The sequence below is a fragment of the Polyodon spathula genome, chromosome 19 (assembly GCF_017654505.1).
Source record: "Polyodon spathula isolate WHYD16114869_AA chromosome 19, ASM1765450v1, whole genome shotgun sequence".
NCBI classification, from domain to species: Eukaryota; Metazoa; Chordata; class Actinopteri; order Acipenseriformes; family Polyodontidae; genus Polyodon; species Polyodon spathula.
Window position 1 is genome coordinate 9,569,581 of NC_054552.1, and position 101,992 is coordinate 9,671,572.

Genomic DNA, 101,992 nt, shown 5'->3' on the forward strand with positions numbered 1-101,992 from the left:
TTTTCATCTAATTATTAAATAAAGACTACATTTTAGAGCAAAGTCTATCAAATTTTGAATCATTTTGGAAAACTGTGCCAGATTACACAGTGAACTGTTTTACAGAGGCACTGTACAATCTAACAGACTAACATTTTGAATGGAGCTCTTACTAGCATTTAAATAGGGGGAGGACCAGCCATAACACATGCACGATCAATTCATAGGTTCAAATAAAAAACAGGAAAAATTTCACGTGGGCAGATAAATATGCTAAAATGGTCTATTTATGATTTATTCATACCACCAATGTACAAATACAAAAAGCACCAATGTTACAGCATTCAATAAATAGGGCAGGGAAACAAAATAAGAATTATTTGTCATCGCAACTTAATAATAATAATAATAATAATAATAATAATAATAATAATAATAATAATAATAATAAATACATCGCAATGAAAAATAAGTAATGGAGGAGAATGGAACAGTTGCAATAGCCACAAAGGAATTAAAGCTTCAAATCAGAACAAAGAAAGACAGAGGAGAAAATAATCTTGACAAAAAACAGAAGCTATATACAGGGTGATTAGAAAATAAGTAACACCCTTGATATTAAATGGCATAATAATAAATAGTTCAAAAACCATATTTTGTCATTTATTTAAGCCTATTCCCCTAGTTTATAACAAATACCATGGAAACAAACAAGATTTGTAGTTGAATATCTATAAGTGGGCATCATTTGATGATTAAAGGGGATGAAAGACATAAATACTAACTGTATGGGGACAATAAATAAATAAAGAAAGACACCACAGTTTAGATAATTCAAAATGCTGAGGCAACACTTCTAACGATGTGACTTGAAGCACTACAGTTGGAACAAACCTGCATGTTTATTGGCAGTTGAGATGAAAAGTTAACATGGTTTTTGCTTGTGATATGTAAGTCGAGCTGGATTGAAAATAAATAATAATAATAATAATAATAACAATAAAAAAAGGAAATCACAAGATCAGTTCTGTAACAATTCTTCTCAGAGCTTGTAAAGTGCCCCCCCCTTTGGTGAGACCTACACCCTGCCCAACAGCGACCACTGCTGGACAGAGCAAAGCAGCTTCAGTCATCTCTGCCCTCTATATTGCTCTCTATGAAACCCTTGCACAGTTCCACCTTACCGCCCTCTTCTGGAGAGACATCACTATTCAGTTTATTTTTTAACTTCAATATAATGTCAATAACCTCAAACAAGCTTTAAATAATAATAATAATAATAATAAAATAATACTAAATAATAATAATAATACTAATACTAATACTAATAATAATAATAATAATAATAATAATAATAATAATAAAGTTCAGTTTCACGTGCAGACATTATTATTCGTGCTTAATCATATATAACTTTAAAAGCTATTTGGGGATGGCTTCTTCGAAGCACACCTGACTAGCTTTGTGTCTGGGGCTAAATTAATCTTTGAGAGAAACACACATACAGTAAATACCCTGTCACACATACTTCTGCTTTGTCATTACATTTTGGATCTCTGGTGAAGGTATAAATGGTGTACACCCTCTGGTGGCTAAGGAATGTAATGCCAGCAGAAGGGCTTAAGGGGTTTCATATCTACTCAGCTATCCTGATTTCAATTTCTGAACATTTGTTAAGTTGATAACAATATGATATAGTTGTGCATATTCATATATATATATATATATATATATATATATATATATATATATATAATATCTATATCTATAATAGATCTATATATATATATATATGTGTGTTGATGTTGTAATATGATACCTTAACCCAGTAAGAAAAATAATACATACTCCATAGTCCATTCAAAAACATCACTTTCCACATGCAGATTGAGTAGTATTATTTAAAAAATGAGTATAGTATCCTTACAAAAATCGTTTAATATTTAGATTGTGTGTCGCATTTTAAAGTGTGACGTCAATAGTATAACTATTAGCAATTTTAGTGGAAATTACATAGTGAGCATCTATGGAATTTCCATGGTAACACTAGTTATTAGGGTTGATCGTTTTACACCAAAATACTGTGCAGTCGTACGAAGCAGTATACTGTACTTCAGGAATTTTAAACGTGTTTTGTGTGGTTGAATTGTTGTAATTGACCATCACACAACTGAACTGTAGAAGCACACTGTTTAAGGAACCAGGATCATTAACAATGAGGATAAAATCTCAATTAACACGGGCTACACTGACGAGAACATGACCATTCGAACTGCTGTTAAAGTCTTTGTAAATGAATGAGCTTTGTGCTAATACACCAGCCAAGGAGATACAGTATCTCTGCTTTGAATTCACTGTAATATAACAATGAATTTCAACTCATCGCTAAAAAGAGTGTTTAGTGAATTGACCAGCTACACCCCAAGATAATTCATTCTTTTAACTCAAGAGACATTGCAATGTTACCAGTCCTGCTTCAAACCAATCTCTCCTGCTTTCCCCCAAGCCTGACTCACACAAATATTTCACGATGAATCTGCCACTTACTGATTGCCCAGACTATAGTTCTTGTATGTTATTTTTCATTTTGTGGTATTTTATATGTCCATAGGGACTGGGTGTACAGAATACAAAGCAACAGTGCACGCTACCATAAGTCGGCAATGTTTGGCAAAGCACCTATTTACCCATGAACTAGCAGCCAAATTACACCTATTTTCAATCTTTAAAAATTAAAGTCTCCTTGCCCTATTCATTTTAAGTGAACTGGAGTCTTTTTTTTGTAAATAACTGATACATACCAAAGTTCAAAACTCATAAAGTTTAACACAGCTTCAGGATCAGAAGACAATGCATCCATTTTTAATGCATGAAGTAAGTTGCTTTGTATTGCTATTGCAATTCAAATGAGCGGAGAAGCATATCTCAAAATATATAAAAACATGTTATTTTTTTAAATCAAATGGGGACATTACTTATTCAATACTGGATTGTCACAGCAGATGTTTTCATATCACATGAAGTGTGCAGGCACAAATCTACACACACAGATTCAAAAGCATCACCTGTATGCGAATAACAGCATCTTGCATGCAGCTGAAAAGACCTCCCCAGATGGTATTTACAAAAGCTATTCACCACTTTACAATACAATCTAATGAAGCCCAAACTGTTACTGAATGCAAGAAGAACCATGCCCTGGTAGCCCATTCTCAGCTAACAGCATCAGGCCATTCATTCTTTCTTAACTACTATACAGTTCTGTAAGTGCCTTGAGGTCTGGATGGCTTCCAGACCAAAATATTCATATCGCGGTCCCAGGGAGTATCTGCAAATGTTAGCACAAGAAAGACTTTGTTTTATATCGAGCTCCCTGCCTGGGGCCCCAGTAGAAAGTCTATACTTTTAATTGTATTGTGGGCGAGGGAATGTCTGTCTGCAAAGTAATTGTGTCCTGAATCTTGCTCGTAATTTCTCCCATTCATTTCTATTTTAGTGTGACATATGCTAATTACTTTATTACATTTTTAATGTTATGATTTGAATTTCTTTCACTACAAAAAGATGCAACTGTTAAGTAGTGACACTAGTTTTATATTAGGTAATAAGAGTTTTAAATTAATGAAATGTGTTATCCAGCTGTACTTATGACCACTGGCCTTATAAAAAGACATTTTTAACGAACAAGATTAAAATCAAACAAAACAGATTCAACAGTAACAAATAGTGAAAATATGTACGGTTCTAGTTAAACTGCTTATGTATTTTGTGCTCATTAAATATTTTTAAAAATCTATTTTGTTTACTGATTGCACTTGCAGTTCTTTTAAGATTTAAAAAAGCTCTAAATCAAGAGACATATTTTGGACTCAAGACCAGTCAGTAGGATCGCCCTGGTCTAGACTTTGCCAGGGACTGTATTAAATTTAATCTCTGGTACTGGAAGCCTATAATCTTTATGAATATACATTTTATATGAAATATCTAGACTGCTTTGGGGCAACTTCTATGATGTTTTGGGCAGGCATATCCAATGGCGGTCAATCAACTTGCACTTGACCAGCAATGTCAGGGTGACTATTGTAAACTATTGGTATCCCCCATCCCATTGTGACAGGTTTGCCTGGCATTAATACCTTTGTTCTGATCGATAATAGTGTGAAACCTATGAGTTCATGGATAGGCCAACACACACATATGAAGAGTTTCCAGCAGAAACCCTGGACAGTTTATGAATGCGCTTTGTGAGAAATGCCAGTATATTCCTCAATAAGCCATCTCATTGCCTAGTGATGCTATTTGACTAGTCTCCCTGGGTCTTTATCAGCTCCTCTTGTTGTCCTACTGTTGCGTTCACAAGCCTGCATCCGATTGGTTGGATGGTTGAGTAGTGGCCAATGGGAGTTGTTGCGACAATCGCTTTTAAATCTATTACTCAGTGTTAAACGGTTTGCTTATTACTAAAAAAAAGGTGTTTTCAAACTTTTAAAACCTATTTTTACTCATTTGGGATATATTTCTTCATATTTTCATTGCTAGTCACCTTATCTACCTTAGACCTCTCCCTCTTCCCTCTTCCTCACTGATAAGCCCTTACTCCATCTTGCCTGCAAGACAGTCCTGTATTTTTAAGATCTTAAGGTCACTAATGTGTGTAGTCTGTCAACCACAGCACCTTAGCAAAAGAAACAGCTTTATATTTGCATTATTAAGGGGCAGTTTAGCCACCTAATAGGTGTTTTCAGAAGCAGGTGACTCGAGTGAATATACAGATGTAATGGGAAGTTAAGGAAAACTTCATTATCTTTCTAAGGATGTGACAAGTCCACTATTATGTAATTGATGCCTTCCTTACACAGAATATCTCCAATTGAACTCCATTGAGCTACTGGAGTTCTAGTATTCATTAGGGCCTTTGTGGGTCTGGGGGTCATGTTAACTGTCTGGGAGACTCCAAACAAGAAGGTTCCAACTACCAAGCTCCCTTATTCGCAGTTAGTTTGTTTGGAATATCAAAACTACTTTATGGATATACAGTACAATTAATAAACAACACACAGAAGGAAAAATCATCATAACAAAATAAATCTTGGTAACACTTTAAAATAATGGCCGTAAATTCATCATGAATTCCAGCTGAATACCATAAGAATAACACCTGAATGTATTTTGCACTTCCTCTGAGTTCTGAAGTAATTCATTTTGAATTCAGCCCTGTTAATTCACATGGATTTAATTTCCCGCATTCATTCCATGTTCCCTTGTAACACACGATGTTGATCACATGGATAGGAATGCATTCATGCATGAATTAACACTTCTCACAATCCCCTGGCAGTTGAGTAAGAGGGTATGAATGCATGCCTTATACATGTGAGCAGCATCATTTGTACAAAGAAACATGGAATGAATACAGGAAATGAAATGCACATGTACTAACAGGGATGAATTAAAAAACAGACTTCAGAACTCAGAGAAAGTGCATTAGATACCCAGGTGTTAATCATATGGTACTCAGCTGGAATTCATGATGAATTTGCAGCTTTTATTTTAAAGCGTCATCCGCGAATCGTCTCCAGAAAGGCCAAATCCAAGTCATGACGGAGAACCAGACTACCATGCCCAAGACTAAAGGAGGAGCTGTATTAGAACATGTTCTGTGATGATGTTTTTTTCATATGCTGCATTGTTTATGAAATACCTTGTAAAGAAACAAAAGTCAAGGTAGACATTTCTTAGGGCTTTTAATTTGTTAAAAGATCGATAGACTTAAAAGACAAGCTAGCTTTGAGCAATTTTATTTTTGGCTGATTTATTTTTGTTGAAAATCATGACTGCATATACTAAATAACGAGAAAATATATGTAATGGGGAGGATAAAACCCCTCCTGTTTTTTAGCTTTGTGTTACACTTTGTCAAGGTGGCTGACAGCCTTATATTTAGTTTCTTTTAATATTATTAAAAATTCCATTGAGTGTTTGAAGTGCATAGATTACCAGGATGTCCAACATGCTAACACATTGAATGTAGCAACATGTACAGAAATGATCTCAGAAAGAGTGGTGGAAAAGTATACTTAGGATTACTAATCAGATTTTTATCGGCTTATAATGTAGTCAGACTCTGCAGAGTTACATTTTAAAAGACTGCACATTGAACCCTACCCTGGAGTAGCTGCTGATCACTAAATCCTATACTTTTATTTTAAGCCTGCTATTCTGAATTGGCTCCTAGTATTGATTCATGCATGTCTAATGCTGGATTTGAACCATAGTCTCCAGGAATAAAAGGTTCAGGTTGACCAGTTTGTTCCAACAGCCAGTTCCCCTTTTGTACGTGTACAGTTTATTCATCCCTATAGGTGTCTGAAATTACAAATTGTGAAGGTTAAGCATCAAGATTCTGACCATTAAATAGAATTCTCTCAGTGGAAACTGATCGACTGTCTTGCGTCTGGGCTGACATCTCAAATTTTGCTGAGCAAGCTTATTATGAAATAAATGGAATGTGCTCTATAGTATAGATTTCCTCTGTATGTATGTGTGTGTATGTATATATATATGTTCATGTTCGTCTGTCGAGTCAGGGCAGACATTATATATATATATATATATTATATATATATATATATATATATATATATATATATATATATTATATAATGTAGCAGCATTTGCATGAAATGCTAAATAATATTTTTCTAATAAAAGTTTAGTATGTTTGGGCCATCAGCACTGTACCTATGTACCAATCCAGAATGCCGTGTGGGGGCACACACTTCTAGACCTCCCCCCAGACTCTTAGCAATGCAATTCTTATTCGAATGTGGGAGGGTCACTCTTGTTGGTTTGAAGTGGGCAGACCAGAACATTGGGTTGCTGTATTCTGAATCCTAGTCATGAAATACTAGTACAGTCAACAAACTGAGATTCCCTTCAATAAACTAATTATGTTTTAAGATATAGGGGACTGGATAAAACGACCTTCATAGAGCACTGACTTTAATATAGGGAGCTCTCTAGATGTCACCAAATGTACAGGGATGGTCAGAATATGAAAACGGACTGAATCTTGAGAGCTTTAGCAGCGATTGACATTTTCTTTTCACATATGCCTTTTACACTGCCTTCCCACTACAGCCGGGCCTCATGTAAATAAAGAACCTTTTTCTAATTATCTGAGTACTTAAAATGGATTGTATCCCTATGTAATGTATGCTAATAGGGAAAGAAGCTGCAATGGGCCATGGAAACAGTGGAACGACAAATTTGACTAGCACTGCTACTTGAGAGACTTTCCACTTGATGCAACATTTGTTTAGTTGTTAAGTAAATGGTGCAGAACAACAATCAGTGCAGTGGCTTTGGCCTTCCCCTGCCTTTCTGATATGGTTTTGGGTTTGCTGTGCTTATCTTTAAAGTCTAGCATTGAATGTATTTACTGCACAGTGATTCCCATAATGCACATTGTCTTTTAAAAACAAGCACCTCTTTTTTAAACAGCTATACCCAAACATGTTATTTCAGAAATAAGATACTGTACAGTAAAGTTCCTTTTTAATTGTATCCAACTTACATACAACCTTCCAAAAACTGGATGAAAACTAATAACTTTTCATCCTTTCTGCATTAACTATGACATACTGAGCCTGTTGTACATTAGTCTATTTCCATTCTGTAGAAAGCAGAGGTTAGTTCTGGACAGGACAATTGGGTCTGTTTGGTTGCCTTTTTAAAAGTACAGATAATCTAGAAAACAGTGTGTGAAATCATATTATATCTATGTCAAAAATCCATTAGTACCCTAATGTTATTTACTAGTGGGTGTTAGTCATTCATCATTTATTTTTAAACGTATTATTCTGCCCAGATTGTCATTATTACCCAACAACCACATTCACAAGCCACCCCACAGAATACAAATGCCTGTTTTGTGTGAGTTTAAGAAGAATATTAATGTGACATTAAAATGAAGTCATTTTATCTCTATTAAGAATATTTATACACTCAACTCTCCAATATTGTGGAATAGCTAATAATCTTTCTGGTCTTGTCAGCATGTGTGCACACTGAGAACCAGCCCCCCCCCCCCCCTTCCCTTCCCTTCCCCTCCCCTCCCCTCCCCTCACTAGCTTATATTGTACACCAGCAATGATGATAGGTGAGTATTTACATTAAGTTACAAAAAATATTGCAGCTTATTTTCAATTATTTTCTTTACTGACATTTTTTAAGTTAAAAACAAACCTGAGATGAAACTCTCTCTTTTTAGATTTTTTTTTTTTTTGTGTTTCATTTCACAAACAAATACAAGGGAAGAAAAAAGCCTTACCATAAAACCTGAGGTATTTTGCATCAAGCAGCCAAAGGTATCTGATTATTTTATCTTAAAAAGTTACCTAAATTCATCCAATATAGATACACTGTTATTTACAACAAGATAATAATAATAATAATAATAATAATAATAATAATAATAATAATAATAATAATATTCAGGATAGCCTGCATCTTTCATTACATGGATTTAAATAAGAAAAAGAAGAAGCAGAAAAAGAAGAAGAAGAAGAAACAGAAAGAAAAAGAGTAGTCTTACGGCTTCTGTTGAAAGGAGGAGCACGTAAGGTGCGATGTTTGCTGACAGCATCCATTAGAAAGAAAAGTTCAAAGTTACAATTAGGAAAAACTTAGAGAATCAATAACATTGCAGAGTAGGAATCAATCCCACTGGATCAAGGAATCTGAACTTCCAATACTTGTGATGGCGTTGTGACTAGGAGCGCCCAGTGAAACGCATTCATTGCTGGGGTATATTTGAGGGGGGTGGGAAGGGGTCTGTACCCCTTTTTTGTGGGTCGTGATTTGAACTGGGTACCACTGAACCTTCCCCCTCTGAAATTTTCAAAAGGGCCTCTAAAATAGCTTGTTGCTATGGGAACTGAACGGTGTGGCTTGGAGGACATCACACGGCCTGCAGTGGGGGATGCAAATAAACTGTTAACACCCTTCGAGTTTGATTACTGTTCTAGAAATTACTTTGCTTTATGTTACTAATGTAGCAATAATGACTAAAGTGGCCTTCTGCCTTTTTTGTGTCTAAGGAAAACGGCAGACTTCTGAACACTGACTTGGGTACTGAATGTTCCTTTAAAAGGAGATTTTCCTGCTTGCCCTGAAAGTACATTCAGCACGTCTTTGGGTAATCAGATTAGAACATGCAATCTAAGGGTGTGGATCAGCATCGTCTCGTTTGAAAGTGGTCTGGACACCAAAAGGCTACTACCTCACCACGTTCCACTTCTGAAGCCTTGAACAGCATCATACTGCAAGTCATTGTGTAGTACAGTTATACCACAGAGATTGAGGTTTACCAAATGGATAAAAAAATAAATAAATAAATCAACTGAATGAGATGGTAGAAGGAGACCATTTTGGGTCATACTGTGGAATTGGTGTGTCATTAAATAAATCAACTCAATCAATGCTCTCATGCTGCCAAATATTCATGTGGTATAAACGTGTGTCCTCCTCACCATAGCGTAGAATATTCTGATTAGACCCCAGCTGTAGAATGGGTTTTCCTGGGTGACCACTTGGCTTGGGAGGTCAATAGTGCCACTTACTGAGTTTCTTCAAGCAAAGCTTCCATTCTTTCATTGAGTCTGGGGTATGCAATTGTGCCAGCTCGAGTATTAACTGAATGTGCCTCAAGATTCTTAGAGAAGAACAAAGTGCATTTAATGGCAGATGTTTCCCTAAGTCTTCAGGGTTGATACAGACAGAAATAAAAACCCATATGTGCCTTGTATTGCTTGGAATTTGTATGTTTTTTGTTTTTCATAAATGCCATACAATAAAACTGATCAGCGAGAGAGAGAAAGAGGAAAAAAAAGTCCACCAACATTATATTATTTTAGAGTACGGTCTTACTGAACCTATTTTAATAATAATTTTTGATATGACTGGAGGTATAATTTTCAGTAAATTAATTTGATATTAACCTTTTAAAATTATTTTATATATATATATATATATATATATATATATATATATATATATATATATATATATATATATATATATATATATATATATATATATATATATATATAACATATAAAGCTTGACACTGCGACTCGGCAGCACATTGTCGAAATGGAACCCACTGCTCTGAGCATGCTCAGAATAAACTTGGGGAGGAGCACATCATTCATAAAAAGGAGCAGCTGCCATTTAGCTTTTAAAATACAAAGCCCAATTAGAATGGTGAACTTGTGTCAAATTGTGGCACACTAACTTTGTACTGCACTGTGCTACAGTACGTACCACGGTTTCACCAAGTAGTGGGCAAGTCAGCTCAGGCCTCATTCTCCTTAACAAGGAATCCTTCATAAATTCAGTACCACTGTATACCATGGTCAGGATACCACTCAGCTCTGGCGTGCATTGTGAGACCGCGTGGTATACATATAACCCAAAGAAATAGTACAGCAAAAATTGTATGTGTGGAGGCGGTTGTGGATTACCATAGCAACCCTGCTTCTTCCCCTTTTTCCTGGCATACTCAGAGGCCAAGAGGCTCAAGACTGTTCCTTTGTTTTTTAAAAATCATAAAAATAAAACAAGTATAAATAACCACCCCACCCACTCTTACCACCCAAATCCTTCCCCATTAAATAGTTCCCTTCTTTCTGCGTGTCTGTCAGGAGACCTCGATGATTTCCATGCTCCCGGAAAAGCTTGACTGTTTGCCTATTTTTCCCAGGTCTTCCCTGGACCGGTTCTCCGAGATGCCCTCCTCAAACTCCATCTGGCAGCTCCTGCGCTTAAACTGCTTATCCACCATGCCCCTGCTGTCCTCATGCCAGCTGCCCCGGGAGTCTCGGTGCTCCTGAGGTTTGTCCCGCAGCTGCACCGCCTCACAGCCGCTCGGGAGCCCGCTGCAGCTGAACGAGGTGTAAGTTGAGCTGCTGCCGAACAGCATGGAGTTCTCACTGCCAGTGCTCCCGTGAGTGGGCTGACAGTCTGTACCAAAGTACCAAGGGTTCTCGTCTGTAGGAGTGCCGGGTGTTGTGGCTTGTACTGTTTCTCTGTGCTTGTTCCACACACTCATCCCGTTGGACCCCACTAGCGGCTGATGGCCATTGGGTAGGCCCAGCAAGGCAGAGGTCTTCAGATTGTCATCCAGGCTCGGGCTCCTGTGCACAGGGCCCGCCCTGTTGAAGTTCAAGCTTAAAGAGTGGGCCGGGGAGCTAGACATGGGACTCGCAGCACTCCCATTTTGCTTCGGTTTTCTCCGCTGCCGTACCTTGGCCTCGCTGCTTGGCTCAGCCGCCCCAGGGCTATCAAGGACCGGAGAGAATTGGCAAAATCCGTTGGTCCCGCTGGGGCTGTCTAGCTTATAAAGCTTGGGGACATCTTCAGAGTCCATAGGAGTGGTGACGGTGGGCGTCCGCGGGCAATTGCTCGAAGAGTAGGCAGACTTGATGTCCAGGGAGAAGGAACGCTTGAGCCGGTTGGTGTCAAGGATGCGTTCGGCTGACAGGTGCAGGCCGTTCAGACCCTGCTGGAGCATGGTGGGGGAGGCCAGCTTCGACTCCCTTTTCTCTGGATCAGGCTGGGACTCGGAGCCCTTCTTTGCTTCGGAAGCCCCTGAGGTAGAATGCCCGTTCTCCTGGTTGGTGTTGGCACTGCCAGTCTCCACTTCCTTCTTCTCGGGCTCCACCTCCTGTCTCTTCTGCTGGGGCTTGCTGGAACTGGAGGACCAGGCTTTCAGCATCTTCATGTCCTTCTCATACTCAAGTAGCTGCCCCAGGAAGTTAAAGTTGGGAGATATTGAGGGCCTCCGGTCTTTAACAAACCTTTGGGATCCCAAAACAGAATTATTGTTAGAGCTTTCTAGCTAGTAGGCAAGTTAGTAGGCAAATTACCTTTAGTGACCTGACTGGGTTTACAAGCACCATGCTGTTAATACATTTACCAGGAATCAGCTCAGAACTTTCATGCAGACAGAACTGAAATTCAACCCAGTGTCCTTTCAACTGTGAAAGAACTTCCTGCTTGTCATTTCCAAAAAAGTCATCCCTTTGATTTATTTTCTTGGGTATTCTCTATAGAGGTTACTAAGAAAGATAAGCTAATTTTAACCCATTTGGATTATACAGAGATCTGCAGTCATAGAACACTGCTCAAACTAATTTACATTGACCATTTCATGTTTTTTTTTTTTTTTTTTTTAGTGGCCTAATAAAAACCAGTCCACATAGAACTAGAAAACGACTGCAACTTTGAAACAATACCTGTATGCATCGTCCGAGGACAAGCTCATGGTCTTCATGATGTAGGCAATGGCTATTGTAGCTGACCTTGAGATCCCAGCCAGGCAATGCACAATCACTCGACAATTGGACACCTTTGCTTTATCTGAATGGAAAGGACACATTTTAAACACCTTGTTCTGGCTTTAGATATGCATATGCAAAGACCCAACATGCACATCTCTTAATTGTCTAGCCTACATCTAGTTAACAATAGTAGATCGGCTTCATTAGAATATCCCTGATTTCCTATAAGAAATGAGGACAAGGATTAGCGAGAGTCTACTGTGCAATAGAGCCATGCTTACCAATAAACCCGTTGGTTTTGTCCAGCCAAGGCAAAAGCTTCTCACAGTAGTTATCGTTGACAGGAATGCGCATGAAATGGCTCTCAGAGATGAAGTCTGGCTTTGGGCATGAGTTACTAGCATTCAGAACAAAGGTGATGCCATTCTGTGCCATCAAATCCTAGAAGAAATGAAGCGAATATGTTATACTCTGGCTACTTAGCAGCAACAGTGACCACAAAGCAAGTTTGTAGTAAAACCCGGATGTGTTAAACTGCCATGCAGTAAAAGTCTTATTTCTATCCCTGCATAGACAGACTCATAATGAGAAAAGAACTAGGTTTAAAGAAGCCAGTTTATTTGTGACCAAGACATCTATTAAGTAATTAAGCTTAGCTCACTTACATAGAGATACAGGGAAGAGATCAAATACTTTAAGCTGTACCTAATTCCTTTGGAACTTAACTCACTCATACATCTCACATGCAGTCACCGTGGTCTAGCCAGTTTTGTAATCCGATTAAACTCCACACAGAACAAGTATGTTAGTAATACCCCAAGCCTCAGCTCCATTACATTAGAGCTATCAGTCTCTTTAAAAGTTATTAAATCACCATGACCTACACTCAGTGTAAATGCCAATGATTCTCAGTAACTTGTGGCACGAAATGTCGTGGCCAAGTTTGATCATAGTTGGATAAGTTGTTCTCTATGTAAGTGGGGTTAAGAACATTTCTTAATGACAGGCATATCTGGAATTTCTTTCATCAGGCCAAATTGTCCATGAATTATGTGAATGCCACGCTGACATCATTGGCAATAAAAAGACCATTATTTAAGCAGAAGACACTGAAGTCATGTACCAAAAAAAAATCTAAAACAAGCTTGTGTCCTTGTATTTCATTTGCTCACTTGAGATACAAAAATAACTATGTTGCAACCTTAAAAGGAGACAGATTTGTTGTGTGAGGTGATTGTGTGGGGTGGGGATATTGACATAAATCAAACCATATTTTCAAATCATAAAAGTTCCTTTTCTTAGATATGTACTTTGGAAATGAAGAATACTGGGAAGATGGGAGAAAAAGAAGTATGTAACAATTATGGAACAGGGTGTACAGTTCAGATAATGACACAGTCTATATCCAGTTCTGTGGTATTGAGCAATTTTCAGTTTTTTGGCAATTGCATTCTGTTCGGCGCCCTCTTTGATGGCTACTAGCTTTTCTACCTTGTTTAAGACATCCTTCTGTGAACCCAGGTACAGATGTGGCAGGATGCACGTGGGGCCAACGTTAGCGACCGGTAAGCAGGGCTGGGAGATGCTCATTGGCAAGATGGCGGCTGGCTTCCCCTCACACAACCCCGGGAAGCAGGAGGAAAATGCAGCAAAGCCCCCTGCAGGACAAAGAGAGACACTGCACATTAGGTACTGCTTTCGCCAAAAGACACGATTTAAAAAACAAATCTTAAAAAGACGTCACATTTTGTATTATTTGGTCAATAACTATAAAGTTCAGTCTATCAGTTCTTATTAATTCATTATCTGTAATTTGTAGCTTTTCAGTATTCTTTTTATTTTAAGAGCAGGGTTATGATAATAAAATGAAAAATGTGAAGGGTCTTCCACTGTAAGTGCTAACCAGCACAACAAAACAAGATAGCACGAGAAGACATTTTCTGTTCCTACATTGAATCACCTGCCACCTGAATGACTCACAGATATGTGGTTTGATTACATATGAGATTCCTAATATGCTTTTACTGGAGAATGGTTACATTGGGTTTCAGTAACACTGTGTTCTGGATATTTTCTACATTAGAACCTGGAATATGAATGGCGACCACACTGCACGTCTGTCAACAAAGGCCAGAATATAAAATCGCTTTCCACATTCTTAAACACACTATGTCAACTGTGTGAATAATTACTCGAGCTATAAATTCAATTTATGATTTGAAATATGTTTATTTTATGTGATTGGCACCTTCCCATTTTCATAGTAGATTATGTTGCATACTGTGTGGCCAACGCATTAACTAAGCAAGTTCTTGCATGGCTCTTCTGGGCTACAGATGGTATGAATACTTGTACTATAGTTTTCCCTAAATCTTACAGAAGGAAGTTATTCCTTTCCTAGCCTTTCATAGGACGTCAGAAACATATGAAGTATATGTATGAAAGAAGACAGGCCCTGTACTGGATTTGTGAGTAAAGTCCAGGATGACTGTTTTGCCTTATCAGACACTGCCATTGACAAAGGCACTTCTCTTTGGGGTAATAAAAGCTGAAGAAGTTACGGAACATAAAAAGAAAAAGAAAAACGGCGAGCACCTTTCAAACCAGTCTGGATCTGGTTTCAGTGCCTGTTCCTCACGACTCTTTCCTGCATGACCTCATCTCCTCTATTTGATAATTGCATCACACTGAGAGAATGAGGCCTCCCACAGGTACAGGAGGACTGAGGAGGCCCCCTTTCTGTGTTCTGGAATAAGACAGAAAACCCACTGTGGCGATAAATCACTAGTCCGTGCTGGGCAAGCTGTCTCCCGTGGAAGAACATGGGCTTTGTGTAGGAAAACAGCACCCCGAGAATAGCACACTGTCTCTCCTCCCAGAGACATATACATACAGTATTCTACTGTAGATACATGTCTTGAAGAAAATATTTGTATTTTTTTTCTGAGAATGAATACCAAGTTTTTTGAAGGCTAGGAGTAGTAAGCAGTAGCAGTGCCTAGTAAGTAAAATAATTTAATAAATAAATAAAGCAAGCACATGCAATTTCTAAAGCCTCTGGAAAATTGCTTGTGTAATTTCAGACATATTAAAAAGCGGAGTTTGAATGACCTCCGTCACCTATGGAGCAATTCCAGGAAAACACGAGCTGGGTGGATAAAACTTAATCTCAAATCAGCTTTTCAAATCTGGGACACGTTAGCCCTGCATCCAAGTAGGCCAGGGTGTCGGTGGCATCCTGCATTAAAGATTAACCTTGGCCTGTGTGCGTCTGTGAGAAGAAAGAAAGGTGTTTTTTCTTCACTTTGTCCTCTTCAGGGATGACCCTATCAACGGCACCTGCTTCAACGCATGGAGAGAGTCCTACTGCCCATCTGCTCCTCACTGCTGTTCACACTGGCCTGCCTGTCGCCACTGGGCTTGCACTCACAATTGGAACATCTGCTCTTTAGTTCCTCTGGCTCACTGCTTCTGTTCAATATGTGAAGGTAATGCGTCACTGAAGTAGGTTTATTGTAGAATCCTAAAACCTAAAGCAGGCTGGTACACAGGGCTTTATAACTGAATCATTTCAATATGATGTCAGTCACAGAAAACACAAGCACAGTTAAAATGGACAAAGAACTTCTACGCAGTAACCACTTCACATATTAAAGGGTCAATTAAATAAGAATGGGACACTAATGCAGTGTGGATTATACATAATATTTCTTCCAAAGCCTGTATGCTACCTCAGCAAGCCACCTTAACCACCTGTATAGTCTGTGGTAGCTGCTAATAAGCTGGACTGCACTGTAAAGAAATAAAAGAAGCTGGCTCTAGCTTTGCCTAGCCTGCCAATAAAACATCATCTGGAAGGCATTCTACCCTTAACCAAACCAAGAGAACCACATACAACTGCAAAAATACCATATTAAACAATATCCCTTTAATAACACAGCTAATTCATGATATTAGCACAGCCACGGAACACAAATATAAAACTTCTCTTTTTATTAGATTGCTAATAATATTACTAATATAGTCTCTAATGCCTTCCCATACATTGCATTACCAATTTACAGTAGGCATGTTCTACTATAAATGACGGCACTGTAATTGAGTTAGTACAATTTAAAATCTGCAACCCCACCACAGTTTCTATTTGTGGACACTGGCCCATTAAGCTGTGATTGACTGATCAGCCTGCTTTAAGCTATTAATGGCAACAACCAGAAGAGATGACATCATCCTTCAGCAGGCCATATCTTGTCCATCCACCTAAAAGAAATCTGATCTGCCTGCTACTGTTTCCACAAGTGCCGCCTTTCAGCAGCTGCTTGCGATCTCTAGAAACACACACTGATACAAGCTGTCAAAGTTCACTGACCATATGCAACCCCCCCCCCTCTCTTTCACAACCCTGATTAACCCTAACACTTGGCACCACACACTGACATCATCGCTCCGGAGGGCCCATTGCCATGCCGACACAGGCATTACTCACAGCTCTGGGAGTCTGTGTCATTCCAGTCAGGTGATACTATAATCAGGGGACCTAAGCGACAAGGGAAAACTGATCTTTCCCAACTAGGCTTTCTAACACCCTCAATTTACCCAGTATTCCCATTCAAAGGTAACTTGGTTTACTTTTTTAGGTCAAGTGACACGCCAAAATAATAGAATATATTTATTAACCATATCTATTTTAAATATTTCAAAATAGACCCCTTTTCATAAAGTTAGTTAATTTAACACTTACTGTATAAAGTTTTAGGAACTATATATCTCCACTTAAAAAATGTAGTTTTTGGAATGAAAAATATATTGGTGGAAACAAGATGCCTTTACAAGATGCCTTTTAGGAAATACATTACAAATATAATTCCACTTTTTTGTTTTTGTAGTTGTATAAATTCAAGAAGTAGTTCACTTCTTGAATCTGATAACAATGTTCTTGAGTTAGCCAACATGTACAGTAGCTAATGTGTTACATGGAAGTGTTAGACATTCTGCTCCAATATGTGGGCGATACAAATCTATGGCATCTATTGAGATAAGTATTAATAAGTTTCTGTTCTGAATTGACAAGGCAATTCTCTGCTATAGGGAAAAATTAAAACGACATGCAAAATCCTTAAACTGATAATCTTAAAAAAAATGCACACCTTTGCCGCAAGTTGGCCAAACTAAACTTTCTCTCAAGTGCAGATAAGCAAAATAGCCGTTTTCTACTGAGCAACTATGTTGATCTTACTAGGCAAGGGTTATTGATTTAAAATAAATTGGTTTTTGTGATCACTTTCTGGAGGGTCACTGTCTCTTTAAGAAAAAAAAAATCCATTGAACAGGATGAAAGGAAGGGTTGTGGACTGAATTAGGTCATCAGATATTATTGCTCATTACTTCTGCAGGGCGTGTGAAGCTACATAAAGAAATAGTTAAATACAGCATGACAGTTGCCTTCTGTGACATTTTTCTTTTGAATCCACTTAGTTGGAATTAGGTGTCATAGTAGGAGTGTGTGCCAGTGTTCTGAAGTGATGTCACAAATGCTAGTCTGCAAGTATCAACGATTAACTCCTTAGTAGCTGATAAAGTACGATAATACCACAACACACACACACACACACACACACACACACATGCATAAAACACACGCTCAATTCTAACACATACACACTCTCATATTGTGGTTTGGTTTTAAGGCTGCCATCCTTTCACTTCACATAATCAGTTTCCACTAAGCACAGTTATAGAAATATGAAGTACAATTCTGAAATTGCAGAAAGCAACTAGGGCTAGGAGGGCGTTTTCTCTGTCTCAGGTGCGTTACTGTTCCCATAATTACCTTAAAAGGTGCTGAAGGTTTCTAGTCTGTATTGTCAGAAACTGCTGTACAGTACGTAGCTACAAATAAAATTCAAAAAAAAAAGATGCTTGTGCTGTGGCTCCCCCTTACTATCTTCCTCTTTTTCAGTTATGTAACAGCGACTTTTACATAAACGGTAAAGGTGACTAGCAGCAAGCTCTCCAAACCTAAATGGTGCATTCGATCATCTGCTCCCCCGTGGATCAGATCAGTAATTACAATGAGAAATGAAACATCCATGACTGTAGATGCTTTGTCTGATGCTTTAGTAGTAGAGTTGTGACCAGTTTGCTACACTACTTCACCAATAGGCTGACTGATGTATTACAAAGGTGACGTATGGCCATTCACAATGGATTCCTTCCAACATAAGAACAACTTTGAATGTAATCAGAATTTGTCAGAAAAAAAAATAGGCAATTTGGCTAAAGAAATTGGAAAAACTACAAATCTAGTTACTCTCTTCCTTGTAACGTGTTTCTAGTCTGAAAAAAAAAAAAAACAACAAAAAAACCTTACAGTGAATCCTCAGTCTTTGTGAAATATTCTCTACGTATCTTTAACCCATGGGTGGCAACCCTTTTTAAAACGCAGAAAAATACATAAGCAAGGGTGGACAAGGACAAGCCATACTAAACCATTAATGCTTGGTTTGCAAAATGTGAAACCAGTAGTTACAGTAATGCTACACAATAGCAGAGAGCTGCACCTTGAATATGCAACTAAACATCTTCAGTCCCCTTAGCCACCAGTTACTTCAGCTTTCACTATATTTAATATTTCACCTCTTCAGCTGTATTTGCTTTCTTCTTCTAACATGCTTTTTTGTGGCTACAGAAGTACCATTTTTGCAGACCTGCCTGCATATGGTTCATATAATTAATAAAAAAATAAATACATAAATAAATGCAAGTTCTGAACCTCAAAGCTCAGGTTGACCATGCATACTATATGTTTAATAAATCAACTACTTTATAATAGTTTACGTTAAAGCATATTGATGATTTTCAAACACAATAGCACGGCGATTATTAATAATGGGGGGGGGGGGGTAAACGCAGCCGGTTACCTCATCCCCCTCGCAGCATCTCTTGCAGCAGAATTCATTCACTTACTCCCCTCTTCTTGCCCTCCTGGGATCTTCATTACCTAGTAATCTCAGAGCTATCCCACACATTTACTGCATGCTAATTCCGGGATAGCATTGACATATATGTACAAATGTATAAATTGAGCCACGCGTACCACTTAAACTCTTGCAAAAAAAAAAAAAAAAAAAAAAAAAAAATTTCAATGCTTTTCTTTGCAGGATTTAAACAATGTGGTGCAGCTTTGCAATAACCACTATTAATCTAGTCATGTCATTTTTAATCTGCAGTACATGCACAGAATACCACTTTTTTGTGATATTTTTTTTTTTGCTGCATCAGGGATGAAACCCAGTTCCCTTGTTCCGGTTTAGACATTCTATCATCCTTGCATCTGTTGGGTTCTTTTCACACACATCAACACAAACGCACAACACTCGCTGCCTCCGAACATCCCACTATCCTTCTGCGGTGAGCAGAGTGACTGGGATACAAACTGATGCTATGGACACCAGATTCATTCAATAGCCCTCAAAAAAAAAAAAAAACCCTGCAGATGCATGAGGCATCAAAGCAGTCTGGGTTTAAACAGCGTCGCTCTTTATATCAATGCTAAACTCCTGTATGCAGAAAAAGAAAAAAGGCACTTTTACATCTTAATCATGAAATGACAAGTCGGGTGGAAGACGATCCTTTTATAGTGTTCCGTTTGCAGGGCTTACCTTTCAAAATCCTCAATCCTCCCTGCAAGAAAAACAGGGACAAAGAGAGCCCCCCCCCCCCCCCCCCCCCCCCCAACCCCAAATAACCTCAATACAAACCTCTCAGCTCCCTTGCTTCCTTCATCCTGCGCACCCTGATTTTCAGTTTCATTTCACTATCATGCATCTCAGTCCAAAAGAGCTCCTCCGGCGGGGCGATTACAATGTCCACAGGCATCCAGGCAATTTAGTAACAAAACCCCTCCCACCCAAAAATCACAAAAAAAATGAGCAAAATGATAACCTTTGGAAACACAAAAGGCAGCTGCTATAGCTGCCTCCTCTGCAACACCATCAACTATTAAGTCCTGCTGCTGTCTATGTGCGCCTCAGCCAGGCTATTGTGTGCTGTAAGCCTTCTGTCTGTGTGTGTGTGTGTCTCTCTCTCTCTCTCTCTCTCTCTCTCTCTCTTGCTCAATCCCTCCCGAGCTCTGCTCAGCTCCAGTGTGGAGTGTCTGAATGAGCTCACTTGCCGTGTGCAGGATACTGCTCTCATCTGCCAGGGATCAGTCATAGCTAATGTGCAAGGCATGTAACCACATTCCTTAGTCACCACACAAATATGCAGCCACCTTAAGGGCCCTTCTGCAGTCTAGCAGATTGGCAGGCGTGTTTCATTTTAAGGAGGACTGGAAATCATTCTCTTATGGAAGAAGTTACAGTTTTTGTATTTATTTATTTTTTTTTTAAATGCAATATATTTGGAATCAGTTTGGCTATTCTGGAACTGAACCAGGCTGCAAATTCAAGAGACGTTTTCATTTTTAATTTACTACAAAATATGCTGCAAACCTTTTTTTTTTTTTTTTTTTTTTTTAAAACCACCTGCAAATGTGTTTTTAATTAAAATAAATTGAGAAATATTATAATTTACAAACACATTTACAGTAGCTTTACACTAAAGGTGTCATCCAAATGAAATTGCAAAAAACCTCAATATTAATAAAATAATGCCAACACATTTATGTTTAAACATGATTAATGCAATGGAAATCCCTAGTTAGTATATAAAGTAGATGGAACTGGATACTTAAATTATGCTCTCAAACTACATTTTAAAAGTAGAATCCTTTCTACTGCAAACTGTGGCATAATTAACAAGAAAAATAAAGTAAAAGGGAACTCTCTTAGCCTAAATAAAGGGGTTTGCATTTGTAACCCAATAGCCACAGAGTCTAATAGACAGAGTAAAAAGCCTTCTTGCAATAAAGACACTCACTTTAGTGACATTTTACTACAGAACATCAAACATAGAGTACACAACCATTTACTTATAAACAAATACATTCCCAATGGTAGTTGATTGGCAAGAAGCTAGAAATGTTTTGTTTTTTTTAAACAAAAACAAAGCACCCACGGTGCCATTATGTGAGGAGAATGGAATTAAAAAAAAAAAAAAAAAAAAAATGTGATCATTGATACAGCCAGAAGTTAAAACTATCTGGCAGGCAAATATTTAACAAACCTGGTTATAAAACTTGACTGAGAAACATAGACTACAGCTGTGTACCAAATGTTTTGTGGATATTACTATGTTATGACTTTGTACTAGCTGGGGGAGATGCAGAATTTTCTGCAGGCCATTCACCAAATATTTTTTGTACTGCATAAATAAATCACAAACAAAGTAACCATCTCTCCTGGCATTTGAAATATTTATAAATATCTTACAAATGCTGTTTTATTGCAAAGAACGATAATGTTTTTATTTAAAAAAAGTTCTAAAACACTGCAGTCAGCACCACCTATGGCATCGCAAAATGAACTGTTTTGCTGTAGCTGTTCTGTCACTGAAATGGACTTAACCTTTGAAGGTTGCCTCCCACTCGCCCACTTGTTTTTTGGAACCAGAGAAGCTTGTAAAACACAGGCCAGCTTCTTGGAAGCAGAACACCAGCTTTCACTACAAGCTCAGAAAGACTGCCTCTCACGTTTGTATTTGTTTAGGGCGTTGGCATGTGAGCGGAGCCACAAATAGGACTGAGGATCATGAGCCGGACAGTTTCTATTTGCAGGGGCACCAGTGCAAGCTTGCCCGAATTGTGTACAAATTAACCTCCGACAGTGTCTGCTTTGCTTGTATGCCATATTGCAATTTCAGTAATAAGAGTTTTCAGCATGTTGGCTTAATAACGAATACCGGGATGGCCTTAAAATTGAAGGTGATTTTACACTGTGGTCAATTGGAGCAAACCAGGGATGTAAAAAAGTGACCTGCATTGTGGGGTGTGGGGCGTATACTTCATATACAAAGCCAAGTGTATTTTTCAGTGTCAAGAAAACTGAGGTTGGTCTGCAATTTACATGTGTCCAGACTGTCATAAGCATTTTATCCAGGAAAGAAATAATTAAGAACATCTTACTGTAGACTGATGAAAAACTACTTTGAAGTTTGACCCCCCACCCCACTTTGAAATAAACTAAACATAAACAGTAAACCTGGTTGCTTTTGTTTGAAACAATTACTATGGCAAACAAAAGAAAATTCAAGTTTAACTACATAAAATTACATAGAGACCTATATATATATACACACAGACAACATACAATATTATAAACTACACTATATATATATATCTATATTATATCTATATATATATAATATATCATATATTAATGCAGATAAAAGTGGATGCGTGTGTATATATACACATTAAGATATATATTATTGATACAATGCAGCACCAACAAAGCCACATGTCTTGATTTATACAGCACCTGCATTGTACAGATATACAGCACATATACAATTAATATATACATTCAATATGTATCTTCTATGCTATGACTGATTAGTGCGCTGTTTAGGAGAGCATTGTAAAGGCAATATGATGCACATTTATTTTCTATGTATTAAATGCAGCAGCTCCTGTATGAAATGTGTACATGTTTTTAATGTATTCTTACCACCCTGCTGACACGCAAAAACTGAAGACTCGGTCAGCCAGTTATGCACCAGAAATGTCTTCTGTGGCACAGTTTTTATTTTTGGGAACTACAGGTTGCCAGCGTCTTGAGAATTGCAACAAATGCTTTCTATTTCTGATCCCCTCTCAGTGCTGAGTGAAGCTGACTACAGCACCAGACTAATGGACTAGTAACGTACTGAAGAAGGTAGTCACAGTCAAATCCTTAGCAGTACCACTTTTATTGTGTAGCGTAGCACAGTATAGTACTTTCAAGTACAACTTCATTTAGAACTTAAGGTTGTCTACAGTCTGGAACCAATTAGTCAATTATTTATCAGATCACAGCTGCACACTTTAGATTTTTGGAGTCAGAAGTAGGCCCAGAGGTTGAATAGGGACTCTCTTGGCAGAATACGTAGTTTGAATTGTAAATAACAATCATAGGAATACAGAATGAAAGACAACCTATGTAAGGGAATACTAAACAGACAATATATTAAATATTATGAAAAATGTACATGATATTAAATATCCCTTCCATAAGCACTGGCTCTGGGGAAAAGACAGCACCTGTCCCAGAGAACTCTGCTGTCAAGACTTCAGCTGAAAAACTCCTTCCCCTCTTCAGCCCATGCAGCCCCTGCAGGGGCCAGGAGGATCCACGGCAGTTGGCACAGGGGCAAACGTGTTGACAGCTCTCGTTTGTCAGGGAATCAGTAATAATCAATTCATATGTAATTCCTTCAGTGATGTAGCACTTCCAGAATTTACATCTGGGATGCCTCTGTGCTGATGTAGCTGTCCTTCGAGAGGTATCGCTCTGTGTCAGAGCAGTGCAACATGTTGCTACAGGGGGCTCCCAAGTGGTGCGTCCAGTAAAGGCGCTCCGCGTGGTGTGCAGGATCTGCCCGATAGCCTGGAGATTGCAAGTTCGAATCGTCACAGCCCACCGTGACCAGGGGTTCCTAGGGAGCAGCACACAATTGGCCGAGCGCAGCCCTGGTAAGGAGAGCTTAGGTCGGCAGGGGAATCCATGGCTCACCATGCATCAGTGACCCCCGTGGCAGGAAGGGCGTCTGTGGTTCTGCAGTGGAGCTGCCAGATCTGTGTTGTCCTCTGGCGCTATAAGCCTGATGGCCTTGCAGTGGATCCGTAGTGCCAAAAATGATGGATTGGCAGGAGCACGTTTTGGAGGACGCGTGTTCCAGCCATCGTTTCCCGAGTCGGCAGGGGGGTTGTGAGGGGTGAGCCGAGGATACAGACAATAATTGGGCATACTAAATTACGGAAAAAACTGGGGTAAAGAATTGGCGAAGACTAAATTAAAAAAAAAAAAAGAAAAAGAAAAGTGTTGCTACATTCTCACTGCACTTGCTTCTACTGAAGACTTTTCAGACCCATTTGAAACGTTAAGTGGATACACTCATGGCTTATCTGTATTATGCCATTATTCTACCCATAGTAGAATAGTTAATAGATTACCAGCAATGGCAAGACAATGGAAAACAGATTGTATAGTGGTCTTAATAGCACTCTGTCTGTTGGGTACTGATATGGTACCATGATAGTACTAGGTCATACCATTGTGATTCAGTACCATTGGCACATCAAAGCATGACCATTCCACCAATGACTCAATAACAAATAAACGGTTTAAACAAACAAAACAAAATACTCTTGTAAAGCAAAATGTCATGTTGGCCAAAACGAACAAACAGATACAAACAAAGTAACGTGCTGTTTCCATGCCAACATGTGTACCAACTGTTATGATTGTAATTGCTTTTCTCTTCTGTTCTTTCTCCCTAAACACACCAACCCTGTGTGTGTGAAACACACTTTTATGCAGCTGTGCTGAGACTCGATTGCTAAGCAATCATTCAATTGGATCTCGGCACAGTATGCATGTGAACTAATTGTGCAATCCCCGTGTCCCCATACAAATACCCACTTTAATATGCATCTAAAGTGATTGTGCAATCCCCCCGCCTAAACACAACTATACAATTTAAATCACCTGTGGTACGTAACACACACTCTGTGCACCAAAACATATAAAATACACAAAATATGCACAGGGGCGGGGCAACCCGCCACAGGTCCCCATTATTAGTTTTGTATCACCAGTAGAATGGTATGTAATGCTATTTGGGAAATATGGCTTAATAATAAGAAAGTGACAGAAAGGTACGGTACCAAATGAGTACTCTCACCTCAGTTCAAATCCAATGATTTGGTATCAGCTATCAATTCGTTGTTCTGTAACAATTATTTTCATATGGCGAGTTGTTTAGGAATTGCATATCTTGTGAATTCATAGAACTGACCACAAGCAGAAGGATATTCCAATCCATCTCCTTGTTCATGCGTTGTCATGTTCCAAAAAAAACACGAGACTGAAGAATGAGAGGAAAAGCTGCCTATACCAGAAGCCTATCCCCTGAAGCTAAGCCCCTTCATTATTTATTTATTTATTTAAAATCCATGATTAGAAGCATTTTTAAGAACAGTTCAAACATCAACAGAAGAGCATTACTTATTTCTGATAAAACATTCACAAACAGAATTAAATCTTTACCATACCAGCCTCCTTTTTTCATGTTGTTTTACCTACTGAGTTAATCACTCAGTTCACTGAAATTATGTTTATCATTTTTAATTTTTTCCATTGCAGTAGAACAGAGCCTGTGTAACTGGGCCAATTGTTAAATCATAGCCTGAGAACAGTCTGTTATAATTATAGATTTGGGAAAACAGGCGCTGTGACAGCATTGTTACTAAATCTGGAGAATGATGCAGAAAGCCTGAGCATGAGCACTAGTACACATGGTACCCCCCCACCCCCCCCTCCAGTGCCACCGCGCAGCTGGACTGCAATGCAGTAGCATAGCGTTGTGGAGGGCTGCAGCCTCGATGGCAGATAAACAAATGACAAAACAGACATATCAAGGGATAATGCTACAGTAGATAAACGAACTGAAGACACTTGAGAGATACATTATTCATTTACACACATTGAAGCCCACAGTAACACAAATGGTAGCTTGATGAAAATATTTTGTTGTTTTTTTGTTTAAAGCTTTCTAAGCTTTTTAAATAATAATAACAACAACAATTAGGGAAAAACAAGATTTTTCTAGTAGGTAAAAAAAAAAAAAAAAAAAAAATGCTGCTTCCATCGACAGTTAAAAAGCAACACTTTCTGCAGTTCAATCTTTATTTTTGTGATTTCTAATAAGTTAATACATTGTGTGAAGGATGTTGCTTATTTTAAGAGACGTAATTTTCCACATTCCACAGTTGGAGCAGTTAACTTTGATCTGCGGTTCTCTCGCCCAGACAGAGCAAGATGACATCTCTTATACGAGAGACACCCTGCATACAATGTATGAACTTACAAGAAAACACATTTGAAACCCTTTCAGCCCGTAGCAGAGAGTGTGCACTGAAGCCTGTGCAACACTGACATGCTTCCCCACAATCAGCATTGAGGAGTCTTTCCAGAGACCACGTTTGCTGGAATAGTTAGATAGCACGGGGGAGTAATGATGACCTAATCAGAAACAACAATATATATATAACCACACATAACAAGATTAAAAACCAAGACACTGCAGATTATATATAGCCGTGTCTCTATATGCAGGGGATAATGTTGCTTTATATCATGGTGGATGAACACAACAAAGAGCTTTTGAATGAGGACGGGCTGTGTGCTAGCTTTCAGAGTGAGGGTTAAAACAGCAACAGGAGGGAGGAGTGTATCAAACCTTGTATCAAACATGCCATTATAACAGAGGGCCCTTTAACTGGGATTGAGTGTGGGGTAAGGCCTTGCCCATCCGAGGTAGTTTCAATACTGAGCCGTATAATAGGACTGGAATGTACCATTGTATCAAAGACTGCATTATAAGCTGTATATTCACACTGAAGCGTACAGCAGCTTCAAAACCAAGAGCTTTGTGAGTTGTAGCAAAGTGCGTGGTTAGGAGGAATTACCATTAAGATCCAGATATTACAATATTTGTAGCAGCTAAGTCAGTATGTCTTTTCTTTGAAAGGCATTCATCTTGCAAGTCACAGTGATTTTTATCTGTATAAAACTAATGTAAGGTCAGAAAAGTCCCATCATAAGCTATTGTTATTTTGACGCAGTGAGTTACGCAGTGCGAAGTGGGAATGGACCTCAGTAACCTTTATTACTCACTGCTGTAGTGTAACTCTGAGGAAATGATACGCATAAAAACATTCAAAACATTCAAAAACAAGAAAACACCAAGCAATTTCTGTGCTACACATTGCGAATTATTACTTTGAAGAAAACAGCAGGGCTCTTGGTAATGCTTAATTGAGGTTTTGGATAATTACAATTCTCTTTCTACTGCCCTCTGAAGGAAATACAAAGTTTTGTAACATCTCCTGCTTTTAATTAGTCTATAAATCCTATTTATCATGAGAAACATTGTCACTGTAATGAAGATCTTTAGTTTTTTTTACTTGTTTTTTTCAGGGCCATAGATTCCTTGTAGTCTCCCTAATAACCTTCCTCTGCTTAGGGCAGGTCATGTTAATTGTTATCAGTTATACATAGGGCTTCTGTTTTACGTTTTTTTTATTTAATTTTTCGGTGCTTATTTTTTACTATTTCAATTTTTATATAAATCATTTTCTTTTTCACGGCTTTTGCTTTTTATATACTGTATGAAATTATTGTTTTCACTACTATCCACAATTCTGTCGTTTTTTTCTGTCACTATATGTATAGTAACTCGACAGTACTTGCACACTTCAAATCATACCTTATTTCCAATGCTGTCTTCCACAACAAAATCTTTTTGGTCACAGGCACATTTTTCTGGGTCTTTTGTGGGTTTAGGCATTTATTTATTTATCTATTTATTTTTTTACATTTCCCCACAATTTGCAATTCTGTTTTAAATTCAACAAGCTTGTAAATACTCCCTATCGAAGTGTAATATAGCTTTCAATTTGGAGAGCAAGAACAATTCTCCATTTCTAATTGTAATCTTATTTTAAATCTCACAAGTGTGTTACAGTCCTCCAATAGAAATGTAAGAATTTGCTGCCACTCAGTAGTTGGAGTGGGTTTAAAGTATTCAGAACAAATCAATGCGAGATACAAGTTAAGAAGACGGGACTTAACCCAACTGCACTGGGAAAGGTTTATTTATTTATTTTTTTGTATGTTATTTTCTTAATTTTTTCACAGGGAAAGAGGCCAAGTTAACATGAACTGAGTAACCATTTCCAGTATTTTTTAATGTGTTTATTGGACATCGATTTAATCTGTTTTGTACCGGGGGTGGTGTATCTGTTTTTATCGTTTAAAACTGAAAATCTGAAGCCCTATTTATACATTAGCCCTAAGAAGTCGGGGCTATGTGTTTATGTGATCATTTGCTGTTTTATTATGAAGCTGAATCTCTACTTAAATGTATATCTTTCAATAGAACAATTAGAAATTATAAAGAAAATTGGATTCTCACTTGGATTCTCTCTTTTTTTTTTTTTTTTTTTTTTAAACTCCGGGTTATGGTGACTTTTGACTGTGACATGTACACTTGAACCACAATGTATAAGGTCCACACTAGATTAACGTTATTGGGGGGGGTGGTGGTGGTGGGGGGGGGGGGGGGGGGTGGTGGTTAAAAAGCACATTCTTCAACAGCGAGGAGACGTGTGTCTGCTCTGATCTCCCTTCCTCACAGAGATGTAAAGGAATGTAAGCAGACCAATCCAGGTCATCGACTCAACAGTGAACTCTCTTGTGTGACGATTCAGGCTGGGGATGTTCAAGGGGTTAGCTGCCAGTATTGCTTTGAGCTGTGAGCTGTGATCCCAGCTCAGCAGCCTTGCTATGAAGCATCGAGGAGCAGTAGACCTAAACTCAGGGGTAGTTTTAGGGAGGGGGTTTGACTCGAATATTCTTGCTGCAATTTTTATTTTTTATTTTTTTGCTCTGCATTGCAGAATTCAAATTGGAATATGCTTATTTTATGTGTTAAGTATATAATAAAATAATACCTGCTTTTGAATCTGTTTATATGTGTGAAAATAAAATTATCAGTTTACTCCTGGAAGCAAATTTTCTCAGGGAAGCAAATTTGAGGTTATACTTGCCTTGTTCTTCCAGAATAGTACTGAATCCTGACGCAGTTTGAGCTCACTCTGTCAGCCAGTCTGCTCATCTGAATTACTGAGATCAGGGATGCTCCCTCTCTGTCTAAGTCTAAACCAAAGACTCACTTGTTTTCCATCTATAACACTGTACTTAGTTTGTAACATAGCTCTAACTAGTGTTAAGATACAGCGTCACTGAAACATTTGAGTGTAAAATGGAACATGATTGTGAGACAGCTGAGAGGGAATGTGCCTCCACAAAAGCTGAGTGTAATAGAAATGGTCTATTCCCAGAGACTGCAGGACACTGGAGGTCTCTGTGTTGGTGGGTCCTTTTCAGCCCTGTGAAAGTTAGACAAGGGCTAAGACGTCAGGGATGACAGAGTTGTAGAGGAAAGAAGCTGCAGTGTTGTTTATACTTCTTGCCTCAAGAATCTGAAGGCCCTCCAGAGAAGAAAGGGAGGCATGAGGGGAGGGGGCTGTAAGCGGGAACAGTTTAGTAATGACAAAGTCTGCATTCTTTCATGATATCTCGGAGTAAACTGGAAATCCAAATTTAGCCACGCCGGGATGGAAACTTTAAACTTTATCAGGAAATGAGCCCAGGAATGAGAATCATTGCCAACACGGGGAGCGTCAGAGAGAGCTGGACAGCAGGGAGTCTCGGAAATGGGCTGCTGTTTTTCACAGGGTTGCTAACAAACTTGCCCGAGACATTCTGGAAACAGCTGTAACTCCTCAGCCATCAGAGTCGCCATGGTCAAAAAGCAAGCTGCCCGATAGCCATGACACTAAAATGCATTTTCTACAGCACCCTAATAGAGACTCACTTTTTGTTGTGTTGTGTTTTTGAGCATTTATAGATTTACAGTACAATGCTATAGATAATAAAATAAACTGCTGCTTCTTACTGGTATCAGAAGAAAAGCCAAAGCACATCTCAGTACCGTCAGAAAGGGCCGGAAAGTGGGTGCTTCATCAACTAGCTTTTCCTTCAACGCAGCGGCTGCATTGATCAATGTGTCAATCAAGTCCCTTGGGTGTTCTTGGCAATGTTCTCAGAAAACCACCACCAGACACAAACAGGTCATGACAGATTGAGCACACTTACGTGTGCAATGCATTTTGACAAGCAGACATGCCACAGCAGAAACCCTCAACACTGAAGAGCGTGACATAGAGTGGTAGTTATACGTTGTGGGCATTGGAGGCCACTCTCATTTTAAACAAGTCACTTAACACCAACACAAAGTTATAATATTTCTGAATGAATATTGTGGGACAGCTTTAAATAAATTGGATCTGATGTTTTTGTCTGTCTAGTTAACAGCCAAGCTATGCTACACAAATAGTATGTTTGTTATTGGACATTACTGTTTATTTGGCCTTGACGCTTAAAGAAAGCATGCACGACGTGTGTCAGCTATTCTGTTTACTTCTTGACGCTTGTTAGAGAGAGCGGGAGCGAGAAGGAGGGATTAGAATCAGGCCTACTGGCACATCGCAGCTGTCAGGGAGATCCTCTGGTCCATTTTAAGATGGCATGATAACTGTGTTGTGTTGCCGCGGTAACGGGACCAATGTACACTCAACACAGAGCAAGAACGCAGCACACACACGCTGCTAAATCTGAAGGATGCGCTTCTATTTCAGTCCGCAGAAACTGCACACTATCATCTTTCAAAAGTTGCAATTTCTATAATTTTCTTTTCTTTTAGGTTTGTTTGAAGTATATCCCTAAAGATAGCTCAGCTGACCTTAGTGAAGTACTATTTTGCTCCCTTGACAAAAAGGTACAGTTCTATTCAGCATTCTTTAGACTGTAAAGTCTACAGTAAGTACATTATTTGAAACTGGAAATTTGAATTTCCTGATGTGTATATGATTATTTTTAAAAGGGACTGTTTTTTTTTTAATTTAGTTTCTATAATGGACATATAACACTCCTTCTGCAGTACATAGCACATACACTTAATTACACAAAGTAACCAGTAGGTGGCACTGCAGCACACCTCCTGTGCATCAGTATAAATGCACTACTGTCCTGTAATGTAATGTAATGGTAAGTGTCAAATGGGAAGTAAACCCTGGATAAACAAGCTTTGTTATTTTTTACATCCCCTTCAATTTTTATGATGTTTGCAGGCATTCTCAATGATTCCGACTGCTGTTCAAGCTCTAAGCTCAAGATCTAATTGTCTTTCTCCATAGCTGGCTCTAACTAGCTTTCAGTTAAATGCACTGCTGAATGTCTTTGATTTCCTCATTCCAGAAAGTCACGTGACATTGGGGTCTTTCAACTCATGAGACATATAATACACCCACTTGCCCCAGCTATACCAAACCCCCACAACCCCATATAATACAATATAGTGGAGGGTAGGTGGAGCCAGAGTTGAAAGGAATGAAACATCTAACGACAAATTAGCAACCATACTCATTCGGATCATCGCTAACATTTTCCCTTTATATATGCATTTTCCCTTTATATACGCTGTGTTAAATATATAAATATTACAAAAAAAAAAAAACAAACAAACTGTAGCAACATTTAAAAATGCCATCCAAACATCTATCAATCCATCCTGTGGCGTTACAATTGACCACCTTCACTAACCCACAAAAAGAATGCCCCTTCTGTCATGTACCCTAAAAACAAATTAGCACCCCCCCCCCCCCCCCCCCCCCCCCCCCCCCCCCCCCACCCCCCCGGGTTACCCCCCCCGATTACTCTGAGTCTACCCCAGAGTCTCTTCGCCTAATGAGACCCAGATTGTCTCTTCAGAAGGCCAGGCCTGCCCTCGAGCGGTCTGACTCCCGTAGGCCCAGAAGCCGGCTGCTCCTCTTTGTTTGTTCCACAGGAGCTGCTGGCGGCGTGTCTCCTTTAAGACAGCAGAGGTTATGGAACAGTCAGCTCTCCTCCCGAGGGGGCTGAAGAAATGTTTTGGGATAACGTCATGCCCGGAACATTTGGCAAGCTCAGCCCGCAAGCTTGTGTTCCTCGCTTTCAAAAACACATCATGGGAGGACTGGAAAACAAACAGCAGCGTCATTTAGATCTGAGTATTGGATGGGGGTAATCTGAATTAGTTACAGGGTAGTTACAGGAGGATCTGCAAGCAGAATGTGTGTGTTTACAATAGGGAGATAGTTTAGTGTGCGCTCGCGGGATGAAACATCCCACTATAAAATGCCTTACAGGAACTATGGTCAACTGTAACCCTAGAAAAAAGTAAATCTTGCTACTAGAATGTACTAATTTCTTTGTAATGCCTTGCCATATAACACAGTACTATACTACCATCTACTGCCATTTTCTTTAGTATACCGCAGTACATAATACAGTATATTATAGAAAAAAAAACATTATAAAAATGATCATGTAGTGTATTTAGTGTGAATACAACGCTAACCTCTACCCAGTCCTCATGTATAGTGCAGATGAAGCCCCACACTATACGGCACAAGAAGCAGTGAATCTCCAAGTCTATTATGCAGCATCGTGCCTGTGTGCGTGCATGCATGTGAATACGACTACGTTATTGAGCCCATTTTAAATGAAGTGAAGACCACAAGACTGACAGACGCTCAATCAGTGTGGTACTTACCTAGACAATAAAGTGAAGTAGGCCATTGTATTTGATTAGTTTATTTTTAAGGATTTATTGTTGTGCTTTAAGTGTTAAGACAGGCACAGTGCAGGCCCTCACAGCTCTGCAAGCAAGTGCACCTCAATCCTAACCTGAACACCCCCTGCCTACCATTCCATCTGGAGCCTCTCTCAGATAAAACATAGTGAGGCAGATTAATGTTCATTGGAGTCTGAGACTAGCTAAGTAAATTTAAAGTTTAAAAGCCCCACTTTTTGAAACTAGAAACATGCATTATTTGAAGTGCTTCACGCTTCTTGGTTGTCATAAATGATTACAGGTTCTTGCACTGACTAGATGCCATATATGTAATTCTTGGAGAAGTCTGACACCTTAGCACATGGCACTTCAGTTTCATTGTTACCTGTTAAGCAAGATAACTTGAGACTTGCATTGATGGCTTCAAATGTGAAATAACCCCCCCCCCCCCAAAAAAAAAACAAATAATAATAATTTCCTGGTTGTAAACACAGCCATTATACTGCTTCCTCACCACAGGTAGTACCCTTCCCCTCCCCCGCTCTCTCTATTTATTTAACAGAGATGTGATGGTTTTAATTAAGGACCTGTGGTTTAATAGGATGACGCTGACGAGTGTTGTACAACAGGGGGTGGGGTATGTCAGATTGGTGTGGAGACTCCTCCCTCTAGACTTAACACACGCCCAGCTATGCCCCACCCTCCCCACAAAAGTACTGCATTCTGTGTGGATATTGTACTGAATCACAATATATTTTTTTCTTTCATTTTCTCTTCTTATAGCTCACCACCCATTGTGTTTTTAGGCTTGAGCTAGTTATTTTTGTGGTAATCATTTTGTGATTGGGTCTGAATTACATCAAGGTCTAAGGTGCTGCCATAGTTATTAAAGCAGAGCCATTATTTTGGTCATGAAAAATGCAATAGAAAAATAAATTGTGTTGTACTATAAGTGTAACATACTTGTTAATAATGTGATGATTTCAAAGCAACTTTTCAATTGGTAAGTCTGGGGTAATAGCCCTCTTCTGTACAACAAAAAAACCCAAACCTATAGCTGTAATGGCACTGCATTGTGAAGATACATTCCACATTCAACCACTAGAGGGAGAACTGCTACTACAATCCAGTTACAACTGCAGATGGCTACAGCAAGGGTTTCCTTTGAAAAGAAAGCATTATTATCTGGCAATAAGCCAAAACACCACAGCACATTTCAATAAAGGTTAATTTCTTTACGCCTACTGTATGTTTCGTGAGAATGCTTGAGCAATGTTTTTATCAGAGTGATCTCCAATACAAAGCAAAAAGGTACAAGAACAGTTTACATTGTACAAATGCGGCACTTTAGCAAAAACACACACAATAAAACCACAGGGTAAATTGTTTGAATTGATTTGGGGAATCGCTTTCCACGTCCAGTGATGTTCGTACTTTATACCACTATCCTACAGATGTCATTGTAAAACTAGTATATTGGAATGTTTACAGGTAGTTAATTCATTGCAAACCTCTCCGTATCTCTGCTCCACATACACCCTGATAACCACACCCATGCACGGAGTGAGATTTCAAACACAGGGATCCCTCTACTCAAACTCCAGCTCACATCTGCAGTGTCAGAAGCCCTACACACATGCTGATACTACGAGGACACCGCAGTCAGAATAGCGTCACGCAGGGAGCTGCCTATTCAAGGTGCATCGGTCATTCTTATGAAAATTAAATACTGTTGGGGATTCATATGGGAAATTGATTAAAAAGCATTTCCAGGAATTACATCAAAAAATGCATTTCAACCAAACGGGCTGAGATAGCACACTGCTGCTGATATGACAGATCGACACTACAACAGATAATGGATTCCTTCTACAGTCAACGGCTTGATTCAGTCAAGCTTCCAGAAAAACATATTTTCAGTTGACGTTCAATCTGATCAAGAGCGACTTGGTAGGGGGCTGAAATTTCACAGTTATCTTAATTTATGTATTTATCTTGTAAACCTGTGGCCTTCTCTCCAAGTCCATCTGGTACAGCAGAGTGCAACCACAGTTTGGTGCTAGGCCATGTATTTAAACCCCAGCTTGACAGCCACAAGGACATCAAGTGTGCAAAGTCACTCAATGTCCTTGCCGCTCACAGTACGAATGAATGGAGGCGTAGAAATTACTGGAAGCCAGATGTGCTATATCAGCTGCACTAGGCAGAACAAGCCTAAAAATAGCAGAGACCGATTCACAATAATGGATACGAGTTCCCTTGGGAAGCTACCTCAGCCCTGGTAGACCAAGGCTCTTCTGAATGAAATTATTGATTTTCTTTTTTGTTATGGATCTCCAGGGGCATGATCGCAGGTCTTTGGCTGCATTACAAGAACACCGTTCTGTAAGCAAAATGATTTCCGTTTAGAATGGGAAAGCTGATATCCAAAACAATTCTGAGTAGTGTTGCAGATGATGTCATTTTTCAGAATGATGTCTTTGTTCGGCATTAAAAAGCAGCAGTCAGTGAGCTGCACTCATTCTTAGGGAGTCATGACGCCTACATCACATTGATATGATATCAGGTTGCTAAAAGCTGCAATGCCATGTACTCCAGTAGGAGTTTTTGCTAAACACTAATTACATTTTATCTGATGGCTAAGTTTAAGTCCAGAATTTGTTAACCCAGACAATCTTCGATTGGTAGTAAATGGACAACATTTGGGAAACCACTCCACTTGGGGAGCAGCTTGCGCAAGAAATCCTTTTGAAGAGGGGACAATTATCTGTCCAGGGATATCAAGACATTTAGTCAGTTAGCAGTATGATTGGTGTAAAACTGGCAGCAAATATCCCACCCACCAATGGCGTTTGGGCTCGGTACCTCCCGTCACGTGTGCAGGTCCACTGACAAGTCCCAACACAACCCAGGAGAACATGCACAAACACGGGGATTCATTCAGCAAGGCTCCCTGCTGTGTAATGAGCAGTGTCGTGTGATGTACTGATGTTATGCCAGTTCGTGCCCAGCCTCCGACCCTTTTACCTTGGTATCATGACCTGGATCTCATTGACTGGCTGCAGCCGATTGCTAAGGTTAAAGGGGGAAGAGTAACAGGCAGTGTTGTGTGATGCACTGTCATTGCAGATTCTGCTCCCTGTCGCTGAGACAAGACAAACCCAGCTCTTTTGCATTGTGGTTAAGATGCTTGCTTGTGGGGCACCCACCCCACCCACCGAATAGCTACACTACATTACAGTTCCACGGCATCTTATATACGGCACTTTTTAAAATAATAACAGCTCAACAGAAAAAAAATGGAATTTTTTATAAAAATGGAAAAAAAAAGCTTGGTAACAGCTTTATTATCTTGTGCAGTGGTCATATGTTTGTTATGTGCATTCGACAGTTATGGAATAAGCAATGACTGCTGCATCAGACAGTAATCCGCAGCAGAATTTTTTAATTTATAAGATACTTGCAAGGACCCAAGACAGAATGTGTGGATTTTCCATGAGTAATCATTCATGCAGTGTTTTGTATGATTCCATAGTCCTTGATGCTCTTTGAAAACTTTTGAGGTCCATTTTTGAATACCCACACCCCTAAAACTATCAGAATGAAAAAGAAAAGGACCTGGCAGTAAGATGCCTTTACATTTTTATTTCGACATCCCAGATTCCACTAAGCATCCCATTTTTTAAGATGAGAACCTGCCAACCTTTTGGAATCAGAGACTTTTCAAAACAGCTCACAGCTGCAGAATGAATCATATGGAAGCACACAGATGATCTAAACCCTCTGAGCACTGCAAAAAAATAAAACAACACATTTACATAAATCACACTGCCTCCAGTCCAAAGCTGCTCAGTATCAGAATACATTCTAATACCATTCTCCAGATCAAACCAACCCCCCCATACCTCGACACTGGCTGGCCAACAAAACAGGTGTAATGGCTCCCGCGACACATTCTTGTGACAATAGCTTTGTTGTAAAATTTCAGGCAGTTCTATCACCTACTGTACCGGTAATATGGCTGTTATAAAAGAGGATTTCAACTAAAAAGGACAGCATTTCTGTCTGATATAAAGTGAAGCATGTATTGAAGTTATTTAACAGTTCAATAGAACAGTTTGTTTGGGGAAGCACTATTCCACCTTTACAAGATGGGGCTGATCTTAGTTGACTCTTACTCACACAAACCCACAAAACTCAATGCTGTCTAATCTGGAGTATAAAAAAGTGATACCGTGTCATTACAGGAAACAGGAACCCTTTAAATCTGGGACGCCTCAGCGATTCTGTCCCTTTAAATACAGTGAAAAAAGAGTGACAGATGGCTCTGCGCTAGTTTCAGAGAAGAGGATCAAATTGTGTCAACCTTCGCAAGACTCCGAAATGAAGCTGCTGTATTTATTTATTTATTTATTTACCTTTTTACTGTTATTTACAAAGCAGTTCAACAAAATAAACCGCAATTCAATTTACAAAAACATAACACAGAACTTCAGCTTCACCGCTGTGCAGCCATGCACACCCACACAGGGTTCATTGGTAACAACCTATAGTTTGGAGTAAAGGTTTTATCCCTCATTTCTACCCCTGAATGGAATTTAAAGGTCTGAACTTACTTTTAAAATCACAATTAACCCCCAAAACCAGTACCTCTATAAAATAAACCTATAGATGCATATAAACTGTTACACAGTGATATTTCTGGTCATAGCTATTTCTCCATTGCAGTGTAAACCAGGGTTTTCATTGGAACAGAGAGAGAGAGAATAGAGCAACATTTCTTGCAACACAAGTAGATTAACCCTTTGTTTGCCATAATGGGACACTTTAGGGCTATATAGTGTATAGCTATGGCCAAACACCTTGCATCACCTGATATTTTAGCATTGACACAATTAAAAAAAAAAAAAAAAAAAAAAAAAAAACTTTAATAGAATTTAGATCTTTTATTTAACATCGTGCATTCAAAGAAACTACAAAATGATACTGCAAAAGTCTACTAGAAGCCATAATAGCTACACAGTATTTCATGTTAGATTTCTAAGCGCCATAGCTGCATAAGAATTAAAAATAGGTTTGTCAAGCAATTAAAAAACATTAATCATGGTTTTAAATTGCATATTTCATTGATACCTAATTTAAGTTTGTTTTATTACTGATGATATTATTAGGCTTCCAAGAATGGCTGGGGAAGCCTATTGTTATTGTAAAGATTTTTTTGTATTCTTTCTAAGACTTCAAACTGCTCCTGCTTGAATGCCATGTAACCAATCATCTTTCAAAATCTTTTTCTTGGGAACATGTGAAGCGATTGATCTGAAATTTAGCATGTGTCATCAACAACCAAACCTGCCTCAAGCAGAAGTTGCTGTAATAAATTTGAATATCAAAATGGCTGCCACCAAATTTGCCAAAATGTGCCCCAAACTTCAAAATGCTTCTTCTTTGAAAAACATTTAACCAACTAACTCTGAACTTGGTAGGCATCACCCTGGTGACAATGGAATTATTTTGTAAAACAAGATGGGAAAAACTGTTTATTTGATTAACTCCATAGTTGACAAGCACCATCCCTTTGTCAATACAATTTCCTTTTTCAAAAATTGTGTTTGTGCATAAACCAATATGGCTGTCTGGTACGCAGATAGGTTAATGGTTACTATGGAAAAAATACAGTAAGCCATATATGCTCTATTCAACAATTGCCTTCACCATGACCTTTGACCTCTCTTTAAAGGTAATTTCCAACTGGCACTGAGCTTGGAAGCCATAAAACTGCCCGGCATTTCTAGTTATTATTATTATTATTATTATTATTATTATTATTATTATTATTATTATTAAAAAAACAAGCCAGCATAAAAGCCCTGTTTTCCTAGTTCTGGATCCTATATGTTTGTCCCTCTTTAGAATTGTATACTTATTTACAATCCAGCATTTGTTGTTAAATTGTTTGAACCAGCTGCTAAATCACATTGGAGTCTGTTTATTACTCCCCTTCCTGTTTTTAAAATGATCAGTTTCCTTCACTCATAAACTGATGTTTTTCATTGCTGTTTAAATAATAATAACACTTTTAAATGATCTTTTATTAATAACTTGAAATTGTCTAAATAAAACAAAACATTCATAGAGTAACGGTTATATCCTCCATGATTGTAAATAACACTGTTTAAAATGAGTGTGGTTATTGAAATAAAGCAAAGCTGCAATGTTAAAGGGCCTCCAGTCGGTAGCTATCCACTTAGAAATAGCACTGGTTACAGTATCGTACTTGCCTTGATTCATGGGTCTGAAACAATCCTGAATTTCTAAAAGAGTGCTCTGTCGAAACTGTCGGGTTTCATTTGTTGTTGTATTATCTGTAGCAGAACTACTAAAGTGTATTTTGAGAAGTGAAAGCATGTTTAGCAGCACTCAGGTAGTACAGCAGACTAGATGCACTTCTGTGATACTGTGACAGCAGATACAGGTAACCCTCTTTCTATCCAATGAACTGTCAGTTTTTAAAAAAATAAACTTCCCCATTCACAAGTCCTTCAGTTTGAGTGCTTTGCTACCTAATGAGGTTCTGTAACTAATTTTATATTCAAATGATGATTGCCCTCATTCAGTCCTGGCATACTATGAATTACTAAGAGGGACAAGACAGAGGAGTGCAATTAACGTGCTTTAAAAAAAAATGTATCTCCCTAAAAAATTAACCTGTTAAAAATCGCAGAAGTTAAACTGTGATTAACTGACATCCCTAAATAAAAACAATAACCCTAAACATAGATATGAATAAGCTCTGGAATGAATGAACAATACAGAAGGTTCCTGTACATATTGCAGTCCTCCAAAATGAGGGTAACCACTCCAGTTTGACTGGTATGTCTACCATCACCATGAAAAGAGGGTTACATTCACATCATTGCTGTGAATTAGGGCTGCTACGATTAAATCATAAACCGATTTTTCGATTGATTCCATTTCTCATTATACATTTTCAGTAACATTATTTAAGTTTATCAACGGAAATGCACCGAACGCCCTGCCTTGCTAGTTACAGTATTTCTGCCATGCAAGCAGTGGGCTGCTTGTGTTAACCCTGATTAAGCATCTGATTTGCTGGTCCCATACACCAGCAAGTTTTGAAAATGCTTTGCAAGCACGACCCTCTGTGTATTCGATGTAAACAAAAAAGCGTGCCCCTTGAATCCAGAGCAGGACGACAGGCTTGTATTCCTGGCAAACAGACTGTATATAGTTTGTGATTCTTTGGAGTTTCAAAATGAACTGTTATATAATGAATATTTAACAATTAAACTCAATTTTGGACTAGCGATCAGCTTGACCTATAGCGAGTATGCATCCTGTGGTAAGTAAATCAATTTATTATTATTATTATTATTATTATTATTTATTTTTTAAGGCAGGGATTTCCACATTGTGTGTTTTGATAATGAATTTAGGTGGTACAGATTAACAAGATGTAAAGTATGATGCTGTAGCTGTCGCTGTCTAGCTTATATAAATTACATTCCAAAATACTGCGATCGGTTTGTATGAAATATTCAATATCATCGATTTATTCAATCAATTCGATTTTGTGTACCCAATTAATCGATTGCTATTTGGAGGCTTAACCGACAGCCCTACTGTGAACAGGACTTTAATTTACGGCACCATCTGGTGGCTAAATGTTGTATTGCAGCTCCTATCAATGGGATTTTCCACTAGTATGCACACCTCAAGAGTTGTATTGTCGTTTGAGCCTTTGAAAAGGTGTTACAGTATCAGTGTTGGGTTAATCCACTTGTCATGCATAAGTCATGACCCAGTTGTTCTTTTTTTAGAAGCTGTTGAGATGTGTTGTCATATAAAAATGCACTACAATTCTACAAAAGTGGCCAAGACACTATAGTTGGCCCTTCCCGTCCTGGTCTTTGTTCCAATCTGTTCTAAATTGTTATTGAATTAAACCTCCCTCCAGACCCTAAAATAGTTCAATTTTACCTGTTAAACCTGGAGTGGAATACCCCTCTAAGACCTTGATTGGACACCCCTGCACTACACTACATAGTATCATATGTACAATATTATTGTACTTTATTTTATGTTGGCCAAAAAAATAATCTGGTTCCCGCAAATCATGTTCTTTTTAAATCTTCTCTAAAAGTGATCATACTTAGATGATATATCCAGCCAGTGTTAAGAATGATTAGAATCCAGGCAGCCACTGTGGCAAAACCGTTGACCTGCTTACTGTACCTGTCTGATACAGATTAGAAATGGGTGTGATTTCTAGAACCTCATCATTTTTATAAAAAGTGATTACAGAAGTCCCTCTGTTCTGAACGGAAGAAATCAAAGTGTGTGGTTGGCTGGTTCTAAACCTTACCATACCGTCATCTGAAAATACCCTGGGTTTCCCTTAATTACAAAGCTGCAGTCATGCTTTTTTTTTCAACACACAATGTAAGTCAGTTTAAACAAAAGTAAGGCTATGGGGAACTCTGGAAGAGATAACACCACAAGGCCTGGAAACCTAATATTTGCCTAAGCCTTAATGTAACCTATACAGCACTGCACAGTGTCCAATCTGCCACTTTCACAGGGATGAATCGATCCTTACTGTGTGTGTGTGGCTGAAGAAGTAGGTGGTTAAGATAATGGTACACACTATGAAGTACTCAATATTCACAGTCAAGTGTTCTCAAAGCTATTTACTCTGAATCATCAGCAGCACAATCTTTTAGAAAGGAAAACCAAAAATGAGCAAGAAACTGGTTTATAAGACACGGAATTAAATACATATATATCTTTTAGTTTCGTTTTTAATTTACTCGTTCACTCTTGTTCTTCCTTTCCAACACCCACCTCTAGCAGGGAGAACTGCAGGCTTATATATTGTGGCCGAGGGGTTTAACTAGCTAGTAATTATTCTGTTACCCTGGGCACAATCTGCACACATTTATTAATGCAGCTGGGATGCTGCTACACAAATACAAAAACCACACGACTACGTCGTCACATAAATACAACAAACAAACCATAATACAAACACAAAATAATAAACTTCAGAGGGGTGGAGGGGTACCCCTTTTTAAAATAAATAAACAATCATGTACAGGGCTCGTCACCCTGTTAGAGCGTTTCTATTATGCTGTGGCATAGATACCTCTTGAGTTTGTTATTTGGACAAATTCATCTGCGCTTGACAAATCACTATGGCTGTAAACAATCTAGACAAAGAAAGAGCTCTTATAAACTTTGTTCAGTTGAATACATTCCACATTGATTTCAATTTCGAAAGCTTAACATTGAACCCCATTGTATCTCAACTTTAAGGAGTGCTCTTCTTTTTTCATACCAAGTACATGAAGTTTGGTATTTTTTAGTTTTTGTTTTGTTTGTGCTATGCGTGTGAGGAATCAAAACCGACACTAATTTAATTGGAAAAGTATGAGCAGGGAGAAGCCCACATTCAGCATAGCACAGAGATGAAGTCATCGCAGCTCTTAATGAACTCGTAGATCACGTCGGAACTGTTCCTGGATGATTCATCTGATAATCAAGCTACTATGAAAACAAAGGAGAAAAACAAGCAAGAGGCCAGGATTACTAATCGAAAAAAGAACACATTCAGCAGAGTGCGTTCAATTCTGAAAAGGTTTCCTTCATTAATAATACTCTTACATTTATAATAGAGTGCCTATCAGCAAGTAACTGATCACACATGTATCAGCATCTACCAGCTTGCAAACTCTCTTTACGCCTGCAAAGTCTTCTGATGCTGGATTTTACCAGCACTGAAAAGACCCCAACAGCTCGCCGTTTCAGTAATTATGCCTCAAGTTATTAGCTCTCTGATTCTCATTCGGTGTTGAAATCCACTTAAAGACTTAATTTTTCAAGCATTTAAAATATTTCAGGGTTTCTGACTGCTCTGATCTTGAGTGGGGTTAGCAGCAAGTTTAGATGATTAAAAAAACTTTATTTCAGACAAAAGCCCTTCTTCAGCGGAAACGTCCTGAAATAAATGATTTTTTAATCCCACATCTTTTTTCATTTTTGTACACTGCAGTTATACATTAGATAATAAATGACTCATTATTGTCGTGTGTTCAAAGCACAGCCACTGAGCAAGTCATGCTCTGCCTCCATATCTGTTGTTGCAGTTGTTGATGTATAGTTCACTCCCGAGATTTTCCTGAGTCAGTCTGTAAGTCCTATTTTTATAAATAATGTACACATAACAGATATTATATATATATATATATATATATATATATATATATATATATATATATATATATATATATATAATATTATGAGACTCTGGGTTATTAACTCAATTTAATAATCATTCATTTTCAAACAATATGACCAATTTATATTGAAGTAATTAGCCATAAAATATACTAAAAGATTTTCTAAATAATTTAAGCTTTTGCAACTGTAATGGTTCCTTTTTTAGACAAGTAACTAAATGTGGTAGCAGAATACATTTCATATGAAAAAATAGCACAGTCATTTTTAGTTACATTAAAAAAGGACTACAGCTAATGTATAAACTTCAGAAAGCGCTTACATATCACATGAACGCACTTCTAACATCACCTTGCTACAAAATTGTGTCAGATAACGGCACGAGTGGGATCTTGAAAGAATATGCTAATCTGCAGCCAAACTGGAAAAAAAGTATCTCTGTAAAATGTAAACTGTGAATGAGAAGTAACTTTGTAACTAATTGCACTAGTTACATTTTTTCAAGTAACTTGTAACTGCAAGGGATTACTTTTTAAAAGTAACTTCCCAGCACCAGCTGTATCAATGATGGGATGTCTGTGTCATATTTATTCTGCTAAAGGTTGGGGAAGACTGCTCTTAGCAATGCTGCTTCTCCCCTTGTGTAATGAAGTGATTACCACATTGAGACACTCTGCCATGTATTTCTGTCACACCTCATTCTCCTCTCAGCAGGAAGGGATTATATTAGCTCCTAGCCTCAGACAGGGCTTGTAACAAACTGGTAAAGAAGAAAAACCCCTCGGTTTAAAAGGCACAATTTAAAAGCTAGCCATTTCTAGGACTACACCATTGGCAGGGTACAACCAAAGACACAAAGAACAGACGGTTGGAAGCAGTGAACCGAGGATACAGGTAATAATTGGAAAATGGAGATGACTAAATTTATTTTAAAAAAAAGCCTAGTGTAATGTTAAAGTACAAATTAGCTATTTAATAACAGAAATAGTTATTTATATGACAGCCTTTACTGTGCCCTTTGGTAATGAGAAGCTTGCAAACTGTACAGTAACAAGCAGATTTTTACTTGCAGGCGTCTTACCCCCTTGCGTAACTCTACACAGATTCCTAGCATCATTGTGGAGTGCTGTGTGGAGGTGGCTTGATCTGTTGCAATCCAGCCCTCATAAATTATTTAAGCAGATGTCAAATGGTGAACGTTCCTCATGAATCAAAGAAACATGTTCCTTCTGTTCTGTGTGACAATTAATTGGATTTCTGCAACAAGCCACACTTCACAAGTCTCCTCGAGTAAGAATAGTGTTTCGCTCTGACACCCAAACACACGATAGGACAACAGATTGGTAAACCCACTTCTTGTACGCAATCCAGGGCCTCTCTCGAGCAGAGCCAAGGAATTATGCAGTGCTTCTGTGATAGGGACCACTGCATAGTGTCCACTTGAAGCTACTATTGGGCCAAAAATGGGTTAAAATGTATTAAAATGTATTAAAATGTATTAAAATCCACGTATGAGAGGCGAGAGAAGGTAGGTCACTGGTCTTGGATAGCAGATTTAATATTACAAAAGAGTAAACAGGTAAGAATAGCACACCTAAAAAGGTTTAATATATATGTATAAAAATCAAGAGTTGGATTACAGTCAAACACAATCTCAAACACTATAGGCGGCAAGGCGTGTATGATAACAAGTTTGGAGAAGATTGAAATCAAGGCATGTATTGTGCATGTACAGTGTGACAGACAGGCAGACAGACTGACAACCAGCGCTTCAGGATTCCCATTTAACCCTAAACAAAGGCCTTGGGTTAAAATGTTTATATGTCTCTGTTTCTTATATTTTCTCCTTTAAAAGGTTACACAGGTCTCTTCAAATCCCCCAATTTGTCTTTGTTCTGAAATTGCCACTGGGAACAGTCAAGTTGAACCCTCTTACTTCACTTCACCAAATGTTTTGCAGGACACAATGGGACCCTTTTTATTACATTATACTCAAGGGGGGAAACTAGACAGTAGTAATAACCAGACAAGCGATACAGGCTCTCTGACCTTCCATAGCTAAGCATGAAGATCTGTCAAGGAAAGAATCCAGGGTAGAATGACATCACCTTTACAAACCTCGATAATGTTTTCTCCATCTTAAACCAGGTTGCATATGTTAACGTCAATGCAAGAATAAAAGCGAAAATCCATTTTTCAAATCTTACCCGCAATACTGTTCTGTTTACTATGTTGGCCTCAAATGTTTAGTAACAAACTAAACTTCTTTAAAGAATTATGGGTGTGGGTTCCATTGTAAGTGGTTATACACATAGATCTTGTTCTAATCTACATTATAACATTCTTGATGGCACATGAAGTAAGATATATTCTGCAGCCTCTTCCAAACTACTCGCATTAGTCTGTTTCATTACGTCAATTCACTTCAGTCTACAAACTGGAATAAATGGATGGCAGAGGATCATCTCCAGCAGAGCTCTGACTGCAAGATCAATCACTCCACGAAAAGAGATTGATCTACTTGTCAAACAAATGCAATTTTTCATCTTCTTTCATAAAAATTGCTTCGGGGGGGATTTGACCATGAGGCACAAATGTTGGCAGCTAATATCATGCAGCAGGGGCCTTTTCTACCCCATATTTCAGCAAATTAACTTAAAAAATCCCCCCTCCCGGTTTCTCATAAGTGCATTAGCAGAAGCAATGTGTCAGCTAGTTGTCCCATTTGTAAAGTTGATTTATGGTAATAATAATTGTGGTAACAGTTTTATTACATTGATTTGGAGTGTAAATGAGTTCCAGTTTCCCGAATGCGAACAATGAATAGCAAACGGTCCCGAATTTGAACCTGAACCCAAGTCGCGGCACTTCTGCACATCATCAGTCAAGTCAAAACTTTCACAGACAAGCAAATACATGAAAACTCCTTCATTGGTTGTCCTTCATGTTAGTCTTCATATGTATTCCTGCAAGGGACCTTGAATGCAAAGGCTGATTCAATCATAACGTGGGGAACAATTCCTTTAAGTTGATAAACAGTACCGATCTGTTGAGCAGGTTGGTGGTTTCTTTAAGAAGAGCTGATGGTAAATTACCCTGTTTGATTTGAAATCTCTGGACATTGAAATTCTTATTAGATTTGATTAAATTAGTTTTTTTACGAAAGTATCTGAAATTATTAACATTGTGTCTGATGAAATTTCAATAATTTCTCATTTGTCACAGAACTGACCGTAACTACGGTTTGAATGTACTTTAAGAAGTTCATATGAAAACTGCTAAATATAAACCACCATGTACCTCAGTATGATTTAGGAAACATGTAAGTGACCAAACAAACAGGTTCATTTTGGTTCTGCTAATTGTAATGGTGGGTTTTGTCAAGAACTGCAGATCAAGGTCCAATCCAAGCTGGTTTAGTTATAATAATGGACGACTTGTAGTCTAAATCAAAAGAAGTTGGGCTGTAAGTAAGCCACTGAGAAGGTGAAGCAAAATTCTGGAATTGTATCATTTCAAAACAGAGTAGACTCTCACAAATCTCCATTAGCAAACGGCAGCTCAGTAAATGAAATGCAGTGCTGTTTAATTGGAACTCAGGGCAGCAGAAGAAGATGATTTATTAGAACTCTAATTAGCAAACCATTTGTCTCACTCTGCTCAGAACAAATCTCAACTGTCTGGAGAGATCATTTCCAAAGAGAGCACCCACTGCTTTAGCAAAAGAGAGAGATACTGTAGCTGCCATTACACTGATTATGCTCATTGTGCTGATTTCTTTGAATACTCAAACATGAAACATATTCATCCCAGCTGTAATATTAGAGCAGGCCTCTAAAGATTTGATATCATCACTGCCTGTAACGCTCAGCTTCCAGGGTCGCACTCCCCCCCTCTTATGAAGCAACGGAATCGATCATTTCCACACCACTGGCCTGCACTCCCTTGTGGCAGTGCGAGACCTCCCTTGTCCTAATTGTGGAGTCAGGGAATAGGCAGAAACAAAGCGAGCGGGATGCGGATGACAAGCGTCCAACAGATGGGTTGGAGGCATTCTGCTGATTACTCTTTTCTTTCTCTTCAAAAGCAGCTGAGGGAGAACGCAGTTCTGAATTTGATTTAATTACGAGGCGCCGATAACAAGGTGTATTAATTCAGGGCCCCAGCAGGGGCTCATTGTCAGAGAAAGCCATTAACGAACAATACATCACTTTAATTCATTTCTACTTCAGCAGGCACTTTAAACTTGAATTCCTCTTGTGGTTTAGATCCGCTGTGTATCATTTTCTGTTTCAGTCATTACAAATACTAAAAGAAACATCATAAACTCAATGAAAAATACATCAATGTCTGAAAGTTTTAATTCTTATACTTTTATCACTCTAAGATGTGGACTCCACCCCTAAGTGGTAAAGTGTGAATCCTTATACGAGTTTACCATTATATTTTTGCAGTTTTCCCATGCTTTCCCCATGGTTTTACTATGCATTTCCCACAGTGTACCTTGGTTCGCCATTAATATGCTTATTAATATGCTTAACCATACCTTGCTGGTCTTTATAATGCTTATCCATGCTTTACCATACTTTAACTGTGCTTCACTACACTTTGCTATGCTTTTACTATGGGACCGGGAAGGATTTCTTAATAGTTCCATTACTAGCAATGTGCATATGCTGATTTTGCACATATAAGACACTGAACTGAACACTGAATGGCGTTGTATATTCAGAGGCCCTTTACACTGTACTAATTAGGGTGGAGTCTACATCACCCAGTGATATAAGTGAATGAATCAAAACTCATTTAAAAAGTGAAGATATTGAAAAAGACTTTTGGTAGAAACATTTGTCATTGAATAGTACTTCTAAAAGAAACCAGTAACAGTGCAAATCTCTGCTGAGGTTCAAAGAAGATAAACCAAACACAACAGCTTATGAATGCCAGTTCAACCGACTAAACACAGTGTTCAACAACTCTCTGGAATTGTTTTTTTACAGCCAGGGGCAAGAAGGCAGAAGGACGCTGGTGCTCAGAGGTTATCCAAACTGGCTGCTTTATGAAAATATAATTTCAAGATGACATCTAAGATCACCTACCTACCTTGCCTGGCAACTCTTCACAGCATGTTGCATCCCCTTACACTGGAATTCAATTACTTCATCTCAGCATGACCAATTACTTTCATTCCAATGATCGCTTACCAATTAGTTTCTCAATGTTATGTCAGCCCCCTAGGACCTGTCCTGCCATTGCATTACTGTACGCACACATACCCACAGGCAAACAGACTGCTCAGGCACACCATGTAGGGTAAGCCCTATTACATATAACTTGCTCCAGAATTACACAAAGCCCTTAGAGAAATCTATTATATAAAAGATGACATGCTTTGACCATTGCACAAAAGAGTCATGCTCATTTGCTCTAGCATGCCTACAGCTTTTAATGTTACTGGCAGTGGTGAGAACACGTAACGTCAGTGTTCAACACTTCCCATTACACATACTCAAAGTGATCCTCTCTTTACTCAACAGGTACAGTAATTGGCTCTGAATTTTGAAAAACTACTTTAACAATTCAGCCATATTAAAGTAAAATATGTTAAGAATTATTGGGAAATGTAACACTGATTTAAAAAAAAAAAAAACAGAAAACATGTAAAATTCAGGATGAAAAAGTCATACAACCAGTGGTCGAAGACTCAAAACAAAGCAATTAGCTATGAGTATTTAAGAACACAGATTTAATCAAAACTGCACAAATCTGAAGTAAATTGTCAAAGCAGCTCTGCAGTTTCAACAGTGCAAACCTCTAAACATACACGACTGTGTCAAATTAACACCATAATTCCAGTAATTTCCAGTTACTACAGAACTCAGCCGGAGAAGGAGACGCAGCATTAGCACGCATGCCTACCTGTGAGAAGCGACACTTGGTGGAAGCTGCTGTTCAGTTTGCCCAGGAGGATGAGGACGAAGCTGTCGGAGGCAAGCAGACTGGCATCCCGTGTGCTCTGGTCATACACCACCACTTCCTGCTTCCTTTTCACATCCATCTGTGCGCCAACACAACAAGAGGAGAGGGGGAAAAAACATCACTTTGAATGTGTAACAAAAATAAACATGCTTTGTATATTTACTCATATATGTTGGTATGTGCATGTGTACGTATTTTTGGATGTAGAGTAATTGTTTGGAATGTTTTATTGTTGCATTTTATTGAGTATGGTCTATTTGGTCTCTCTCTGTATTAGTGTTGTACTATTGAAATGTTCCTGTGCTGGACCTGCGAGCACAAAGTGAATAAATTAAAAGCTAAAATTAAACTACATTTTTCAAGTCCATCTGTACGGCGACACAACAGGATAGAGAAGGGAAAAAAAAACATAACTTAGAACATAAAAACAAAAATAAACATGCTTTTTATTTTATCAAACTTTAAATGACACTTCAAAATATAGTTCTCATCAGCACTAGCAACATTGCCAATGATATACCCTTGTTGACGGTGGCTTTTTGGGGGGGGGGGGGGGGGGGGATTTCAAATATCAAAATTGAAATTCCCTGAGTTAACCATAAATTCGTGTTTGGGGGCGGGGGCAAAAACACAGCATCCCCGTATCATATCAAAGTGAATTCAAGTTTTGCACAACCTGACAGGGATGCTTCTAATTAAAAGTATTTTAATACAGCACTACTGTTTTGCTTTTGGGAATAAATTGCATTTTAAGTGGAAATAACAGCACTGGGTTAGATTTTAGCAGTAGATGATGACGCTACCATGAATCAAATATACGCATCTGAATAAAAATAATATCCAAGATGTTGTTAGGCACAGAGGCTGTTTTTGAGATCCTGCCTGTGTTACAGGCAGCATAGCAGGATACTGTAGGGATGAAAGCATAGCAGGCATGCAGCTGAAGAGGATGTGCTGGAAATAGAAAGATTATAAAAGACTTTTATTTAACCTACTGTTGCATAATATTTACTTTAAGACTGGTACACATGGCAAAACAGATGCTTGAGTTGAGACGTCTTGAATTTGATCGTGTTTTGGCCACAGTGAATGGCGCCCCATGTCATACTGGTATTTCAAAATAATCATTTTGGCAGCTTTCCTGGATCACAATAGCAAGAGAGACGCCACATTAAATAAACAACAAATCACTCATAATAAAAATAATTTCACTCGGCAAATAATCTTCTTAAACTTTTTTTTTTCATTATACAGTATGTATAACTGTATATTAGGTGTTTTAATCTATTAGTCAGACCTGTGGGCTTTGATCGATTAAAAAAAATTGATTAATTAATTTGGTCTAACTGAGTGCGGGACCAAAATATGGTGCACAAAAAAGTTATCTTGAAAAATGGCAGAGGGTACTTACTGGAAGGTATACCCAATATTTCATAAAGAAGAAAAAGACTGCAACTTGCAACAGTTGCTCAGCGGTACTTTCACAGGAGTACAACAAGTCTATCATATCACCTTAGTTGCAAGTAAATTATTGTATTTCGTTATTCAACATTTCTTTCAAAGGTATCATAAAATTAATATTGAAAGTTAACTATATTGTATACAGTTATTGTTTTCTGTTTGGAGTGTTAAAACTTTAGCTGAAGAAAGCTAAATATTTTTTGTTTTTTCATTTTAAATGTTACTTTATTATACTCAGTCAAAAAAACACAATTAATCAATCGTTAAAAATGAAAACAAGTGAGAATTAAAATGAAAACATCTTGATGTTCCAAACACTCAGACACACCTTCCTCTTCTGTTGCTTTTAGAAGCACTATAGACACTTTAGCCCAGCACCATTAATTAAAAAGAAAGCCCTCCCATCTTTAGTTCTTGCCCTTCCCTTTCAATGAAACCTTAGATGAGCCCTCCAAACACATAAAACACAAACAGCAATTAAAAACTAAGTTCATATTTTACATAACTGAGTTTGGCTAACTTCCAATTACATGTAAACACATATTTCTACAGTGTCAAATTACATTTAAGTCAATATATGCATATGAAACATTAACTGGCATTATGAAACATGTACAGTAAATAGCATTTATACTTGGTATTACTTAAATTGTGTTTTGTTTGGTGTAGTGGTTGGCAGGGACGGGGTTAATTCCTTTCCCTGCCAAATAAATGTGAGAATGTGGCTGTTCCCAAATTAGATAATTGGTGCTAATTGGGAACAGCCACTTGATATAAACAAGAGCTAAAAAGCCCCATTAAGGGGCAGCAATCAGGAAGAGACATGCTCCTGTATATGTCACTGGTATAGTTTTACTTGGGTGAGGACTTTCTTTAGCGTGATTAAACCTTTATTTTGTACACATTTACGCTGAGGTGCTTCAAACTGCAACCTATCATTTCTGATCTGCTTGTAATTATCTTTTAATACAATTTCATATCACTAGCTAACAGGTATGATTAATCCATACTGTCAATAGGGTGCAATTGGTTTGCTGTCACAGCAAGATGTGAAACGCCAATAGTTTGATAATCTTTTATAGTGGTGACTGAGGGATTAACTAGCTGTCAATTATCTTATTAACCCCATAGTCACATTTTGCACGGGTTTAATAAACCTGTGTGACTGTCACCTAATTAAATAATTACTAGCCGTCAGTCTCACGAGTAATACAAAAATACAAATAACAGTAATGGCGGACAGCTTTCGTCCGCCTTGCATTTCAAATAATACAAAATAATACAAAAATGCAGAGGCGGGGTGTGTCCCATCCCAGGTGCTTATTAAAATTGCTGCTGGGAAAGCATTCATTTGTGAACATATCATCGTACTTCGATAACTAGGCATTTGAAAGCCCTGAGATTACTAAATGATTTCCAAACTCGACTTTCCATCCTTGATATATACCACAACACTAGTTCTAAGCTTCTTGAATTTAAAAGAACTACATAAGGAAGTAGCTTCAGATGTCTTTCTGATCTTTTTGACAAGAGCAACAGAACCACTTTGAATAACTGCATGTTCCGTAAAATAGCACATTAAAAGGTAAAAAAAAGTAATTACAATGAGCTATTCTTTGACAGGCACTGAATACACAGACCATTTAAACAAGGCTCATTATTTCCATGTAAATATATTGCTTTGGTTCCAAAAAAAACATGTGAGGTCTCCCTTGACAGCGAAGGAAAACTGCTTCAAAAGGTGAAAGCCGCAGATGAGATCAAACACACATGAACAGACATAATGGGGCTACACTGGTCAGACAGGCTTCTGGACTAGCTGTCAAACTGTAAATATTTAGCTCAGACAGGTTTAGTGACCAAAGACTATTTATGTTGTGCAAAATACAGTGAAAATGTAAACACTGACAGACCTGCCACTATTTTGTTTTTTGCTTACCATATATATGAAGAAAAGCTTTGAAAACACCAGATTTTAACACATATGATGTGAAGATTCATGAGAAACAATGCATGTGCTGTACTGATTATTGAGGATCTGGTTGGAACTGAACCTGGACTCAGTTGTCTCTCCTCAGAACAGAACACCTAAACTCACAAATGAAACTGGCTTTCAGGAATGCAACAGTGTGATTAGAATCTGAGGGAGAGTGTACAATAGCTCAAGGTGTGTGGTTTAATGTGGGGGTAAGATCTTGGAACTGAACCAACAGGTGATGTGATGTGAAAGACTCCTCCACTCCCAGGGGGGGTCACAGGTTAGAAAGACTGTTTCTGTAGGTTTACAGAGAGTTCCCACAGTCTAAACTCCCTGCATCAGGAATGAGCTGGCAACACCCATCACTCTGGGTTGTTTTATAGGGTACTAGGAATCTAATATGACCCAAATTAGCAGAACAGCTTTTCCAGGTTCAGTCACGGAGCTTCACTAAGACCTTCTCTTAAGTCTTAACTTTAGAGCCACACAATATTGTGTTGTAGTTTGCCAATACCTAACACATCTGTACTCACAGAGTGAGTGTGTATATATATATATATATATATATATATATATATATATATATATATATATATATATATATATATATATATATATATATATATATATATATATATATATAACATATAAACCTTCAATATATTGCAATATTTTGTTTCCTTTAACACTAAGGGAGTGGTGGAGTTTTTCAGATGACATTGCCTGTTGCTTCTGTGCCCAGATCTTAAACCCAGATTATACTACTTTTGTTTACCCTCAGGTGAAACAGCTTAAAGTTCCTGAACAGAAAATCAAGGACAACTGGTTATCATGCACATTTACCAGGCTATCTGCAAGTATCTTTAACATATCACAGCTCACAGAAAGTATTGCAAAAGTGTCCAGCAGGTGGCAATGGTGTACATACCTCTATTCTCTCTGTCCCTGACCATTGTGTCTAGCAATACTGGAGAGAGCTTAATCTCACACGCTTTGCGGAGGCTCAGCACAAGGTGTTCTACCCTATGGATCACTGCTAAACTGGGTGATGACATCATCAGAAGAGTGGAGCTTGTTCTGTATGTCTGTCAGGAATGCCACAACAGCTGTGACGGTTTGCAGGTGCACTAATCGAGACACAAAAACGATTGATCACAGTATTGCCACTATTTTGCGATAATCGATTACTCGTGTCTCCCTCATACAGGATGTGGTCACTTTGATTAGGAACTACAAAACATTATGTTAAACACACATATTTAAAAAAACAAAACAAAACAAAAACACATATATTTAGTCTATAATTGAATTACTTTTTGAAAGGAGAAATGGAAACTGTTATATAAATATCCCTACTCGCTTTCCTATGTCCTTCTACTATTCTTCTAGAAACAAAGCAGAAAATAAAAGAATATCCCTAGATTCAACTCCCTAAAAACCTAAAAAAAATGATGCTATTTTTGCTTAATTTTTTGTTTGCTGTTGCATAGTTTAGTATCTAGTGTGTGTGTGTGTATTCACACACACACACACACACACACACACACACACACACTACACAAAAAAGCTAATGTTCTTAATGAATTCTGTGACAGAGAAGGACAAAAATATACATTTTACCTATGTGAAAAATAAATATCTAGGGTATATTAATTACTTCTATAAAATACAGTTTTTTCTACTTTTGAGTCAGGCATCATTGGCAAGATGACATATTAAGCTTATTATATATTTCCCCTTTGTTTCAAAATATTTCACAGCTAAAAAAAAGAGAGACAACCACTATTAACAGTAACACCAGACAGTTCTCTAATCACCAGTACTGAGCAAAACAGCCAGGAGCTGACCCTGAGAAGCACATGTGATAGGCAAGAAGTCAACGGGTTAAAAATGCAGCTAAAGTGATCAAAATGAGGCACTGGTTTCCCAGCCCAGTGCTGCCGCATTCACACTTTATTCACACAATCACTTGCTGGCTTTTCTTGCCACCCTGTTCTATGTTTGCAGTCGGCTTCTCAGCTTTCACTGGGACTGTGAATAAAAAGTGCTTGCTGATTTAGTTTAATTTCTAATTTAAGTGAACTCGACAGTTCTGTAAAACAGTTTTAAAAGGGAGTTTTACTGTACTGCGGAAAATGAGGACACCTCCTTTCTGCACAAGCAAGACTGCAGAGTGATAGCGACATTTTCAATTTGCAATAATCAACACTACCTTCACAAGTATGCATTCAGATTTATTAACACTTGCTTTATTTTTTTTTTTATTTATGGGACAGTTGAGATGAGAATACATATAGCAGTATCGTGTAATTTGTTGCACAGATCCTTTAAGTCAGGAATCTGTTCCTAAGATTATTCTTGTCCACTGAGTAAAGGGTATATATGACTAATATATTTAAACTGAGAATTAAAAAAAAAACAAAAAAAAAACCACAAAGATTTGCTCTATTTTTAATAACCCTTGCATCCATGACTAATAAATAATCATAAGTACATTTGTTAAAACAGTAATCAATTATCCTTCTACTCGGAATCAGAACATTAGACTGATAGGAAGTCTATCTGAACATCTTCATTATCCAAATACACACAGAAACCTGCTAACACATATTATTTAACTGACCGTTAGTTGAACTATTAAAAATAGCTACCCCTTTCTTTAGCTGTGACCTAATAAATACTCATTGTGAAGAGCAGGATGTCAGAAGATGTACCAGAAAATGAAGAAGGATGATTAATGAGGTCACTGCATAGCCTACCCCTTGGCCCCCTACCCCCACTCAACACACACCTGACTTTTCAAAGCTGTGCTGGAATCAAAGTGACAGGCAAAACCCCTGGGGAGAATTGAAGGACTGGGACTAACTGGTGATGCAGACCTTTCACTATTAAAAATACAGTGCTGGAATAAAAAACATTGTATTGTTCAGGACTGGGGGGGGAGGGGGGTGGGGGGGGTGAGATTATAATTGTATAGAACCACCTTAATTATATAGCATCTACTGTATATTTCCAGAAATATTACCAGTTAATATCCTGTTATGTGTGTTTTGTATAATTCTTAATTATTCTTTCTACTTATATGTTTATTTAACAAGCTGAATTTCTGCGATTTTTAGAAATGATCAATTTCTAATTTCTGCTCCGTCTGAGGGAGGAACTAACTCATTTCAGATCTAAAATTTTATCATCATAAAAGCTTAGCTGTTAAATAAAGCATAGTGAAAGCACAGAAAAGCGTAGGCAAGCACTGTAAAGAATAGTGAGGTATGGAAAAGCACATTAATAAACATGGCAAACCAGGGGAAACTATGGGAAAACTGCAAAAAATACTGTGCAAAAATACAGTGGAAAACAGTTCTAAGGGTTTTTCCAAAGCGTTTAAACCTACAACCTGCTCCTACTGTACCTATTTATTAAACCTGGACTGGAATGGCCCTCCAAGATCGGAATTCAGAACCCGATGCCCACAGTTGATAACATCTTTAAAGGGCATTCATTCTATAGGTTTGTGCCCAAAGACAATGTATTAAGGGATAAAGCACTCATCAGCTTTGTTTCACAGTTAATAATTTCCTCTGAGGGTAAATAGCGACCAAGCTAGTTTTTTGACACAAGGGGAACGTATCATCTTTTTAATGAAACCCAGCAGTGTTTTATCATAATTATACACCTTGAACAATATAAATATTAAAAAAGGAGATCCATGGTGTGTTTACCTGGTTGCTAAGCTACGCACTCAGCAACTGCCACTGCAGTAAGAAACCAATGTGTTTGATTGAGACCCTGAGTTTTCGATAAATCAGGGTTATCATGCTTAATTAATGAGGTTTGACGGCAGGTAAAGGAATCACAATTTGCAAGCTGATTGGCTGATGAAGCTGGCGAAGTGAGTAATATGGTATACTACATTATTCCTCACAGGTAGACTAAAGAATGTCATTACCTGTAGAGGTTTCCCTGGTGCAGGATTGGAGCTCAAGACACAGCCTTGTCAGTTGGTCATGCCATGGGGTAAATTACTTGTTCCTATTTCGGGATTATTCAGTTGTTTATTATTATTCAGTTTCTTTTGACAGGGTGAGTCTTCCTAGGCGTCAAAGGCATCCTAATCATTAAGCTCTCTCTAACAGCTGTTTTGTATGAGGTAATGTTGGTGTGTAATAGGAAACATAGGAGTCATAGCAGAAAGCGCTGACAATTACAAGATATAACCCAATAAATTACCTCATGTCCTGTTCTGTGATGACCTGCTGAAGGAGCTCTCTCAGCAGCTGGCTGGACTGATGTATATTTTAAAAAACAGTGCTTCGATCAGCAAAGCCACTCTTGACCTACATTCCCCTTAAGAGACCTTATATAACAGGGGATCCTGCTCTTCCCTCCGTCAGGCCCTTCCCTTCCTTCCCCTGCCCCTCGTTCATCTCCAGAGAAGGAGCTCATTCCAGAGGCATGCTGTAATGGCTTAAGAGCTGTCAAACCAGCGTGTGTACATTTCACACCAGCGGCACTCGGTAACAGAATGTTCCAGCTCTGCATTCCCCCTCTGTGGGGGAGCCATATCTCCCTCTCCCTTCTCCTTCTCCCTTTCTCTCTCCCTCCCATCTCTCCTTCAAGTTCCCGTTCAGCCTCAATCCTTGCCAAAGTCAGCTGTGAAGCACATGTTGTCAATGACACCATGCTTCATCCCCCTCTTCTCTTCTTCTCTCTGCCAATCTCTGCTAATGATTAAGGTTTGCAATCTCCCAGAAGCAATTAAAACTGCCCTGTGATGGGGTCCCCTTCCTTATTAAAAGCACTGCGTCTGATAAAGCCCTCTCTTGGCAAGTTAGCAATCAGCTGGAGACACCCACAGGGAGTGATGCATTGGCCACTGCACACTGGCAGGGATTGGGAGGAAAGTAAACTGGAGCTACAGTAGCTTACCTCAACCCCCTATCGGTCAGGCGAGTCCTAGTGGGTTTCCCACTAGGGCCTCCAGGGGAGCTTAGGTTGGAATGGGTAAAAAGATGAGATTTTCTTGACAATGAGAACATAGGCCTCTAGTTAAACTTCAGACCTCCTGATTGATAAGTAAGGTTCAATTGGGTTGGATCGGCACATGTAACATTGCTTTAAACACAGTACTGCAGAAGAAACCTTGTACTAAAATTAGACAAACTGAACAAAAAGCAGCCCAGTTTGTGCTAAAAAGTCCAGCAATACTGCACACTTTCACAAGTAATTCAGCTATCGAAAATCATCAACTCATTATCCTCTGCAGGGTGAATAACCCCATTGAGCTGATTTAGCAGAGGCTTATTTTGGTACAGCTCTTAAATATGTCTCAAAGAGTAAGTAGCGAGGTTCCGAAAATATAGCGTTACATGTCCCCACATGTTGCTACAACTGTTTAAATAAAGTACCTGTCATTTTTCTTTTCACTGTTAACAACCGGACAACTTTTTACACATAACTTTAAAGTCTGTTTCAAAGCTCTTTTCAAAATGCCCGCTCTAGTGTGCTGGGGTTTGAGATCTGTCCTATAAATCACTGTAGGAAGAGTGACAATAACAACAAGTGCTCTGGCTTTTCTGTCCTATACCACATCATGGATCGTTATTGCTGTGGTTACCAATATGGGCAATAATCCTTACACTATCAGTACACTAGAGCGGACATTTTGAAAAGAGCTTTGAAACAGACTTTAAAGTTACAAGTGTAAAAAGTTGTCAGGATGTTAACAGTGAAAAGAAAAATGACAGGTATGTTATTTAAACAGTTGTAGCAACACGTGGGGACGTGTAACGTTATACTTTTCGGAATCCTCCTACTTACCCTTTAAGAGTACTAGAATATCTTCTCCAGCAAAGGTAGACTGATCACTAAGCCATGACCGAGGCTGTCAGCGTTTCTTTTCACTGTAGATAAATATTTGCCATCTGTCATCTCGGCTCATTAATACATTTAGAGTTGAGGATTGACACAGTGCAGGCACTGGCTCGCACTATGCTGCTAGCTCAGTCTTTCAACACTGGGGACGGTTTCAGATTTGAGAGGTTGTCAAGTCTGTGATCTGTTGGGTCAATACGCAAGCAGCGTTCCTGGCTGCATTTGGGGTTTGTGTGCTACAAGTTTTGGGGGTCTGTTTTAACGACCTAAATCAGCAACACTTTAACATTGTATGATTAACGCTGGTGTCCAGACCCCCCCCCCCAAATTAAAAGCAATAAAAAACAACAATGTTGAGAAAAAAATTAAATAAGCATGCTCTTATATTCTTGAAAATACACTTCACTGAACATGTGTTGAAGATCAGGTTGATGAGTTTCAGGAGGAGACGATCAGTTGCTGTTTATGTTAATAGGCTGTGATCTTGTGTACCATGCACAGAAAACTCACCTCTGTAAATGTCATTACATTACAAACATTCCAGATCATCTCAGAATATCTCAGAAGTCTCACTATAACAGCAGCTGTTGTTTACAGCTCACTGCTCTCTAGCCTACGTATGCTTTGGATCTCTTGCATGCAACACCACAATGGAACCTACTGACTGAAATGTACTGTCCCGCACCACACTGATAATGCATTGCTATACAGTGTATAACCCAACCCTGACCTTTGCCTTGGATCCATCACCAAACTCAAAAGGTGTCTTGAGCGCTAAATCCTCGACCCATATGTAAAAGAAAATTAGATACAATCAACTTGAAAAAAATCTGAATGTCCCCCCTACTTGGAGGTAAACATTAAGGTAAATGTTTCCCAAAAATAACAATATGTATCAGCATTATAAACTGCCAACTTAATATCATAAAGTATAAAATAATGTGCACAAAAGGCTTGGCACAAAACATTCCCATATTCACAGAAATTTGACATCAGTTTTTCACAAACCTTGTTCTATCTCTGGCAGCCAGTGTAGGGGGTGTGGGTAAGTGCAGAATAGCTGGTAAGCACAGCTACTCCTCTCAGTGCAGTGCTAACATTTCGGTACCCCGGGCGCTCTCAAAAATAAACACAAAAGAAGCCTTCCTCTAACAAACGGGAGGAAGGGGGGGAATAAATCATACAGCGCTAGTGCCCAGCAGCAGGCCGCACGCGCCTCACCACCAATCTGCCACGGGTTATACAAAGGGGATGATGTCATGCTTAACCAATCACAAAGGGCCTCTCCAGATAGATCCAGCCTTTCATTAATCACTAAGATTATCCTCTTTTCAGGGAAGAGGGAGATAATAAAAGGCAGACAGCTGTAGCATGGAGGAAAGCAAAGTTTAGAAAACAGAAGAGAGATGCGAAGCAAGCTGAAGACATTCTTAAAAGGGCAATGTCTCTTCATTGAGGCTGTACAAAAGAAGTGACTGTATTACTACATTTAAAGCGCAATATGATGCTGTATAATTAAGTAATACTGCAATTGGGTTTTCGAATTAAAGAAGGAATTCTTGCTGCCCATTTTAAGGGTATTGAAAAGATTTCTATTACATGAGAGCAGATGATGAACTTCATGCTGGTTTGAACTCGGCTCTCGTCAAGATAAGCACCAACTAAGACGTAGTTTTGCAGTAAACTAATGTGATCCATTTGCATCTCCATTTATTTGCATTGTTTTCCGTCTGATGATGTAGATATCCTTCTGTCTGGTGTTGATTGCTGAAGTGTAATGCTGGCTCCAGGGATCAGCTCATTTTGCCTCCACAGCGCATCAGCACACACAACGGCTGCAATGCTGGCTCCGGGGAAGACTACAGTATGTTACAAAGTGAAAATAACAGCACAATATAATATACCCCCCCCCCCAGGTGTTATTTATAAAAAAGTAGACACATTTGTAATAGAATTTAAATGCAACACTAAAAAATGCAGCCAGAATAGGTGGATTACTCAGATCAGCAATGTGCCTTCTTGCAACACAATTTAACAGTAGGGTCATCTGTACTGCCTGTGAATGCTGATGAAATACAAGGCAATCTTCACTTGCTACACTAGAAGTGGAGGCATTCTCATTTCTCAAGTGAAAGAGCATTCTGTGTCGCAGTGAAGTGAAACATACGACTAAGAAACTACTTTTGCACCTTATCTAGGATTCAGTTTTAATTCTTACACCAAATAACAAAACGAACTAAAATTGTTTTTGCCACTATATGCACTGTTAGCAATAAATGATTGAACAAAGTTAACGTAAGTTTTTGATATCTGGCAATTTATTTATTTATTTTTTAAATTTAGTCGTCTCCAATTTTTTACCCCAGTTTTTCTCCCCAATTTAGTGTGCTCAGTTGTTATCTGTATCCTCGGCTTGCAACCCCTCAGGTGACTCTGGGAACGGAGGCTGGATCACGCGTCCTCCAAAACTTGCTCAGGCCAATCTATCATTTTTCGCACTGCAGATCCACAGCGAGGCCACTAGACCTATAGCGCCAGAGGACAACACAGATGTGGAGGCTCCACTGCAGAACCATAGGGACCCTATCGGCCACAGGGGTCGCTGATGCGCGGTGACCCGTGGATTCCCTTGCCGACCTAAGCCCTCCCTACCCGGGCAGTGTCCGGCCAATTGTGCACTACCTCCTGGGAGCTACCGGTCATGATCGGTTGTGACATAGCCTGGACTCGAACCTGCGATCCCCAGACTATAGGGCACATCCGCGTGGAGCGCCTTTGCTGGATGGGCCACTCGGGAGCCCTCCGACAATTTTTTTTTACCATTATTTTTACTCATTTTCCAATTTTTCTCCAAATATTATTCAACCTGGCTCACCGCTGCAACCCCCAAACTAACTCGAGAGAGACGAGGACACGCATGCTAAGGCCGGGGCGATGCCTAATTTCTCACTATCGATATATCGTTCTCCAAAAAAGCAGATACATCGATTTATCGACACTATGAAAGGGTTAAAAAAAAAACACGCATCAGTGTATGTGGAGCTACGGATTACTGTGTAACATTGCTAGTAACGCTTCAAAAACTACTATCCATATTTTATTGATTACATCTGTTTATGCATAGAGTAATTACAAATATATATTACATTAATTTTTTTTACCTTATTTGTTTGTACCAGTTGGGAGTCAAAGCAAAATGTTTAAATCCAGAACAAGTCATAGTAATCAAGAGAAAGAAACTGTATTTGTTATAATTAAGGCTCTGATTTTGGTGCGGTAATTTTTTTGTACATTTCACTGATGAGGTGCGGCAAAAAAACAAGAATTCACGGAAAGGTCACCAAATAATGTAGTTTTAGCTACATCGTCATACGCAAGAGCTTTTATAAAGTGCACCAAAACCAATAATATAAAGACTATTGCTTTTGATTACTGGCAAGTTTAAATGTTATTTTAAAGTACAAAACTCAAAACTTTAGACTCGTCATCTACAAGCCTGCGACACGCGTCTTTTCTGGAAAGGCGTACAGCCTTAATAGATCGTCAAACATTTCCCATTTCACTCTGAAATATCAATCTCTCACTGTCACATACCCGCATGTCTCTAACGTTTGAAATTCTCCCTTTCGGGTTCTCTGCTGGATGAGAGAACGGATGTACCAATGACGTCACTTTTGATTTTTTTTTAAACCTCTTATACAAGAGGTATAAACTGAGCACATCTACTCAAATGTCAATTTATCCAATTTCGCGAATGCAGTATGGACAACAGCTGTAAACACTTTATGTGGTCAAAGGGGCTGCGACACGAAGAGTCCTTCGTACAGCAAATAACGAAGCTGCACAGCTTTTACAACTGTCTTCGCCTGCCGTATCGCATTCATTTGCAACAGACGTATGAACCAGGATTAATGTTTTCCACAATTCTGAAACAGCATGCTGTAAAGAAAGCCACTACTATTTCCTTTTTTTTCCTCCTCATAAAACAAAATAATAGTGTGAATCAAGCCCTCAAACTGCTGCTCCCGGCGTGAACCAATCCCCCTGAACTGCTGCTCCCAGTGTGAACCAATCCCTCAAACTGCTGCTCCCAGTGTGAACCAAACCCTCAAACTGCTATTCCCAGTGTGCAGTACCTTGATCTTGGAGTTGGGCTGGAGGAGATCGATGATGGACACCTTGTCCTGCTGGAGCCGTCGCTTCACCAGCTTGGAGCAGCACACGTTGACAGAGCTCAGCACGTGGGAGGAGTTGTATTCAGAGAAGGTGCGGCTGTCGATGACCAGCATGCGCTCAACCCCGCGTTGCAGCAGGGTGGCCAAGCGCTGGGCGTCTATCACGTTGCGACGGACCTTCTCCCCGGCCATGGCTGTCTCGTGAGGGGACGAAAGTAGCAGAGCGATCCGATGAGAGGCTGTAGGAGTGAAGGCGGATGGGCGGACGATCACACTCAAGGGCTCATTGTGTCCACAGGTTCATCTCTCTAGGGACAGAACAAAAGGGACAGGGGTGTCAGACCCAGTGTGTATCCCTGGAGACCAATTGGTAGTAGTTTGGAAAAATTTGTATTTGACACCTGTGCTTTGGAACAATTTACATACTTATGGGATTCCTGGTTGAAAAAACAAAAATTAATCTTTCTCACATCACAAGGAGACTGAAGGAACTTAAAACTATATGAAATTATAATACTTTTTCAGAAAATTGATAATGATTAATCGAATGAAAATACCAAATCGATCCACAGCACAGATTAAGCCACTAGCCAAGATGTTTGTTTACTTGACTTCTTTGCAGTTGGACACTGCAGCATAGATTAATTTATTAACCCCACAATGAGACTGAACTGTTCCTAACCTTCACCTGCATCTATGCTGTTGACAAGTGATAAGCTACTACTCACAACATCTACTCACGTTCATTTAGCCAATCAGTGTGGTTCACAGGAGAGTCTTATCCAATCAAAATAATGTATGGCAGCAGTCGGTCATAAAAGCTCACCTACATCCAATCATATTAGGACAATTAGGTCACTTTCAAAGCATATACATAATGGTTGGAGCCCAACACTGGGACAGGGTTACACCCAAGCACTGCATCGTGATAAATTTGAACTCTTTAAAGGGATTACAAAAAACCCTCCAGCCATGCAAACTGGAAAGGTTAACAAAGGGACACAATATTATGGAATAACTGAGAACAGTTACACTTTAATATATAGCATAAGAACATAAGAACATAAGAACATAAGAAAGTTTACAAACGAGAGGAGGCCATTGGGCCCATCTTGCTCGTTTGGTTGTTAGTAGCTTATTGATCCCAAAATCTCATCAAGCAGCTTCTTGAAGGATCCCAGGGTGTCAGCTTCAACAACATTACTGGGGAGTTGATTCCAGACCCTCACAATTCTCTGTGTAAAAAAGTGTCTCCTATTTTCTGTTCTGAATGCCCCTTTTTCTAAACTCCATTTGTGACCCCTGGTCCTTGTTTCTTTTTTCAGGCTGAAAAAGTCCCTTGGGTCGACACTGTCAATACCTTTTAGAATTTTGAATGCTTGAATTAGGTCGCCACGTAGTCTTCTTTGTTCAAGACTGAACAGATTCAATTCTTTTAGCCTGTCTGCATATGACATGCCTTTTAAGCCCGGAATAATTCTGGTCGCTCTTCTTTGCACTCTTTCTAGAGCAGCAATATCTTTTTTATAGCGAGGTGACCAGAACTGAACACAATATTCAAGATGAGGTCTTACTAGTGCATTGTACAGTTTTAACATTACTTCCCTTGATTTAAATTCAACACTTTTCACAATGTATCCGAGCATCTTGTTAGCCTTTTTTATAGCTTACCCACATTGTCTAGATGAAGACATTTCTGAGTCAACAAAAACTCCTAGGTCTTTTTCATAGATTCCTTCTCCAATTTCAATATCTCCCATATGATATTTATAATGTACATTTTTATTTCCTGCGTGCAGTACCTTACACTTTTCTCTATTAAATGTCATTTGCCATGTGTCTGCCCAGTTCTGAATCTTGTCTAGATCATTTTGAATGACCTTTGCTGCTGCAACAGTGTTTGCCACTCCTCCTACTTTTGTGTCGTCTGCAAATTTAACAAGTTTGCTTACTATACCAGAATCTAAATCATTAATGTAGATTAGGAATAGCAGAGGACCTAATACTGATCCCTGTGGTACACCGCTGGTTACCACACTCCATTCTGAGGTTTTTCCTCTAATCAGTACTTTCTGTTTTCTACATGTTAACCACTCCCTAATCCATGTACATGTGTTTCCTTGAATCCCAACTGCGTTCAGTTTGAGAATTAATCTTTTGTGCGGGACTTTGTCAAAAGCTTTCTGGAAATCTAAATAAACCATGTCATATGCTTTGCAATTATCCATTATGGATGTTGCATCCTCAAAAAAATCAAGCAAGTTAGTTAGGCACGATCTCCCTTTCCTAAAACCATGTTGACTGTCTCCCAGTACCCTGTTACCATATAGGTAATTTTCCATTTTGGATCTTATTATAATTTCCAGCAGTAGTCTTGACTCAATGAATCTTGTGTTGAAGGCACTCCTTACCAAAATCTCTTCAGTGGCACTACGATGTCACTATTGGTCCAGTGGTAACACAAGGGCACAACTGCTCTGTCACAAAGAGTCATGGTTAAAATGGTACCCCAGTGGTAACATTATCATTTTGTGACCTGAATGGTATCCCAATGATATAAACCAACATAAACTGATGGTAAATAATTGCAGTACCATGGCACAATGTCAGCATCAGTGTGCAACTGTGGAACAGCCAACATTAGTTCTAAATCCAGAGTGTTGCCATTGATGGTGGACTGCTAATGGTTCTGCTTGAGATTCTGCAGTGTATATTATTATTATAGTTTTCTGTAAGGCATGCTGGTGGAGCAGCTGTGTGACTAGATAGCAAGCACTCAATTCTCCATTGCTGCCAATTCATCTGTGTAATTTAAATAATTCTAATAAAGCCCATAATACCCTCTGTGTAGAAACAAGCTGTCATTGTCCTTAACTCCATTACCCAGAGACACACTCATGGGGAGGTTGCGCCCGTGTCACACAAGCTGGGCAATCAGAACATATCTGCTGGCAATGACTCTCTGACGAGCACTGCCATGCAAATATCATTCTCAGCAATTAATGTGTAATTAGCTCAATTCAAGCTCTTTATTTCTTGGGATCCCCATGCTGGGAGGTTTGAACCTGCCTTTTTTAATTTGCCTGTACAGAGTAGCTTAAAAGAGTCATAACCAATGATTCAATCTGAAATACAGCGCTGCTATTCTACCAGTTTTTGTACCGAATTATTGTGATGAACTGTGATATGTTATGCAAAATATTGCTCGTCAGTTTTATTCACTATACATGTATATTTGAGTTTCTGTGTGTTTTAAAGTAGCTTTAAGAATAGAGCCACCATATTAACATTTAATCTCAGCCCTCAGGGCCCCTATTGTGATTAAAATAATTGGGTCTTATTCGCAAAAAAAATAAATAAAAAGTGTTATTTTTATTTAAAATTGATTTTTTTTTTTTAGGTGGTATTTAAAGAAACCGGGTACCACTGAGTTCAGTTTGATGAGGATAAAACTGTATTCATGAAGAACAGAGCTGTCTACAAATGCTCCAAACAGACTTCAGAGGCAAATCACTAGATAGTCATCCACTTATCGATTAAACTGCTTTTGATTGTCATGACTTATTTTGCGAGCCTTAATTAAACATTCAGTGATCAATTAATCATCCTGGTGCTCACATCTCTCTCAATTATATATTACACCATATTTCTTGCACATACTTGTATTTGAAAGATTTCTCCTTACAGATGAATGCTTACTAATAAAGTTGTCTCAATGCATATAAATTATAGTAACTATACATAGTAATATGCACATGCATGTTTTTAGTTATAGGCTTTTGTGAAGAGTCAACAATTATTTTGCTAGTTTGTTTTAAATGACACTGATTATTATTGATTAGTACTGTACCTGTCCTGTATTCAATAATGAAATTGGTTGCTTATTGCGCCTCCACAAATCCCACTGTTTGCTTGAGCCAGTCTTGGTGGGTGACTATTGGCATTAATCCCTGGCTGGCGGGGCCAGTCTGTCTTGGCAGGGATGCAGCACGGACTGGATATTATCTGTGCCTCATTTATTCTGCCAATCTCAAATCTCCTCAACTCTTTTGTGGTATCTTTATAACAGTTTGTTGATAATACCGTAAATGTGGATATTTTGTTGAAACACAAATATCTTAACGGAGTTATAGCTAAAGTAATAATTCCATAAATCTTACCTGTTGACTTCCATTCATGGTCTAGGTTTACAATGTGCAGTTATAACAAGATTTTCATTTTTTATTTTAAAATATATCATGCGGTATCCTACTAGGCTACTTTGAGTCTGTTAAAGGTAATTTCACCTCAACAGTGTCTCTAGGATCAAAGCGGGCCATTAGGGGAAGCAACTGGTTGTTTAAGGCATTGAAGGGGTGGAATGAATTAGGAACTGCCTACATGAAATTAAGATCTACCAACTGAAAACCTGATATACATTTCAAAAAAGAAAAACAGTTTTCCATTGTGCTTTTCATTCAAAAACACAGCACGTATGAGACCGACCAGGTGGATGGAAGTTTTTTCCTTTCATTAGCTATCTAAGAACGAATGGAAGGTGAGATGATGCACTCTCCTCTCCTTTTTTGTCTTTCTCTTTCCCTGCCTGTGTCAGCACTGTATCAACCACATCGTCGAATATACCCTTCCATTAGGGTAAACACTGCATGTCAGTTTATTTTAAAATGAATCATTGACTACCGTTTTAGTCATTGCCAGTGTAGCAGAAAAAGCATTTGTTTTTTTCCAGGCAAATGCTTTTAGTGTTCACGTTGCATTCAGTGGGAATAGATCTGCCCTGTAAGCCCTGCTCTGTTACACAGTCACTGCAAGCAGACTCTATGAGAGACAGGCATTTAAACACATTATCAGCCTCCTCTTGCAGCCAATCGTGTTCATGTTCACTCCTTTGCCTATGGTCCTCTGCCACTGGTTAGCTTTCTGTGCAGGTCTTGCTTGTTTACATCACCCAATAGTACTTTATATTTAGGGATATATAACTTTGTATGTAAAAGACAAAACCAATTATGTAATTATAGATCCTGGTTTAGTCCGTATGTTTTCAAAACGTTTGAATTTTGAAACTGTCTGCTTAATTTGTTCCGCTCCATGCGTAATGGTTTAGCATCTCAGCCCAGACAAGGGCTTTAAGTGAACTGGCAGTCTTAAGGTTCAACACAAACATCTTATCAGTCAACAATTTCTTTCAGAAAAGAGATAAGCACCCAGCAAAGCTACCAATTCAGAAACAAACACCTAAGACTTTTAATTCTGGGGCTTGAATGAAGTTGTTTCTTATGCGTTTTAGACGATGAACTGGTTGAACTGATATTTTTCCTCATGGTGCTTTGAGTAAATAGATTTGAGAATCTAGCCCTATGTTTCTGCTGTTCCTACCTCTCAAATAACAAATGTCTGACATCACATTAAAAACTGCTCGCTTTGTATAAATGCAAATATTAATACATCAAAGGGTAACCCAGACAACAGAAAACACAACAACATTCCTAGAAAGCCAAGACTTATTTTTTAATCTTACACAAAATACCTCAGTAATATCATTCTCCAGTACATTATACACAGTAGGCCTGTTAAGCATTCGCAATTAAACCAGTGGTCTTTCCCGTCCATTACAACAGGGCGAAAGAGATTAATTTAGCATGTTTGGGCCTCTGTTGCCATGGCAATGTGGTTTGCAAATCATGTCACACACACTGAAACACCACCACCACCACATACAGCAGTCCTGCTCTTACATGTACTGATATCACACAGGAGGGGATGAAGTGGGGAGGCAGGTTAATAAGCAATAAGGGCCTGTTGTGCTGAGTGTGAACTGTACTTTCTATATAAAACACCTTCAGAGAAAAAAAAAAAAGTCAAGCAAAGGAATTGCCCGGTTTATTTAAAAAAGAAATTGAAACCATACTGAACATTAGTGACTGCTGTATATGTGTTCATAAAGAGGCAATTCAAAGTAATTCAGAAAGTGTGTTAGTGTGTGTTCTCAATATCAGCAAACATTAATTTTACACACACTGACAGCGTCAAGATTCTTTAGTAATAGTAAATGCACTGAATTCAGTTTTACCATGTATTGTTAATTCATCTTTTTTGGAATTAAAGTTAAAGATAACCTTCAAGATCATTGCAGCACTTACAGCATTTGACCACTTGCTTGTGCTGTACGCTATACATCAATTACATTGCAAATGAATGAAAAACCAAAAGCAGTCTACTCTAACACATCATGTGAACCAAACAGATGCTTATACAGAGACGCTTTCTGTATACAGAAGTGTGTGCAAGACATCAGTGCTAAGAAGTAAATTGTTCAAAAGGTAGACAGTTAAAACATTCTACAGAATTAGATAATACCTCAGGGAGAGAGGAGAGCTACTGCAGCCTTCCGTAGAACTAATTAATGATGATGTTATGATTCTTGTGAAATATGTCTAACTTTTTCCCTCCTTTTCCTCCTCTGCAAGAAAGTATTAAAAAAGGATTAATTCAAGAATCCATTTCCAAACACAACACTACTGGGAGACTCAACTGACTGGAACAGATTACATAATTAAATGTGTTTAAATCCAGTATTTCAGGGGTTTCTGTGAACACCAAGAGATATTCTGAAGCAAAGTAGACTTGTACAAAACCACAGTGCCACAAAATGTTGTCATCTTTAACATTAGAATAAAATCCCTGTTTACTAAATTCTTCCAGGTTGGGTGCATTTTATCAGAAAGCTGAAACATGTTGATAGTCCCGTTAGTTTATTTTCCCCAGCTGCAGTTTACATGTAGGGACTCATACTGCTACAGCCTTTTTTTCAACCGAAAGCATTTTACATCCACCTTTTCCAGAGCTGATGATTGTAACGTAGTGATAGGCTTATAAGGTAACAATCAATTCTAATATGTAAAACACTACAGCTTTAAGATGGCTTAATAACCCATCATAAAAAGGTACTTAAAAGGATCATTTTCTTAATTACCAAACTCTTTCAACAAAAATCCAACTGGGACACTAGTAAAACTGAAGTGTACTGCCCGTGAGAAAGTATAGAGCAAGAAGTCACAACACTTGTTTACAGATGACATAACGATGTTACTGGAGGGGCGTGACTTCACCAGGATACAGGAAGTATAATTAGATGCTAAAGAATTGTAGAGAGTAGAGAAAACTGAAAATGGGCTAACAAAGTGCTCCATTAACGTGCGTGAGGAAATGATGCACATGCATTTCAAAGGGAGTACCGTATTGGCCTAGCAGAAATCTCCCAGCCTTGCTCCCTGTGGGGCTGTCAGTTTGTTAATGATACACATAGCTGCCTTGCCACTCTGCTGCCAGTGCAAATTAATCATCCTGGGGAGCATACTACCTGGACGGCTGCAGCAGAAGCTTCCACAATCTACTCTTATTGCTCCTCGGATCTGATTTGGTGGAACAATTAAATCTAGCCTGTTTCTCCAGCTGCCTGCGGAGACCAAGCCTACTGCAAAGCTAAAACATTCAAGAGACAAGCCTCCCTTCCACTTGGATATCTGTTCTAAAACCCAATCTGTATTTGTAACCAGGAAACTGTGGTGGGATATAACAATATACTGTTTTCTATGTATTATCTTTATGTCCATGCTAAGGTCAATTCAGGGGAACATTTCTCAAGACATAGCCTTTATTATTTTTATCACAGGTCACAAACCATCCACACGCATCATCAAGAACATGTGGAAATTAATGTCCATACCAAGGTTTATCACAGTATGACCCATGTAGGTTAGGGATTCCTCCACTATTTTTCCATTGTCATGGATAAAAATGATTAACTCTTTAAACAATGCAGACCTGTATAACCTACAAAAGACAGCACTAGTAGTACAGTATAGGACAGATAACAGCAGACCAGTAAACTAAACAAAAAGAGTAATATTTATATAACCAGTATGTCCATCCCTTGGGCAGTCTTGGTTGATTTGATAAACAGATTCCCTACTTGGATATGTTTAAACATTTTATAGAGCAGGGAATCCACCTGAATTGCATCAGACTTGTTTATGGGTAATCCCAGCGAAGGTGGTTAATGCAACCTAAGGAGAAATTCCTAATGCTGTAAAAACGAAATAAACAAACACATTTGTGGCTTATCCTGGTGGGTACAGGCTTATCAAACCAACACTTTAATGCTAATGCAGTTAAAGTACCTACATAGCTATTGCAAACGGTTGCATGACATAACAACGAGTCGAAGATAGTGCCAACATCACTGCGTGGGCCATTACAGCAACTGCCCATAACAGTGCTACGACATCACCACGGGGGGCACTACAGCGCCGCCCATAACAGTGCTACCACATTAGCGCGTCGAACTACAATTCCCAGCAGACTCTGCGAAGTTACCAGGAACTCGGACACACGACGCAGTCAGAGCAGGAAAGGATGCAGCTGTCATGCATTCGTATTGGAGACCTATTCGTGGTAAACGGCGACGAATGCAGTTGGTCGCTGCGTTCACATTACTCCTAAAAAACCTGCATTGCTGTCGGGAGTCTGCGCCTGACGTCACGGTCTGCGTAGACGGAGCTAAGACACCTTTGGGAGGTTTCCCAGCACAGTCGACTGAGCAAACATGGAAACTGACTTGATTTGTGATTGGAGAAGACCATAGTTTTTTTTTTTTTACTGTTCCCATCATAACTAGACTGGTAAATAAATAATGAAAAGACTTACTTCAGTAACTCTAAGACCATCTTTTATTATGAATCTGTTTAAGCATTTAAAGTTATGTACATCAGTTTTATATGGAGAATATTCCACGATAAAAAAAAAATAATAATAAAAAAAATAATAAAATAAAATAAAAAATACAGGAATAAATAAAAACATGTTGAAATGAATAAATTAATAAATATAGAAATTAATACATAAATGTTGAAATAAATACATGTACATTTATTTAGTTATTTATTTATTCCTGTATACATTTCTTTTTAATTTTGGCATGAAATATCCTCTATAGTTTTACTAGTCCCATTTGAAAATGAAATGCAAATATATGTACCAGTATTTGTCAGTCACAATACAATAGTTGTAATTTATACAAGCTCTCTTTCTGTGTAATCACACCCCCATTCAAGGTGGCGCTATGATGATTACTAATCCTGCATGTTGGTCTCTACGCCCCTCTTGCACTGGTGGTGCGCTTCCATTGTTTTGAAGAAGGGTCTGTTCTAGAGCAGCATCTTTTAGACTCTGGATGCATGACCTCTGTTGTCAGTTCCGGCTGCAGTCAAGCAAGTTGCCTTACTCGGACAGGATATGCATGCAGACCCATTTAATTTGATGCAAAGTCTACGCAGACTCTCAAAAGTCTACGTGTCATGAACGCACCCGGTAACACCCAGAGAGCAAGTGAAAAAGAAGGTAGACAAACATAACATGTTTTTTAACACTTAAGAAGTACAGTATTTGTGTGCAAATAGGCCAAAGCAAGTTACACAAAGGTAGAAATAGTTTAAACAATTCATTTGAACAAGCAATGAAGAAACTGGACCACTGTCAACATTTAACAAAAATGATGTGGTAGAACCGCAGTACAAATGCAAATTTTTTTAAAATCTTAATCTGTTTTAAATCTTAATTTCTCAATCTCTCTCTCTCACACTTCGAAGATAATGTTGTGAGCGATGCCACCCAAAAAGTTGGACAGTGAGCGATTGTGTTAATCCGTTACAATCTTTTCTATGTTATGGCAGATTGTGTGGTACTGTGCTCTGCCCTCAGGCAGCAGATTGCCAGCAACACGCTGTTCCATTTTTAATTCATTGAGGGCCTATTCTTTTTTTATACCCTCGACGAACTTCCAAATGGAGGTGTGTTGGACACCAAGGAGTTCCCTGAACACATGGTGCCATCCCTCCACAGAGTTGTTAGTGAGTGGGAGGTGCTGCCAATCACCTCCCACTCCACATGTTTTCGAAATAATCCAGGACTCCCTGCAGTTCAGGATTTGCAGCGAAAAAGGGCATTTCTACCAGTTCTTCGAACCGCCGCACCACTTCACCTGGTGGAACGAGGCGAGGGCAGGAAGCTGCTTTATTCCGAGTGCAAATCTGGGTACTGTTGTAGCTGTCTCCTGACAGATGGGCTCAGGTGGAAAAAACACCCCTGGCTTTTGCAGGTTGGAAACAGCTTTTTGAAGGCATTCAGGGCAGCCTTCTCAAAATCTTTCATCCCAGACTGTGGGTTGAGGTCAGATTTCAGAATCTTCAGAGCCCGGAGGGCACGCTCATATGTTGACCTTGACTCATTTGGCAGGAGGATGAAGGCTGTTGGGATGATGTTGCTCTGCGTACACGTACAGTGTATAACTGCATGAACAGCGGAGGTGAGGTTTTAAAAGTCCCATCCGCATACCAGCTTGGGGACTGAGCCATGTATTTTAGATTTCCCCGTGTTGAAAAAATGAGGATACGGTCAGCTTCTGGGCCACTGACTAACATTAGGAAAGGATGACCATTTGTAGCTGTAGTGTACCTTTGTGGAATAAGTAGCTCCAGCAGATTGGCAGGGACTGCGGGAGCTTGGTCATGCTGTTCCATCTGTATTAGCCACTTCAGGGTGCGAGCCGAGGGCAACTGTCCTGACATGGCAGGTTCCACTCTCTCTATACCCGAGGCGAGCACTTGCTGGGCTCTTTCCTTAATGCTGTTCAGCACCTGCCTTGTCTGGTTCTAGCCATGTTAGGGACGTGGTTGTGCACCTCATGCACATTGGCGATATAACCAAATTCATACATACATACATACATACATACATATATATATATATATATATATATATATATATATATATATATATATATATATATATATATATATATATATATATATATATATATATATATATATAGATAGTAGAGGTGTACTGTGGATATATATATAATAACCTAGACATACACTTATATATATATACATAGATAATTATACTCTATATATGACATCTTCAACATGTACTCCAAGATGTATATTTTGTACAGATCTATTTTTTTTTAAATAAAGTGTTTAACTTTATATTGTTGTCCTTGCTTCTCTGCCCTGTTGTATCTCTATGAACCTACTGTTTTCTTTCAAGCATGATACTACATCCAGATCGAGTTCACTTTTGTTGTTTGAAATTAAAATGTTGTAGTCAGATAATTCCCCTTTATGTACTTACTGGGCACGTAGTTTTTATTATTATTATTATTATTTTTTATTATTTATTTATTTATTTATTATTTTTTCTAGTACTACTGCTAATCAGGGTCTGTAAACTATTTCTTACAAATACATAAGAGATATTTACATCCGCTAGTATTTTTGAATTATCAAAGGCGCAAGCTTGATCCAATTCTTCCAGTGACAGCGTGAGACTTGCAGTACTTTCCCCATTCCCCTGTATCTGTATTCTGAGCAGAACCTTTTATTATTATTATTATTATTATTATTATTATTATTATTATTATTATTATTATTATTATTATTATTATTGTGCATTCATATCTTTATTTGAGCGAGTTTTCCACTCTCAAGGCCTCAGCGTTCATACCCTGTAGCCACTCACTCTCAGCCACATGAAGCCCACTACGTCTCACAATCACAGATCCAGGGAGGTGGCACTTTGTTTCCTTTGAGTCGGAATGCCTTAAACGCTCTGGACAGAGCTGAGCGGGCAAAGGCAGTCTAAAATATAACAATGCACACAAATTCACTAGTTTGAAAACAATCAACATTATGGTTATGGTCAAGTTTAGAGTGGTGTGGTTCAATTACAGAAACATTAGGTGAAAGACAATGGCACTGGCTCCTGTCTTGCATGGTGCCAGCAGTCATCATGAGAGATTCCCCTCACAGCTCTGCACCACAGGAGCGCACCTCGATCTTGACCTGAACACCCCCTGCCTGCTATTCCATCCAGAGCCTCTCTCCAGTAAAGACTGCAAATTCTACCCGAAGCTGTGGTTGTTTTGAGATGTGGAAAGATGTCCACTGTAGGGCTAAGCTGAGAGACAACCAAACCCATTTCAGCCAAGCCTCCAGTATGGAATGGAAGGCTAGTGAATACAGATGCGCTGCCTCATAACACCTTGCTGTCCAGGTTCCATGTCACCTCAAAAATAATACTGCTCTTTTGGTAGACAACTGGCCTTATTCAATAATCTTTAACTCAAAGTTATTTAATTAATGTTTTTCCAAAGTCTGTTTTTATTAATAAAATGCAATTTGATGTTCATGGAACTGTTCTAGACTTAAAATCAGTGCAGACATATATAGAGGGTCCTTAAAATCGCATTTGTATAAAATGTAGGTTTTACCAGATTCTAATCCGAATGCAATCCGATACATCTACAGGTGTATGATAAAAGTTTGGTTAAAATGCTAAATCAAGGCAGACAGGCAGACTGACAAACACACTATCTGTTTATTGCTGTATTTATTCTAATTTAAAATGTCTAGTGTTCTACATAGTGTATTTTTCCATCAAAACAAACAAACACAATATAGAAATGTATCAACTAAACCCAATGTTGCAAGATTATGACCTTGATAAGTTTTCTTTCAATTCTTTTTGGAATATTTTATTTAAAACAAGGATTGTTTAATTTATATAGATAATATTTCTGTAGTGTTGACGTCGTGAACTCATGCCAAGCCATAGGGCTATTCACTTTATGAGCATCGAAGAAGGCCCAATAATACATCATGCACTCTCCTGAAGAGGCAATATGAAATTGAATCCACATTCTGCACTACTTTTCCTTCCTGAAGTTGATACTGCAGTGTTTTGCCACGCCTGGGAAAGATGTTAACTAATCCAAGCGCTACAGTGCAGTCCAGACGTGACATCTTGTTTTTCTTATTTTTCAGCTATCCAGGTCATCAAAAAATGCATGCTCTCTCTCTCTCTCTCTCTCTCTCTCTCAATGGAGGGTGAATGCAAATAGAAAATAAAAACATCAGAAAAAAAACGAGCAATGCAGCACTTTCACTCACACATGGTAATCTAGCGTGCCTGCTGTGAACTGCAGTGTTTTATTACAACCTTCCTGTCTCAGTCATAAGGCAGCAAACCCTTTACTGCAGCACAAGGAACTGCTTAAACCCACTGCCTTTCACTGCAGTCCAGCACTCTAACCACTGAGTTACTCAACACCACTGCCTTCCACACTGCAGCCCAGCACTCTAACCACTGAGCTACTCAATCCCACTCCAACCACCGAGCTGCTAAACCCACTTCCACACTGCAGCCCAGCACTGTCACCACTGAGCTACTCAAAACTACTGCCTTGCACATTGTAGCCCAGCACTCTAACCACTGAGCTACTCAATCCCACTCCAACCACCGAGCTGCTAAACCCACTTCCACACTGCAGCCCAGCACTGTAACCACTCAGCTACTCAAAACCATTGTCTTCCACACTGCAGCCCAGCACTGTAACCACTGAGCTACTGAAATCACTGTACCTGCAGCCCAGCACTGTAACCACTGAGCTACTGAAATCACTGTCTTCCACACTGCAGCCCAGCACTCTAACCACTGGGCTACTGAAAACCTGTAGGTACCAGTGCTAGGATTAGTAATTAACAGGTTGAGACACCCCCTTCTCCCTGCACACTGTAGGTAAACACTCCTTTCACTTGTCACTTTCTACTGCTGACGTAGCATCTGCACCTACGAGCGCCCGAGAACCACCACCCCCTCCAGCGAGCAGCAGTCAGGCTGGGGTTATTGTTGCTGTGACAAAACCATGACTTACAGCCAGCTGACACCTGAATTAACAAGACGAGAATGACAGGTCAAATGGTTTCCTTTCTCTTTAACAGACAAGCTGTTTGCTAAAAGAATAATGTTACAAATACTCTGGATATCAGCATGCACAGACAGAGAAGCTGAATAATTGTTTAAACATTAACCAAATGAAGCCTACTGTAAAAATAAATTTAAAAAATAAATTTATTTCATTAAATGTCTACTTTAAATATCTATGGTGTGAATATGTATGTAACAGTATCTACTGTATTTAGTACAAATTAGTTACACTATATATCTATGGTAAAAAAAAAATTCTTGGAACCAGGTTTAGTAACTGCTGGTGTACAATTATGAAACAAATTACTGTGCCTGTGTTAACTTAACTAACTTAACTAATTAACTAATTATTATTAGAATAACATGCACACTTTTTTAGGACAATTTTAGGAGAATCTATATGATAATATAGAGAATCTATATTATACAATGCTCAAGGTCATATCAGTCAACTGGAGCAGTATTGACTCTATAGCAAAAGCACAAATCCAGCCCAAAACCATGCAGTTACATTGCTAAGCCTGCAATTATAACCATGCAGTTACACTACATTTTTGCATCACAACTGAATATCACAATTTCTCATTTCTAACACCAGCACACTGTAATATTCAGGTCTGCAGAAAGGCAATCACTGAGAAGCCTCACCTGGTAACCTTAAGAATGACTTGTTTTAGGCTTGTTTTTACTATTGCTGGTCGCATGTAAATATTCACTCAGTAACCAGACGCTGCCACTTGGTTATTCCATATGTATACTATGGTGTATTCAATCACGTTTGTGCTATACAGAGTAACAACCCAAGGCAATCCAGATTTTTATACATAGTGTGTATACATAGGAGGTTATATTTGAAAATTACAGTAATATTTAGCAATGCAATTTTAATTCATATTCATTTACAGTTAAACTTATCAAAGGGATTCATACTGTGTAAATTGGATCTGATGGTACTGTATTAATATGTATTAATAATAATAATTTATTACACTGATAAAGCGCTTTTCTAAGTATCACAAAGCACTGTACAATTTAATCTCATGATTCTTTTCCTTCAACTATGTATTTACGTCAACATTGGGAATACAATGACCAATAATTGATGGGACAGATGCACAATTTTTTTTTAATCTATTTAGAACTTAAATGATATTATGTATTTTAATTTTTTGACTACTATTATTATTATTGGAGCATGTTGACAGAATAATCAATCAAATATCTTAGAAGTCATCTTTGATATATAAATGTAATAGTCTCACTTAATACCAGGACAAAGGCATCTTGTTATTTCAGCATATGCACTTAGAGTTTTACTGTGTTCTTATTTTTGCATTAATAATTTACTTTTAATATTTAATTGAATTCAGTCAGATTTGATTTATGGATTAATAAAAATGGTACTTGCTTTATTAATACTACTACTACTAACAATAATAATAATAATAATAATAATAATAATAATAATAATAATAATAATAATAATAAAGAAATATGATGGTAGTGTTCTGGTTAATTGCAATAGCAAACCTACGGTAGCCTTCTCTATTATTCTGCGGCTCCTATATTGAAGATGATGCAATTCCCTTGGGAATTAAACCTAGCAACAGAGGCTCCAGATTTCAATAAAACAAGAACGAAATTAAAGAAAGAAAAATGATTTAAAACTCTGGAGGTAAAACAGTTGGCCACAAAAATGTAACCACCTGCCATATGCAGCACATATCGTACATATATTCCTCACAAGAACAGTTAATGTACTACACACAGGTCAAGAATACGAGGCAGACATTCTGCACTATATAACAGCTGCATCTCCCAGTTGCAAGTCGGTTAACATGGGCAAGATCTGACAGACTTTGAAAAAGGCTAGGTACTCAGTTGGCAGTTGCTTCTATATTGAAGATGACTGATGTTTTATGAGGAAAAAATTCAAAAGTGAATCGTAAAGCAATTGTGGAGAACAGACTTTGCTGCAGATTTCAGCCCCACACATCTGACAGAATCAAAGGCAGAAATCACTGAGGAATGGCCACATATCATTCCAGAACATTTAAAAAACCATGCAGATTTGTTATGTTGAATCAGTTGTACCCTACACCCTACTGAAATGGTAGATGTTTCTTTTACTTTGTCCAGCCCCTTTATATCCTGACAGACAGGTTTTTAAACAGGAGTTCTGCTCCATGCAGAAAATAAATACTTGTCTGCAGTATTTGAAAGATTTATGAGAGAAGATGCTTCATACAAGATCGTTTCTTCACCCCAAGTATACCGCTTGTGCTTTGGAATGTTTTCCCCAGAAACAATGCAGAAAAAATGTAGTTCCCTTACTGTGTTAACCTTACAGCAGCCTATAAACCGACAGTGAATGAGTGTCATGCAGCAGCTGAAACTACAATGTGGGAATGTAAACAAACTGGATAGCCAACAAGGCCAGAGTTGAAGTTTCGTGCACAAAAGGGTAACCTATGTAACGGGCAGAGTTGTCATTATGGATTGACCTGTCCCCTGTTGGTGAGATGAGATGAGATTAGATGAGGTTAGGTTAGGTTAAAAGCTCTAAAACCATGAATGCAGATGAGCCTGGCTCTTTTGCATTGTGGCTGAGACGCTCGCTTATGGTGTGCTGGGTCAGCAGTTTGTCCCAGCTTCCGCCTTGTTACGTATGGTTGTATGCTTTTTTATCTAAAAACAATTGCCTTAGGCTTTTTTTTACAAAATGTGTTTTCCAATTTTACTGAAAAAACAATCTTGCATGCAGATTCCACCATTTTGTCTTTTTCATAGATGCTTTGTGTTGCTGGAGAAGGTTCCACTTCTAGACATTTTCTAAAATTTGACCACCTTTTAAAAAAATGAAGACCCTAAAATAGTTGCAAACACACTAGCCAAAGCTTAGGGGGAAAAATCATGAGTGATGCCATTTGCATGCTCCATAAAAAGAAAAGGAAACCTTACCACTTGTGATGTCAAAACAGACACAGCGTAGATCAATACTGAGATTTTCAGAGGAGGCACCCCCACAAGAACACTTTACCAAGGTAACCTAAAATAACTCCTGCGACATTCAGGACAGACTCCTAGAGAAAACAATGCTGTATCCACTGTGTTTCTTCCTAACGCAGGCAGGGCTATGCAAATATAAACTGGAATTAGCTTAACATTTGCAGCACCACCCCCCGATGGTAAAGCAAAGGCGCAATGTAGCTCGATAAACGCACTCCATGCTTCAGTGAGCCCTGTTTCACTACATTTAATGGGGTGGGTTAACTAGACAAGAATATGGATTAACCCCATCAGTGCTTTTTTGCATCAACTGAATCCCTTTTTTTAATTTTTTTTTTTATCAGCACTGAGGTATTGAAATGAAAACCTACGGAGATGTAGAAGGGGCTGCGATTGGCTAAAAGGTTGCCATGGGAAACATTGCCTTACAGAAAGGTGGATTTGGGTTAGGACTATTGTAACAGCGGCTATAGTGATTAAAACCAGTGGTACTGTACTTTTTCACTTGAGTTTCTTGACTGAATATTATATTGTATTCCTAATGCAAGGCAGCATTGAATAAAACACTTATTTTTGCTTGCAATAAGAGTATTGTTACCCGAAACTCTAAACTACAGTTGCCAGTCTCGGTGAAGTTTTATATAGTAGAAATGTAGGTATAATGAAGTTTTTATGTTGTTCATAACCTCCTAATGCTGCAGATATCTACTACCAAGCAATTTCAGGAACTTGTGTCCCAACAAATGAAATACTGTTGGGAGAATATAAACAAGCTGGACCTCCAGTAATGCTCGAGTAGGCTATGGATAAGGCTAAAAGCCAAACAAATGTAGTGAATATAGAATTGGTTTCATATTTTAACAAACTACAATGTATAACATTTTACCACAGACTATACCAGATCTCCTGGTCTTCTTTAAATGAATACCAAGTACTAGTTGAAGACTGTTTTCATTTAGTATTATTTGTGAAAACCATTTGGTGTAATAACATAAAACTATCATAAATGAAGACAAAACTTAAACAAAACAGGAGCATACTGTCACACTAGTTACAATCCCATTAGTCTGTATTAAAGAACCATGTAATACAAGTATTATAGCTACATAATGTATTTGGTTTTGGACAAGAGAGAATACAGATTGTAACCTCAAACCAAATCTTAAAAACATGATTACAGCTAACGATGCAAAATGCGAGTACTTACTTTATTTTGTAAAGTTTTTAGAGAAAAGACCAACGTTTCAGGTTTTCTGAACAGATTCCCATTATATTTAGTTTGCTAAAACTGTATTAACCTAGTTTATAATGCAGTGTTAAAAAATTCTGACACCTTCCCGAACTGTTGCCTTTTCTAATTATCAGCTATGAGCTGTTATGAGGTATACGCCACCAGGATATACCCATATTTAATTGGATCTATCACACACATTATGTGACAAGTACTTATTTTTGTTTAAGGTAGTGAAGTCAAGGGACCAAAGCAATGGAAAGCAATGACAGAACAGGGATTGGACAAAAACTTGAAAAAACATTGTACTGTCAACAGGCTCATCGTAGGTAGTCCTGGTGGGATGTATTTGATGCAACAAGTCTGTAAGATGTTAAAATTGCTCTTCTGAGGTTTGTCGGAAACACCTGCCAACCAAGCCCTCGATTAAAGTCAGTCGTATTTTGCCTTACCCTTTGTGACTGAAACATAATGCATGCCATTTGCATAACATTAGGATTAGTTTCCATAATATTACAGAAGATGTCAAGATTTTTGTATTCAAACTGCATTCTTTTGACAATTAATTTAAAATCCAAATGAATGGCCTTTACTGAAAAGGAATGCAATAAGAACGCACTTTGAAACTGAACATAATTTGCTAAATTAATGTTTCATGCAAAAATTCTGAATCCACAAATGACTGCAAAAATATTGCATTCCCGGTATGTATATATGAATTAAAAAACAGCTCAAATTAGATAAATTGAATTAAAATGAGGTCTGCACAATGTCTTACAGGGTCCACTGTCAAAAACCTCAGCAAATCATCCCGTTGGTTCCCAATTATATTTTATATTTCTACAGATTATGCTTACTTGGCTTAGACCAGGAAGAAACACAAAGCCCAGTGAGTTAATTTAGATTTGAATAAGGATGTCTTTATCTGCTGGTGATCACGGCTCTTAGTAAATGATAATGGGCCACTTCGGCTGGTTTAGCTGAAAGCAATAGAAGGGACACTATCGCTGCAGGAAACAATGCCTTATTTTAAAAGACAAGGGTTGGAATATAAAAATCATGACTGTCTATATGTAAAGGATGACATCATGGCTAGAATTAACCAGGGATGGAGCAGGGAGATACCACTAGGTACACATTGCACAGTCTCACTTCCTTTAGCTTTCTGTGTATTAAAGGGCAGGGGTTCAAGCTTTAAAAGGATACCAACATCAGTTGTCTGGGTCAGTGGTCATCAAAATGGTAATTTCTGCAAACAGAAATGTTCTCTTTCAAAGTTAAGACGTATTAGAAATGAAAGGCACGGGGCTCCTGAGTGGCGCAACCAGTAAAGACGCTCCACGTGGAGTGCAGGATGCACCCTATAGCCTGGAGATCGCAGGTTAGAATCCAGGCTATGTCACTGCAGACTGTGACTGGGGGTTCCTAGGGGGCAGCGCGCAATTGGCTGAACACCGCCTGGATAGGGAGGGCTTAGGTCAGCAGGGTAATCCTCAGTTCACCACATACAAGCGACTCCTGAGGCCAACAGGGCGCCTGCGGGTCTGCTGTGGAGCCATTCAGATCTGTGTTGTCCTCCGGCACTATAGGTCTGATGGCTTTGCTGTGGATCCGCAGTGTGAAAAAAGCCGAAGTGGAAGGAACGTGAAAAGGTTACTAAAGCAAACAGGTTTGGCCAATTGAATATAAAACCTTAGTAAGCACCCCATCTAGAAAAAGGGCATTCTAAATCATAAAGGTGCAGCTGCCAACACAATATATTTTTGATTTGTCTGCTCAAATGTCATTAACCTAATGAGAAGTCTCAGGCTTGGAGGAGCTAAAAATAAAAGACTACAGAATGATGCTCCACAGTCTCCACTTGGCCCCCTCTTCCTTGCACCAGTGCACTAATGCAGAGCCTTATTTGTATACTGGATCTATTTAATTATGCACTTGATTATGATAGACAGGCCGAGAAAGCCTTCAATTATTCAGAGGCCTTGTATCACCATGGGTGTACTCTTCCAGCACAACAAAACACAAAACAACATAAACACCTTGCGAGCCAGCCCTTGAAAACAAGTGAAAAGCAGTCCGAATTTGAAAATATAAGGAACAGCACAGTCGTCAGAACATTATTAAAAATCTTGAGATGTATTGTATAGCTGTTGTTTGGTAAAGAAATTCTGTGTGTGTGTGTGTGTGTGTGTGTGTGTGTGTGTGTGTAATGAATTTAAAAAGGTAAAATGGCAGGGCACCACTTTTTTTTTTTTTTTTGTGGAGTTGACCAATGTTTGTTGGGGGCCGTCCTAAGACCACCCAACTAATTTCACTTGTGACCTGAGCCATGTTTGAGATGAAAGGCCACCTGAATTACAATACATTACCATTTATCATTTTAGATTTCAAGGGGCAACCAAGCATACCTGCAGGTAATATAAACAAACTGGACTGTTAACAAATATTTGCTTTAGTTTCACATTTAATACAACTGGTGCACTGCTTTTTTAAACAAATGGTACTTAAAATAAATACATTTACAAAAAGCTATGTTGCCTTTGTGTACAGTACAAGCTTCAACGAGATTACGTTTGCTGGTATATATTCACATCTCCATGCTACACTCATTACAAACCATCATGTAACTGTTTCTGAAATGTTAATTAATGTGTATGTGATGGGCACACCAAAACAAACCAGGATACAGTACAACGACACATACTTTTTCCCCTTATTTGATCAGCCAAAAAACAATTTACCTTGGAATGGAAGAGAGTATCATTCTCAGCCAGTACAAATGCAAATACATAAGAACTGCAGGTATAACAACATACTGAACACGCTTATTAACAACTGAGTCTCCTTGTCTTCCTTAATAAAGTCTATAATAACCTTGTTAATGTAGTATACATTAGGAGACTGAGTGAATAATTCTATGGCATTATTAGGCAGGTACAGATGCAAAATGCTTGAATTTCTACTGAAGTATCCAGGACATGCAGATGTATATGTAGGCTGCTCTCCACATAAGTTATGTAAAACCCCCAATACGCATTGAAAGAATCTGAATGACTTATCATATTTATATTTAATGCGTGAAGAATATGCATAGCAATTTTGCTGCACAGCTTGAGTTCACATGTTATCACAGTCCTTGTACTTCGCTGGTTCCATTTGTCTCAATGGTGAATTGTGAATATGCTGCATGTGGTAGCTATGGAATGCATCATACAAATGCCAGGGCACCTAACATGTGGTAGGCCCGTGGATTATCATACAAATGCCAGGCACCTAATAGTACACCTGGGATTGTTTATAATGACCATAATCCTTTTTTTTTTTCAATTTAAAAAAAAATATATATATATATATATATATATATATATATATATATATATATATATATATATATATATATATATATTTACACCCCTACACTTTTTTAAACAAAATGTACAGTTGAATCCCCTCACTTGCAATGTGTGATTGTTACTGTTGACTGTTGCATTTTACTCACCCAAAATATATTTCACTCACATAGTGTCAAAATTGAAGAGTAAATTACTGTAATGACCCAAACCCTTATCTGGGGAGCTGTGTGTATGTATGCATAATCATATATGTGTTTATACTGTACTGTATAAGTGCATAGGTAGATACCAAATATAAGGTGTTCTGTACCAAAGATACAGCCTTTCCTAATAGAAGAATCATATGTGTATGTTATGTTGTGTGGTTTTTGGTCTGGTTTAGTTTTTCATGTTTATTGTATTTGATGCATTTTGAAATTGGAAAAGAAATGCATTGTATTCTGTGTGACAGTTGTGTGTGTCTTTGTATGTTGTACACATGGGTCAATAATACAATGAATAATTAACCCTGGTGGTAAGTGCAGCACTTGAGTTCAACTGATACATTTCCTAACCCCATAGCAAACAATGAATAATAAATAATGAATGGCCAAACTGAGCAGTATTTCAAAAATGTTCTTCAGTGTACTTTCAAACCAACAGAACAAATCGGGGGCAATATGATACACAACATGAATATTAAAATTGCAATAACCCAATTATTAAGCGTACCATATCAAATCACCATATTAAATATGCAGCTACAAATCAGCAAACAAACAAAAACAGCCATAATCAAGCTTTTATACTTTTAAAATACTGTCTGTCACGCTTTGTTTTCATAACCAGCTAGTATTGTTGTTACTGATCTATGTTGCACTAGATTTATTTAAAACGCGTAGAAATAATATACAGTGACAACAACATACACAATACCGGCTCTTGTGTTTGTAGTTAGAGGGATCTGTTAGAAAATACTTCTACTTTAAACCCGAACTTAATAATTTTACCTCATGGGATTTAACGCGCTAATTGTATGCATATTTGTGTATATTAACAACTATTATCAGAGTTATTTTTTTATAAACGAGCAAGCTCGAATTCTAGCAAATACAGTAGTAGTATTATTAGAATTGTCAACAGGCAGGCAATGCTGTCTGTGTGTCTGTGTGTATGTGTGTGTGTGTGTGTGTATTATATATATATATATATATATATATATATATATATATATATATATATATATATATGTGTGTGTGTGTGTGTGTGTGTGTGTGTGTGTGTGTGTGTGTGGCTGGAGGTGGGGGGGCTGCAATGCAAGGACAACCGGGTCGTAAGGTTCCTAAAAATGAGGCAAATGTGCAATTACCTTCCTCGTCAATGTGTATACGTGGGGAATGGTGAAGAAGAAAAAATGGGGAAACTACTTAATAATTTACAATGCGCGTGATTCATAGCCATGAATGATATAACAGCAGTTCTGGGATCGCCCGTGTTCACCCCCACCCCCTTACAGTAGCGCAGCGAGATGAAAACATTTATGTACGGCATTACAAACGCCCTTCTAACACGCCACACAGTCGCTATGTACAAAAAATACTAATAACACAGATGAAATGAAAACTGAATAAACACGCAGCAAAACACGGACCTTTAAATAGACTCACCTCCTTTATTTCCACGTTGGCCGGGTTGCTGCTGCTCTCATTGCCACAGACTGCAATAGTGACTGTGTATGTTAATTTAATGCAAATCGTGGTTAGGAGGAGATCTATGGGGGAAAAAAAAAAAAAAAAAAAAAAAAAAAAAAGAAAAAAAAAACTAATGCACACTACTGTGCTTATTTATTCGTTTATGTCACAAATGCACTGCAGACAAAAACCCACAACCGTTATTATAATGATATATTACAATACTTAATTTCCCTTGTGTTTAAAGAGCTGCAGTGTGCTTCAGATTGGACAGATAAGCAATTTGCATTTACAGGGTATTAGCGACCCAGGAAAACAGAAGGTGCACTTTAGAACTAAAAATGAACTAAGGATGAGGTCATGCTTCTGGGGGAAAAAAAAAAAAGAACAGGTTGACGTCAACTTCAACCAATCAGAGCGAGCGACTCAGGGACAGGGTGACGTCACCTCTCTGATCCGGCAGATTAAAGGGATAAAAGGCCAAGTGGAACTGCTAGCTCTTAAAGGGAACTCACACGCTCACATACTGTGTATTCATGTTTTATGTAAAACACAAGTATGCTTTCTTTACAGAAATGGTACCAATATGTTTGGCACAGGGGGAGGATGGAGTCAGACAGCAGAAGTATTTGGTTGTACACATGTTTAAAATATGTTTTATACATTTTAATACATCAGTTGGATATATGTTTTCTGTAAAATGTTACCAGTATATTAAAAGTGGATTTTGCTACCAACAGTCTTTTTGTGGTTTCTTTCTAAATAAGAAAACCCCAAAAAGGATGCTGCCAGTAGACTTTACTTGTTCTAGATTTTTTTTCATTGTTATTTCTCATCTTTACTTTTCTTTGCCAAGCTTTACTTATTCTTTATTGTAATTTTCCATGCTTTTACCACAGATACACCAGGCCCCACAGTAAACAGTTATAGTCTTTCATTGCTGGAAGCAGCTGTCCTGGAACTGAAAGGGTGCCATGAAGGACAGCCTCTCTGCAGTAAACGCTATTGAACCCCTATCTATCAAGACAAGGCCCAGGTATGAGGTTGCCTGGCAACATGTTATGGAACAGGCACTCTTGGTAAACAAACTGAAAAGAGTTAATTCCACAGTATGAGCAGTGGAGAGGGCCCCATAATAAACAAGCAAATGCTGTATGGTCAAGTGTGTACCCTGGGTCAATATCATATTTAATATTTTTATAAATATACATATATACAATATATATAAATATACAAATATACAAATATATATTTTCTGTTGGTGGGGTGGGATGGTTATGTAAGGAATTACCTCCTCTCCCCTTCCATGGTCCATTCCAGAACTCAGTAATTACCCTAAAGGCAATCTGACATGTAGGAATACCGGTCAAATGCCACTTTATTAGGAACTTAAACTTATTACATACAAGAAAATAAATCAAACTGTAGGAATAGCCCCAGGTAGTAAAAGCAAATAAATAAATAAATAAATAAATAAAACATTTGAATGATGCAAATGTGGCAACAGCAATTTGAGGGGTGATGTCTTGGTTAGGGCAAATACATTTGTGTGCAATGTGAAGAAAAGTCATTACTGTTATGTAATTGTATTGTCATGTATTGTAATAACAGTAAAGCATTAAAATCCTGTTTGAAATTCCAGCAATGCCTTGCACTGGTGCACTGATCATCGGTGGTGGTGTTCTGGTTCTCAGGTGCTCATACTGGTTCAGGGGAATGAATGCTGGTTGAGGAGCTAGGAGCTAGTGAAGGTTGCCCAACCCCCCCCCCCCCCCCCCCCAAAAAAAAAACAGGTCCATTAAAAATTCCTTCTCTGTAAAGTCAACTGCTTGATATCGACTCTCCAAATGAACCTCATTTATTGCTGTAAACCTTGTTTGGTGTTTTATATATCATACTGGGTGCCCAGTAAAATCGTGCATTTTCAGCTGTGGTTTCTAACTGGTCATACTGTTTCAAGAGATGTTTTATGTCTATAGTTGCCTATACTCATAAATAATGTAAGCAGTGCTGGGCTGAGACCAGTAAATATGTGTTCCCATTCCCACCTTCTTGGTTATCCGTTCACTTGGTTTTCCTTTCAGTGGATTATATATTCAAGGACATTTCCACTGATCAGAGGCTTCTAATGCAGTCTTTGAAATATAATGTCATTCTACACAGTTCAGATAACATCAGCATCCATACTTTCACTGGGCGCAGTGCAAATGTTTACATTCTTTCAAAATACCTGATTAACTTGTCCTAGAGAAACATGAACTAAGTACTGAGATTAACTGGCGGTCTGACCTGTTTTAATGTTTGGGGAGCGTCTGCTTTTGTGGAATGGTTTGCTTGGATTTGAAGGTCAGACATATCTATTCAGGGATGCCAATATATTTTGTTTTATTTGCTCCTATTTTTAACATATCAGGGTAACACTGAACTTTTGAGAAGATTTTCTCATTAAAATCTATTGCAAGGAAAAAAAAACAAGGAACACAACCCTTTCAACATATATGAATGAATATCTTGATCAAGTGGAAATATTTTGGAATGTTTTCAGAGATCACGACCACCACCTAGTGGTTAAAATGTGTAATACATAAATACTGTACCAGTAAACTAACTCACATGCTCCTAATAATACATCAATACATTCCCTTGTTTTCTATTTAATAATAATAATAATAATAATAATAATAATAATAATAATAATAATAATAATAATAATAATTTTATTTTTCATCTTATTCATTTTAGGGAAAATATTACTTTGGGGTAGTTCACCAATGACTAAAAATGTAGTATTTAAACTTTCCACAACTCTATTAAAAATAGATATAACAACATGTTTCCATATTGCAATATTCCAGTACAAATGTTGGACCAGAATTAGTAAAACCTGCTCCTTCAATTCACTAACAAAAAACCATCACAGCAGCAAGGAAATATCGCAAAAATAAAAAGGCCTGAGGTCATCTTTGTTAGAACCTCCTCTAGTGCCCTCTGGTGGCAAGACATATCTCTACTCGATTTTAGCATCTCTTCATTTGTCATGAGGCCATTACATTGAACAGCTCAAAAAGTAGATCATCCATTACCGATATCAGATACCGATACTATGGTTTCCTAGATTAGCCATCAGTAAGCTGCTTTGCAATGACACTTCTGTTGGTTTGAATGATTGTATCCATGGAGATAGAATGTGGTGACATCACTATGTTGTTTGGCTGAAGCATGCCCATTACAAGTTTTATCAGAGGAATGGTTCTCGAAGGATTCCAGGTATCCCTATTGCCTCAGTGGTTGTTGAAGTTAGTATTGGTGATTTTCAATATAATTACCAAACAGCTCCAGATACACCCCACGAGAAATTACAACATTGAAAACAATATGAAGTGGACCTTGGGATTGTTGGTAACCATGGTAATAAGACATCACTATTTATATTATTATAAATTAATGAAAATAATGACCACAATCAATAACATTGTTCAAGTTCATCCCAAACATTCTCAGTTGGATTAAGATCGGGTATCGTGTTAGCCTGACGTCACGATGATGTTTCTCAAACTATTCACGCACAATTCCGTCAAGGTGGACTGATGAACTATCATCTTGAAAGTATAGCCATCACAATCACTGTTCAGCATTGGAACCACAGATCTCTATAGAGAAACAGGTTTCTTTAGAATCAGGAAGCAACAATCACTATGAGAGCACAGGTTTGTAACCTATTTTGAATATCTAAAGATGTGATGTCAGTTGTTTATGTAACAGGTGACTTTACAAATCAATACTGCTGCCTAGGTAACCCCTTTATGACATAGTGAGGAAATTGATTTTAAAAAATGCGTTTAACTTTAGCTGCTACATTTAATTCAGCCATAAACCAGGCATGCTATCTTTGCTTTGGCTAGGGTTTGTTGCAGGCAGACGTTTATTGGGGTATCCCTTCACACCAACCTTTGTAAGTAAACATGACATTTCAATTCTTATTCCAGTCAGGAGAACCCTTTCTAGTTCAGAACAATTCCGAAGCGTTTATCACAGCATTCTGATGTTCTTGGTGCTGGTGCTCGGCCTCACATTTCAGGCAATTTGAATGCCAAACCCTTAAAGAGGCTGAAGGTGAGGTGGAGGTTAGGGAAAAGCATGGCACTGACTGCAAAGAGAGGTCGCTTTAGTTGTACCTAGCTTGAAAACTAGTTACCACTGATTGAGGTAAACATTCTGTGAGTGCTCAAGAGACCTTTTGTATTGTTATAGTGATTAGAAGTTGATTTGCTCAACCTGTACCCCGACAGGAGAAACCACTGCAGAGTATTGTACAGCACTGGGGAATCACCATGGATAAACCACCTAGCATAAGTGGCTAACCCTAAAAATAATTGGTTGATGTGATCCATTTGTACTAAAATTCTCAAACAAATCCCGAGTGTGGCTTATCCCAGCTGGATATAGGCTGATCAAATCAATTCAAGTCTAGTTTAAAATAAACAGTATATAAAATATATAGTATATGGGCAGCTGGCTCTTTGAGCTAAAATAAATTATATATATATATACTACTGGTTGTGTTTACTTTTCTTTCTATACATCTGAAGGAGGACTTTTGTCTGAAATATCCTGAAATAAATTATTTTGTAATAATTTAATTCTTTACATAAAATAAAACCTTTACATTTTTTTCATTTTTGTACAATGCAGTTATACCTATATAAATGATGTACATATACAATGTTTCATGTATTATAAGGAGAACACTTTTGACATGAAGGATCTTGAAGAAACATTGACGTACTGGAAGTCTAAGGTAACAGAATGAATCCCTTCTATAGTCTTGCTTTTGTAATGGTTTTTCTTACATTTTTAGAAAATAAATCACAACCAATAGGTAAATCAAGATAGTATAATCAATATAAAGTGATTGATTTACCCATTTACTGTGAAATAGATGTAATATCATATTTATGTCTAAATAAAACAAAACAGTGCAACTCATTTAAGCTGGGAACATGGGATTATTATTTTCCTATCTGTATTTTATTTTTCAGTCAGAAAAGGAAGTGGTTAAAGATATTATAAACATAGTGATGGATGAAGAGTTACTTCACACAGGCATTGACCCTAAGGAAGTATGTCTGTGTTTGCCTGTCAGGCTATCTGCCTGTCTGTCTCTTACCTACAATTGTTTGGTAACCCATTGAATTCTATGTTGTTAGGAGGTTTCTTGATTGTGAAAGTTGTAAATTCATTATCCAAACACCCCTTGGTCTTTATAATAATAATCTGTAATAATATGCTTGACAGTTTTGATTGAACAATCACATTCATTAATCACTTTTCTTATACCCTACACTACCTATATAGTGCACTGTAGCAGGATAGCGTCTCGAGTGAGACGTCAGAGACAAGAAAAGCTGCAGTTTAAGCACTGTTCCGCCCTTTATTAAACAAAAAACAAACAAATAAACAGACACAAGGGCCAAAATATAAGGCTTAAACAAAGCAGTACAATAAGTGACTGTAGGCTAGGGTTGGCAGAAAGGGATCAGAAGGTTTGAATCTGTGTCAGACCTATCAAAGCAAAAGGTTTTGAAGCAACGGGTCGAAGCCTCATCTGAACCTAAATTCCCACGTCATCATGCTTTTGTTTGTCCTGTCCCATATGCGTAACATAACACCAGAGATGGGATGATGATACCTGTTCGTTTGGATGGCTTTCAAAGTGTAAAGCCTATTCTAAGGTCATTACACATGTGCATTATTTGTATCTTTTCAGACTGAAGACGAGGAGCTCTCTGCCAGTGTTTGTGTTTCAGCAAGTGATGAATCAGAACCAGACTTCTACTTTATTAAGGAAGTATGTGGCTGTCTGTCTGTCTGTGTATATATCCATAATGCTGTCTGTCTGTCTGTCTGTCTGCATTCTTCAGATAATGCCTAGCTGATATAATAAGAACATAAGAACATAAGAACATAAGAAAGTTTACAAACGAGAGGAGGCCATTCGGCCCATCTTGCTCGTTTGGTTGTTAGTAGCTTATTGATCCCAAAATCTCATCAAGCAGCTTCTTGAAGGATCCCAGGGTGTCAGCTTCAACAACATTACTGGGGAGTTGATTCCAGACCCTCACAATTCTCTGTGTAAAAAAGTGTCTCCTATTTTCTGTTCTGAATGCCCCTTTTTCTAAACTCCATTTGTGACCCCTGGTCCTTGTTTCTTTTTTCAGGCTGAAAAAGTCCCTTGGGTCGACACTGTCAATACCTTTTAGAATTTTGAATGCTTGAATTAGGTCGCCACGTAGTCTTCTTTGTTCAAGACTGAACAGATTCAATTCTTTTAGCCTGTCTGCATATGACATGCCTTTTAAGCCCGGAATAATTCTGGTCGCTCTTCTTTGCACTCTTTCTAGAGCAGCAATATCTTTTTTATAGCGAGGTGACCAGAACTGCACACAATATTCAAGATGAGGTCTTACAAGTGCATTGTACAGTAATGAAAAAATGAACCTGGTTGAAAGCTCAGGGATTAGTAATATATGTATTTATTATATTGTTTATTTTTTGATCAGCTATTTGTTGGCTAGCGTTCAATTCCTCTATGTGTCTCCTTTCTATTATATTTTGGCTTCCAAACTGGACCCACAAGTCATTTGAACCTGACTCCTGTCTGGTAACTTTCTGTAACCAGTTAGCATTCTTTTCTTTTATAAACACTTCACCTATCCTGGTCTCCCACAGCTGAAGAAATATACAAAGAAAAATGTTTAACACAGAAAATTACAAGTATTACCTCATTAATTTCTCTCTACCGTAATTTTTACACTATAAAACGCATCTCATGTGTAACAGCGCCACCTTAGGGAACTTGTAGAATACTATTAAAACCACCCTTCTGCTTATGTCATGCACGCAACACGACCCACATACTCTCACAGGAGCTATTGCACTATGCAGTAGGAGATGATACATTGCAACACCTTCAGCAGTCGCTGAACTAACATCAAGGTGAGGTACACCAGCGCTATCTCAAAACTTGCTTTAACTACTCCATTTTGAAAAAAAAAAAAAGATATTTTAATAATAATTTACAAACACTGATTCTGCAGCCTTAGTCAAGCCCAGTTTAGGTACACCTTAGCCATGCTATCTAAATGATCAGCCCACTTTAAACCCACATAACTCTATTCATTTCATTTACAGCCAGGTTTTAAACATGTGATGATTGTACATTATTTGATGTGAATAGAGTAATTGAAAAGAGGTTTCTTAAAGAACCCAAGTTATTTTCCGAACCCTCTGTTATATCAAATATAAATGAAGTCCATTACCCTGATACAATATGTACACTTTATTTTATTTATTGTAGCAACTTAGTAGTTCCGTCCTTGCTGAGTTCAGTTTTGTCTTCATTTCCAGTCAGTAGATGAAGATGTTCAGGAGACTGTACATTTAGTTACAAACAACGAAATAGCTCCAGAACAGGTGGCCCAGGTATGTGTCTGTCTGTTGTTTTCATTTTTTGAAATTGCAAATTGAACAAGGCTGCACTAGAGGGTATCCAATAGATTGTCCGTAGTGGATGTAAGAAATACCACATTTGTTCTGTATGGTATTTGTTTTTGATGTATTTCTGAATCCAGAACATACTGTATGTTGCCCAGGGGCATGTAATGGTTACACACTAGTGTACTGGAAATAGACATGATTCTAGGAGGCCATAAGGGTTCTTTTTCTGAGCTAGTGATCACTGAAAATGATCCAAAGGCAATCTAAACAACACCAATAATACATCAGTTATGATAACTCCAAGTTGCTCTTTGAAAATTTGGACTGAGCTGGTAAATGGAATTGATCTAATACTATGTAATGCATTTGCTCTGTTTTCCAGTCTAGCTCTGGAGAAGAATCTGAAGCAACTCCTTCAGACTTCCCCGCACAGGTAGTGGTAGCTTAGTGGTACAGAGGAGTGCTTGTACTGGTACTTGAGCTATATCTTGAGATCCAAATGTGATGACATTTGTTAAGGGCATTCTTTAGTTCCTTAGATACAGTTATATCAGGAAATTATGTGAGCTGATATTCTACACGCTTTCTTGTCATGGTGAACTACTTTTTAAATGCTACTGACACCTGTAATGTGGAACTTGCATCCTTGGCAAGGAATGTGTGCTACTGCCAGGTCTTGTTCAAGTTACCACGGGCTTCTGTTTACAAAATACAGTGTGTAGAGTCTGATTTAGGTAATTAATATAGGCAGAGTGGGACACTAGAGGGCGCTGTTGCATAACACACTTACAGAGTGTATGGAAGATAAATGATTATTACATAACCTGTTACTGTTCACAGGACATTGTCAGACCCTTGACAAATGCGACAACTATTCAGGAAAATGTTTAGTTGTTTCTTTTGAGTATTGAACCATTAAGATATTTTGTATAAATGATTACAGTGCATATTATTTTGCCTTTAGCAGTGTCTTGTGCACAGAAAACATTCACACAAATGCCATGATACATTCAAAATTAAGCTGCAGTCAAAGTACTTCTGCTCTTCTTTTAACTACAAACAGTAGACAATGTCTACAAACCTATCTTCTCTGTAGAATATTAGAAAGAATGAGGTAAACTATGCCAAGGAGGAGAAGTTTAGCTAAGAAGTTTATAAAAAGCACAAGGTTTGTTAATTCTGTATATTTTCAGATGGACAATGTAGAGGTTCTGGAGATAGTAAACTTAGTTAAATGTAACGAGAGAAAAGAAACTGAAGTTAACTGCCCCACAGATGAGGTTTGTACTATCTATCTGTGCAGCAACACAGTCTGGAACTGTCTGGAAATGAAGCCAATGCATGCTACTTTGTTTGATATAAGACTTTGAGTGTTGGCTGCTAAAGGAATTATAATCGGTGCTTCAAAGTCCATTTTATATTTTCCGTTTTATTGCACTAGGAATATTTCGGTTCTTCGCTTGTTTTTTTTCTACATTATAAATACAACGGTACAGATAACCTGCAGCATCCTGGTATCTTTGCTGTAGGTCACAAGGTCTGATTGTAGCTCAAGCATTGAAATGAACAACAACAACAACTAATCTACAGTGTGCTCTTTGAAATATCAAAAGCAAAAAATACATGCAAAGAACCTAAAGCTCTTTAACAAAAGAACAGAGTGGTCAGTGGTATAATTGTTAGTGCTGATATGAGGTACAAAAATTGATTTTAAAACCTGGATTCTCTGTGTTTTTGGTTAATTGGTCAAGTTAGTTTATCCTATAACCAGATCTAGTTTTCTAAAGGCTATTTAATACAGTAAAATCTCTAAATAATATCACCATAATTAACCAATGACAGTACACAAAAACAACTTTTTTATTGTTTGTTATAAAAAAACAGCACTTTTTATAAAAAAAAAAAAAAAAGTTTTCAGAAAGCGTGTTATTAAATTCAGATTTCTATCAAGTCACTAGAGCAACTTTTAATGGAAATTTGTCTGTTCCGATCTCTAGTCTTCCAGATTTGAAGAGGGCTCACAAACTTCAATTCCTCCCCTCGTCTCTAGATCAGACACCACCTCACAGGTACAGTTAAAAAATATGGAAAAGACCTTGGCAGTAGTGGATGCATGACTGGCAGCACACAGACAATGTGTGGAAGCAATTACAAAGGCTAACTTGGTGTCGAGTATGTATCGAGGGAGGTTATGCTAAGGTTATATACTACCCTGATAAGACCATACGTAGAATATTGTGTTCAATTTTGGTCTCTACAAAAAAGTTCAGCAATCAGCTCAATCTAAGGGCAAGAGGGTATGTGTTATGGGGATAATTTGAGGGAACTATTTTGCCTCGAAAATATAAGAACTATCCAACAATAGGAGATTCAATCTAGTCTGGTTTCAATTAAAAATTGAAAAAAGGTTATCCAACACTTTAAACTGAGCTCAGAAACCATGACTAAGTTGGAAAGGAAGTGGAGGAAGAACAAAGGGTAGGAGATAGTTCTCCTCCTGGAGTGGTGAGTGTATGGAATAGGGTGCCAAGCCACATTGTTGCTGCGAAATCAGTGGGATCCTTCAAGAGCCGTATGGATGTTCTGGGATCAATCCATTTTTTAAAGTGAATGTTTTGGATATTATTTGCAGAGGTTGAATTTTAAAAGCTTTTCTGAAGCTAATTAGCTCCACTGTGTCCCTGGTCCCTGTGTTTATTTGTAGGGTCTTGGACAAGGGGATTGGAGCAAAACCCTTGCTGCTTTTAGGCGAAGGTAAACTTTTAATATCTCTACACGTCTGAATAGATATGTATGCCATATTTGCACCAGTTGCAAATTGTGGCTATTGGCTGCCCTACTCGCATATACACAGACTACCTTGCTAATTTCTTTTTTTTTATTTGATAGAGGCTTCTCTTCCGGACAAGTGATGTCTGGAAGGAGCCTTGAGCGAATAAGGAGCAGGTAACACATTTGTATTTTTCATTACAGTAACATATACAATATATATATAAGTGAGTCTTGCCTATATGTTGGCTCAATTTTAACATGCAAAATGACTGATGTTTAATTTGAAACTGATAAATATGATTCAATACAAGAAAAAAAATCCATAAATAATGGTTTGATACACACACACACAAAATGTAGTCATTTGGTTTGTGCCCTCTGAAGTTATATTATGTAGCATGAAGACATTATGTAGCATGAAGGAAAAATAATGTGTAGGTGTGTCAGATTTGGGTTTTTGGACAGCCATCATACAACAACCATCATTTTAAAGACACAACATTTTCACAAACATACAAATAGGAGAAATTCCTAGAGCTCTTCAATAATACTTAATTACAGGTCTCTTAAATTTGAAATGAGTTAATTAGCAGAGATTAATAAAGGAGCATGAATAATACCTAACCGTAATGCATGGTGCTACCCTGTAATTTGCACTAATGAAGTTTAGACACAATAAATTGGGATCAGAACTCCATGCTAATCAACACATTGAAATCTAATTTAAAACGATGACAACATGAATTGCTGTAGATGCATCTAAGGAAAGAAATGTCTTCTCTGCAAACCCAAGGCTCTGGGGAACTGCATGCTGCAGCTCAATCCACAGCATTAACACACTGTTCTTCCTCCTTTCCCTGATAGTGTTTTTCGACTGTTCACCCCCACTGTTGGAAACAATAATAGGTTTGGCTGGGATACTCTGAGAAACAGGTAAGGAAGTGTTTTTACATTATGTGTGGATAGAACTCAACCGACTTTAGGCCAGCCCTGGATTTCTAATAGAGGGTAGTCAGCAAGTCCAGTTTAAAATAGTTTGTGCACTATATTTTAAAACTTTGTGGACATTTTAAGAACTAAAACTGTTGCAAAATGTAATGTCTATGTAAATGGATTGCAAGCGCAACTGCAATTCATTCCATCTGAAACCACACACTTCACAACTTTGTGTTTAACAGAAAAACAATGGTGGTGTTGCTTGTTCGCTACTAGCATTCACTTTAAACACACAAGCACATTGCTATGTTGTTGCTGCTGAAGTGTGTGATTAATTGACTGCCAGAGTCTAGTCAACTATTCAGTGCTACCCCTAATTTCAAATATACTTGTTTCACTATGCAGTGAAAACATACAAATTTATGGCATGCCTTAAACTGTATAATCACACACATAGGCCCATGGCTTATTCCTGGGTAAACATTGTTTTTTGTGAAAATGCAGATACTCCTTCAGTTTCATACAGAGGTCTATGTGCATGTCCCTGGTTTATATAAGCATCCGCCAGCTGAAGATCAGTGTAAATACAAGGCATGGGGGCGAAGATGTCACTGACAACTCTTTGTTTTTCAGATTCAGAAGTCCTGGAAAGGGAAGCATGGGTTAAAAATCCTTTATCTTCCTTACAGTCAAATAAAACATCTTTCTCTCAACTGTGCCTTGTTGAAGTGCTTGTTTTGGAATGTAAACAAAACGGGAAAATATAACTTCTTGGTGTTTTTTTTTTTTGGCTACCTACCTTTACCAAAACATCTTCAATGGGGCAATACTGGGCATCAAGCTGTGCAGACATGACTTGGGTATTTCTGGAGTAAAGTAGATTAACTAAAGAGAAATAGAAGTGCATGTTATAGACTGGAACTGTGGAATAAAGCTACAGTCCTGTATGCAAAGTCTTATAACCTTGGAGCTAGTCTCCAGTAGGTAAGCATTTGAGCAGCTATAAAGCTGTGTGCTTGAGGTCTTAGCTCATTGTAACGAAAATGCAATGATTCTTGGTTGTAAATCTCCCTCCCGACCTATGAAAGAGAACAGAGTTTTTTGGACAGGTTGGTCTGACAGTTACTTCCCAGGGTCGGGAAGTCGGACAGTCTGAAAAAAGGCGAGATGCTGTTGCAAGAAGGTATTGACCCAGAAGGGAAACGACATGGCAGCCGCTGATTGGAGAGGCAGCTGCACTTGTTTACCAAGGAGTCATGCGTGACAGCATAAAAAGGGATGTAGAATCGTAATCTATTCCTTGCATTTGGTTTGTATTTAAAAACTAAGAAGGACTGTGAGAGACCCCGTGATTCGAAAAAACTGTTTTGTGAGTGTTTTGTTTGTCTGTGTAATCGTCTTGTTTGTTATACCACACTACATGGCTAACACGATTCTGGAGCTGTCGCCGAGGGCCAGCACTAAAGACAGAACAGCACTTCACAATTGTCAAAAATAACCTGTATCACTCACCACGAGCACTATTGCACTCACCCAGGACTGGTGACCGTGTATGTACTATTGTGGGACGGATACGTGTTTTGATTATTATTGTTTGGGTCTGCAAACCCGTTTATTATTTGCCATTATTGTTGTTGGTCACCAGACCTGGAATAAAATAAAACAACCCCCTTTCCAAAACGGATTACAGTCTCTGTTTGTTTCATTCCTGCACTGCATCACCTCTGCACCTGTATCCACTCAGCTACCTTGTCACACTCATTTATTCAGCATTGTATAATTCAGTGATGTGAACACTCCCAGTTTAATTATGTGATATGGGCTTCAACAGCACCTCTTCTATGTATTTTATTTCATTACATCATTGTGTTGCCAATTACTTTTTCTGTTACCAAAATTCAAAATTCTATATCGCCTAGATAAGCCACAGCTTGCGTGAATTCGGGAGTGGTCCACCGCACCCAGTTATATATCTCTTTCAATTAATCTTATTCAACATTGAAAAAGACTGAACAAAGTCAAAATGTCTTATTGAATTTACAAAGTTTTTTTTTTTTTTTTTTTGATTTCTAAATTTAGCTCCATTGAGTGATTATTAGTTATTGATAATGGCAATTCTGCAAGTGCATTGATTTCTTTAGGGTAATATCATTTCCTGTAATTTCTAATGATGTTAACAAGAAACTGCTTCCGTTTGGAACAGCAAATAAAACAAATTAAATAAAGATGTCCAGCTAATGCTTCCAGTCTGCTTTTATTAAGATGCAAAACACATCCTCATACATCCACATAAAATTACATTGAAAGCGTCCTTTCAGTAACACTTTGTATTTAACCATAAAAATGCTTATTATTGTAAATGCTTTTATAGAATTGATTTGAAAAAGCATGATACATTTTGTTCTTTTTTTCTGTGGGATAAATTAAACACATTTATTAACAAAGCCATATTAAGTTAACACTTATGTTTCCACGTGCAGTAATTACAAAAGTATATTTCTATGTTAAAAAACTGTCCAAACTTCTACTGGGACTTGTAGCAAAAGATGATTATGACGTGGTTTTACAGGTGGCACAGCTGCCTTTAGACTGCGGGATCGCAGTCTGATCTATAGGTAAAGTTTACTTTCTCTAGATGTGAACCATTTAGGAAAAAACATATTGTCACATGGGGCAGAGCAAAGCTCCTGCAGCAGCATAATTAACATGCAACTCTACTTTCTCTACATTGGATTGCATGTGTGAGAAGTGAGTGCAACTATTCAGCAACAATGAAATCATAAAGGTCTCACTGACTTTATAAGGGGCACAGGGTGCCCATGGCTGCATTGACTAGCATGTCCATTAAGAAGGTCTCCTGGGGGTTCTTATAATAGAGACATTTGTAGAAAACCTCCACAGACTGCAATTGGGTCATGGGAGATTGAGCCTGAAGACTTGTGCAATGAAGGGTGCAAAGCAACAGAAAATCAAATAACCTTCAACACTGTCCATTTTGAAAAATTATTTAAAGTTGTAAAGTGTAAAAAGTTGTCAGGATGTTAACAATAAAAAGACAAATTACAGATGCGTTATTTGAACAGTTGTAGTAACATGTGGGGACGGGTAACACAATATTTTTCGGAACCCCGCTATTTACTCTTTAACATGAGGGTATTGGGCAAATTGGAAACACTGACGTCTTGCACCCACAGTTTGCTGTTCATACACTTGTATTATGGTATCCTACTTTTTAACACCTCTGTCTTTGGCTGCAAGGATAATTCATGCTTTTTGCACTGCTTCATGGAAATGAAACTGATGTGTGAGCACTATGGTATCTCAAAATGCATCATAGGAGCTGTAGTCCTAAAACAGCACTGAAATACAGAACAGAGGCACTAATCCAAATGCAAGTTTGGAAATTAGAAAATTTTTGTTAAAGGAATTCGTATTATAAGAATTAATTTACAATATGCGACTGCTGAATTTGCTCTGGGACCATGTAGAACAATTGTATTATCAGGAAGTTTGTTTAATTCAAGTACGTTTTAATGAGAATTAACTGTATATCAGTGATATAAGTAACAATGCGATCAATGAAGGCACCTGTATACATGTGCATCATCCAGCTTCAATTCCTCAACTGAAAAATCTAATCATGTCTCCTATCCCCATTTGTGCTTTAAATCAAACCTCAATCAAAAAAAAAAAAAAAAAGAAAAAAAAAAGTATTTTACAAACAGGAGGCAAGGTAAACTGCAATACAAGCACACAAGCTGTGTGAAGATGTTATTTTCCAGATGTCTAACGTGTGACAAATGATAAAATAAACTTTTGTAAATTTAGTTCTGTAAATAATGGTCTTATTACAATCCCATATAGCTCACACCATTTCAACCCTCAGAACTTCCTGTGCTATCCCTGTAATGCAGTAAGTCACCCCACACCAATGCAATGTTATGCAATCCAGTTTATTGTTGAGAATCCTAATGAAACACATATAGACCTGTTAATTTAATATGGCTGAGACTTCACAATATAATACTAGAAACAGAACATTTCAAAACACAGCAATAAAAAGGGGTACAAGAAAGAAAAAATAAATATTCCAACAGAAATGGTTACATTTTCAATAAACAGGTTTGTTTTCAACTGTCGCCAAAGTACAAAAATAATCTTATTTTGTTTGGTTTCTGGTCGAGTAAAACTTTAGAAAATCGGACAGGTTTGGATCTGGTATCACAAACCGAAACGGATATTAAAGTCTTTGAATTTACAGTGTACACCTTGCCTCTGAAAAAAAGGTTTTTAAATAGTTGCTGCTTCATAACTGATCACAGGTTTTATAATATTAAGACTTATCTTAATGACCTCTGGCAAGGCTGAGGCTGAGTATTAATGTCCACTCCACCCTACATGATGTAGACTATCATCTTGTAGGGGTGTCTCAATGCCAAGAGAGCGCACTGCAATTACTTCTTAGTATTCTCAAAAATATCCATCTGCAATCTACAATTCACTCTGCAAAAGTCAAAGATCGCCTGTATGTATCATGTTTGTGTTTCACTGATAACTACAAATGAATTCACCTATTTTCTCTGACAGCATAATATATTCACAGCCTTCATGCTCAGTCTGCATTTTCTTTATGTAGTGCGAGATTTAAAGCTTCCTGTGTCCTTTGTATTGGACTCTCATTAGGTATATTCCACCATCAGCGCCAGTTGGAGAGATTGAGTTCTGCCAGCCTGGAAAAATTTATACAGAAGAGATGTGAAAAGTAAGTTCTTACTTTCTTTGGAAAAAACTACCAAAGAGAACCCCATAGAACCCACTTCACTTGTCGTGCTATTTGATTTTCTTTACTAATACCACTTTGGCACAGAGATGCCGCTACTGAGTCATCTCAGATACATTTAAGAAATTCTTTAAAATACCCACTCATGAAATTGTGCAATCTATACCGATATAATGCCATCATAACCCTTTCACACAGCCAAAGGGATCATGTAAGCACAACTTTCAAACCTGTCAGTCAACAGATCGTGCTCACAGCAACGGCGATTCGCCTATAAATGACAGCATCACGCACTGTCCCTTCTATTTGTGAATTCCCCTCCTCGTCAGCCTGTAAAGTTAACAATTCCTTAACTTACTACCTCGTTCTTGATCAGCCATTGTATTTGAAAAAAATGAAAGGGACCGGTATACAATCACGTGGGATGTTGACTTTCAATCCATGGCCACTATAGCGCTTCAGTGCCAGCATAACATTTCACGCAGGAGTTGAGACGG

The 101,992-nt window shown here is 38.2% G+C and overlaps 1 protein-coding gene across 4 annotated transcripts; it reads right to left on the reverse strand.

The window, feature by feature from the left end:
- Window positions 1-10,070: 10,070 nt before the first annotated feature.
- Window positions 10,071-85,608, reverse strand: LOC121294655 (dual specificity protein phosphatase 8-like). Of its 4 annotated transcripts, none has more exons than XM_041218603.1 (7): window positions 85,487-85,608; window positions 62,382-62,728; window positions 48,876-49,014; window positions 13,815-13,981; window positions 12,605-12,764; window positions 12,279-12,402; window positions 10,071-11,840 (listed from the first exon to the last, which is right to left on the reverse strand). In XM_041218603.1, the coding sequence occupies exons 2-7, from the start codon at window positions 62,610-62,612 to the stop codon at window positions 10,682-10,684; spliced, it is 1,980 nt and encodes a 659-aa protein (XP_041074537.1). In that variant the 5' UTR covers window positions 62,613-62,728; window positions 85,487-85,608; the 3' UTR covers window positions 10,071-10,681. The 4 variants fall into 4 exon arrangements, with proteins under 4 accessions (XP_041074537.1, XP_041074539.1, XP_041074538.1 ...); XM_041218605.1 differs by having other exon boundaries at window positions 85,471-85,608; XM_041218604.1 differs by lacking the exon at window positions 85,487-85,608 and adding an exon at window positions 79,209-79,224.
- Window positions 85,609-101,992: the final 16,384 nt, after the last annotated feature.

Bases quoted from the DNA above. Each gene is read 5' to 3' on its own strand.
- LOC121294655 (XM_041218603.1), bottom strand. From the start codon at position 62,612: ATGGCCGGGGAGAAGGTCCGTCGCAACGTGATAGACGCCCAGCGCTTG. The intron at 12,765-13,814 runs GTAGAAAAGCTA...CATTTCTTCTAG, and splicing joins AGAAGGATGTCTTAAACAAG to GATTTGATGGCACAGAATGG. The intron at 11,841-12,278 runs GTATTGTTTCAA...GGGATCCCAAAG, and splicing joins TCCTCGGACGATGCATACAG to GTTTGTTAAAGACCGGAGGC.